The sequence below is a fragment of the Neolamprologus multifasciatus genome, chromosome 15 (assembly GCF_963576455.1).
Source record: "Neolamprologus multifasciatus chromosome 15, fNeoMul1.2, whole genome shotgun sequence".
Taxonomy (NCBI): Eukaryota; Metazoa; Chordata; class Actinopteri; order Cichliformes; family Cichlidae; genus Neolamprologus; species Neolamprologus multifasciatus.
The window spans coordinates 32,634,463-32,778,641 of record NC_140453.1 but is presented as its reverse complement, the minus strand read 5'-3'; the positions used below and the strand labels follow the sequence as shown (position 1 = coordinate 32,778,641).

The following is a 144,179-nucleotide window of genomic DNA, read 5'->3' as shown; positions in this document are numbered from 1 at the left end:
AACCACACATACACACACACAAGTTACAGAAAGACAGGAGAGATCAAAGAAAAGAACACACAGTATATAGTAGTTTGTGTATTTAGAGCAACCCCCCCTCACAGAAATGACAAGTAGCAAGTGTTGTTCTTTTTTTTTTCATGCTGAACTGATGCTGCGTGTGCACAAAATGCCTTAAATGCTGCCTCTCCCAGACCTTGTTGGCACACACATTGGTTTCTGTGTGCGTGAATGAGCTGGCTGTCATTTTCTATCTATGCGCTTTTTCAGTAATGTGTCACATGATCAGTGAGGCAGCCCTAGCCAGCCTTTATCATGCTAATGTTTTTCAATTTTCCTGCACAAAGAGCATACATAGCTCATACAAAAGATGGCTTCATACCGACCCGTAACTCTCCGTCTCTATTAAAGTGTGAGTGTGTTTGGGAGAAACACAAGAGTCCTGTTTTAGCGGCCAGAAACAGCCATTTCTTTTCTGATTCAGCTACTGATGCACTGGGTTTCACACACGGACCGTACACTCAGCGGACGTGTCCATGCACAAACAGAGCCACACGTGAGTTGATACACTCAAACTGAGAAAGCACACAAATGCAGACCCTTATACTCATCCTCACAGCTGGTTGTCCCTCTGAATGCGAGCAAGTGGATCTTATCACTGGTACATACACAAACACAAGCACGCACACAAATTCCCTTTCTTTCTTTCCTCAGCTCGCTCTCTCTCCTCTCTCAGCTGCCTGTCCTTGTTCAATCCCCAAATAATCACATCCTCTCAGCTTGCTAACAAGGAAGCCCAATCAAGAGATCAATGCCTTTTTTCTTTTTCTTTTTTTTTCTTTTTTTTGCTCTCTTTATTCTGTCTCTTTCCCTCAATCTTTTCCCTTCTGCTTCAAACAACAAACATAATTTACCCATTTATTCTAATTTGGGTTTGTTCTTTCCTCAATAAGTACACAGTCAATATATAAAAGCCAATATCTTGGCAATTAGCGCTGTGTACAGCTCACTTGCAAAAGCAATGAACCAAGTAAGCGAGGTTTGGGAATAGAGCGTTACTGGGAATAGGGAAGAATCAACTGCATGTTCTGCGTGAATGAAACAGCGATATGTTTGCATTTTATGCTGATTATTATGTTGATGGCTTTGTTTAATGTCTCGATTATTATTCACCGTGTTGCGTTACAAACTGAGGTGGCCACTCTTTGGAAATAGAGTGAAAATAATTCATTAAGCCAAATAAAGAGCTGGAGCGAGTTAGATAGTGAGATATCAAATACATCAAACACGCTTGGCTGTATTCTTTTATTTGACTCCGAGAGTTTGTTTGCTTTACATCATGCATGATTTCTTTTACTATGATTTTTATTTTTTTGTAACAATCAGCCATAAAAAGAATATACAGGCCATTTGTCCTATAAAAACACAGCTTGCTGACAGTCGACCTAGCTCCAGGCTATTGTATCTAATAACACATACACACAGACACATACACAGATGCATGCATACATGCGGCAAATTCCCTTCTCCCTTTGAATAAATCAACACATGAAGCATATAATTCTCGATGTAGGGGCAGTTTAAGGGGGCATTATGGCCCATTTTAAAATCTCATTAGCAGGGCAGCTGCACTTTGCACCCCATGCTGGTGATTGGGGCTCTCTTTTTGTTTTGTTTTTTGTACTCGGGGACCCATGCAGAATCCCTTGTCCCACGCCCACAATCTTCCCCATTCTTCATCCTCAAAATAACATCAGCAGTGACACCCTCAATAGCAAAAACCAGGGGGCAGACGACCACATACAGCGTGTGTGTATACAGTAGTGAGCGCACATACTGGGTACATTTACATCTTCCGATTATTCCCCCTTAGAGGGAACTGACATGTGATATTTCATAATCGCTGTGAAGCCCAGAAAAGCGTGCAACTTGTACTTGAATGCCTAAATTGGAATTTGTCGGCATTGTTATGTAACAATAAATAAACCCTCGACCCTTCATTTGGGATAGATGCCATTATGCCAGCATTTTGTCATAACTTACATATGTGGAAGCTATAATAACAAAGGAAGCAAGGAGAGACTAACAGAAAATCCAAGAGGTCTACTACAAATAATCTCTTAAATGTAAAACAGGTAAGGTGCAGTCCAAAATTAAATTTAAAAATTGCTGTTAGTCACATTTGTCTTATTATTTTGCCTGGCAAAATATTTTACCAGTACATGATCACAGAAAAAAAATCTACACCTGGAATAGCAGAAACATTTTAGATAAAAACGTTGATATACTGATTCATCTTGATTGAAATGGCCAGATCTTCATTCTATCTTGTAGTCATTATTGTAAGAATCATATAAAGATTGTGTTGAATTAGCAAAATTGTTAAAAATATACCCCAGGAATTTCATTCATTTTTCATTTTCTACTTTCTGGTGAATTTTAAACCACTAATTTTCACTTTTTTCCCACCACAATAGCTTCATACGTAGACACAATAGTCAGGCAATGAAAAGCAATCTGGATCATTTTCAGATAATTATTTTCTACATTCTTACTTAATATTACGCATCAATATGTTTGCATTGAGGCGACATTTGTTGTGATTTGGCGCTATATAAATAAAATTGAATTGAATTGAATTGAACACATATCTGACATATATCTGTGTTGACAGTAATAGTGAATTGAAAAGCCTGTAGCCTGGCTAACACCAGGCTACTTTTGTCTCTTTTGTTTGGGAACGTAACGTCTGTAAAGATGCCACCTAATGCGCTCTGTGATATTTTAAATCACATTCACTGATTTTCAAACCTTTCAACAGTTCATGTTCAAAAATTTCTCGCAAATTTAAAAAGCATCACATAATTGTATTTTCAGGCACATGCAAACAGCGTGACCGAAGACGGCTGAAAACTAGACGAACACACAATATTATCTTAAGACTAGTTAGCAAAATAGCAACAACACTTCAAAACTTGAAAAACATTGTTGGGATCCCAGTGTACTTGGTTTTCAGACTTTTGAGGGAAAATAATTCTCCTATTTTCTCCCTTATGGGTCTGCTGTTGTTATCAACCTGCCCGTGTGTGCACAGGCCAGATGAGAGGCTGTGCAGTTAGTGCCTGAGATCACAACATGGTGTGTGCTTGTGTAAGGTAGGCATAATTAGATTCACCACAAAAATCCAGTCTTTGTACTAGCCCATAATAGATATTTTACAGAAGAAAAAAAGACTGAATCTGATAACTGATAAATAATGTTATCAGTGTTATAAATAGTGTGTTTCTCTCCTCCCCCCTGGTCAATTCCTCTGTCTTTTCCCCTCTTTTAGAGGAAATGTAAACCTATATCCTTCATGTACCCTGTATCCTCCAGATATAAGGGAAACTTTCCCACAGATTGATTTCATTTTCTTTTGTCGCTCCAAAAGAGACAAAACCTTAACTCTTCAACTATAACTGCAACTACTAACCTTCTGTTGCATTTTGCTTTTTTCACACCATGACACTCAGTTTCCAGCTGGTCCTTAACAATGCTCAAGCTCGATACGAAAAACTGTTCATGGAAATATTAATTTCACACCTTGTCTGAGAGGATTCAGCTCGTTCCATTCACGTTGAATTTTAGTGCAATTTAGTGCTTTTTAGTGCAACAATAGATCTCAAATAGAGGAATTTGCACACCTCTGCTGCACGGTGGAGCTTTGTATAGCCACAAACAAACTGTAAGCTCACATGCGTGGTAAGGGTAAACATGTTAGGTGACGGGTACGCACCTTTGGGCATATTTCTGGCATTCTCTCGGTGCAATATGCAATGAAGGGTGAGGTAGAGGTGGCAGTGTTTGCAGGAAAGAAAGAAAAAAAAAAAACCTCCCTCGCTGTCAAAATAATTCAGTGAAGTGTAGAATTTAGCAGTGACTATTTTTAAACTGGGAAAAACCTCACAGCCTGTACTTTAAGAGAAGGTCATGCGAGGCAAAATGGAGAGGTGCCATGAATGAGGCTCTGGCAGATGTGGAGCTGTCGTTTGGTTTCTTTTTCTCTCTCTGTTTCCTTTCCTTACTTCCTTCGTTACCCGTATCACCCCACCCCGCCCCCAACTCAACACGTGTGAATATACCGCTTACTGAAACTGCCAGAAATGATGAAGTGAAACCCCAGAAAACACTCCTGTCCATTCTTTTGGAGTAAATTAAACATTTTTTGACGAAGTTAGCTGTCAAGCTAACACACAGCTTTTTGTAAAAAATTTGTTGGGGTTTGGCAAAAATGGCTGTTCAAATGGGAGGTACACTGTTTGCTCTCTGGTATTCTGAGTCAATATTGCCTCAGCGGTTACTGCTGCATGCCAACAGAAGGACTGTGGGAAAAAAATAAGTAAATAATGGTTTTAAAATCGCTCGGTGTGCTGAGACCTTGAGTTGCAAACGCTATTCTGAGAATTCATGTGTCAGCGGTGTCAAAGTCATGCATCTTCAGAAAGCTGACATTTTCTTTGTTCGAAAAATACTAATTTAGAGATTTTCACTTCCCTCCTTAGATGACACTATTAAAATCATCAGTGTTAAGAAGCTACGAGGTCTCAAATTTCTTTTCTGAAGTGCTTTCCAAGGTTGATCAAGGCTGTCTTTGTATAAACTTCAAATGTATACAAAATCTAACGTAACCCACAGGCTGATTTTGATGGTCAGGTGCACTAATAAAGGGGTAATGTCACCAGATGACATTTGAGAAACTATAGCTTTGTTTTCTTAAGCACTTGCAATGATTTTATTCCCACACGCGCCTCATCAAGCTTCCGTGTTTCCTCTCCCCAGTAATCTGCTGCATGTCCTTGCGACTGAATGTTAAAGAAAAAAAAAAGATGAAAAAAGGAGAACATCAGATATCTGTGCGGCTGTGTCCTCCCTACACCGGATCCAGCTAGATGGACTGATAGATGTGAGGCTGACAGAGAGTATACGCCCCAGACAGGATATTAGAATGGACGTTTCCTTCTTCCGTATGCCACAGGCAGGGCCCTCTCCCACTTGTCTTCTCTGCAGAAAGAAGCAGGGGAAAGATAAAGACGTGAGCAGAGCTGACAGGCTGTTGGAGACATGATCCCCTTCGCTGTTTGCATCTTGAGACGGTTTCTGATTTGATCCTTAGAGGATGATCGTGATAGGGGCTTTTTTAGGTATGTGGACAACAGATGGTAAGGGATGATGCAGATCTCTGTGTCTGAGGTGGTTGGAAGCTATTTGATGGCGAAGAAGGCTATTTGTCTTGTTTTAATTTAACCTTTATTTAACCATGTTGCTCCAGTGCGATAAGGGATCTTTTCATCCAAGGAGAGGGGGTCAAGATACATTTACGGCCAAAGAAAAACAACAAGAGACCCTAAGAAAATGCGAATTTTAAACAAAGTCACCTGAGAGGTGAGGCAAAATATGGAACACAAAGGCAAAAGGTCTGTCTTTCCTAGAAGCAGCAAACATCCATGAACATGCATGTTTGTCTTACTTACCCACCAAGAGCTGGATTTTTTATAGACAGTTGTTTAAGAGAAATCGTTGAAATCTATCTGAATTTGAAAAACACTGCATTCATTTGGATTTTTGTCTGTTTAATAAACAATTATGCAAGTTTCCAACATATGTCCAACAATATCTTGCATGTATTAGTGGGTGATTCCCAATATGAGCTTGTGTGCATGCATGCACATATGACCCCACAGACCTACATACTTAAGCTGCAGTGGTACTTCATGTGACACGTGTGCATAAGCGGATCATGCATCTTTACTATCACCGGCTCACTGCAGCTCCTTCACCTACTGAATACTAAGTTGTCCTAATGAACTACACTAACAGGCACTGTCCTTTTTCCTTTTTTTTAACATGACCTCATTAGCATGTAAAAGTGAACCCATATGTGTGTGATGTGCCCTTGCATGTGAACTGAAACAGAATTTACATAGTTAACAAGCAGCTGAGCGTGAATAAAACATGTGAACCGTAATGCAATGGGCAATATCGTGCAACATATGTCCTGACTGGATGAACCTTGATCCTCTCTGCCTCACTTCATTAGGACCTGGATCAGAACACCTCAGTGCCCCCAGAGCCAGAGCTGAACTGCTTTCTTTTTATATTGCAGGATAAAAATTATTTAAAAATCTCCATGTGAGGGGACACACCATGCTGTTACCTTTTTCAGCCCCTACTGTGCGGTGGAGTTAAATATGGAGTACTTTTGGTGCTGCGCTATACAGGATAGGGTTTGCCAAGATCTAATATACATATGGAATTTGTCAGGGTCCTGGGTCACTCTGAGCAGTTATGGACTTGTCTTGTATTGTATGTATATTTGGCGTTGCTGTCCCTCTTCCCCCTGTTTGTGTATGTGTTTCTGCGAGCGCATGAACACGGACGTCTGAGTGGGAGACACACATGGGAGTCTTGGGGAGCAATGGGGATGAATTGTGCATTTATTGTTAACTTCACTGTAAATAAACGCACTGTCTTTATTCAGAGCTCCGCGCCTGGGTCCTCCTTCCCTACATCCCCACGGTTTGCCCTGCCAAACCGTGACAGAATTACTGTTTGTCAAATCTGGACACAGACTAAGCGAGGGCTGTTCGATATAACGATATATATCGGATGATGATATAAAAACGTCTATCGTTCGTGGTGTTGCAAAATAAACTGTTTACGGCAATATTTTTTCATCGTTTTGATTGGTCACTGTAGTGGCTATATTAATTTCTTAAAGTTCTCTCTTTCTCTTATATTTAATATAACCACACTACTGATGGACAAGCCCGGTTTTTATGCGTTGTGGTTAGCAACAACGACGGTAACACCAGCGCGTGTCCGCTTGTTTATGTTCCACATAAACCTTTCACAATAAAGCTCAAGATCCTGTTGAGACTTTTCAAAATAAACTGAATCACGTGAAAGAGCAGATTATTTATGGATGAGAAGTAAAAAAGAGCCGCCAGGTGCTAAAAAATAAACCTTAGACCCAAACGTTAGAACAGGCTTTTCCCCGCAGCACGCTGTGTAATAAATACAAAGAAAACGGCGGCTGTTAAAACTTATGTCTAAAAATGTATCGTTTCATGCATCGGTTAAAACACTGGACTCCAGCTACACGACGCCCAGCTGGAAACATTTCCCGCAAGACAACCTGCCAGAGATTCACAGAATTTACAGAAAATGTTACATTTTTGTGATTTATATCGTTATCGGGATGATAGAATTCTTATATCGGGATATGAGATTTTGGTCATATCGCACAGCCCTAGACTAAGCACATAAGTATTTACAGGGTAGACTTAATTGTTAGATGAGTATGAGTTGACAGGAGAGCAAAAGCACACCAGGCAACTGTTTCCTCTCTCCATTATCTTGCTACAAAACCTATCCAAGAATCCTGTGTATGTGCGCAGGTTTATTTTAGTGCGCAGAATTTGATCAATATATAATTTCTTGATATGTATTATATACAAGTATGCAGTTATTTATATTCATTAGCCCAGGAAAGCCCAGGAGTCGTCTCCATAGGTTAAGGTAACAGAATTGGGGTAAATCTGCACAATATTCAATTTTAACAGTTGACCATCAGACAAAAAAAGAGAAAGCGAGTGAGAGAACAAGAATAATATATAGTATAGTATATATGAAAATAGCTCCACTGAAATAAAGAAAAGCACAGTACTTTACTGAGGTAATGTACTATGAAAATGTCAGGAGGGAAAAAGGAAAGGAACAATATAACAACAAGCAGCATCGCCTCTTTTTGTCAGCCAATGATCGTAATGACACTTGAGAACATTTGTTGGGGGTTGGCTGTGGTTGTGCGGGGAAAGTCTAGGTATGAAGTTACAGCAGGTCAATTTTAGGGGCAAAAAGGGTAAAAAAAAAAAAAGGGATTAGAAATAATAGTGAGAGATTATTCACAGAGCTGAAAGAAAGTACTTAAGGTCTCTTTTGTGTTGTTCTAGCTGCATCTCTCAACCTTCTTCAGACACGGTTCCATAAGCCAAGGCATTTGTGGTTAGTATGGTATGGTCCCTGTTTCATATATATACTCTGTGAATGGATGGGCCAGACTGAGTAGACAAAGCCAGTCTTCCAACGCCAGCAGGGCTGTTCAAACCCTGTCGGTCTTTCCATCCACAGAAATGCTGGAAGAGTTCCCAGAGTTACAGTAAGCCGAAGCCGAAGTGATGACTTCACACGGAAACGATCTAATTGGGGAACTGACAGCTATATTATGGTTAAATCCCCTGTGAAAGACCTTTGGCTTTAGATTGTGGATCAATGTGACAGAGTCAGAGCAAGTATTAAAAACCGGGGTGGGTTGTATGTAAGAGGATGGAGAGGTAGTGTGTCTGTGAATGGGCAATCACACGCGCAGTCCCTGACCATGCCACCAAATACTCACGGCAGGGTCCAAGGTAAACACAGCTGTGAAATATCCTGAGTGACTTCACAAATGACAAATCTGTATTGGTGCAAGAGGCAACTGCTAAGCTGTCAGTCCTTCAAACCTCTGTCTGTCTGACTGTTTATCTGACTCTTCGTCTTTGCCAGAGGGACAGTAGCAGCCAACTGCAAACAGAATGCAGTGACTGTATACAAATGAAAGACGGCAGCAAATCAAGAAGGATGACAGAAACAATGACAACATGCATGATTTGGAAGTATTGTATATTTGGCTTCATCCATCCATCTGCATTTATTCTCCATTTGGGCAAGCTGTTATTTTGATGCGCTTTGCTGCTTAGAAGAGTGTGAAATACTGTGGGACAGAATTCATCCATGTGAAGGGAATAGACAGAATTGGGCTTATATATTTGGTGATGATTGCTATCTTTTACTCCAAATATGTATTCAATTATATGTGTGGATGGGCTGCTTTGAACATATAGGGGTTGCAACTAAATATAAATACACATTTGAGAATTTAGCATATTTCTGTTGACATTTTTAGTGTTATTCTTTCATTTCCCTCCAGAAAGAATTGCACAGTTGCATCAATCAAGAGAACTGATTTCTCGTCACTTTATTTGTCACCTGTTGCAGATGGATGCTAAGGCTGCTGGGCTAAGGTCAGTATGCACTCTTTATCATCACTCTGGGTTCCGGACTAGCTTTGCGTTAGCATGCTGTCTGTGCTGATGCTTGCAAAGATCTAAAGTTGTATTTGCAGTATAATGCGATTTTTTGCTCTCGTGAACACAGCTGGCACTTTATCATTGTACTCTTATCCTTTTGAGCAATAAAAATTAAAATACTTTCCAGATTTCGACTTCAAACAAACCTTGTTATTGTAAAATTGCACCAAGGAGCTCTGGCACATGTAGCAATACACAAAGGGTGATTTGGGCTACTACGCGTACGTCCTTCAAGTGGACTCCAAGCAAGCTAGAAAGCTGAGTATCTCCGGTGTCTGCAGCTGTCCTTGTGCACATTTGCACGTGGGTATAATTTCGGCCTTAGGCTTAGGCTTAAAAAGGTTTGTAACCTTTTTAAGAGTGCAGCTTCCTTTGGAGAACAGAAATATTGCACTGCACTTTCCCCCTCACATGCCTAGAATGACAAATTTATGGAGTGCATATTACTGTATTCAAAATTAAGACAAATTATCTAAAAAGGGTGAAAATTTTAAATGGAACTGGCCAAAAGGCGTCTCTCATTTTCTCATTCTCGTCTATTTTCCCTCTCTGCTGTGAATGTGAACACAAGGCTACAGATACACCGAGGTTGTTCCCAATCTTAGAGTTGAGAGTTCAGCTAATGTTCACTTATGTCTAGCAGTTTTAAAGACTCAACATGCAGTTGGCCTTGGTTCTCAAATAGTTCACAGCAATTATTTGAAAGGAAGGGATTAAATAGAATTCTTATCGGCTACAATAAAAAATGCCATTTTTCTCAACTGTTGACATAAAACTCTAAACTATTCTCAGATATTCATAACATTTATAGAAGTAAAATCCGTAGTTAGAGTCGTCTACATTTAAAAGTGTGATTGCTTGGTTGCCCCATGCTGAGCTGTGATAGCAGAATCCTCCCCAAAAATGTGCTATGCCAATTGAAATCTTGTGACTCAGAGTATATTGCCAGGGTAGGGCTTTTAATATCCCCTGCCAATAATCTACTGTGCTAAAAAAAAAAAAAAAAAACAACAACAAGGAAATAAAAGTCAAGAAATGCAAATCCTTTCCTAACTTTTACTATATTTGTTTGTCACTTTCACTGTCCTGGAGGGGTCCACTGCAGGTGTAGGAATATTGACTTTGGCGCTGCTTTTTGTTGTTTTCGTCTTGTCAGGAGGTGTTGAATACCCTCAGAGTGAGTGCAGAGGAGGAGGCCAGGCAGTTTCTTTTTCTTTTTTCCCCACTCAGACACAACATGCCCAAAGCACATCAGTGCTGTCCATGTCAATAATGTCAGACAGAGATGGTCCTTGACTGGTCAAGAAGAGATTAAGTTTGACCACATTCTGGGGAGATTATGCTCTGAATTATGCAGATATATTCCTGTGCCTACGTTTTTAATAGTAACAGTTTGGACCGACACTGGCGGTTGGAGCAAACTCCAAAGTTAGTTATAGCTGTGACCTGTCAAAACAGCAACTAATGAACTGATTACATACAACGACTGTTACAATATTCACTATCGCCCCTGTCCACACAAGTTTTATGACTTCACAAAAGGCAAAACATCCCTCTCAGATTGTGTTTTATAATTTGATAAATTTACTGTACACCATTTAAATTTTGCTTAAGGTGGATTATCATATAAATTCAGCAATCATATAAATTCACGAGAGTCCCACCGTCAAAAAGTTGTATTTTTCAGTCATGGCCACAATTAAACATTTTGCTGTATCTTTAAATGCATTTTCATATTTGGTTATGAAGCTGTGTGTGTGTGTGTGTGTGTGTGTGTGCGTGCGTGCGCGCACTGTTGATTGAGTCACATCCAGCATTGCTGCTGTGGGTGCAAAACAGCCTCCGGTATTAGCATGTATAAACAGGCTTATAAATGGAGCACTATTTGGCTGTTCATTTTCATCCTCTTAACAGTAAACAAGGCGGAACAGGCCCTGACACCCTCAAATAAATACAGACCAACACACGCAAATTCAGCCGCAGCGAGGAGCCGAGGAGGCTTGTTTGAGTTAAGGTCAATCCTGTTTAGATTGCTTTCGTCGTATGCAGTTTCTTTCTTCTCTTCTGCCCAGGAAATCATATATTCATTTATTCCGAAATCTGGCGTTGTAATGAATTTGACTGTGTTTATTTGTGCTTTACGATTGTTCTTTCGGTGTACAAGCGAGGACGGTGGTGGTGCGGGGATTTGCAAAGGAATGAGCAAAGTGGATGCACTCACATGCAGAGGTGCACTTGGCAGCGGCTCATGTAAATATACAATGTATTGTAAATTAATGGGCAGCTTCAGTATGTGAGAAGTGATTCTGTCTTATGCCCCTGTCGGTCTTGAGATGGTTTATTAATTTATGTTTCAAGCCATCAGAATTCTGGCTGGGAACAAAACAAAAGAGGAAGCCGACAGCTGACCTTCAGCATTAACTATGAACACTGCTATTAAGTAGGCCATGCAAGGTGTTTTTTTTAAGCAAATAAATAAATTTATAAATTATTTAAAAAAAATCTTTATATTTGCTCGAAAAAAAAAGTTGATTCTGTTTGTCTGGACGTAGCGTTTTCAGTGGGAGAACATCATCCAGGCGATTTCTTCAGATCTCCTTACCTGGATGATTGAGCGTGCATCGAGACTTATATCTGCACGTTTTTTGAGGTCAGAGGAGACCTGCAGTGTCTCCCACTGCTAACGGAATAAAATGAACATACAGTAGAACGACTAGTGGCAGCTGTTTGGAGGAAACTTTGTGCTTCCTATCTCACACAAAATGTTAAAGAGATAAAGCAAAAACAAGTCGCTGGTAAAAAAGCCTGTAGCAAGCTAAAGGCCTAGATAGCAAAGCTAGAAGGCCAATAATGGATCCATCATTATGCAAATGAATAAAAACTGTTACAAAGTAGTTACCTCTACTGTTACTGGATTACAAATAGAGGCACAAATTCACTACCATTTGGATTTACACTTCAGTGTTAGACTGTACGAAGGATTATACTGTCACAACTGTACAGGCTGAATTGCAGTTAGACACCAAGCAATGCATCTGACACTTTCAGCAGGGAAAATTTACAGCATGCCTCTATTGGCTGTGGTGTCTTGTTTTTAATTACACCACACAAAAGGATAATGGCGAGTGTCAAAATGGTGGACAGGTTATAAATAAGATCCATTCATTAAACACTATCAGTCTTTTCTGAAGGAGCCATCTAGACGAGAGCACTTGAGACAATGCAGCATGTCATTGTGATAAGTCCCATCTTGGCTTTTTAGCGCTTTGCTGAAACAAAGACCGGATTAAGAGCATGGATTGGAATGGTAAATCACAGTCAAATACATTTGTTTCTCTAACACGGCACAGTCTCCAAGATCCCTGCAGCGACCTACTCTGAGTTATTTATGATGTCGAAATTAATCTCACTTAGCGCGATGGGCTCTCGAAGAGGGGCCCTCCTTCTGAGTCAGTTGCTGCGCAAGGGATGAGAGCGAGATTGAAGAGTCGAGAGAGAGCGCAGAGCCACCAAGGACTTATTCAAATCCTCCCTCATAGATTAGCAATCGCAGCTTGACAAGCCGCCCCGCAACTTATTATTTATTTAATTTTTGAAAATCGAAGCCGTTCCTTACTAACATGTCAGAGACAGGGGGTAATCCGTTTGGAATTTACGAGTGATGAGACAGGAGACAAACTCGACGACATGTCACAGAGTAACCGAGGCTGGAGGAAGTAAAATATGCAAATGAGGCCTGCATGCTTTAAATCAGCTGTCTTTTCCATTGCTGCTCTGTGGCATTGTTTCCCTATGATGGATAGAGGCTTTACGTTCAAAGCCAAATATTATGATTAATGATTACATAAGATACAAATTTGATTTTGTATTGATGCAATGTTGTTTAAGAGTACAGTTTGTTATTGTTCTCATTTTAGAAAAAAGAAGATTTCTGCTTTGATTTTCACTAATCTGCGTGTTGAGGATCCAAGAATGATTCAGCTTGGGCAGTGATGGTATAATTCCCAAGTAAATTAAAGCATTTATCAAAATGCAAACGTGACCTGAATTAAACTGGACACATTGTTTAGTGTTTTTACTCTTAAGACTTAACTCATTAAGACGATCTTTCTTCTAACACAAACAAAAAGGGACAAGGCCTGTCCGAGGGAATAAACACAGCCTTGCTATTAAAGCTTCCTCACTCGGACAGCGTTTAAATAACAAATGCAAGTGAATGCCGGGCATTTTCACATTTTCATGAATGCTTTCATTTATTTTGGAGTTATAACATCATGGTACCTTCTTATGAAAATTGCTTGCATAATAAGAGCCCAGCTGCTTCTACAGAGATCAAGAAATAGAATAAGATATGAACAGTGACAGCTAATTAACATGAAATACTCTCTGTTAAACAATATCTGTCACTGCGAATATTATACTAAGAGAGGTTTTGCTGAAATATGAGTTGGTGTAAACTCAAACTTTCAGTTTCCTGTTTCAAGAGATGTATCTGCATGGACATTTCAGAAACATTGGCTAACCATCCATTCTAGATAGTCTTCAGCAGCATTACCTCGGTGTAGCTTAAACATTTTGGCAGGGAGGTAAAAATATGCTCTTGACCGCCCCGTGTCACTGCAACATCTTTTCTCTGTTACACAACAGGCCTATGTTGACCCCAGAAGTCAAAAGGGGCTATTGTTTGACAGTTCAGTGGCAGGTGCAAGTAGGTTCTCAATGCTATACATATATACATGTACAGTGCTGTGGAAAGGTCTTGAGCCAACCTTCATTTCTTTACATTTTGCTAGGAAGATAGGAAATTGATACATGCAGATATATATCGAGACCCAATATATGGCAAAATCATTTTTGTACAGTTGAACAATCTTGAAAATCAATATTTGGTATGACATCCTTTAAATACAGGTAATAAATGAATTAACATTTTAATTATTCAATGAAGTCTGAACTCTCTTAGGCAAGCCAAGCTTTCCTGTAATTTATTGTAGTCTTCATGAATAGTTCTCTAGGCTTCTTGAAGGACATTCAGCTCATCTTTCGATGTTGACTGCAGACTCCAGATCATCCATCTCCAGATCATTCCACACTGCTTTAATATTGTTGAGGTCTATTGCTGAGGAATCTGGGTGGGCCAGTCCATGACTGATAGTGTTTGACTCTGTGCTTTTCTATCCAGATGTGCTTTTCCTGCACTGACAGTCAATCCAACGCTTTCCACTTGGCACAATGGTTTTGCATGATGGAACAAAATCTCACTGTGTTTGTCTGGGTTCATAATTCCAACAGTTTTGACAAGATCCCCAACACCACTGACTGAATGCGGCCACACACTATGACACGGCCTCCACTGTGTTTTACAGCTGGCTGTAAACACTCACTGTCATTCTTGTCTCCTCATCTCCTTCGTATATATTGATGATAATTGGAACCAAAAATTACCATAACACTTGTTAAGCCATGTTATAGCTCTTTGGGAATCACCTCATAAGTGCAAAACACTATTTTATGCCTATCAAAGTCTGTTATCTTTGGCATTTTTCATAGATTTAACTAAAGAATTTGGAACAAATTATATGGTTTTACAAGAGGCTGCTTGAATGCCAAACAAAATGCCTAAAGATTTACTTTAAAATCGTCTCTTTGCTAAGCTGTATACATAGACATAACACTGATTGACACTGATTCATCCCTTGAGGTAGGTGTCTTTTTATGCTTGAATGATTCAAAGGTCAGTGTTAAGTAGCTTAACACTGAAAACATTCCACTGAATAGAGTCAGGTATAAGGACTGGCCTGAAATTAAGTGAAAAAGCAGCCAATGTCCAAAGAAAAGCTTTAAAATACTTTCAGAAATCCTGAAGAACTATCACCCAAGACCACTTTAGAAATTACAAGAAAGTCTGGTTCCTTGGAAGAAATAGACAAAAAAAAGGCTCAAGACTGTGGACATTTAAAGTATGAGTCGTTAAATATAAAAATAAATTCAGCACAAACATTCACTTGGACACAATATGAACTGATTTAATTGTAGTATTTAAAGGTTTTCGTGATCTCACAAAAAGTAAGATTTTCACACAAATGTCAAGCATAATGAAATGATACAGTGAAGACATTTCCTAAGGTCAAAGGTCAGGTTCAGACAGATATAGATGTTTACTGAAAGTTTTCAGTTAGTTGTAGGCGTAAAACCTGGGCGGTAATACTATGACTACCCATGGAGCCAAAACAGCTAAACTGCATTTTTTAAGTGCATTTTTAATACAGTGTAAATATCAGTGGGATATAAAAGGTGATAATTTGTGAAAAAAAAAACTAAAATAAAAAATAAATTTGAATTAAACACACCTCAGTTTCTCTTGTAGAATATGTGTAGAAAAGGTCACCGTAGGCTGAATTCATTTTCAATGTCATACAAGACTCTGGAGGTTGTCAATGAACCAGCTGACTCATTATAGCTGGGACCCTTACAGACTCTGCTGGCATCATTTGGAGGCCTTAGCTCTGTGACATTTATAAATATTTGACAACAGATGAGTGGGCTCTGTTGGATGCCACTCGAAGGCCGCAGACAAATCTGCTAATAAAGCAAAGGCCATCAGCGATTTCTCAGTCAAAGACTGTGCTCAGTAAACGGTGGACGAGATTGTGATGAAAATATACATACAGACTTGGACACACACACACACACATACATGTACGCATACCAAGTAACAGTGAGCCACTCATCACAATCGGTAACAGAGAAAATGAAAAAGCAATTAGATCCTTTGTGAGCGAGTGCATTTGGCTTGGCTGTGCTGTGACACTTGGGACAAAATGTAGCAAAAGTATGACTATGATCCTCACTTGCCAGATGAGCAAGCGTGTGTGTATGCATATGTGTGTGCATCAGCCTTGTTACCAGGCAGCTGTTAACCTTCCAGGTTGAATGAAAAACAGGTGGTGGTGGGACCAAGTGCAAAAGCTTGGCTTGGAGGAAACACTTAAACTGTGCAATACATGACGAGTCACCAATAACGCAAAAAGTGTTGTCTAGAGGTGTCTTGAGCAATGGTACTGTAACAACAGAAGCGCTGCACAATTTTGAAATTGTGCATGGTACCGCTTACTTCTGCACATTATTTGTTTCTGCACGCATTTGCTCCCTCTTTTCTCCCTACTCCTTCTTATCACTATCTTAATCAGTGATTACTGTCCCTTTGTTCTTGTTCCCTTTCCCCCTTTTCCTTCCTCTCATTCTTCCATCCCCCTCTGTTTCTGTCCATCTGTATGTTGCTTTCTCTGCGTTGGCACGTGTATTGCTGTTCCCCTGGTTGGTTCTTGGCCAGCTCCCCCACTCCTCTATTCTTGCTCTTGTTCACCCACCCCCACCTTCCTCGCCATCCTCTTCTTCTTCCCATTTCTGCATGTGTGCCAAGGTCTGGGGGGCTCGACACAGTGTTCAGCCCAGTGGCCTAAAAGTGAATACTTACGTAATTGCCAACTGTCTCCAATCATTAGGGGCAGCCCTTAAAAAAGATATGCTTCGCCGACAGCTGCGTCCCCTTGCCTTTGCCAGCCTTTCAGATCGCATTTGCTTTAAAGGGCTTGTCCGCATTATATTTAACCCCAAAGCGTTTTGTGCACCGTGGACAACAGAGGAAACGCAAAAAGGATACAATTTTTGAAGTTCTCCAACATAAAGTATGAAAACAGTTTCTCTCAACATGTCAAATGGATTAAGAATAACTGTGTCGATGTGTATTATTTCCCTGAGTAATGCTATGGATTTTCTGGCTTGACTGCTTACACTGTGTGAAATAACTACACACTAATTGCAATTTAAAGTGCAGCAACACAACAATATATTGCAAGCTTTAATACCAACATTGTTCGGTCGTCAACTAAGTTGCTACACTGGGATTAGGTAGAATCTTTGAGATCTCGCTCAGTGGATAAATTAATAAGGCAGGGATCAGAACTTTGGCCTTTTTTATACGCTTTCAAAACTTGTAGGCTTTGCTGCAGCATCCTATGTAAAATAACAAAACCTTTGTTTCTGTGCTCCTGTGTGAATTCTTGATGAAATCCACAGACACATTGGGAGAAATTAAGGTTGAGATGTGTTCAGAAGAGACTCATTTGTTTATATTAACTACTGACAATTCCCTGCCAGTTCCTGCTTAGAGACGAACGTACATTTTATTTCCGTGCTTTCAGAGAGACCTCCCACAGTATGGTTAGTGACAGCTGGGTCAGGTCCCCACATATCGAGGACACAGCTGCCCTGCAGACATGTGCTCAGATGCACACGCGTGCGCACACACACAGACGAACTCCCTTGCACCAGGCAAACAGGAACAGGAAAGCAGAGCATCTGAACAGCCTCGGAGCTGAAACATACAGCCACATTCCTCTTGTCTAACAAAAAGCATACATGCAAAAAGACATTTCAGATTAAAACAAAGGAGGATTAATTTAACCCTGAATCACCTGTGTTTTACTGATTTTTTTCTTCTTTTACAATAGAATAAGTTTAAAAAGTCCATTAAACTTTTCTGCTTAAAGTATATATATATTTTTTAATATCTATTTATTTTTAAAGCTGTATGTACAAAACCTGAACTCCTGTGTCTCCAAATTTAGATCCCTACTTCTCAGCATATCTCCTTGGCTGACAAACATATTGGCTTGTTTCAAGCTGTTGTCCAAGAGAATGCTTGTACCCAAAACTAATTACCTGAAGCAAGAAGTCCTAGAATAACTCTTGCAATCAACTTTAATGTGTTGCTATTCTCAACTTGCACAGAATAAATCCAGTGGCTTTTGACCAATACAAGTTGCAGTCAAACTTATTGAAAAAGAAAAAGTAATTCACTAGCTGTTTTTAAGAGAATACACATGTTAAGTTCTTAGATCCTGGCTTTGGTAACAATAAGAGTGAAAAAAGAAATAAATGATATCATTGAAAAAAATAGAAATGTTCTTTCAGTTCTCATGTTGAGTGCCTATAAGGTGTGATCAGCTGATTTCAGTTCATGTGCTGGGAGGAGGAAAATGGTGTAGGAGCCTCTAATTTTTTAAGGAGTGAAGATATGGACATAGCTTTTATTATTAACGTGTGAAAGGACATTAGTGAAAAATGCAATGGTAAAATGCAGACAATGCGTCAAGGACAGAATCAACTGCAGCGTGCTGCTAACATAGTATCAGCTCTTTGCTAATATCTGCACAGACAGCATGCTAACTCTGAGCTAGCAAAGAACCTGGAGCCATGTTAAGCTGAGTGAATACCAACCCCAGCCCAACATCCTGAGCTTGATCTTCCACAGTTAACAAAGGCTTGTTGTTACCTGTGCTTTGAAATCTATTTAGACTGGTTTTAAACCTTGCTTTGTGTCCAATGATTCATGAGTTTTACGTGGTTCTCAGCAGGTATCGTAACAACAGCAGTGGCTGCAGTGACTCCAGACATGCTTGCAAAAGTATGGGACACGTTTGACTACTGTATAAAGATATACTACATATCTGGAGGGGAAAATTCTAGTTTTGTATGTAAACTGTATATTTAGTTTTCTATTTTAAATTCTATGTACATTACTTAAAAAAATTGCCTTTTGAAATCAGATTATTCTTTTCATTACACCTTATTTAATGAACAAGTGTGAAAAATACATCCTGAAAACATTCACATTTCAATAACTATTTATAAACAAGCTGAAAGTCCTTCAGAAAAATTACTGCAATTGCAGCAGTAAAATGGATCTGTTGGACAAAGCCATAATTCTTTGAATCAAACAATCAAGCTGTGATTAGAGTGCAGACATTCAACTTTAATTTGAGCGATTTAACAAAATTATTGCATTAAATGTTTTGGAATTACTGCCCTTTTTATAGATAGTCCTTCATTTTCATAGGCTCAAAATTAATTGGACAGTTGACTGACAAGCAGTCAGTGATGGAAACGTGAGGGCTGTTCTCTTGTTATTTCAGGATAAATGAAGCAGACATAATATCTGAACTTGATTCAAAGTGTTGAATTTGTATTTTACATCAGCTGGCCAAGTGGAAGTGTAGAGAGGCAAAACTGCAAAAATTCTGCTTTTTGCCCAACAAATTATAGACCAAATTATATACCTGTATTTTCCTATATTAGTGTAATAAATAAATTCTGCTTCTAATGAAGAAACTAATGTACAGTCTCTAAACAAGATGTCAGGATTAAATTTACTTTACTTTTACCGTACATGCATCAGGAGAGGTAGTTAATCTTTTTGTGTAACTGAAGATTCACAATAAACCAACTCATCTAAAGACAAACTGCATTTACTATACATATTTCATTATAGTAAATGAATTAAAAATATTCTGTGTTTGAATGTCTAGTAGTTAACCTGGACTACTCGAATGTCTTTTAACAGAAAATCACATTTACTTTGCCTTCTTTCTGTTTTCTCTATAAAGAAATTGAGGTGAACTATTTTCAGGAGGTACTTGCTGATAAATATCAGAAGTATGTTTCTGAGGCTGAAGAAATGAGAATGCTTTTAAGTAAGAAAAAAAAAATACATTCACAAATAAGTGTGTCAGACTGACGGCTTGTATAAACAGTCCCCAAGCAGAAGCTCAGAGGGCCATGATTCAACCATGAAGGATAATCAAATCAAATGCAAATGCAGTTTGTGTGATTTTTTTTTTCTGTTGCTGAAGCTTGATGCTCTAAGGGGCCTTGTCAGTTGTTAGGGGAGGGGTCGTAGATAATGAGGGGTCACGCTTGAGGGGCCCTTTGTAGACACAGTGAGTGGGAGACCTTTTCTTAGGGACAAAATTGTGGAATTACTTCAAGACAAAGGGAGCAAGAAGCACCCTTATTCTCTTGCAAACCCACTTCATAGACACGCACACGCACACACACACACACACACACACACACACACTCCATTTTTATTCATTCCCTTTTCTTTTATGAGTGGTTGTGTGTGTTTGCATATGGATATTGATATGCTACAGTCGGACTCTTTATGAAAATCTTGGAAAGGACTTAAAAATGGCCGCCTGAAGCAAACAGGTCTTTGGCCATCTGTTCGTGTGTTTTTCATTAAATAGATCACGTCTATGGAAATTTTGAGAAGGCTGTCATTGTTATACTTGGTGTTATTATTTCAAAGCAAAACAGTCCCAATATACGTTCAGTTCAACTAAATTCTTTGATATTATTTTTCTTCCTCAGCACAAATCTCTTCCTACACCATTTATCATGCTCGTGCTTTTTTTGCTTAAAAGCTTTAAGACACCTGAAGAGAGTTCGACAAACCGAGAGATCTTTCCATTATACACATAATCTAACATCGGCAATCAGGATAAGCGGTCACACAAAGGTGGTTATCAAATCACTAAGGTTCTCAGGGTTTCCTCTGCATGTTCACATGTAAGCGGTGGTTATTTTACAAAGGAAGATGAAACTGGGTAGGGTAAAATACGAAAGGTTAAACAGATACAGAATGAAAGCAGACAAAGGAGCAGTATGACTGTGTGTGAGGGGGAAAGTACTGTAGTGTTAAAAATATATGCTAAGTTTTTCGGTCAGTAACACTAGGAAAGAGCTACTGTAGCAATAAAGTGTAGAAGCGAGAAAAGTAAGCTGTCAGAAATGCAAACTGTGGAAGTCCACAGAATTACCAATATCACAACTCTCTCTTAAAAGAATCTTCAAAAGAACGTTTTAGTTTTTATTCCTTCAGCTGAAGCCTTGATGGTGTTTAACAGTCTGAGAGCAAGGAATTCAACTGTAGGCTGACTGTGTGTACAAGTTTGATGTAAGGTCAGCAAGTACAGTATAGGAGTATTTGTTTTCAACCAACAGAGCAAAAATCAAGGAACAAACATCTTAGAATCTGTATGTATCACATTAGTTGCTACTGAACGTCTTGGTAGCAGATATGTTGCTACTTCTACTGTTGTCAATGTTTGAGAGGATTGGTGACACTGTTTTCCAGAGAGCTGATTATTTCATCCTGTTTATCTTTAATCTGGCACATAACCTGCTCTGGAGTCGGTTATATTTGCACCATAAATTACCATAGATTTTACCTTTTGTTTAATAATTTATCACCCAAAAATTTAAAAACAGAAGAATTCTCTCTCTTTCACCACAATGTCTGTCAAACTTGCTGCTGAGCACAATTTTCATTTTACAGTCATCATTTTACCAGCAAATGAAAGGAAAATCTGTCTTCTTTTAAACATGTCCTGCTAAAATCCAATTCATTTCATTTATTTATTTTTGTCTGTAAGCATTAAGTAAGTCAAGTGACATCTAATTGCCAATAGAGACCTGTGCTGGGCTGAGCAAAACACAGATTTCACTCTCAGGTATGCACAGAATGTCATCACCATAGTAATTGATTATAGGGCCTTGACTAAAATGGACTTGCACAAATTTCAACCCATTTAAAGCTACTCATCCATTTGGAAGGCAGGAGCAAGGAACAAAAACAGGGGAACAAGAATGAACATGAAGAGGTGGCCAAGGATCCCTTCATGTGAATAGTGTAAGATGCCGCTTGTTGTCTGGGTGATAGAGAGCACCGTGTCATCAGCAACATAAGATAAGTCATCGCAGACTACATAAATAATCTGCTATTACAATATAAAATTGGAAGGTTAAGACAATCTGTAATATGACCTACACCCACACCACAATGTGTACTGCACATTTACAGAATAAGCCGGGCAAATATTCTTTGTTTTTATGCTGAAATAGATGATTTTGCACAGTGCTTACATTTACTTACAGTATAATTTGTTTTTTCTTTCCTGTATTTTAATGTATCTACTGGTCAGTAATAGTATGTAAAAATAATTATGTTGCATTTTCAGACAAACTACAGTGGAATTCCATTTAATTCAAGGGGAATTACAGCCTTAGACATGCCGTTTGGTCGTTGCAGTTGATCAGTGTATATATCACAAATACAAGCATATTCTTGATGCTGCCAGATAATTGTGGGGATGTTTTAATCTCTGTTATATCAGTATAAAGAATCAAGACCGGGAAAGTTCAGTTTCATAATATATTTAATCTTTAAAGTGTTTATTAGATTATTTGATTTGAAGTAGTGGGAAGAAATTTTAAGTCATATTGAAATTATGACAAATATTCACATATAATTTTAAAAACCACTGAAGGATTCATTTCTGCTCTGACATATTTTAGCCTTTGAAAGCCACTAAGCATGCTTGTGGGTGGGGTAGCGTGTGATGTGGCCCCGAAGGAGCAGAAGATACCAGACAATGTGGAAAAATAGCATTAAGCCTCCCACCTGCCTCCTAAACATCATGGAAGGACAGTAATTCTGTGTAGGTAGAGAAATGTTACCAGGTTTCTTACAACAGCTGAAGATAACAGCACAGCTTGAAAAGTTGAGGTAGGAGCTCATATTACTGTATAGCCACTTCATAAGCTCACACTGCCAGCACAGCCTTTACACCCAGTTAACTCTCGTTTGCAGTTTGAAAGATGCCGTCAAACAGCTAATAATTATAGAATTTGTTTTCATTTTTTTAGTTGCTTTTTTCAGGCAACCCCTTAAGCAAAAAACACATTAGCTAATTAATTTCAGTTCTAATTTGTGAAAAAAGAATCTATTTTGGAACAACCTTGACTTTTAAAAGAAGTGCCTTCATAAAACTAAAATTATTCAGAATTTTCCCAATCTTTAGAAGAACCGTAGTTAATTTCATTGACAAAAACAAAACTTTAACAATTTAGCTTATGTGATTCACATGCAAAACAGCAGAAGTAGGCTGGTGTGTAATTAAAAAAACAAGGAGTCCCAATAGCATCGTAGTTGAAGGCAACGCCCATGCCCAGAGAGGGGTCTTGGGACTCTAAACAATATTGCAGTGAGGTTTAACACACTTTAAAAGCCACAATGGACGACACTGGAAAACAATGGTGGGCTAACATGACTGCGCTTGTATGTTTGACCAGGACTGTAAGGTCTGTTGTCTTTTCAATTGTAGTCCTGCTGAAGGGGAAGTGAGGCATAATCACGACAAAAGCGATGGGTGCATAAAATTTTGGGACATGTCTATTTAATGAATCCTTAAGCAGCCAAGCATTGATGCAATCTGTGCGCTGAGTTTGACTGGGCTTTAGCAGCTGGAAAGTGGCAGCAAAGCTCAAATTGAGTTCTGGGAGATTTGCAGCTGTGTGCTGCAGCATCTACTCCTTGGTTGTTGCAGCATACAGCAGTGTTGCTTGAATTATCAGTATTTTCGTAGGCTTTCTGCCTATGACCTTATACTAGTTTTTTACACCTTTTTCTGACTTTGAGGGTATAATGGAGGACTTTTTTTTTTTTTACCTCTACTCCTACCCTAAAAGTTAGACATAATATGTTTCATATTAAAACAGCTTTCTGATTCCGCCAACTAGCACCAACATTCATGTGGCTGAAAATAATAAATTGCCCTGCCTAATGTACGCAAATGTATCTCTAATGAGTAGTGTCCTACTTGTTCAATTCATTACAGAGATTTTCGGAGGCTTTCATCTTGTGCCTGTGTGTAAGACTACAAACTATGTGTGTCACATAAGTTGTTCATGCTTTGTATGGGTGTGTGTGCGAGAGAGTAGAAGTAGTTTGTACACATCCGTATTATCTCTTTCTGCTCATCCGCCTGAGAAGCTGGCCTTAATTACAACTGTCTGCTTGAGTCACTAGCATGCTCCCCTACCCACACAAATAGACAGCAACAACAGGCAGCATCTCTGAGGAAAGGCAAGAGTGGTTTTGCCACGTAGCTTGAGGGCAACTTCTCCCTGCCAAAAAGATACAAAGGTACTGTGGGCCCACATCCAAATGGATCCCTAGACCCTTTTCCCTTGGGCCTTGTTGACTTCCAATTGCTGTGCAGGGCCTGCAGTTTGGATGGGCTAAATCCATTGTTTGTTTGTTTGTTTTTTTAGGCACTTGGTTAACTGGTTTTGTTCTTTCATTTCTTTGTCTTTCTAGCTTTTTAAAATCAGCTGTATCGAATCAACTCTGAGCTTTGAAATTGTGGCTGAGGGACTGGTTAGGAATTAGGCAGTAAGTTTTCACAGAATGTACTTCTGTCTAATGTAGACAGCAATCATCCCAGAGGCATTGAGTTATATCTTGTCTGGCTGCTTAGATAGAGTATTCATGTGTAGGCATTTTTTCCTCCTTTAACACACTCCCATCGCCTGAAATGTTTGACTCAAATGTAAAGCTTAACATGGGAACTTTTGGAAATTCAATTAAACATCTGGAAAAATCCGGCACATCCTAAATTGGGTGGAAAGTGGGCTGAGAGTTTAAATAAATTCCATACATTTTCTGTGGTCAGAGCACACCCCAGCATGCAAAGCGTTTCATTTGATGCCTCTATAAAATTAAGACAACCTTTGGACTGTCGCCAAGAAATGCTGTTTTCTCACTATTCACGATCTTCCAGTATAACATTTTAATAGCTGGCACTGATCCGCTTAGAGCCAATAAGACTATCATAAAACATCAGATTGTAGTTATCTGTGTTGATAAAGGGCTATAGATCCAAAGAGATTCCATGTAGCCTCATCAAACATAGCTTGCTATTATCCAAAATGCTGCTTTCTGCAGACTTAAAAAAACATCTCCAAAATAAGCTATATTTCACATACAGTATAGTGCTGTATAATTTGATATGTATATATTGTTACAGTTCTTTGAGTTTTAGGACTTGCATTGCCTACCTTTGGTCACCACCTGAGAAGACTAATAAGCCAGTTCATGCTTTTTTCTATTAATTGCATCAATTTATGTTATTTTGGATGGCTGCATTGAATTACGTAATGAGTTTTTATTGAATTCTTTTCAAAATGTCAAGGTGACCCTTACTGAATAAATCTGCATTGAAGATAAGAAAGAGTCACACCATACAGTTAAATCTGTCTAAAATGTAAAATAAATGCAGTGCCAGTGGTGTCAGTCACATAGCTACCAAACCATTCCTTATGAATTCTGATAAAAAAGCAAAGCTAAGTACGCATTTCTGAACAGTTTTGCCAGAGACACACAGCCAAAACGAAGCATGAAGAAAAAAAATGACACTTCAGATAAGAAAAATGATTCTGAACACAAAATAACATTAGCAATGCCACTGTTCTGCAAGCTCAGCACAGAGAACCATTGATGCTGTGTTATTAGTGTGCATGATGGAGTTTGTTCAGTAAGTCACCCGGCGTGAGGTGGTGGCTGTCTTTGCTCGCAAAGCCACCTCTCTCACTGCATTCACAGCAGGGAGTCGACTCCCAAAGCCTGTAAAAGACACACTCCATTAAGTCTCCTGAGGGACCCAGATTCTGCTCAAATACACGATTTGGGGGGGGGGGGGGGGGGGGATAAAAACCACCCAGGTCAGTAGAGATGGAATGTGCTGTCTTTGATGTACAAACATTTATTTACATGTTCAGTATCATACAACATGCAATACTTAGTTATCAACGGAGCCGAAGAGCAGACTTGGCTGAGTGTATAGTTAAATGTCAGTGAATTTACAGCTGAATGTTAACAGATGGAAACAGAATGTTTGTGTGTATTTGGGCTGAAAGATAGAGGAGTTAAAATAATTCATGCTTTTATGTGTAGCAGCATGTTTTGAATGATGTAGAGTGCCATATGAAAGCTCTGGGGAAGCAAACCTTGGGATGTTTCACATTTACATTAGAGCTTATAGCAGTATATTTAGTAACTACAATAGGAGGAATTCCAAGTGATTTTATACAGACACACAACTGGTTTCTTTATTGGCTTCTTGAAACAATTAATTTTATCCTCTAAATCGGAGTGAAGGCTCCCCCATTTCGAATAGCTAATTGCATTATTATGGTTTGTCCTTTTTGCATACTAGCAGTGAATTTTTTTAAAATGATAGAAAAAATACACTGACTTGTCATTCCACATTGGCATCAGAAAATATTTATTTCATTCCCATTTAATGCTTTAGATCTTAATATGTAAAGGTTTCTGAACCTTCCTCTTCCATTTGACACAAATCGGACCCTTTGTGTTTTAAATTGCATTTTCCTGTAGGAATAAACACAACAGTTTGTTATGAACCCATTTGTATGGGTATTGATTTGTACTGTTTCGCAGGAGGGACAAAGGCAGAAATCAGGCTCTTTCTCATCACACGGATACATCAAAATAATTGGCAGTACCCAATTATCCAGTGATTCGTGTACAGGAGATATGACGAGTCAACTGAATTTGTAATCAGGAAGCCTTGAATATGAATCACAGATGAATTGCTAGAAGGTCAAAACGTTTGGATTAAATAGGACAGTGAAAAAAAGAGAACTGTGCTCCCCCCCCCCCCCCCCCCCCCCATGCTCTTAATATTCCACATCAAGCGCACTGCTTGCCTTTTCAACACTAGTATTCAGTTTTCATTTATGTCACACCAGTTCACAATAACAGTTGTCTCGAGAAGCTTTATATCATAAGGTAAAGAGGAAATATTGTTCAAGGACAGGTGAAAAATGTTTCACTAAGTGATTGGGTTAAATCTAAGTCCAAGTTTTTTTTAGCTACCTAACGTAAACATACATAATGATTTTAGAAGCTGGGTAAGCCAAAAGTGTACCTTGTTAACCCCACTCGGTTACTTCCTGCCTTTATCTTTTCTAACCTGGGTGATGGATACTCAGAAAATTGTCACAAAGAAGAATATGTAAAGTCAAAACCCACAGATGACATAAAGGATCAAGAAAAATGTTCAGTCACTTCCCAGGGAAGGACACGGTGATAGGTCAAGCTTGAGACAAAGCACTCAGAATGTAACCTCCTGACCATAAAATGTCATTGCTGTCAATCTGTGAGCAAATGGGATTTAAACTGGCATCAGCCATGGCACAAGGTGGCTTCTGGCTACTTGTTTTATAATAGATTTTATGAACATTAATAACAACAATAAATATGTTAAACAATCTGATTAAGAATGCTTCGTTGTCTGTTTCTGAGCATGCCACATAATTACCACGTGTACAATGTCAATTGTGTGATTTAGGCCAGTGACCTCTGCACAACAGAACGGTTAACGCAAATGCATGTAACACACTGCTACTGCGTTATCACCAGTTCAAATCATTTTTCTCCGAGCACATTATAAAAAGCCATTTGAGATAAATGACAAACTCAGTGGCCATGCCAGCGAGGCAGGCGCTTCAGCGGCTTATGCTTGAGCGAGCATGTAGGGCATACGCCACGGATGCACCGCACACCCTGAGGTGAGTCGGGCAGTTTTTAAAAATGCATTCACTCTGCATTCTCGTCATAAATTTGGTGATGTTTGCTTGTATGGTAAAAACAAGTGTTAATATTTTATATGAAGTATTTGTGGAACAACATGTGAGGATATCTCATACACAAGTGTTGAGAAGTGGATGTATCTTGAAGTAAATGAAATTTGTAATGCAGTTATTGTTATTTATTTGCATGCAAAACAAATTAGCACAGTATAATTTCCTTGTTATTTATCATTTATCATCTATCTTTACCACAATGTTGGAAGGAAGCAAAAAGTGGTTAAAAATAAATAAATAAAAACCAAAAAATTAGTTTCAGAACCAACTGCTGTGTGCCAAGATAAATGTTTTCACAGCCCATCCACCCCAGCCTCTCCCCTATAGACTAACTTTGTCACCTCATTTGCTACCATTGTAATTACTATGTTCTGTAAATACAAGGCACTGCCATTTAGAAATGCAACTCTGGGCCACGTAAGCCACTTGCTCAAATGACCTTGGTGGGTTTTTTTTTTAATGGTAGGGCAGTCTTGAAATAAACATACTGATTGGGCTGTGGTTTACTCTGCATCTGGTATGTGACCTATCAAATCTTGTGACAGAAATGGGCAAGTCTTGTTAGAAATCCTCGGTGAGATTAGATGTGAAAATTTGAATATGAATAAGGATATCTGGGCTAATTATAACCCCTCATCCAGCTGCCTCGTTAGCACCAAGTAATATTCAGAGAAATCAAAAAACTCTGGGTTGAAGGGAGAAGGATGAGTAGGAGGAGGAAGAAGAAAAGAAGGAAGAGAAGAGAGGAAGAAAGGCGCAAAGAGGGAGGAGCCAAGGCATCAATGCCTATACTTTGGGATTATGCATGCTCAGATAACATCCTCCACCCCACCACCCCCACAAAGATATGCTTCCTTTCAGGGTGAATGTTTCAGGGCTGCACTAAGTGATTCACATCAACACACATGCATACACAAAAGTACCTTCACGTATACACTGCACTCCCCATCCGGATAACGCTGCTGGCCAAGTTTGCACCTAGCTGTGCCGCTACGGTCTCGAAATGCGATTAGCACTTATCTGAAGGAAGACCAAGCTACCTTCATCATCGGGTTCATCATCATCATATCCATATTCATGCTGTTCAAATCCCCTCTGGAGTAAAACTAAAGGGATTCAAGCACCTGAGAAGACGAAGTGCTTAGCGGAGGAGGAAGGATTGCAAATTTCTCTATTGAGGTCACGGCTCTGTGTGATGCATTTGAACAGCTTTGTTCTACGAAGAGATAGCCACCAAAAAGACGACTCTTTTCACACTGTGTATTATTGTACATAGGTAGTACAATGCCCACTGTCATAAGCATGTTGGCATGGCAGCATCCATTGTCACAGACGGGTTCAGTGACAGTGTCAAGAAGAGCCTTCCAGACTGCAAATAATGTTGAATGCAGTATTGTGCTTACTCTAATCTTCAGCAATACACCTGATATTTTTAAAGTAAAACTATTTACTTTACTATGTAAAGTTATTTCTCAATGTGCAGAGATATCTTTTTTCCAACCCAAACCATAAATGTTTCCTAAAACTAAGTAGTATTATTTTTGACTGCCTAACCTGACAAAGCAGCAAGTGACGATGAAAGCAAAAATCAAGTCAAAAGAAAGCAGATGCACCACATTCTTGCAGTCTTCTAATCTGAACTAGACTGATCTTTAACAAAATTACAATTAACTTCATCTTGCATTGGCACAGCTGATATGTCAAGGCACCAAGATCACAGGACATCTTGTGTGCATCTTCCAAATGCAGACACAAGGAGGCAGTTAGCAAAACCAGATGCTTAAAAGTTCATAATATGCGTGGGTGGTAAGCACTGGCTAGCAGGAGAACAGAATGTGGCTGTTAAATCAAGGTAAAAGCAGCAGGTAATAAAGAAGTAAGGGTGAATCCATGCGGTGAACCAAACACAGTAAACAGTTCTGAAACATTAGGGACCATTTTTTCCTTAAAGCAGCAGGGTGCATGAAAGGGAAAGTACAGTAATGTTTGGAATTAGAAAGTGCAGACATCTGTGAGTCCTTATTTTGTCCCTCTATTCAAAAACTATGTCAAAAAAGTAGGTGGAAATGCGCAGAAGTTTATTCAATAAGATAACCACAACTGTTGCAGGTACAACATGTAGTTGGTTGTAACTTGGTTAAAATATATGACAGAAACACAAGTTACTGTATTTTTATGATATATTAATTTTAATATGGCAATAATTTGTGTCTCTGTGTACTGTCTTCATAAGAATGTAAAACTAACAATAAAACTAAAACTAACAATTTTTGCAAGTCCCAATGCTTCAGTTTCCATCGAATTTAAAAGACACGTGAAAATCGTATAATATGTAAAGCAAAATAAAGCAAATTGCAACTACTGGGTCTAGGAAGGAAATGCCAGAAATAGCAAGAAATATGTGGACGTTTAGCCTAGTTTTTGCATGCATGCATGTGTTATCTTCCACTGTCTCTAATATGGTGTGCAAACAGTATGAGTAGCTGTCTTTTCTCTTTAATGCATTAATTTAACATGGAGCGTAATCTGCCTGTGTTGGTAAGTTTTAAGATGAATTCTTTAAGATGCAAAGTTTCATCATTTTACAGTAAGGCATGTTTGTCTGTGTAACTTTGAATTCTCATCGAACTTTTCAGTACATCAGTTCATCAGCATTAATAATGCAACATTACATTTAGTATGGGTTTTTTGGTTCATTTTGAGGCTCAGAAACCAGTGAAAACAGAGAGGCAGGCAGTGCTCAGGGTTAGGGATAGGCATAAATGACGGCAAAGCCATGGCAAAAACACAATAGAAAAACTGATGAGGGGCAAATGGGAGTGGGCTAGTATGCCACACACAACAGTTGGTTTGTGCAAAAATGAAAACAGGTGTATGGAGGGTGGGAAAGTGACGCGATAAGGAATGGGTGTTACTGTAGAGCGTGTTTGAGTATTTGCATTTGAAATTACAGGGCAGTAGATACATCACAGCGAAAGCTAGGCAAATGTGAAAATGTGAAACTGTAACCGGCTAACAGCTGGCAGTACAAGCACTGAGGCAGTAATAAACACCATAACACTTTTTAGTACAAAACAGGATTAAGTTTGCATGTTTCTTTAAAATTAAGTCTTCAGCTTGCAAATATACACTTGTGTACTTGTCTCTATCTTTGTGTCTTTACTGATCTAAAAGCAATGTTGTAAGCGTATGCTTTCTTTTCAATTATTCACTCTTCTTTCCTTGTCTTTCAGTCTATCTAAATAAATTCTTTGGTGTTTTTTACACTGTCTTCCTATGCCGCGGCTGAACCTCTTCACCCTACTGTAACGAATGTTTCCCATCATCAGCCACATAGCCCTACCTTCAAAACCACGGCCTCAACGGTTTCTCACCGCTTCCACCTCCTTGTTGACTGTGTGTGTTTGCGTGTGTGTATTTGTGCGTCTGTGTGAGTGCTGCATGCAGCTCACAGCTGCCAAAAAGGCAGTCGAAACTTTGATAGCATCGTCACACAGGAAAGAAGCAAGCGAGCTAGACACTAGCTTTTGCTGCTAAATTTGGAGGAAAGGGGAGAATTGGGGTTGAGTGCTAATCTGTCTCTGTGGATGAAACAGATGTTCAGCAAAACTGATGGGAACTCATCAACCTTTTTCACTGTGGTTTCTTTTTGGAGGTCAAGTGAGCAGCTTGTCCTTACCCAAAGTTTGTTACCACTACTAATTAGCCAAGATGGGTGTATAGTAATCAAATATCCACACACAGGCTTTGGGCAACTATCAAAGGGACGATGAAGATGCACCCTTCCTACGTCCCACTTAAACACTTTTACATTTTTGAAAGGATTATTATTTTGTTTAGGTATTATTTTTTCCTCATCCTTAATTGCTTTAAGTGCCATTTTTCAAATCCCCCCTCCAAAAACACCAACAAGTGGTAAGTGGGCATGTTGCAAATTGAAAGTACAGTTGGAATATTTCCTGGAAGAAGATATTTGCAATAATTTTATTGTCAGAGAGAAAGCTTAAATATTATTTTGAAAGGAAAAAAACTTGTAAAATGGCATTTAACAAACTGGAATTTTAAAGCTAACACATATTGTCCACAATCATGTTAGATCATTTAAATCAGATAACGGGTTTCTTCATAATGTGTTGCTGATGTTGTTATGTGGTTGTTTCATACTGAGAAAAGTCTGTGAAAAATAATGAAATGATAATTCCATGTAATTAAAGCAGCATACTGGACAGTAACTGCAGGCTAAACTGTGCAGTTAGCAGAAACATGGTACTGTTTATGGGGATGGACTATGTTGGATTCCTGCAGGGTAGAGTGTGGTATCCACGGTCATTGCAAGATTAAGTCCCGGGCATGAGGATATTGTAAGAAAGAGACACGGCAGTCGAAGAATTTAGAAATGGGATAGTTCAGTTTTGCAGCAGCATAACCGGTGGTATAATTTCTAGTCTAGCAGGCTTTTACGATCTTATTTGTGGACAAATATTTCTTAGAATTGACTGAATATTCTATGCATGCACTTTTTATGTATCTTTGACCATTGAAATAAAAGTTCATATAGATAACGCTTCAAAATAATTGCCTATATAAGTGCTCATATGTGCTGATGGACTTTGGTAGTTATCAAATTGAATTTAAGCTGACGATGCTCTTTGATGACACTTACCAAATCCCACCCTTACTTGCTTTAAACTGACTAGAGGTTTTAAAGAAGCCTTTTTAACATCAGCTTTAACATTCTGCTAGAATGTAGATGGCTACATCCACAAAGAGCAGGAAACCTCAGAGCAGCATCACAGGTCAGTTGATCGCAACGTGTACAAAGAGAAACTCGACTGGAAATTGCAACAGAAATTATAAGTGAGTCACTTCCCCCCACTGCCTCGCTACACCGGAACACAGGCTTCACCCATCTACCAAATGCACCTTTAATTCCTGCTAATGCCGCATTCATGAATGTGTTGTTCTAAATAATTCTAGTATGTTGGTTTAGTTTTCATTGATTTATTGTGTAAGGTTAATTAAATGTGTACATTTAAAAAAGTACATGGACACTGCAACTATTAATTTCAAATAAATAAGTAGACAAATTTGTTTAAAGCTTACAGTGCGCAGTCACATGGGTAAATCTACTCCAAAAAATAGCGCCTGAAAAAATAGAGCGCCGTCAAACTTTGTATGTAAGTTTCCACCTTTAACACCTCCAATGGCAGCCTTTGTGCAGCTATAGGTTAGATAAACACACCCTAACTTATTGTTACATCCCTCGAGGTTTTTTTCCCCAGCATTCACATTATTGACACTTCTTTGACTCCATAATGAGAATGTTTCATTCTAAACCAAAGCCATCCTGACTTCTCTCAAGTTTTAATAATAATAATACTTTTAATTTAGTTTTATTCCCAATAGATATGTATCTGTCCACAATCTCATCTCATCAATCAGCCAGGCTAATATGCTGGAAGTCAATTCTGTACACATCCCACATGGTCTTTCCCTGTCCCCACTTCCATACCCCCTCCTTCCCTTTCCCCCTTTTCCCTTACTCTACTCCTTTCATCACTCAACATCCACAGGGGACATGTAAAGCTTTTGGAGTAAATCAAGGCTCTCTCCTTCATAAACGCCTGTGCAATTAACTTAGCTTTTTCGCCTTCTGATTTACGGCATGCATGTTGGAAACTGGAGTCAGTCAGGCCCTCTGGGTTTCAAAAGAAAAGGCTAGTTGGCTAACTTCCCTCTCTCTCTCTCTCTGTGTCACTCTCGCTCACTTGCGCACACACTTTCAACCACAAAAATGTTATGCACGCACACAGGCTAATTCACATCTGCTCCTCTGAAAAGAAAATGATGATTGAAAAGGATGAAAAGAAAAGAGCAGTGAGTGAAATGTTCAGGCTTATGGTAAAAAAAATGAATGATTGAAAGGGCTAATTTGTCTGACATTTGTCTGTTTTTAGAAAGGTATATATTCAGTTAAATAAAACTTAGAGTTATATACAAAAAATTATTAAGCATTAACAAAGTAATAAGTTTGTCATTAACTTTAAAGTAAGTCTAGATGGTACATGCAATTTGGAGGAAAAAAAACGTAACAATCTTAGCAGTTTGGAAAGTCAGTGTTTATAGGTTTACCCAGAACTTTCCCACACAGTTCTGGCCTCTCCCTTTGACGAAACATCTGTGTGTGTCTTCATTCCTCTCAAAATCTCACTCTAGTAAAGAAATGTGGCCTTGGATGATGACTAAATACAAAGTAGGCATTACTGGAAAGAACATCAATTTATGCTGCATGAATGCTGAACGACCCAGCCTTTGTACAGAAAACACCTGCAGTGTTATTTCTTGAACTGGAACCAACTATATGGTTTTCATTATCTTTGAAGATTTGCACTAGAATACAGTACACCCCCACCCCCTCTCCAGCTCTGTAGTATTGTATGTAAGCACAGAAGGAGATGAGAAGATGTGTGGTGGAATTCCTTTTCGCCTTCATTCAACAGCTGTTATAAACTGTTTCGCATTTAATGCAATAGATACAGCAAATTCAAGGCAAACACTCCCAATATAAGGGTTTGCGTTCATAGTCAGTGTGAGGATTTGTATCTGTTATTGCATTATAAATATTGTGTTAAGGCATTTTGTGCATACACACACTGGTGTATTTTATAGAAGCAATATGCCAGCTGATGCACTGGGCAATGGGAATAAAGGGTGGGTAAAAAAGATGGTGCTACTGTTATCCTTTCCTTTTTTTGCTTTTTTTTTTTTTTTTTTTTGCTTAACATTTACAGGATTGACGTACCTGTAAACGTCATTAAAAAGCAGTAAGATAAGGAATTAAATTTACAATTTCAAAATGTTGAGAATTTGACTCCAAAGATGAAAAATTCAAGCAAGAGAAGAACAAATGTTGATGGAATCGCTGACCCAAACTGACCCATAGTTCTGTTTGTTTCTCCTGTCAGAACAATTAAGGAAGGGAGGAGAAAAAAAAGGAAAACTTTTTTGTTTTCTTTATTCTTTTCAGTAAGCTGCTCTGATCTGTTCCTTCTCATTGTAGCCTCTTCCGAAAATCAAAGGAGCCTGCACTCACTTCCTGATCCCAAGTTGAATAAATTACTATAGACTATTACTACAATACTTTTTAATTACTTTGAATGCTTAAATTGCAATACAGACAACCCAGCTGTCATTAACCCTGTGTTATGGCATCAGCACCAAAAGATTTCTAACTATAAGCAAAAGTGTAGTATTTGCAAACCTTTCTGTCAGAATCTGAACCCATTACTCATAAATCTGCTTTAAATGTTTACATTTATGACTTCATTAGTACAACTGGTAGCCACGTTGTCCAGACTAGCCATGCTGGCAAGCTGTAATATTTACAATGCAAAGCTAATGCACTCTGCACAACCTAATGCTTAGTTGTAAGTGTATTGTGAAACCAAAGCGAAGGAGGATTGAATACATACAAGATAACACACATTTAAGCTTTGGTATCTTTTAGATGTTGTGTATTTCATATTTATATTGTTCATATTTCTACTTCTAGAATTATCCAGTTTTTCCTGCAGGAAAATTTTAACCTCCTCATTGTATTTATTTCTATTTGATACCCTAAAAGTAATTGTGCACCTTCTAATTTTTTTTCCTGGTGACTAAGATAGATCTGTGAGTGTTAACTTGCTGTGTTTGCTAGTTCTGTGAAGTTCACTGACGTTTCAGCTGACAAGAAGGTGAGCAGAGAGTGACAGTCTTTTCCTTTTGTGTTCAGTATTTCTTGAAAAAAGTGGCTTTCTGCTCAAATCCTTTGAGTGCTTCTTTTAGACAAGCTTCTAATTTTAGCATGGAAACATCCATGATTTTAATAATTTATTTTCGAACTAGCCTGCAAAGATCAACTCTCATATCCTTCAAGGGCTTTGTGCTTTAGATGCAGCCACAGATCTCCAAGTTTGTCATATTATGACTCCGAGAGCATCTAAGATTCTATTTGGGACTCTGTCTATTTACTTACTGTAAATTCATTGCAAATGTATAGATCGGGGCCTCTCTCCAAACCTACCCGCATTTTTTAGCCTGCTATGTCCCCAACACACAGCCTTTCATACACACATGGATATGCCCCTGAAAACCCCGGCCCTGCCCTTGTCTGCTAGCTGCCTCGCATACACTGGCTCCATTCTTCCACGCCACAGACGGAGATGGCTGGTGTGTCGGTGTGTGCATTGGTGTGTGTGTGTGTGTGTTAGAGAGTAATGGTGCATACAGTGCATTGAGTGTTCTGAAAAACCAGTGTATATGTGTGCTTGTATGAAATCTGTGAATTAACCTCCTAGGACCTGGCGTCCACATATGTGGACATCACATTTTGGGTTATTTAGACCAAAATACTCAAGTTTGCTCTACAAGGGCCTGATATCTACTTTCAAGGACATTATATTGCTAGTGTTCTATCAAAATTTTAAACGAATATCCTCATATGTGGAAACAATATTAGGTAAAAAAGAAAAATCTGGTAATTCTTTGTTTTTACATTCATCAGGACCCAATCAGCCCAAACATCAAAGATAAATTAAAAATGCATGCAAGCATATGTGGAAAGGGGAAAAACTGCAGATGGGTATAATTCAACTGGGAGGCTAATGTGTGTAGGACTGTTTGCATGTGACAAACGGATACATCATGTCAAAATGAGTGCAAGTATTCAGGCAGCTGACCCTCTATGACCCGCTATCCCTCTAGCCTACTCCCCCTCACAAACCCATCCACCCCAAACAGATCCAAACTTCACTGTGCTGAGACCAGACTACATGGGCTCTCACGGGAGCTGGACTGTCATCTCCTGGCATCAGCTGTTGGAATGCATGTAAGTGGTCACAGTCAGTCCCACAATATATATTTTCACTCATGGCTAAGTCATGTCAAAAGAAGTTTGTACTAAAGAATCTGAAACCTTTTTTGTGTGCATTATATATATTCTGTATTATATATATATATGTATATATGTATTCTGTTCTACATATACCGGTATATGACATTTACTATCATGTAACCTTTTTAATTATCTATTATGTTTAAAACAAATTTTGCCCTTTTCATCATTGTGCACCTCTGGATCTCATCCAACATGGCCATAGAGAGTGCCGTTGACTGTCTTGTCTATGATCATCATTTGTGATAAGAGCGTGGTTTCCAGCTACAACTCAGAGACTGAAGAGCAGTTTACAGCTATAGAGTCCACAGTGTTCAACTCTGAAGACGGCACATCAGATCAGGAGCATAGCTGTAGAGTTATGGATCGTGAATTTGTCCCCAGGGCCAGACTGTCCTACTGTAGTGTCCTAAGATGTCCGATGAAGAAAAGTCCATTGTGGGGCTGCACATAGTGCATGAAGAAGTCAGGATTTTTATTTAAGCCATGTGAGCACAAATGTTACTCCTACCCTTCCCATTCACCAGTTGTCCCATTGCAACTTAAATGAAATTAAAAATGAAGGGGTTTCATTTTGACAGTAATGAAGGAGATCTGCTGCACATTGCAAGCGCACAACTGCAACTGATCAGAATGTGACTGTGAGGAAGCAGCTGACAGGAAGAGACCTTGAAAGAGAGAACTGCCAACTCTGTATCAGGGATAAGTCTGCACAGAGATGTGGAACATGATGATGGTGCCATGAGTATAAAAAAAAATGCGTTCTTGAAATAAAAAAAATTCCTTTTATTTTTTATTCCACAACGATGATGATACCCTGTCCTACAACTGCTCTTTGATAATCATGAATAGGGACAATAAGTAAACCTTAATACAGCCACAAAAAAATCTGACAAGAAGACATGATTTATAATACTAAACGGTTAGATTGAGAGTGATATTATGAAGAATAGAAGAAGTTGTGTTATTGTTTGTGGGGTTCAATTTCCTTGCCACAAAGTGATTGCTCATTATGCTCTCTAGTCAGATATGATCTGGTGGTTCACCATTTTCAGTCTGAAATGCATTCTTTGTCATTATTTTTTGTTTCTTTTTGATCACAAACATAACGTGCAAATGTGTTCAACTGAAGTAGGTTATGATCAAAACTAAAATGTAAACCATAATGGTCCACGGCATGGTGCCCAAACCCCTGAACCTGAAAGCTGCCTTTGCTTTCCACTTCTTGCACCACTTGGGCACTAAATCACAGAGACAGGAACATAACAGGAGCTTACCTTGGTGTCAACCCAAAGCACCAAGTGCTTTTCTCCCTCCCAACATTTTCACTTTGTAGCCCATGCCAGACACTGTCACCCCAAATCTCCTACAAACCTGCCTCCTTATGGCAGCAGCACTCACAAGGCGATCGTAGTAGCACGGCAAAGCCACACAGCACCATCTGCTTGGGCAGGACACGTGGTGGAGGAGAAGCATGGGCTTCCTCCTCATCTTACCCAGTCTATGTTCTTTATAGAAATCCTCCATCCTGTGTCATGTAACTCACTGCACTGACCCCCACCCCCCCTTCCCTAAAGAAAATCCTCCCGATAATTTTCGAGGAATTATCAGGAGGACTGCACTTGGATTTATGAACTCCTGATCGTGGCCATGGCAACCACAGGCAACTTTGTATTTCAGGAGGGGAATCATGGGGTGGGGTTTGAGGGGGATAAAGATTTTTTTTACTGGGTAGGGAGGGAAGCAGTAAGATTTTGCTCGCTCTCTTTTTCTGTGTCTGTGTGTGTGGTGATGGTATTGGGAGGTGTCTAGTGGAGAAAGAAGAGGCATTGTTGTATTGGTATTCATGGTGTCAGCAAACCAGAGTAATTGCTGGGTCTTAATAAAGGGGAAGAGGTAAAAGCTTGTCCAGGGGTGCAACCTTCTAAGTACTCCCAGCACATAATAGGAGGGAGTAAACACTTACACTATATTATATTATATTGCCTGTTGACTGATATATATATATATTTATATATATATATATATATATATATATATATATATATATATGTTTATATATATATATATATATATTTATATATATATATGTTTATATATATATATATATATATATATATATATATATATATATATATATATATATGAACATATCAATAAGAAGGAACACGAGAAGCTGGAGAAATACCAAGGGCTCAGAGAAGAGCTCGAGAGGATGTGGAGGGTGAAGGTAACGGTGGTCCCCGTGGTAATCGGAGCACTAGGTGCGGTGACTCCCAAGCTAGGCGAGTGGCTCCAGCAGATCCCGGGACTAACATCGGAGATCTCTGTCCAGAAGAGCGCAGTCCTGGGAACAGCTAAGATACTGCGCAGGACCCTCAAGCTCCCAGGCCTCTGGTAGAGGACCCGAGCTTGAAGGATAAACCGCCCACAGGGGCGTGCTGGGTGTTTTTTTATATATATATATATATATATATATATATATATATATATATATATATACACACACGCTATCCACTATGCAGCTGGATAGCGTAGTGGTTAGACTACACGCCTTTGGAGCAGAGGATCGCAATATGGCAGCAGTGATCAGTGAGATGCTTAGCTACAAGTTGAACAGCCACAAGGGGCAGTACCCTCCATGGAGAAGGAGGCTAGAGGCTAAGATCAAGGTAACTGGCCAACTATCGGAGTTGGCCTTCCGCGAGGAAGGTGCCTAAGAAGTACAGGAAGCTGTCCATACCTGAGGCCTTGGAAACTGCCAAGCAACGATTCACAGCCTTGGCCAGCCGCTTGAGGAGGTACACCAGAGAGATAGAAGGCAAGAGAATAAACCACCTGTTCTCCATGGAACCAGCCAAGGTGTACTCTCAGTGGTAGGGGAACAAGGCCGGGCAGTCCTGATCCTCAAGGACCCCCAGAAGGGACCGGTGCCTCAGCACCACGTGGAAGCTCCTGTCAGGCATCATAGCGGCTAAGATGAACAGGCACATGGGTCAATACATGAGCGGGGCACAAAAAGGGGATGGGCAAGAATACCAGAGGCGCAAAACACCAGCTACTGGCAGACCAAGCAGTCAGCCGAGACTGCAGGACCAGACTGACCAGCCTGTGCACTGCCTGGATTGATTACAAGAAGGCCTATGACTCAATGCCCCACACCTGGATCCTGGAATGCCTAGAACTATATAAGATCAACAGGACCCTGAGAGCCTTCATCAGGAACTCAATGGGGATGTGGCGGACAACACTGGAGGCCAACCTCAAACCCATAGCACAAGTCACCATCAAGTGCGGGATTTACCAAGGAGATGCTCTGTCCCCACTGCTGTTCTGCATAGGCCTGAACCCCCTCAGTGAGATAATTGACAAGACTGGCTACGGATACCGACTACGGAATGGAGCAGTTGTCAGCCACATGACATGTCACATGAATGACATCAAGCTGTATGCCAAGAGTGAACGAGACATCGATTCACTGATCCACACCACCAGGATATACAGCAATGACATCGGAATGTTGTTCGGGCTGGAGAAGTGTAGTCAGATGGTAACAAAGAAAGGGAAGGTAGTCAGAACGGAGGGGATCCACCTACCAGAAGGCAACATTGCAGACATAGAGGACAGTTACAAGTACCTGGGGATCCCGCAGGCGAATGGGAACCATGAAGAGGCCGCTAGGAAAGCTGCAACCACCAAGTACCTGCAGAGGATCAGACAAGTCCTGAGGAGTCAGCTGAACGGTAAGAACAAGATCCGGGCTATCAACACCTACGCCCTGCCCGTGATCAGGTACCCTGCTGGGGTAATAGGCTGGCCAAAGGAGGAGATAGAAGCCACTGACATCAAGACAAGAAAGCTCCTTACCATGCATGGAGGATTTCACCCTAAGTCCAGCACCCTGAGGCTGTACGCTAAGTGGAAGGAAGGGGACTGGGTACTGGTGAGTGTCAGCACCACAGTCCAGGATGAGACAAGGAACATCCACGAATACATCGCGAAGATGGCCCCAACTGACCGCGTGCTCAGTGAATACCTCAGGCAGCAGAAACCCAAGAAAGAGGAGGAAGGCGAGGAACCATCATGGAAGGACAGGCCCCTGCACGGTATGTACCACCGGCAGATAGAGAAGGTGGCTGATATCCAGAAATCCTACCAGTGGCTGGACAAAGCTGGACTGAAAGACAGCACGGAAGCACTAATCATGGCAGCACAGGAACACGCACTAAGCACAAGATCCATTGAGGCTGGGGTCAATCACACCAGGCAAGACCCCAGGTACAGGCTGTGCAAAGATGCTCCAGAAACAATCCAGCACATAACAGCAGGGTGCAAGATGCTAGCAGGCAAGGCATACATGGAACGCCATAACCAAGTGGCCGGCATAGTATACAGAAACATCTGTGCCGAGTATAACCTGGAAGTCCCGAGGTCAAAATGAGAGATGCCCCCAAGGGTGGTGGAGAATGACCGAGCTAAGATCCTGTGGGACTTCCAGATACAGACGGACAAAATGGTGGTGGCTAACCAACCGGACATAGTGGTGGTAGACAAACAGAAGAAGACGGCCGTAGTGATCGATGTAGCGGTTCCGAATGACAGCAACATTAGGAAGAAGGAACACGAGAAGCTCGAGAAATACCAAGGGCTCAGAAAAGAGCTCGAGAAGATGTGGAGGGTGAAGGTGACGGTGGTCCCAGTGACTCCCAAGCTAGGTGAGTGGCTCCAGCAGATCCCAGGAACAACAGTGGCGATCTCTGTCCAGAAGAGCGCAGTCCTAGGAACAGCTAAGATACTGCGCAGGACCCTCAAGCTCCCAGGCCTCTGGTAGAGGACCCAAGCTTGAAGGATTGACTGCCCACAGGGGCGAGTGGGGAGTTTATATATATGTATATATATATATATATATATATATATATATATATATATATATATATATATATATATATTGTCCAACAGTTACCTGTTACCTGTGGCCAGCATCTATTTACTGATTTTATTTTTGATTTTTTTTTATTTATATCATCTGATATGTAATCAGTTTCATCCTGTATGCCAGTGACATCTCTAAGTTGCACTTGTTGCCTAAACAGTAAGGGTCAATTCAATTTGTCTGGGAGCAAAATGAGACGTGGCAAGGGATTTTTTCCCTTTTTTTATATAAATGCATCCTTTCTTAGTATCCCTTTACCATCGTCTTAGGTGCAAGAAACTTGGCCAGTCTTTTATGTTTACCCTCTGCTAGCATCTCTGTATGATATGCTTACATGTAAATCCAAGAAACATTATGTATGTGATCTGTTTACTGTCTTCCTGACTGTGAATCTGCAGCTTGCTCCCGGATGTATATATCTGCTTTCAGCTCCTTATCAGGCGCTTGCAGTGTTCCCTGTAAAGCACAGACTCCACCACTATAGAGATGTACTCACTGTGGAGAAAAAAAAAGTGAGACAGAAAGGGGAGGAGGAGGGGTTAAAAAAAAAAAACTCCTGACACCTCAGACTCCACTTCACAGCCAGTGAAGGAAGAAAGTAAGCAAGCCACTAAGCCTTCCCTCCCCACAGCCGCCTGCAAGGTGAAGATACTGCTGTTCACATTTGGACAGATGCGAGGATCCCGCTGCACTGTGTGTGCGTGTATTTATGTGCGATTGCAAGGTTAATGCCTTCAGCTGTCACTGAGATTTTCATATAGACCAAATGTCTACGTTTGATTTTGCTCAAATTTTCAGCCTAAATCACACAGTCTAAAATAAAGAAGTCATCTATCTTGAACTTGAAGATGAACACCCATTCCTGTGCAGTTGAAGTTTAAGTAATTGTTTGCTTCTCCTTCAGGAGAGTTGAGCGCTTTCTGGGGAAAAGTGGATTGCTGCTGGGATTTACATACCCCAAATGGTCAATACAGAGAGCCCGTGAATGGTTTTGTTATGGGCAAAATTTCAAAATGCACAGCAGGATTATTTCTGAGTGTGAGCTTTAAAAGGTTTAATGATTGAACTGCCAGTGGGAGCAAAACAAACATACTGCAGGATACAGGGACCCTATTCATTGTGAACTGTACAGTGTAAGACAATAATAGCTTAATCAAACGTGACATGATATTATTGCCCTTAAATGTCAACTGCTGACAGGAGAAAGTGACGTAAGACAGTAACCGAGCGAATGAGAGCAAAGCATTCCAGTTTGCACAAGGCTGAAAAACTTAAATCAAAGAGCTTGCTCAAAAATAAAAACAGCTTCAGTCAGCATATGGACATACACAAAATGGATAACAAGGTGGAAAGTCTGAGTGACTTGTCCAAACCCTAGTCTCATGTCTTATGCACTTTCATGTTGCATTATATTTAATTATAGATCATACTGGGGCAGCCCTTAACAGAGTCTGCTTGCCTCACAGGTACAAACAGTTGAATAATTCATTAGCTGGCGTGTAGGATAGGATGTGGTGTGAGTGCAGCAAGAGAATAAGCTTACTGTTATTCACCTTTCAGCTTCATCTTGCTGCGGGACAAAATGGAGTTTCAGTAAGGTTAAATGGCAGATTTATTGAGCTTGTCACCTGCACCTTACAGGTATCCAAGAGAAAAATACCAATGTAACAGTTTACAAGAGCCGGCCAGCAGCTGACAGGTATTTTATTTTTAGCGCTGTTAGCAAACCAGTTATCTGAAAATTGATTGTAACCGTGAAAATAAAAAACAGTAGAATATTAAACCATGTCCAAGTTTATATTCTTTACACTCTAAAACAGGTTGGCTGTACAGTTGACTGCGATTATTCTCGAACAAATCCACAGCCATTGTCATTCTTTCATGTTGTGTTCTCAGTATCCTTTTAGGCATTCTTATTGCAGTTGAAGCTATTAACAAAGAAATGTGTCGTAGCTTCAAGCAGAGAGAAATTGCCATTTTTGTAATTCTGTTTAGTGTAGCAAATAATACACTCTGTAATGATCGGAAGCAATCAAAGTCATCCAAGTGATCCTGTTTTGAGTTTATAATGACCCCAAATACAGTGGGGCAAAAAAGTATTTAGTCAGCCACCGATTGTGCAAGTTCCCCCACTTAAAATGATGACAGAGGTCAGTAATTTGCACCAGAGGTACACTTCAACTGTGAGAGACAGAATGTGAAAAAAAAATCCATGAATTCACATGGTAGGATTTGTAAAGAATTTATTCGTAAATCAGGGTGGAAAATAAGTATTTGGTCAATAACAAAAATACAACTCAATACTTTGTAACATAACCTTTGTTGGCAATAACAGAGGTCAAACGTTTACTATAGGTCTTTACCAGGTTTGCACACACAGTAGCTGGTATTTTGGCCCATTCCTCCATGCAGATCTTCTCAAGAGCAGTGATGTTTTGGGGCTGTCGCCGAACAACACGGACTTTCAACTCCCGCCACAGATTTTCTATGGGGTTAAGGTTCTGGAGACTGGCTAGGCCACTCCAGGACTTTCAAATGCTTCTTACGGAGCCACTCCTTTGTTGCCCGGGCAGTGTGTTTTGGATCATTGTCATGTTGGAAGACCCAGCCTCATTTCATCTTCAAAGTTCTCACTGATGGAAGGAGGTTTTGGCTCAAAATCTCACGATACTTGGCCCCATTCATTCTGTCCTTAACACGGATCAGTCGTCCTGTCCCCTTGGCAGAAAAACAGCCCCATAGCATGATGTTTCCACCCCCATGCTTCACAGTAGGTATGGTGTTCTTGGGATGCAACTCAGTATTCTTCTTCCTCCAAACACGACGAGTTGAGTTTATACCAAAAAGTTCTACTTTGGTTTCATCTGACCACATGACATTCTCCCAATCCTCTGCTGTATCATCCATGTGCTCTCTGGCAAACTTCAGACGGGCCTGGACATGCACTGGCTTCAGCAGCGGAACACGTCTGGCACTGCGGGATTTGATTCCCTGCCGTTGTAGTGTGTTACTGATGGTGACCTTTGTTACTTTGGTCCCAGCTCTCTGCAGGTCATTCACCAGGTCCCCCCGTGTGGTTCTGGGATCTTTGCTCACCGTTCTCATGATCATTTTGACCCCACGGGATGAGATCTTGCGTGGAGCCCCAGATCGAGGGAGATTATCAGTGGTCTTGTATGTCTTCCATTTTCTGATGATTGCTCCCACAGTTGATTTTTTCACACCAAGCTGCTTGCCTATTGTAGATTCACTCTTCCCAGTCTGGTGCAGGTCTACAATTCTTTTCCTGGTGTCCTTCGAAAGCTCTTTGGTCTTGGCCATGGCGGAGTTTGGAGTCTGACTGGTTGAGGCTGTGGACAGGTGTCTTTTATACAGATGATGAGGTCAAACAGGTGCCATTCATACAGGTAACGAGTGGGGGACAGAAAAGCTTCTTACAGAAGACGTTACAGGTCTGTGAGAGCCAGGGATTTTCCTTGTTTGAGGTGACCAAATACTTATTTTCCACCCTGATTTACGAATAAATTCTTTACAAATCCTACCATGTGAATTCATGGATTTTTTTTTCACATTCTGTCTCTCACAGTTGAAGTGTACCTCTGGTGCAAATTACTGACCTCTGTCATCATTTTAAGTGGGGGAACTTGCACAATCGGTGGCTGACTAAATACTTTTTTGCCCCACTGTATGGGCTCACTACTAATGCTTCTCAGAAACTACATGAGACAACGAATGGCTATATATATTTAAAAGCTAAGATTTATAATGACATAATCTAGCCAATTTGCCTGATAGCTATAAAAAATGGTGAGCATATTAAAATTCCGGCATTTCTGAATGACTTTTACAGCCTATAGAGAATAAAGTTGCTTCTGTCATTTTTACAAACATAGTCAACTTGATTGGACTGAAGACTCTTAGTGCTGATCTTGAATTAGAATTTGCAGACTGAACCTTATTATTGCTTAACAGGATAATTAAAATTACATTGTGAGGGCCCCTTACATTTTTTAGCTACACATCCATGAACTCTACGATGGCGTGGGGTGGAATCTCTCAGACCATCACATCCCAAAGGTGCTCGATTGCAATGAGATCTGGCGTCTGTATGCCATTCGAGTACAGTGAAGTCATCGTTCCAGAAAGGGGCTTAAGACGATTTGACCTTTGTGATATGGTGAGTTATCCTGCTGGAAGCTATCACTGTCGTCATTAAAGGATGGATATAGTAAGCAAAAACACTCAGTCTGCTGAGAAAACATCCCCACCACTATCCTGAACTGTTACAAAGCTCGTTCTTGTTCTTCGTGTCAAATTCTGACCCTACCATCTAAATCCCACAGCAACAAAACACGACTCATCAGACCGCACAACAGTTTTCTCATCTGCTATTTTCCAGTTTTGATAAGCCTGTAGATGTTGTGGCCTCTGTTTCCTGTTCTTGGCTCACAGGAGTTGATCCCAGTGTGGTCTTCTGCCGAACATCAGTTCAAAAAAGCTCTTCTGCATACCTTATTTGGTTTTACAAGTGGTCATCTGACTTCCTGTTTACCTTGGAGATTTACTCCTTTCTGACAACTCCTGTATAAAATAGTATAATGCACAGTTTATATAAGAATATAACCAAGCATGGATTAAGTTTTTTTAATTAGTTTGCTGCTATTTAGTGTCTAAACTCAGGCTGAACTTGTTGCATTGTTTTTATTTTATTTTAGTTTAAACAGACGATATGATGAAATATGCATAATATAAACTTTCTCAGCTGACGGTAAAGTGAAATGTAGAAAAGAGTGCAGAAATGGTATGGACTTAATTTTACAGTACATGCCCACTTTGGGAAAATAGGCTACAGTCACATCAGAATAGAAAGGATGCTTGTACCAACATTTTTAATGCTTCCAGCTGCTGCTGCTGACTGTGTAGAAAAGAGGCTTTGGATGCACAGCGGGAGAAAGGAGTGGTGCGAATGTGTTGTGCTCCTTAGTGGTTCCCTCTAAAACTTTACAATGAAAACTTTGGATATTTGTGCCACCATCTTTGAAAAAAAAAGTGCTCACTCCTGCCAAACACGCAGGATAAACCAAAAACTATGACTTTTCCTACAAATTCAGGTCAGGCAATAGTAGTTGAAATGTTTTAGACTGCTACTGTTTTAGTGAACCATGTTCTGCGTGGTTGGGATTTTAGTTGGTTGTGCTGTTTAAGTAAAAATCAAGTGCGTGAGAAAATAGAGATGAGTTATGAGGTAGATAGCAAAACTAGGAGTAAAAGGACAAAATGAGAACGAAAAGAGAGGGAGAGAGAGGGAGGAGTGGATGCAATGAACAGGAAGCATCCGGAATGAATTCCCAGAGATGTCCATGCATGGCTGGGCTGAAGTGGCCTGGATCTGGGAGGTGGAGACTGGGTGGGGGGTTGAGAGTCCAGCTGGACAGAAAGAGAGAGACAGAAAGAAGACAGCGAGAAAGAGAGAGGGGCCCTGGGCGCTGACAGGTGTAGCCCTGCACTCCAGCTGAGGCCTCACAGCTGACCTGGATCTCTGGATAGTTCTCTCTGTCTATGTCTCTCTTTTGCTCTCTCTCTCTTCCTCCCCCTGTCAAAACACATGCTAGTCCTCAGAGGGTTACACACATGACAAGGCATTTTATGTGTCACCATGTTCGCTGTTCTTCATTTAGTATGGCGAGTCTTCCAACCAGACTGCAAAACCTAACTTTATTAAATACTAGAATCCATGTTCATCTTGCATCTTATAGTTGATAACTACTTCAGACTCTGATTCTTAACAGTACAGATTACTCTCTCACAAATCAGACACGTCAACAATCATGAACAGTAATAAGTGGTTAGACAAATATGTCACACTCATCGGGGCAGCTGGAAGGAAAGCAGCAATGGCGAACAACAGAAATCGATGGGATGACACGAAATGCCTTTGGTTGGACTTACACCAGAGACGTTGTAATTAAATGACATCAAAGAATTGCTAAAAGCAATCAACGTGCCGGCAGTTCAGTGTTCATCAGCCATATTTCACTAATGATGAAATGATTAAAAAAAAAAGAAGAGCAATGTTTAATAAATATCAAGGAGACATCTCTCTGCTTGTTTTTTCTTTTTGGCTTTGTAACGAAGTCCTATGTACTCAAATAGTTTTATAAAATAATATCAAAAATGTCCATTAAAAAAAGCCCTCAAGCAGCAGTTTTAATTTAAACTAGCTAATCATTCCTTCTGAAAATCATTGAGGTAATTGTTATATTAGCTTAGGCACAGTACATTTAACATATCATTTAGGTGGTTTAAACAAATATATGGGCCTCATCTTGATGCATAATATTGCATTAATAAATTCAAGCAGGTTTAACTTTTGATACATTTTACACTATCCTATCATCCCCTTTATGTTTTTTAAACAATTAGTGTTTCTATCGTGATCCAGACCTTTTTGTCACGCGCTGTTATTTGAAACATCAACACGATTAAAAGCAGCCCCAAATTAATTGAATTTGCCCGACTGCCTCGTTACGTGAGGCGACTCTTAACGCGATGAGTAAATGAGCATTCCGATATGACAAGTTAAAATGATAAGGTCAGTGCGGCTGAACAAAGAGGAACCATTTCTGTCATTTTACAAAAGACTAGATTACACTCATGTTAAATAAACAACGAATTAGAACAGGGGCAGACTGATTTGCAGTTAGCAGCGAAGCAATTAATGTTACATTGTAAATGTGGGCACAGAATGGGGAAAAAAAAATACAATGAGCACTATTGTAAGAGCGGCATTGCTTCATGTCATTGTCATTACAGCACTCGCTCTAATGAAATGTACTGTACTTATTACGAGCTTTGTCTTTCTCTGCCTACCAGCGGATTCTTATTTAGTTTGTCTTAAAATTTCATATCCCAAAATGAAGTAGAGCAATCTGTAAAGTGGATAATTTCATTTGTTTCTTGTGCAGGTTTTTGTGAGAATATCAACACTTAAGTGAGGAAGGGTGGCTTGCAAGCATATTGTCACTCATTTTCACACACTTAAGAAACACGTGTTTGCTTTAATGTCGAGTCAGCTCGACATTAAAATTCTTATTTCCATGCATTTTTGCAGAACGGCAATTGATTTGTTTTTTTTATACATATTGTTTAAAACAAATGCATTCCTCTGGAGGATGCATATCTTTACACACTTCTGTGAACAACTGGCATGAAACTGCAAAACTTTTAATATTTCATGGATGGGCATTTTTGTCTTAGTCGTGATATTTGACTATTTTTAAAAAAAGATGTAAGTGTGTGCATCCATGCATGCACCTAACCTACCCACAAACACACGCACATGCAACCCCTCAACCCCATCTCATCAGCAACCATTCATGTAACCACACACACACACACACACACAAACGTGCATGTACACTCATGTGGATATTATCAGCGGTGCTCAGCTGAGGCTCCAGGCCTGTCCGGTTCCCATGGCGTAGCAGTGACCAAGGGAGGAAGAGCTTATCTCTCCCCCAGGCCCCTCCCTCGGCCCCACGCCTTGGCTCTGGGAGCTGGGAGGCAGATGCCATGCAGGACCCCAGTGTGGCACGCTTCTGTGGCCAAAGCATATAGCGTTTAATGCTTAAGGGATGGGCTTTTGAACCAGACAGCCTATCTCATCTGTGTGTTTGTGTGGAAATGTGCTAGCTTGTGCAGGCCACACAGCAGATGGAGGTAAAGGCTTTGAGTATGACCATCTCCCACTGGCCCACCTGGACCCGTTTAGAGCATTTGGTATGCACACACACGCACACACTTTCACGCAGTCTGAAATCAGCTACTTTCTGTATAATAAATGGGACCACATGAAATCAAGGTGCTGTGTTATCTCTGAAATATTACTTCCTCTAAATTTCTAAGGACGTGATTATTGAGATGTCAAATTACGTGACGAGTACAGTAAAGACGATGACTGCAGACATAAATCGAGCGATGCTCTACGAGGGGAACGACGGCACATTTTCGCACTGTTTCTGGAGCCGATTTCACACAACACCCATTCTCTCACGAGCAGCTGAATGAATAAATCACCTCCTCACATTTGTGGCGTGCTCTCATTGTCACGCTGCACCATCACCGTCAATTATGCTGAACTATTTCCTCACTAAACCGGAGAGTATTTGCAGGTCTACAAAGAAGAGAACAGGTGTGTTGGAATGCGCAGCTGAAAAACTCCAAATGAGTTTTAAAGAGATGAGGTTAACAGCTTTGAAAAGCTCCTTTCGTCTCACTGAATTATGCTAAGTGTTCACAAAACATTGGTCTAAATATAGGGCCAGAACATGCCGCAGATTAGCTCGCACAGTGATGGGTCTATAAGACGGCGGCACGGAGCTGTCTTCCCTCTTTGACTGGCACAGCTTTGAACCCCACAGCGAAAATTCATTCCACAGTGGGTATATATCTGCAAATGTGTGTCTCTGTATTAGCCTGACAGTGTATCTTGAACCAAGGCTTTTATTTTTCCCCGTGTATTCAGAAGGAATCGTACATTGGGCTGAAACTGTATTCACGTATGACACAGAGTGGACTAAGGTAGAATAAATATGATGCTTCTGTAGATTATTTTAGAGCGCGAGCACCCTCCTTTTGGCCGTTTGAAGGTATTAAAGGAAAAATTCATTTTGGCTCTCTGGGCTAACTATATCGCACGAGCTCAAAGGTGCTGAAAACATTCAACGGTTTGACACGCTCAAGTCCTGTTTCAGCAAAGACACCCGTGCTTTAATATTGGGAGTCTTGCCTTTGATGTGTGATCACACATGCGCATGCCTACCACTCACACACTCACGCAGGCACAATACATTTGCTGAGATAAAGTGACTGCAGTGTATGACCCATTTTGCAGAGGCAGGGCTTTGCTTTTATAACGATGGAGAGTGTGTGTGTGTGTGAACACTTGAGTGTATGAATGCATAACCACTATCTTACAGCAGGATGACGCTGCACAACAGGCTTTTAAATCTTGAAAAGGAAGTGCTAGGCTGGTTTCTTGTGAAAATGCTCCTGTCACACGTCCGGTCATAATGCCGTTAGCCATACTTACTACTCTTCCCGCCGGGGGTTTCGGGCAAGCCAGTAGCTTCTGAAAGTACTCACAAAGATCAAGAAAAGAGGAAGCATTATTTTCAGGCAAAAAAAATAAAAAAATCTTGAGCATGGGGTGCGTTGTGCAATACACTTCATGTTCCCTAAGTGTGGCAACAAGCCTTGAAATCCCTAAGCATGCTCCTCAAGCAGTTAATAATCATTGTTTCATGGTGCTGGAGGAGCAAGCCGGAGATAATGCTCTGTATAGAGATAGCGCACTGCCTTATTTCTGCCGCCTCCTGTTAACACAAGAGACAAATGGAATGGGCGCATCGCCTTGGAGCCATCCAAATGAGGGTGTCTGCTGTGGAGTGAAGTGAAGTGAAGTGAAGGTGGAAGAGGAAGAAAAATGGGGGGGGGGGGCGCGCGGTGGCGGGTGAAGGGGGGCACAAGTGCCACAAAAATCAGGGAGCGGCTGCTCGACCCTCGCGGCGCATCACGGTTGCAGTCAAGTGAATGTGAAAACAAGAGAAAGCTTTGCGGAATATCGATTTAATGCCGCAGCCTGAGCAGGGGGAAGATGCGTGCTCCAGATTACACGCGCTCTATTTCCCACCCATACAGAATCTCCAGTTCCTTCTGTCTCCACAGAACCAGAGAGGGAGGCTGAGAGGATGCTCTTTTATGTCCCGTTGCCCTCTGTGAAGTCCAGCTGTGTAGAAAATCAATGTAGAAATGAAGAACGGGGCAGAACAACATAAATATGTAAAACATATCACACCGCCTTTGTGTCCATACATGTAGGAGAAAGTAATAGAGGACCTTTGTGCTCTTATGGCATTTTTTGCATCAATTATCTCCAGGTGTCTTAAATAATAGTTTACTTTTTGGGAAAGTGAGAGTGAAGATGGCGAATTCATTTTGGGGTTTCTGCGTTGCTGAACATCAATGTAGGGCCTCGCTGAACTCTATTTGATCCTATTCTTTTTTCGCTTTTTATTATTTGCGTCAGAACATTTGTGGCATTTCAGCCGGAACAGTATTGACTTTGTTAAGTAATGATGGATGAAATTCCTCGTGAATGTGCAGCACTTTGTTATGCAGGAAATTATCCACAAATTTATGCAACTAATTCAGATTACAGGGATACAAATTTGATTCTGTATTGCGCTGCTCTTCTTCCATCCTTATATGGATATCGCATCAAAATCTGATAAAATCATGAGAAATAAGTGATGCGATATCTGGAAACATCCAGATCCAGTGAAAACAGCTCCCTGTAGGTGACTTTGGCAGTCATGTTGCTTTCTTACCTGTCGTCACTATGAAGACAACTTCGTGTTACATTTTCGCCCTCGGTTAATGTGCTAGTTGACGACCACTCAAAAAAAAAAAAAGAAGAAGAAAGAAAGCTGACGTGTAGGCTCGCCACACATTTTCATACATTCCACTTTTATATAACGACGAAACAGAATGTGTGCGTTTCCCCTCCCTTCTATGACAAAAATCTTAAGAACAATTTGTTACTTATGCGCCCCCCCTCTCTGTCTTCCAACCCCTCCCGCTGAAAATTATGAACACTGAGCCGCACTCACATTCTTGCGCACGGCCAAGCGAGGAGGCGCCTCCGCTCTCGTCCTGGGCCAATGGCGCACGCACTCCCCTTATCATACTTATCCCTGGCTGGCCAATGGGCGCCTCGAACACAGGCTCACATGACGCCTTTCTGTGCGCTCCCTGTCCTCTCAGCGCTCAATCCCGGCGAGTGCAGGCATCACTGAAGACCTGACACCGGCGGAATCGGACGTTCGCCGTCCTCGGCGGGACTCACCAGGTGTTGTGTTATGCAAACTTCACTGCCATCCGATGACGCTGTCACATCCCGTCGACGAGAATGACCCCTGGCTTTGTCGGAGGAGCACACTTGGCCGTCTCCAAAACGCAGAGTCGCAGGGGCAAGACAATAACGCCCAGAAGTTATAGAAATGAATTGTAAGTATCGACAAAATTTTACTTCCCGTCTTCTATTCGCTTTAAAAAAAATACGATGATAACAATCCTGAAACTATTTTATTTTCTGTTTGTAGCCGACTTTGCTTTTTCTTAATTAAATTTTTGGTGTTTTTACTATTTGCGATTGCATGTGCCACTTTTGCGCCGTTTGCTTTCTGTCCCTTAATTTTGGTTTCCAAGCAGAATTAAATACATATTTTTTTAAACCACTTCATAGTCTTATTTGACTTTACCTGATGCTCGGATGGTGTTTGACTTCGCTTATATTTCTCCTCTTTTGACGTTCTTTGCGCAGTCTGTGAATTTGCTCGTTGTGAATGTGGGGCTGTCTCAGCGCAGGGCCATAGCATGAAATATAGATAAAAAGCACAGGGTAAACCCGCTGACCCCGGGCAGGCAGGCAGACAGACTGTGCAACCGGTCGGCACGGCTCAATGAGGACAATCGGGGGTGAGAGAGGGGAGGGAGAGCAGCAGAAGAAATAAATGGAGTACTTGAAGCGCACTGAAACAGCGCTGCACTTCACTTCAGCCCGCGGGCAGGATAAGGGTGGATCTTCAGTAACGTGTTTTGTCTGTTCAAATGTGATTAAACAAAGAAAAATTATTTTAAAAAGTACTTAAAAAAAAGGTAAATAATTATTGAAGAGGCTTTTTCTACTTAAATTCCAGCAAATTGAATTTCACATTCTGAGGTCACGTCACTCATTGAACCCTTTTATTGATTGGAAATTAGGGGTGCTGGGGTCAGGTGGGAGTGCAAAATTTATGTACAGGCAGGAGTCAAAGCCAAAAAAAAAAACCAACCCAAAAAGGTGCCTTCAGATTGTTTTTTGTGCTTTATGCCAAGGCAGGGGAAGGGAGGGAGAGAGTAGGGGACCGGGGCCATTTGATGTTTTCAAAAGGTTTCAGATGGCTTTAATTAGGACCTATAAAAATCTGTCTGCCCCGTTCTCTAAGGTAGCGCTGTGGAGTACGAGAAGGGAGGGGAACTGGCAGAGGAAGAGAAAAAAAAAAGAAAGAAAGAAAAGCAAACCGACACAGAAAGTCGCTTCAGCAAAGGATCGTCTAATCAAATTTTTATAACCCTCCTCTTTTCTTCTCCCTGCTTCCCTCCCTCGCCTCCCGCCCTCCCTTCCTTGATGCTGGTGGTATGTAGGCAGCCCTCTTTGTCTGGCTGCTGTGTTATCCCCCCCCCCCCCCCCCTCCATCCCCTACCCTCCACCCTCCACCCTCCACCAACCTCAAACTAACTATTGCCTACAGTTGGTCCGACCCCAGACACCTGAAGGCTAGACATAATGATCAAGAGAAGTTCCAGTCTGTCTGGAGCACAGCCAGCGGTGTTTAGGTTTTCTTCTTTTTCTCCTCCTCCTCCTTTTTTTTCTTCTTCTGCTGGCGCTTCTTTTGCTTGCTCCTCATCCACAATCAGCTCACGCTATGTTTGAGAGTTTGCGTTGGTGTGTGTGTGTGTGTGTGTGTGTGTGGCTGGAGTTATGTTGGTTTTTTGCTGCTGTCACTGTGTAGCATATATGGATATTGGATTGACTGTGGGTGACTAACGGAGCTGCAGTCTCCGCGCTGAGGAGACATCAAAGACTTTTTCTGTGTTCTATTATATATATGTGTGTGTGTCTTTAGCTATGCACCTATGTATATAAGGAGCAAGATTTCGGCTATGTTGATTGGTGAACATCCGGCAGTTTAAGTTCAAATAAGTTATATCACCTGGCTCTTTTAAAATTCATTACATCGATCGTGCTCGATCGCTGTTTTTCTGTACCACCCAGAGGAATTCTGATGCAAAGCAACATTTATTATTAATGAACAGGAACTGGGTCCTTTGATGTTAAAACAACAAACATAACATATAATTTCTGCACGATGATTCTATTTTTACCATCTCAAGGGCTTCAGACGAGGCTGCGAGACGTTGTTCGTGGTTTCAGTTCTGTTGACTCGGTCGTTTAGTCACCGAGGTTTAGGACGAGGTAGCATCTGAAGTCTAGCAACACGAAATGCACAACTCCAATTAGAAGTTGGTGGAAGATATTTCAATATCTCTATATCTTTGACACAGTCATTTATGGAAGTGTCTTCCTTTTGCACATGTCTTTGTTTTGTCGATGTGCGGTGGTTAGGGATTATATGGCGCGGCTTATAACTGGATAATGAGCTAGCTCGCTTTATGGAAAATGGCTGGTTGAAGTCTTTGTTGGGCATCGTTGGAGATTGTGGTTGAATGCGGCACTTTTGAGTTGTTTTTCCCATTTTTGATGAAGTTGTTTGTGAGAACATTATCCTTTTTAACACCTGGACTGGCTCTAACAGCAATGTAAACTCCCCAAATGTGACATTTTGAGGAGCAAGTGCATGTAAAATTTACACACAGCTTTCAGCTGAAATCCTGCTACTTGTCTGTGTGTGTGTTTTCTGAAAGCTGACTGTGTATTGTGGAATCAAGAAGATTGAGGTTGCCTCTTCTTTCGCCACCAGCCTTTTTGAAGAGGGAAGTAATAAAAAGCTCAATGGGTGCAACAGGCTGTTCTTCCCGCCCTCGTTTTGAAGCTGTCTACCTGGAGATGAATAGGAGGCCCTTTGTAATGAAGGGGGAGAAGAGAACATTTTATTGAAGGCTCTGGATGCAGGAGGATGCTCAATAGCTTGTAGATGGTGCATTTGTGTCAGGTTTCACAGTTGTACTGCCCACCAAACAATGATTTATTGACATATGAATAATTATTATTTAAGATTCTTCACGGGGGTACAATTTCCTCGACATATCAACATGATGATCACGACTGATGGAAATCTATTAAGCTCCAAGTAGGCGAAAGGAGTATTATGTAAACATTATCAAATGATTTAGTTAAATCCTGCTTGAGCACCTTACCTGACAATGACGCCGGAGAACCACAGAGCCACAGAGTTTTCGGTAACCACCTTTATGTGTGAAGGAGTGAAGTCACAGTCAAAAATGGCGGAGTCATTCAATTACCGGCGTCCCCTTTCCTGGGAAAAGTCCCGAGCCGCGAAGAGGTTAATTGTTTTCGAATCTCCATCTGAGGGGAGAAAATGGGTGAACGTGAGGGATAATTGAGCTGCTGATAGTTGAGTGGGTTATGGATTACTGTGCTTTTCTATAGCAGAAAAAGGGAGGCGACCAGCAGGGGAAGGGGGGAGAAAGAAAAGGGGAGGAAGCGGTGTGAAAGGCCCGTGTTATGCGATGCAGCCGCAGGGGTCGTCTGGGCCTTCTTGGGAAGAGGAGAACTTCAATCCTGTTTAACCCGTGAGGTGACCCTTGGCCCCTCGCATACTCCCGCCTGCACCAGGTGCAAGCCCTCACTGCTGGCAGCTCATGCACACACTGCAAGCTAATTTTTCACACACTCTGCAAGCACTGGGGGAGAAGCCATATGAAAATGTGGATCCCTTTTCACCTTTCCACCCCCCCAAGCTTCTTTTACTTCATGCCATTCTATTGTCAGGGGTTAAAGTTACAACCAAGATGGGAGGGGGGGGGGAGCTAGAGCCCATCTTTCTTTCTCCTCTTGTAAAATGTGTTATAACTAAGAAAACGGGAGCCAAGATGATTCGACGTGATGTAATAATCACAAGAGTGTTAATCAGAGGGATGTCATGTATAATTACTGTAGTGTTTGATAACGCCGCAGCAACCACCTTGGGCCATTAGCGAAAGTTTCCTGTTATTATTAATGGGCGTTAATAAAATACAAGAAAACCAGCATGGAGCAAGCCCTTTGCATGGCCCACTGGTTACAGCACTGTAAGGTTAACGAACCAATTTACATACTTCCAGCTACCATCTGGGTGAAGTGACAAGGCAGACGCTCCCTACTCTGTGCTGTTGCGTTATGACGTTCAATATGGAGGAATGTGTCAAGTCTGAGTCTATTTCTTAATTGTGAAGTGAAAATCAGGGCTGTAGAATCGGAGCTGGCTGCTTTTGTTGTACTTGTTTAATTTTATTTGAACCCATTTACACATAGCTGAGCAAATGTTGTCGATTGTACCCCTAATCTCTTCCCTTTTGGAGGGGAAAAAACAAAACGGTGTGAGTGGTGTCTTCTTGGCTTCAGGCAATGAGAGTCTTGACAGGGGCGAGCTGCAAAAATCACTAAAGATGATGCTGGAGACTGGGAGGAAAAGAGGATTAGTATCTGTCCACCGTTCTAGCATTTTCATCTGGGCGATCACATTACAAATAGAGCCTTCTCCAAGCACAGGAACAAAATGAGGTCTGTTGGTGATCAATAAAGCAGTGTGAAAGCAGAGGGATGTTATTAAAAAAAAAAAGAAATCAAAGGCTCTGGCTGGCATGGCCATCATCTCGACCAGTCTGCTGGAATCAGATAAGGGAATGGGGCCTTGCAGGATGGGATGTTTGGCCCCTGGGCAGCTTGAGATGACGAATATCCCTGCCACCGGCACCCATTGCAGACTGATTCCATCTGCAAATGGGCAAAATCAAAATGTTTTAGGATCTTTCTGGCGTCTCTCAGATATTGTAATTGTGAAAGAACAGCCGTAGGTAAAGATGAGTAAATAGGGACCCAGTATTTAACCCCAGTGCTGGATGTTCGGGAGAAACTACGCAGTTATTGCTGTAACTCCGCTATTGTCCTCCATTGGATGATGGCTTTTTACCTCATGCTTCACTTACATGATTTAAAGAATATATAATCACGGCGGTTTTGCGATGACAGTGTGTCAGAGCTGGTGCGAGTGTTCGTCTCAGATTAGCTCTTTGTGCCACGAGGAGAGAGGATAGGCAGGGTGTGGGGTGGCGGAGAGGGGCACAATACCTCCACAATCCCAGTTGAAAGAAATCATTTGCACAATTTTATGAAAGCAGTATTTGTCCGGTTGGATGGTTCTATCAAAGCCCAACAGCCACGGTGGAACGTGATTTTTTTTTAAAAAAATGACGTGGTGAGCTACAAAGCCGGCAACATGTCGGGTTCCAGTCATTTCTCAGCTGAACGCTCTCCAGGTAAATGCAGATAATGCGCTCTCGAGTTTCTCTTTCTCTTTCTTTAAGAAGTCTCATTTCTACAGATGGCTCTGAGCTGACACCGTAGCTGCCAGAGCTTCTGTTCTCAGAGCTAAGCTTGCACAAAATTTATGTAGTGAAGATGAAAAGACATCATGGCTACACACTCTACGCCTGTAAATTAATCCCTGGAAAAACTAACTTGGAAAAGCAATGAGTTTCTTGTTCTTACAGTATTATCAAAGCCCCCCCCCCCTACTCACGCCACAAATGCTCTTTATCTAAAACACTTCACAGTCTCACTTTTAAGACTTTTCAAATTGAATAAGATGGTAGTAAACTTTCATGAGAAAGGTAAGTGTGCAGCAGATGTAACTAGATGAAGCGTGTCATTTCTTTGGAATTTGTTGTTCACTTGCAGTCATAAAAGATGACTGGCTTCTGCCCTTGTTTGTCTTCAGTTTCAGAACCCCCCTCCCCATCCCCAACCCACCTCCCTGCAGCATTTCCTGGTGACTCACTTCTCTTCGAGCCATTTATGCTTAAAAACTTTGCGAGGATGAACCACGCAATTCTTGCGTTTTATTGTCCACGAGGGACCATTGGGCATAATGAAGTTCTGTTTCCCAGCTTGAGTTTGGGAGGCTCATGATTACAAATGCTCCTCTCATTGTCTCCCATCATCTCCTCCCTAATTGAAGACAATATAACGAGACAATGGGGTCTCGCTCATCACTCTGCGTCAATGGCATGCTCTATGGAACGTGCCAGTCTGTTAAAAGCGCGGTAGTGGAGGTGGGCGGCGCACATGTGGATGGATACTTGAATGCGCATGAGCTTGTTTAATTTGGACCAAGAAGAAGATGGACAATTAAACTACAGCTCCCAGTGGGGCTGTTCATTTTGGTCAGCTTCCCCACGTCATGGCTGCCTGCCCTTGTAAACGCTCCTGGATGTGTCTGGGTTCATGCTTTGGGAGGGGGGAGTTGGGTTTGTGGGCGGGAGGGTCTGTCTCTGGAGGGTTGTCTCAGACGATTAGGACAGCCAAGTGAAGAGAGTCCCTGAGAGCCTGGCCCCCTTCACCTCCCTAATATACTCTGAATAAGTTTGTCTATACCGTGCGTTTGTTGTGGGGATGGAGGCGGGTGGGGGTCGTGTCTGGCCATGGTTTAGTAGTGTTTGTCATCTGCCCCCTTGAGGCCTCTATCGGCTTCTTTGTCTGAGTGTCAGACGTGCAATGTCAAACGCACAATGTGCCTGTGGAATCAGGGCGTATTGGGTTAGGACGTGACACTGGAATTCATCTTCTTTTTTTCAGTGTTGACAAAATGCAACTTACTATTTTTCCCATTAGTTGTTTTTTTTTTCTTAATATAAAATTTTATGCTTACAAAAATCCACAATTCACCCAAATACTGATATAAAACCACTTCATAACAGCTGCCACGTCAGATTTTTTTCCCCCTCCGTTCTTTACTTACATAACGCATTTTTAATGTATTTCTGTAAATGACTTGCAAGACATAGATATAAAAGGACTACGAGGATATTCTCAGAATATTATCAGTTAGAAGCATATTGTTATGAGTAAACAGTTGGCTTTGTTATGAGTCACCGAAGATAAAAAGGGAAAAAAATTGCTATGTTAAAGTGGTGCACGGTTCGGAAAAATCCCTCAAAAAAAAAAAATGAAACCAAAATTCTTCGCTAATCTATGAATGCTGAAATCAACCAACTCTTTACGGCTTTTTTTTTTTGCCCCTACTAATTTGAACAATAAGGTGTTATGCTTTTTTTCCACCTTTTCCCCACCACTCTTAATCTTGATTTTATGTGTGGTTTCTTGAAAAGCCAACTGAGAGATGAAGGAGAGCTGATGCGAGCCTAGTTGACGCTGTTGTTTCGGTAACTTTTAGAATTTGCGGTATTCGAAAAAGATAAATTGAAAAGTCTTGATTCATAAAAAAAGCAATCTGTGTTATGCCTAAAAGCATTAGCAGCATTTCCTTTGAATCGAGGCTTAACACTCGCTTCATAGCTGTTCATACAAACAGTCCTATTGTTTGGTGGCTACACAAATAATCTGGAGACCAGTTTAGTGGTCTCAAAGGTGTCTCTATGGTTTCACACAGTGCATCTCTGTATGAAATTTGGAAGAAAGATTCATTCATCTCAGCACAATGGGTAACATAGAGGGCACCGAGTCCCAGCCAAATATCACAAGTTACATTGAAAACAAACAAAATGGCCTTGCTGTATACTGAGGAGACAAAACGTCCCAATGACTGATAACAGCTCTGCAGGATTTGGGCGCTGTGGGAGAAATGGCCTCTGTGGCTTTGCATTCAAGTCATTTGGCCATTTGGAGCACCAGGAAATGACACACATTCCTCATTCCCAGTACCAAAATAAACTCAAATCTAGCTTCCTGCTATTTGTACACAATTACTTTTTCAAATTTCATTGATAATGACTTTGTTAGAAAATGTGAAATTGATGCAAAACACTGGCCTTGTGATTAAGAGTTATTATTTCCAGACATACTTAAGAGTTATTATTTCCAGACAGCTTTCTACCAGACAGCTTTCTACCATAACATAATGTTCTGCAATATATATAGTTGTATATATGTTCAGTAGTAAACTGATATAAATGGTTGTGCAAATCTACTGTATCTTAATAGAGTGACAGAAGATGCTCAACACTGAACGAAAGCAATCATGCTGACTGTGGGAAACGTTTTGGTTTTCTAACGTAAAGCCTGCTACTCGGTCTGACTCAACACGGGACCCTGCAATGACTAATCACATGACAACTTAACGTTGCTTCAAATGTGCACGTTGTAAGAGTGTACCTTCCTGCTCTGCAGACGAGTAAATGCATCAGGAGTTTTGATGACACTCAGCAAGCTGTTCTTGATCACTTTAGCCAATGCAAGCTTTACACAAGTGGCAGTTTTAGGCATCTCTTCCGTTTGTGTGCTTTTGTACTTTTGTAAAAAGCTTAAAAATCTGCCTAACCTGATTTTGGAAGCTTGAACATTTTACACTTTATTTGACTGCGCCTTAAGGTGTATTAAACCCATTTTGCATAAAGGTTTTTTATATCTATAACATGGTGTAAATAAACACAACAGTGGCAATTAAGGTGTGTGTTTCTGAGCAGTTATGTGTTTGTGTGTAACTGTTATCTAGGGCTCAAACTGACCAATAGGGAGATTTTCTTTGGCGCTCCTCCTGTATCCCCCTGAAGATGAGGGAGAAGAGTTGTGATACCAAAAAGCTGCTATTTATTCTGTGTAATCTGACATACATGTTAGACCTCCAAAATTAGACACCCCTCCAGGCTCTTGAAGTGATGAGAAAGTAATGCAATTTATTAGAATAATGCTTACACAAAAACAAATGTAATAACTCCTTTGTTTATTTCCTTCCCTCTAACTTTTTTTTCCCGTTGGAGGTAGAAGAAGAAGGCAAATCCAGTGTTGATGATCTCTGTGTGGGCAGGAAGCCTTGAAGGTTTGCATCATGTCTGCCACGTTCTACCCGAGGGCATTCCAGCTTTCTTACACGCTGAAATTTGCACACACGCAAACACACGACGCTTGCGCGCGCAAGCTACCGTTTTCCCTCACAGCGCAGCAGGAGTCTGTCTTCATCTGTCCTATTGATTAATGAAGCAGGCGCAGCGGGTGTCGGAGAGAGGCAGGAGCCTAGATCAAGGCTGTGAGCTGCATCACTGGCATAGTCACGCCACACAAGTGCACGCGCACGGGCGCTCGTACACACACATTAGCGCGCACTTTCGCTGTCTCTGTCATGTTCTCTCTGTGTCTGTCACAGCAGACACCGTAGACACAGGCGGCAGTGACACACATGCATACTGAGAGACATGACACACTTGTCATTATAGCTCACAGATACGCCACACACAAATTCGCTCACACACACTCGCTCAATGAATTAACGTGGCTTGGCTGTGCCGGTCGCCTAAGCTGGAAAGGCGTTTTCTATAAACATAATGTTTGTAGATTAGTTGGGGTTAATGATCCACAGCGTGTGTGTGTGTGTGTGTGCGCACATGTGGGTTTTTGGCTAAGTGTAAAAGGTATTGCTCTATGTGCTGTCTCCCTCACTTCCAAATGAGACATCCCCCAGGCATCATTACAAGAGCAGTATTTATGCTATTAGGAAACTGGGTTTGCAGCTCCAGCAGTGGTACCAGAATGAAACGGCTAAAATTATGTCTCAACTAACCTCACTGGGCAGGGCCACTATTTTCTTTGCATAAATGAGAAATTGCGCATTGTGTACTCAGAGGCTATTTTTAAAAATGCCCTGTTGGAATATCATGCGCATTATTTCTTAGCCGCATAAATGCAAAAGCCAAGGAACAGAGCCATTTTTCTTCTTAGCCGCAAGCATTTGTTCATTCAGAGTAGAAATAAAGATCACAACATAGTCATCTCTTTTCTATTTTTACTTTTGTGTTTTAAAATTAGCCTCACTGTTCAAACCAGAAATAGACCTTTTGTAAAGGCTTTCTGTAATTTGGGATTGGTGGATTCACTGAGGGTGTGGTCCCTTCCAGCCAACCTTCCTTTTTCCTCACAAATGGTCTCTTCTGCAATGCTGAATGGACAGATGAATAAGAGCAAATGACTGTCAGGCCCCTACAAATTTTTTTATTTACGCTCCCCCCCCCCCCCCCCATCCTTCCCAAACCGGCGCTTATCCGCCTTCGCTCCCTCCCCTTTCTCTTCCCTGGCGTTCCTGTTGAGGCATGCCTCCATCCCGGCCAACCAGCATCATTCAGGTCAGGGTGAGGGGGCAAAAAGAGACGAGGGGAGGAGGACAAACAAAGGAGCACTGTTACTGCCATGCTAGAGAGCCGACACCAGACTGGAGGGGTGTGGTTGGAGGGGTACAGACGGAGAGAGAGAGTGTGACTGAGGAGGTTTATCATTAAGAAAAGAGATTAAAATGAATGGGAGGGGAGCAGGGGTGTCTGCTCTGTTCACAGTAATAAAGAGGACAAGCAGTGCCAGTCTTTTTTTTTTTTTCTACACACACAGTTGGCACAATCTTAGCTGTGTGTGTGTGTGTGAGTGAGTGAGAGAGAGTGTGATAGGGGAGGGATGGGGGTGCATTGTTTTCTGGCTATTGTACAATATTTGCTTAACCCTCATGTTTTATCTGTGCAGCTGCATGCTACAAATGAGATGCAGAAAAGAGTGTGTGCATGTGCACAATAGTGGCTGTCACAGCTGTTAGCAATTTCATCACACACATGCACGCAAACAGATTTTTTTTTTTTTTTTTTACAATGCTTGTATAAGTAGTACAGCTTAAAAAAATCTAAATGTAACAATTACAGGTCAAACAAGTCAAGCCGAGGAGAGGAAAGATGAAATGGACAAAGTTAGACAAACTGGTAGCGGCTAAAACGATCGTCATCATCATCATCATTGCATGGCTCTTCTCTTCCACTGGTTGCCAGTCAGTGTTTCCTGACCCCAACTTGAACCTCATTTCCATTTGCACTGATCTTTCTGCTGAGTTCTTGTTCAGTATATCTCTTCTGGGTTTTTCTTTTGTTCGGTTACTCAACACTTTGGAATTCCACATCACAAAACATATCTCGACTTCAAACGCTTGCAGTTTTTAGGTCGTGAACTGAACCGACTTCTAATCACTTATCTTGTTCTTTAAATTTGCTGTATGCCATGAGTAAGAAAATGGTTACAAATAACTCAATTACACGCAAAAGCTGGTACTCCATAAGGCCCGTCTGCTTTGTGGAGAGTTTTATTTATTTATGGGTTTTTTGAGTAGGCTCCATTCCAGTGAAACAGTTTCTTAACTGTTCGTATGCACTTTGTTTTTCTTCTTTTGCTCCGTCAGGTCGTGAAAAGAGCTGCAACGAGAAGAGGAGTGCTCACAGCGTTAGCCATCGCTGCAGAGTGAAGGAGCAGGTAGAGGAGCAAAAAAGACAAGTGAAAGAGGTAAGGGAGCTCAGTTTACTCTGGAGGGGGGTTATATATTGTCTTGTCTTTGTATCTGTTACCTTTTCATTCAGTTGCCTGAGTCAGCTGTGCACCTGGGGTGAGTTTGATGTTTGCATGTTTTTGTGAGCTGTTTGAATGTGTCTGTTGTATGTATGTATGTGCGTGCATGTGTCCCTGGTGTCAGACCCCAGCCACCATGTGAAGAACGCATCATCCTGTCTGAGTCATCAACTGCCTCCCGATCTTCATTGCCGTCTTTATCTTTTTTTCCTCTAATGATCGTTGCTCTCTGCTGATGAGAAACCCACCAGCACATCTGTGTATACTGATATTTATTTTAGAAATGAATCTCTCAGAAAAGTAGAAACTTCCTGAAAATGTTGTTTGTACCTATTAATAGTAAAAAAAAAGTATTTTCTTAAAATTCTACAACTATTTAAAAATCAATGTCTATTTGTATGAAGGAACCGTTTCGATCCGCACTGAAGAAAGGTTTCGTGGAATTACAAAGCCTCTTGCGCCGCATTTCCATTTCACGCCGTGCAGATTTGACTCTTTCTCTTCAGCGGCCATTAGACTAAACAGTCCTCTTTTCAGGGATGCCACCTTCGCCGTCTTAACTGCGTTTCAGCTGTTCCCGAAGTGAGCAGCCTCTCAGAGAGTAATCTTCTCACCCTCTCTGTGTGAGGCTGAAGGCAGCACTAAATCATTTTCCACCATGCAGTCATGGACAGAATGGCTGCCACCATGCACAGATAGGGGGATGGTTAGAGAGGAGAGGCACCGAGAGGAAAAAGAAAATGTTGTTTTTCTCAGTTCTTGCCATCCTCTCTTCTGATGAGACTCTCTCTTCTGTTCTACATCAGCCTTCCACCCAGACTTTACAATAGCAATGTGTGAATTGTCTTCCAGTATTTATGTATCTATTCATTTATTCTGGATCTAGTCCATTTTTTTCTTATTATTTTTAGAAAGGGAAGATCCATATTACTTGAGACATATATGAGGATTTTTACCCGCCACTATTGGTACTATTACATTTACTGTCCTTGATTTCATTTATCTTTTCGGTAATTGGTTGAATTGGAGGGAACTGAACCTGGAAATCTTCTGGAATTGGGGGTTAATGTGTGTGCCCTTCCAATAAAACACTGTTTCTCCACTCATCATGTTGCCTTGTCCAGCAAAGGGATCGCCATTTTAACATTACCTATCAAAAAGGTTCCTTACAAAAGGCAAAAAATTCAATTCAGAATGCTTCACTTCATTTCACGTCAGCCTGATCCACCTTCTCTGTGATCTCTCTCTTAGTTGCTCTTACCGATTTCTCCTTTTGGTTCTTTCCCTGTTGAATTGTGTCACTTGTGTAGCTCTTCCATTCAAACTCGCACTGCTGCTCTGACCTGATCTATTTTCTACAACCACCACCATTTTAAAGGACAGGATATGATGATGAGGATAATTTTGAAAGCTATTAGTTCGAATAGTTAAGGGGGGTAGAGCGATGGTTTAAATAAATGGGAAGCTTTCCTCCAAGCGGTCGTCGGAATTCCAACAGTAATCAGTTGTAATTATTGCGCTTCCTTACTTTTTACATGTCTGTTCAAATCACTCCAGCTGGACCAGAACAAAGTGGTTTAAAATGGAAGTGGTTTTGAAGCTGTTTCAAGAAGGAACATTATTCTTCTCATGGATGTGCTACACATTAACCATCTGGGATTTTGAGGGAAACGCCATTGTTTTAGGTTACTGGTCAAATGATGCAAGGAAGAAAGAGAGGAAAAAGGTGAAGGATGTTTTAAGCAAATATCCAGACATGCCACTACCCCCCCCCCCCCCCCCCTTTCTTTTTTTTCTTTCCTACCAAGTGTGTCTGCCCTCTGCTTCTGTGGAAGAGGACCTTTCAGGAGCAGCCGAGTCTGTCTAAGCTGGCTTTAAAAGCCGCAGGACAAGCACCAGCATGGTTCTCTGTCAGTGTCCATTTGTGCATAAGGAGGTGGGGCTGCCACAGTGTGTCACAAGGTTTCATATTTCAAGTATATGAACGAGAGAATGACGGCCAAATGAGTCACTCCGTCATGTCATATTGATTCAACACAGGACTCTGGGACAGAGCGAGTAATTGTCAGTTTCACACTCACGCAAAATAATCAACACATGATGGACAATAGTTTGCAGCGGTGCGGGGAGGTGAGGGGCTTGGACACACTGCGTCGGAGGTGACCATGAAAGCCTAACAGACAAGTGTCGAAAATGGGACCATTTTTGTCCACACAAAGAACTCCTCAAAACAACTTGCTCTTTTTTTAGAACCATAGACACCAATAAAATGTAATACGAGGAGAATTCTGAGGATTTGAATGAGTTTTAATGGAGAATGCTGTTTCAAAATGGATGGATGGATGAAAGATTGATTGGGGGGGTGATGATCAGGCAGAAATGGATAAAAATTAAAACAAAAGAGGGTGAGACGATGGAACAAGAAACAAGACAGGAAGACGTTGCTGGAGAAATGTCAAAGCAAGCATGGAGAGTCCAAAGTAGACAAGAAGTAAAGAACTGGGAGGGGGGGGGGGGGGTGTCCGGGGGCAATGCGGCAGTGCCTCTAATGTCTTTATATGGTCATAAAATACTCCACTTCCTGGCCTCTCTAATTGTGAAGAATGGGATGGAGGTGGAGGGGAAGTCTCAACTCTACCTGCCTACTAAATGAGTCCCCTAAATCTGCTCTTGGCCTTGGGAGCTTTCTATAGGATCGCTATGCCAGCAACATGGACGCAGAGGGGGATGATTTCTGGGAAAGTCTATGTTCTGATAGTCTTTATTGCTCTTCTCTTTAAGATTGGGATAGAGAAAGACAATGTAGAGAAATGCAAAGGAAGAAAGAGTGAGTAAAGTACTGCAGCCTGTTTTAATTATCTTTTTTTAGCTTTCTCATCCAAAAATAAGTGAATGGAGATGTGTCGAATGGAGGGTTTGAAGAAATATCCAAACAACTGAGAGTAAGAAAGTAATGTACTTACATACAGTTTTTCAGAGAGAGAGAGAAAGAAAAAACCTTTTGAAGTAAGAGTGAGAAAGAACATAGAGGTGGAGAGGCAGACGATTTTATTAACTCTGCAGGGATAGACTGTAGTGGCTATACTCCCCAAAGTAGCTGTAATGCTGAACTCTTAAAAATGTGAGAAGTCGCTCTTACCATCGCTGGAAACGAAAACATTTTCATTTCATAAACTGTTTGTCTAAGGGACCCTGCCCCAACCTCTAACCCACAAATGAGCACAGTAATGAACAGAACCTTCACTGCAGGAGAAAAGTTAGTTATTTTACAGTCTAGTGAACGGTACAAACTAAACTTATCCCCAGATAAGCTCAGTTAATAGCCATTAATATCACTGTTTGTTTTGAAGTGAGATGGCATACATTTGAAAATAGCACCAGCTTTGGAGCATGAATAAGGAAAAGATATATATATATTATATATAGCTTTTATTTTGGTAAACGATATACAGTTTCTACCAAAATAAAAGCTGTAGAACAATTGTACATTTAGATATGTAATATTTAGGGAAGCCAGATGTTGACATATGTGATGTAAATTAGGGTTGAAAGACAAAAGTTATATTCACAGATTGAAATAAAAACAGAATCTTACACAGTCACAAGCTATGTGTTTTTTTAGTGTAATTTGTATATCACTAACAGCCTGCTATCATGTGTCACTACTGTGTTACCCACTGCCATTGAAAACAATTTAAACTCTGCTATATAACAATCCTTCACCATCACCACACATTTGAATCTTGTGGCTTTCCCTTTTCCGTTAATGCAGCGTATATACTTGATATTTGAAATGAATGGTAATTTCAGGCATTGTGAATTTGTTTTTCAAAATGTAAAATTCCAGTCTTAATCTCTGTCTTTTGTGAGTGACTTATGAGTTTCTAAGCCGTGCGCCCAACTTTTTGCTTATTATCACGTGGGTATGTATCGGGGAGGGGGGTTGTATTGTGGTTAAACTTGCTACACTACAGGAGCTGTATAACGGTTGCCTTTTTTGTTACTGGGGTTTTATCAGTGGGTGAGAGAATAAAATGGAGTCAAAGGCAACCCCCTAAGCTTTTCATAATGCGTTTCGAGAGGAGACAAAGGCCCGTATTCACTGCTGGGTGTCGATAAGACCTATCATTAGGCTGCCATTGGAGGTATTACTGACACACACAAACACACTTGCAGCAGGGCGCTTACTTCTGCACCCTTTCTCTCTTCTTTTTTTCCCCTTTTTTTCTCAAAAACACACACATAAATATTCCTATGCGTGCCAGAAGTTAAAGAGGCAGCCGGGCTCACGGTGAACCGAATAAAGGCAGTCGAGTGGACCCCTGCTGCTTTCCCATCGCAGCTGAATTCACTCACATGGAGGGGACATCCACTCGGCTAGACGTTGCGCAGCTGTAATTTTGTACGTCTAGTAGCAAATGCTAAAAAATTATTTTTTAAAAAATTTATATATTTTGTAATAAATCTATCTAAGCTTTATATGCTCTAAAAATAAATATATGCCATTATAATGGAAGGCTATGTTGCATTTTTAATCATCAGTTAGAAAGGCTGGATTACATTTATAAAAATTGGAGAAAACCAAATTAAATAATAATAATGTGTTATTTTTATTTATAAAGCTTGTTTAAAAAATGACTTACAAAGGGCCAAACCACCTTTAGTCCTCTGATGCAATATTTAATTTTCAAAAAGCACGATCAAAATAACTTGCAGCTTTTTTCACTGATTATTAATGCTCTAAAGCGGCAACACATTGGTCGTGTTTCGAGGTGTATTTTTGTGACAAACTCTTACCAAATGCTTAAAAGCAGTTGAACGACCAGTGGAAACTGCCTGATGATCAAACTCCTTGTTTACAGTAGTGATGCCGTTGCTCCAGAATGAATCTGTTCTTCACTTACTAATGATAAAATGCTACACGTAAGTACATTTACTTAACTAGACAGGTGTAAAATTAGGTGCTGAGGAGGAGTTGGGCTTCCCATTACTGTTTTCCCGTATGTGTGTGTTTGTGTGTCTGAGTCTGAGAAGGAAGATGGCACTGCTGTCTGGTTCCTAAGTAGATGATGGACTGTAGCTCGTATTCCCATTCCCTCTCATTAGCTCGGGCCCCTGAGAATATATGAGGTTACTTACCTTCCCTTGCTCTCAGTTCCCGGCCAAACGCCAAGCGTCGGATCAGGGTCATTAGCCTCGCTATTTGGAACAAATGGCCTTCGATAGTATCTCAGCTATAATACAAAAGGAGCAGATTAACCCCTTGATCTTTGAAGGGTAGCATGTTGAAAACATTAGGACGAAAGCAGAGATCAAGGCGGTGATGATGTTTATTTTTACTATTATTATTTGTCTGTTTCTGGCCTCTTTATTCATGTGTTCTTTGGTTGTTTTGAGGGGATTTTTTTCTTATCTCTCTCTCTCTCTCTTTTTTGTTTTGGTTGTTGTTGTTTTTTGCAGCAGATTTTGACAGTTGGAATCTCATTGCACTTCAGCTAAACATCACAGCTGTTTGCCTGAAAACAAAAACCACAGAGAGAGAAGTGGGCAGACGATCAAAGCCCAAGGAGGATTTGTCTGGCAGATAGAGGCTGGGGCTCTGCCTGCGTGGACTCTCTCAGCACAAGGTTGCCCCCTCATATCGCCAGCTTGAAAATTAGAGCTCACGAAAGGGAGCAATGCAGTCACAACAACCTCCTCCCTATCGCAGTTGCCTTCTTAATACATTGGGCGTGTGCGTGCGTTTCCTTGTCTTTTCTCCTTCATAGCCAGGTGCCTGACACTACACAGTTTTTTAGTGCAGTATCACACCACTCGTAGTACTGTAAATAATTCACCTGACTGATTTCGAAACCCTTCGGATTTGTTATGAAAAGAGCCCTCCACGGGAAATTTGGGATTATTTCCAAATCCGTAGGTACAAAAGGAGATAATCCATGACTCGTTTGTGTTTTGAGCCGCCAAGGGGAAAAAAAATGCAGCACGCTATATGTTTATTTCTGTCTAAGGTCACCAAAACCATCTTTCCATAAGGTTCCTTATGAGGTTTGTGGCCTATTGGTTGGGGGGGGGGGGGGGGGGGGGGGGGGGGTTCTTCAGATGTCTGTTTTGAGCAGAAAGACACACCCAGAGGATGGATATAATTAAGACTAGTGCCTTTTTGTGAGTAAGGAGGGTGTTTGGATAACTGCTCTGGGTGGTCTAGCACTACATGTCTCTACCAGTTTTATTACAAACAGACACAATGCGGTAAGAACACACATGCATTCTAAGAAAGCGGACAAAGATTAGCATGTACTGTGCAACGTAAACATACGCGTGAAAACAGCCATGTCGCTGGTTTCCTGCTTCCCTGGGACGTTGTTTGAGCATGGCACAGCAAATTTACAAGAAAAAAAAGATGAATTGATCAAAGCAGCGGGCAGGCGTATGTGACATTCAGAGATGTGCACTTAAAATAACGCTGTTGCTTTACAAAGATCATCAGATAGCTAACTTTAGCTTCGCCACAACCATCACTTTGGCAGTGAATAGAAGCCAGATGAGCCGGAAGGGGATCATTTATGTACATAAGGTACGCACAAAAACCCTACTCTGGAGTAGATTGAAATATTTTATTTTCTTAGTGCAATTATGGAGCTTAATGAACCTAAGACAAAACCTAATTAAACTGTGGGATTTTTCAGTAAAGAGCCCTGGTAATTGTTTGCATTTATATAGTGCTTTTCTGGTCTTAGTGATCGCTCAAAGCACCACTTTTTACCAATAGCACATCGGGTACGATGACACTTTGATAAACACATACACAGATACACCCACATTTTTGGTATTTCAACTCGAGGGAGCCCAATAAAGGCTAAATTTGAATTTAAAATAAAGACTTGTGACTGTAATGTACAGCTCGCTGCTTTGTCAACCAAACGATAAATCACTGTGGAGTTTAAAAACTGTCATCCTAACTAACCGCTTGATGACAAACTATATTAAGGAGGAAAATCAAAATATAAAGAAGTGCTCTCAACCATTTAGGTCCTCCGTATAAAAGTTAAAACATCTAATTAACTCTTTTAGGAACAAACTCTAATTTATTCAAGGCTTTCTTGTACTTGGTGGAAAACAAAATGCAATGCCAGTCAATCCCACAACAAGGGCTTTTCTACCAGTCACTTCTGATTAATAGCGTCTTCTTGTTAACACATAAACACCGCGTCTACCATCAGACCCTCAAACGTCCGTTAATTTGCAGCTTTTTCCCCCCTTTGTGTGAATTGGCTCATTTAGTCAGCAGGGAGAATGCTGATCTTGTAGCATTGGGTTTGAAAACACATGGGTGGTCCTGCTTTCTTTCTGGGTTTTTTTTTCCTCTTCCCCAAATGTACTGAGCATAAATTTGTGACTCCATATAGGGACTTTAATGATGAGAGTACTCTCCAGGGTCTCGTGAGTCTGCTTACTGGAGCAATAAGAGGGAGATGGCAGTAAGAGAGGTGGAAAAAAATACAGTGAAAGAAATGGAGAGGTGGGAGCGAAGCAACGCACCCTTAAAAACCATATTCTCAAAGATGCGGGAACTGCAAACGGGCAGGAGGGATTTCTCCTTCATTTGTAGTGAGCAGCTTTCCTCTGCTGCACTGTTTCACTGTATTTAACATCAAAGCAAAGTATGAACAATTGAGGCAATTTTTCATTCGGCCAAGGTCGATCATTGTTCTTTCTCTGGGAATGTAGATCTGGCTGCGAAATTCAGAGGAACCACATTTCACTGGCAAGTCTATTTTAGCAAGCCACCTTTTAACTAAACCGCTGGACATTTTTGTTGTGTGTGTGTGTGTGTGTGTGTGCGTGGTTTAGATTGTACATGTAATTATAAAGAATCTTCAGGTCCATTTATTAAAGCTGTATTGTGATTTTTTTAAAGCATAGTTTTAATTAGAGCTGTGTCTAGACTGCTTTTAATAAAACCTGTGACTTACTCTATGTAATATGAAAGGCAGATAGCCAGATAAAAAGAAAAAACCCACAGATACTGCATACAGTAAAATGCCACATTTGAAATTGACCTTAAATTCTGCTCGCAAATTTATACAAGCCTGATCCATGGATCAGATTCAAGAACCAAAACTCCACTTGCAATGTTTACATAAACCAAAAGTGGAACTGGTTGACATATACATAGTAAACGCTTAAACACTGCATATTTAGACACAGAGATATATTTAGACCTCAGCTCTTGTACTTGCTAGATCTAACCGTGACCACATGAACTTTCTTGCCAGGAACCAAACGGTTCTCGAACCAAAGAATATAAAGCTAAAAAGGACTCTGAGGGACTGGTTAAATCTATGAACAGCAGGCAGCTTAAAGAAGTCATTAATACAGCTAAAGTAGCTTAAAAAAAGGCATTTATGAATATGTCTTCCATGGGAACTTTGATGTGCTTTTTGACCACAAATGAACAGGCAGCTTTGAGAATACACAGAGTGACTCATTATTTGTCCAAATGGCACTTGAATCAAAGAAAACATCAGGGGATGCAGAGAGGGAGGAAAAAAACTGAAAAACACAAAACATGACTCACTAATGAAGAAACTGAGTAGATGCAATTTTGAAAAACTACAAATAATGCAATTTATGGTAACTATGTTTTGGCTTTTTGATTTGCCAAAAGTACAGAAAGTAAGTTCTGTAAAATGTAGGACTGAAGCTGAATTATCAGGACCAACATCTAACTATACACACACACACACTATACACTTGAAACAATGTTAACACAACAAAACACATTTTTAATTTTTTTTCTTTTATTCAAAATTTCCTGATATTGTTTAAAGCGAGCAAACCAGAAGAAGAAAAAGGAAAAAAAAAAGTATAAAAACATATTAAGCTTAATATAAAAATATTAAATTATTTATAGGTTTGGCTGAATTTTACAGAGTCAAAGTCCTTTTTTCCCCCCACCTTTCCATCTGGTCAACCTAAGATTTTCTACTCAAAAATTCCTTTTGATAATTCATTCTGCCTCCGTGCACATCCCTCTCAGCCCCGGTGTGTAGAAATGTCAGACACCAAGATTTATAAGGCGTTACATTTCCTGCCGTCATAATGCTGAAATTCTTTCATGTTGTGGGCATCACATAATCACTGATATATCATCTTTAGTAAAACACATGTAGGGGCTACCCCGGCACATGATCACAAGCAGGTTTCTTTTTTTTTTTCTTTGACAGACTCCAAAGTGACTTCAAAAAGGCTCGTTCCTTATATCCGTGATATTGGGATTCTTGTACTTCAGGCAACAACGTACTCTCTTTCTTTCTTTCTTTCTTTTTAAACACTTACTTTCAACTCATTTATTTTCTTTCTTTAAGATGAATCATGTATTAATGTACACACATGCTGGCTCTGTGTCATTGTTCCTTAAGACCACCCAGAGTGTTTATATGAATCGACTCATGAGTGGGCTCTTTTTTTTGTACATAAAAAATTGTGTCGGTTCTTTTTTTTATTTTTCAGACGGGGTTAGGTGACGTGCTGATGTATTACACCTAATAGTGTTGACACATCTGTCTGCGATGTTGAATCATTTACGACATATTTCACCACCACAAAAATATTTTTGGAAATGGAGGCATATATAAACTAGTCAGTGTGAAAGCGTCGCAGTGGATAATAATGCGGGAAATAAAACCCCGAAACACTGTGTCGATTGCGAGAGCGTGTGTGTACGTGAGTGTCTTCCTTTTTGAATATGCGTGCATCTGTTTCTTTGTGATTCATTCACAGAGATTACGCATCCGTGTGTGCGTGTGTGTGAACTCCTGCGAATGTGTGTGTGTGTGTGACATTTTAATGACAAGCTTTACCAAACAACACCTGAATTTATCCTATGCTTTCTTCTCTGTTTGTTTTCTGTCCAGGTCCAGACTTGAAGGAGGCACGCAAGCACAGAGACACACACATAATGGCACCTAGAGGCTGTCTGCGGTCTACCACCACCCTACCACACACACACACACACACACACACACACACACACACACACATATGCATGCCAGTTACGCTAAAAATCTGAACACTGAAGGAGGATCATTATGGCCTCCTTCAGGAAGAAAACAATGTTTTCTAGTTTTCTTCTCCAAGGAGAGAAACATCGACAAGTTATATTCGAGAAAGCTACAAAATCCAGTCATTTAAAGAGCTTTGCAGTTTCCAGTACCAGCCCTGTTAAAAGCTGTTTTTTGGTTTGATTTAATGCAAGATGTAAAAAACACAAAACAAAAAAGCTTAAATGTCAAATTTAAATTCTAACTTTTTTTATTTCTAATTTTCCAAGTCTCTGCTCATGTCATATCTCATATCATTTGCGATTTGTCCATGTGTGCACGTGTGCTTATGCCTGCTTCGTTTTTCAATTTCTATTTTCATCAGTCAAAACCCATCCACACAAGTCAAATTTAACAGCTGCACCACATATCCCACAAGCCCCCTAACCCACCCTGTGTCCCTCCCAGGGTTCCCAGCATCCTGCTTTGCACACCCTACCAAAAACCCAGGCATGCTGAAATTACAGTGTGCGGAGGAGGATTGTGGGAAAGTGTTCCCTCCCTCTAACTCTGTATTTGCCCTTTTCTGTTTTTTTTCCCCCCTTCATTCTGCTACAGTTTCCGACGTGTTCGGTTTAGTTTGATGTTCGGTTAAGTGTCAAACCGAACGTTAAGTTGCAATTTGCATCAGCAATAAGGGTGACTAAAGTTCAACGTGAGATTAACGAGGCACAATGTGGCGCTAAATAAGATTGACCCTGTTGTATTGATTAGTCTACGGCTAGGGTGATAGTCTGTCCTGTTCTGATACCGTCAGGGAAACGGCGTGTTTGTGCATTTTATGAGCTTGCACGCACACAGCTCATTAGCATATAAAGATTAATTAATTTGGTTTGATGTTCTGTTCAGTATGTCTTCAGAATGTCACACTGAGGTATGTGTGTGTGTATTTACACTACAAACACACTCAAATGTAATAGGATTTGTGTGTTGAATTCAATTTGAGAGGTTAATAGAAGTAACCGAGAACAGTGTTGGACATAGAGTTACACACGATCTGCTGCCAGCTTGCAAATAACTGTGATTTGCCAGATAAGACCAAGTAGTGTCAGCTACAGAGGCTTGAACTTGTATTCAGCAGAAAATCATTGGATTATGCAAAGTGCAGTGCTCCTTAAATCAGTTGTGGCATTGTGCTCGCGGTTTGTAGCTTCAGGTTAACTGAAAGCACCGCCCTCGCACCGACCGTGTTCCTAACCAGCTCTAATGATACACCCCATCAGTTCAGCTTCGCCAGCACCGGGGTTAGCTTGGTTAACAGTCGGCTGAGGTGAAGCGTGAGAGCGTGTGTGTGTGTGTGTGTGTGTGTGTGTGTGCCAGCTATTAAAGCACTTCAGAATCAGAGTGGAAAGGACTCGCACTGCTAATGGACGTGTCTATTGATGTTCCCATTTAGCGGCACACTGTAAACGATAGGCCAATGATTGTGTTGAAGACGGAAGGAGGTGGAGGAGGATTGAGAGCTGTTTGGCTGGGCGATGATAATGACAAAGAAGGTTATTATTTGGCGCCCCATGGAGTCTCTCTGGGCTTTGTGTGTGACGGGGAGTAGCGAGAGAGGGTGAAGAGGTGCACTCTTTCTCTCTGTCTCTCTCTTTCTCTTTCCCTGCCTACTAGCTATTATTCCTTTCTCACTCCCCCCCCTGTCCACTCCTCTCATGACATTACTTACTGCAGCCAGTCTACATCCATCTCTTTTTTAGCATCCTCCTCTATTTCTCTTTTCTTTGTTGCTTTATTTTTTTTAAATAGATAGCACAGATAGCTGTTGTGACAGTAAATATAAAATAACAGTAAAAGAAGTCAAAGACAGAATAATGCAGCAGTGGCAACAAAATAGTTTCTCTTTGTAAATATTTTAGGATAACAGGTTGCAGTTAAAATATTGATTTTTTTTTCACACAGCTGTGTTTGTGTGTGTGTGTGCGCTGTCAGTTCTAATCACTGTGTGTGTGATGAATATGAAAACAGTCAGGCTGCCTGCAGGTTTGGCAGGAGACCACCTCCAGCTGGACTCAGACCCCCACTCAAGTGTGTCTGTGTGTGTTTTGTGAACGTGGTTGTACAAGTCAGCTTGTATCTGTCAGTGCTGTGACAACCTCAAGAGGACATAACAAACAAACCCCCAAAAAACAGTTATATAAATAAAACACTGCCTGGAACACAACAAATCAAAATCCCACTAAGAAAATTCATCACGTTTAATCGGCTTTAATAATTGAATTTGACGCTTTTCTTATTTATAATGTAAAACTATGCTATATAAGCTAGAATGTATTGAGACTGGATTTAAAAGGTAAGGTAACGCTACTTTTGATAATGTCCTGTGTTACATCATCTATCCTTACTTGCTTTTTGGATTTAAGCAACCTAATTCTTTCCATTCTAGCTCGTCAGTCCTTTGTTTTATCAGTATTTGCGTCTCGCATTCTTTTGCACTGCTAATTCTCAGGCCTTAAATACTTAGTTTGTCCCAAAAATAGGGAAATTGCTGTGTTGCAGCAGTCAAAACATGGGGAAAAACCCATCTTATAATAATAATCACAGGGTGAGACTGCTTAGAAAGGTTGGGGGAAAAACACTAAAAAAGATGCTTAATTAACCAGCAATTAGCCTCAATAGACTCAATAGATTTATTTAGTATTTAAAGTTGGAGCTTAAAGTAGAGCTTAAACATAATAATGCTGATGCTGTGGTACGAGCAGGTAAAGAGTCTCTTATCTGTTTTTTCGTCTGAGGAGCTGAAACACATGTTAGGGGAAGGCGTCAGCTGCATGCCTGGTTAGTGGACACAAATATCTCATCAGTGTAGTAAAAATCCATCTATCATTCTGCGTGTGCACACGTCTGTAATCGCAGGGCGGCAGATAAAGAGGGAGATGCCATTCCAGCTGTGAGGGGACAGCGGAAGTCAACACACACACACACACACACACTCAATCACACAGAGCCGGAGGCGCGTGAGCAGGTGAGCATTAAGTCAGGCAGCTAAACAGATCACGTCGCGGTATGATATCTGCAGACAGGCAGACAGAGGAGGCCGGTCTGTACCTGCAGGCAGAGAGCAACAACTCGCAGCACCCTCGCCAGGAATTTCCTCCCCCTCCCAAGAGAGAGAGAGAGACATGGAAGTAAAGGAAAGAAACGGGCATTAACTGGGGTTTCCAATTTTGTTTTTATCCATATCCAGTTTCTTCAAGCTATTTAACCCTAAACCTGAATCCATTTTTTTTTCTTATGATATTTTAAATCATTTACTGCACGTGGGTGAGCTCCAGAATTCTGGTACAAGTAATTTCACCCATTAAGGCCTTTAAAAATGTTACCATGAACATTTTTGTGTTAGTAGTGTACTGAAGAAAAGTGGATAATCCAAAATGTATTCCTTTTGTTAACTCACAACCGATAAGAACCACACAATCTGAATTGAAATGTTTTTTCTCACCAAGAAAAAATCTGTGTGTTCCTCTGCCAAAATAAGCATCAGTAGTAACCTTCTGCACTAGTGAGACAAAGATCGAACGAGAAGGGTGCAAATCTTACGTAGAGAAAACGAATCCTAACCCTTATGGTTGGTGACATTTCAGCCCAACTCTTATCTTTAACACCATCTGATGAAACTGTATACACAGACATTACAAAACTCGATACTGTGCTATTGGGTGCAGTCAGTTCTTTTGTTGTTTTTCGAGTAATTTAATCACCTCTTGCGGATGTCTTTCTGGAATTACAGGTATGTGTTTTTTTTTTTCTGTTTTCACAGTACTAACTGTGAAACACCGACGGTATCCATTACACCAACTTGTTCTACAAGTTTCCGTATTGCTGGCACTCCTTTAAAGCAGTTTTGTAACAGTACTTTGTTTTAAGTCTGTTCAACATATGTGGTGGTAATCTGTGGCATCCTGTATCACATTCATACTGTGGTCTCTTGCTCTGGACCGCCAAACAGCGTCACCGAACCAACTGTGGGATGCGCCGTTGCTCAAGACAACGTCAGCATTAGTCATTAACTAGAGAAGCCCTTGAGTCACTTCTCCAGCTTGTGCACAAATATTATTTTCCCCTTTAATTTCCTCTCCTTATTCTTAACGTTTGCGCGGCCCCTTTTCAAAAGCTCTTTATAGCTTATAGTTAACCTAAAAAGAGAAAAAAAAAAAACTCCTGAAATTTTCACAAGTCTCAAATCTGCCTCCACCGCATCCACTTATCTAAAAATGTTTCAGTGGTTAAATGTCAGAGCTGTCTGTGCCATTAAGGCCAGCATGTTTGAAGGAAGGACACCCATGCCAGCCCTCTCCCTCCTCCCTTTTCTGTCTCTTCTTATTCCTCTCCCCACTTAGCTTTCTCATAATGCTCCAGCACAACCCCCCCCAACCCATGGTGGTTTGAGGGCTGATGTGCAGACCTTGTCATTCAGATTAGGGCCACATTGTCAGCTCAGGGCCCTTCTCTCTCTATAGTTGCATGTCCCAGATCTTTCTTCCTACTGTCATCTTCATCCTGCGGCCAGAGAAGACCTTATAAAGCTACATTCCTTCTCATCCACTTCTGTCAATTCCAGCGCTGTCACTCAAATCACTGTTGTGGAGAGTGAAAAGAGACCAAGTTAACGTGTCCCTCGCAGCAAGGACTGTGCTTTTTGGTCCAAGATTGGCTGTCATCAGCTAACAAATTAGTTTTATTATTATTATTATTATCATTATTATTATTGCTCGGGACCTAAAAGCTTCAGAATGCCAAATTAACACATGCGATCTCAAATTTTTGATCATTGTTTTCCTGCCTAACAGTAAAGACAGAGCCATCTTGCTATTTTTAACTCTCTGTTTTCTGTGTAAAAGGAGTATGTGGCATGCGATGAGATATCCGCCACATCAGCTTAGTCACTCCTTATCCTGCCCTGGAAAAGCGTCCCAACAACGTTTTTATCATCCGACCACATCTTGACTCACTGCCACAGTTGCCGTCACATCGTATCTAATTGCTCCAGCAGCTCCGTGGCATTTGATTTCTGTGCTTCTCACAAACCCTGCAAACTTGTTTTTTGTTTTGCTTTTTGCTCTCTCTCTCTCTCAAGTTGATTCAGCACTGTGTAATAAAGCCATTGATGCAAAATGGTGGATAGTTTCTTTACTGTTTTTAGTGTAAGAAGAGGAGGAAAGAAAAAAAACACCCCAGTCTTCGGCCACAGCGCCACATCATAGCGAAATGGCAGCCGCTATCGATCAGGGTGAGTCGGCAGTTTCATACCCGGTGTCTTCCTCATCCTGCAGCTTGCATGAAGCTATTCAGGCATGCTGGGGCCTCTCTAGACACCACGCCACTGTGCTTTCAGTACATTATATGCCAATTGGTTGCAGCCTCCACCCAGGTGATACGTTTACTAAAACCCACTATGAGTCAGGAGTTTCAAGATGACTTCCCTCTTCTAACTGTTATTTACCAAGGAAATGTTTTCTTACACACTGACGAGTTCTTTGGTGTAATAATGACCATGTGGCATGGAAGTCATTGGTAAATGCAGCTCTCCAGGCTTGATGGAAAATGTTCTTCTACTAAGAAATCCAAATAAATGGGTTCAGTGAAAAATTATTCTTGCTTAAAGAAGTTCAGCATATATTTTAAAGTCTTCTTTTATACCTTTCTAGAGGTAGTGGATGTAAAAAAGGAAAACAAGCTCCAAAAGATGTGAAAGATGGCAGCATTGTGATTAACCGAACCTTTAAAAATAATGTGTTCTTATAAGTTATCACTATTTATTGTGAGCTTATATTAACTGGAAGTTTGACTTGGATAGTATTAGTCATCTGATTAGCCTAACTGGAAAAGATGGTATAATTCAGGTTTGTTACAGTCATGACCTTGTCAGTGTTACTAAGAAAGGGAGGTTTGGTGAGAGAAGAAGAAAGAAGCTTTTCCCTCACAAGGAAGATATGCTCCCGCCAAGCAGACTGTCATCCCCAGTCACCATCAGGTCTCTGCTTGCCCCAGTGAACATTCAACGCTGTCGGTGAGTTTGAGCTAAATTGAAAGAAAAAAAACCATCGACCGTTGACTGTACCCTGTGGCTAGGCTTTGTCACAGAAACGAAGGAAAGGACACTTGCAGAAATCTTTGCAGAGACATGGTCTTAGAAGGGGTGGGGCTCACGAGGAACGCATCGTCCATTCTCCAGAAACACAAAATACTTTCAGCTTGCAAACCACAGCAAAGGTCACAATCAACATTCATTGCTGTCGGTGGGTTTAACTGTGTGGGAGAGCTCACTGAACGATGAATGCAACTGTGTCCCAGATTTCATCCGACCGTCACAAGGAATAGTGTCACGTTATGCTGATGATGGTGTTTTTTAGTTCTCTGCTTGCCTCTGTCCCTTGCCTACCCTTAAGAGCAGTAAACATGGACGGTGTGAATTGACAGGCAGTTCAGATCGCATCACGATCACTTTGGGGGCTGTAGACTTGGGGGAGTGGGAGCCGGGGAGGAAGAAAAATGTTGCAAGAGGTAGCTTGTGAAAAAACTGACCTTTGAAGAAACGGTGCACATGCCTTGTGTGTGCATCGGGGGTTATATCAATGATTTAGATATTGTAAATACTGCATAAGAATAGTAACTATTAAAGGTTAATATAAAATACTGGTAATTATGGTTATTGGACATATATTCTATCCTTTTAAATGGTAATTTGTCAGTTTAAAAAAAAACATTTGTTTTTCTAATACAGTGAATATATAAACACATTATTATGCATTCCTGTATGTGTATTTTTTCTGTGTTATAAAATAAACGATTGAGAATTCAACCCTTGGTGATGTGATGAGTCTTTCACATAGATCTTTGTTAAAACCAAGTTAAAAACTATGCAAGACATTAATGCAACTGAACAAAGCTCCATAAAACTAATATATATATTATATACATATTTTAATGTAGTCAAGATGTCACGTTTCTTCTTAATAATTAAGGATTGTTATGTATTTTATAACTGAACTTGCAATATTTGTTAAATGTTATTTAAATTATGTAGCACAAGTGCCTCTATATAGTTATACAAATGTAATATTGCTGAATAAATTGAGTTACAGTATTAAAGTAGAGTGTGTGTGGGTGTGTGTATATAGCTTTATACATACACAACACCAGGACTTGAAATCCAAACAATCGAAAAGATGCAAAAATAACTTCTACAAAATTGTTACACAATAAATACACAGTTTTTACCCTTTGATTTTTTGTAGTGTGGTTTCCACTTGCCATTTATAAATTACGCAATATATGCCTGCAAAGAATTTTCCATTTGAAAATAGCATTAAATTTAAGGATTCCCTTAAGTTGTGAAAATATTCTTGTATATGCGAAGCTACTCTTTAGACTCTTTCTAAAGTTTACAAAGTGCAAGGCGAGAGAGATGCTTTTTTTCGCCTGGGGTTTGCTGAGCTACCTTACCAGGAAAGTACCTGCTTGTTTTTCAAATGAAAAACTGATGTGTGCCGATTCTGTATTATAACACTGACCAGCAAAAATCAAGAACAGTACTAGTGGAATTGGAAAACCCCTGAAAGTGGTCTTTTAGTTTCACTTCAGTTTCACCACATGTACTGTAACAGTAATTTGAAGCTTTAAAAGCAGGCCTACTTTATATTCTTTAATTTTAGACATGCCTCTATTTTTGCGATTGCTTATATTATGTAAGTTAATGTCCATCATTTTAAGATGTTATCTAAAGAGTCTAAATTCAGAAATGTTTGCAGGGGAAAGAAGCAGTTACCATTTACCATTTCTAAGAGATGTGCAGGCCTCTTTACTGGCTTCAGGACTGACGGCAGAGGCAAATAAGAGTACACTTAGTGTTCTTGTGCAGATCATGTGAGAAATATTGCCTAACCACTAACAAGAAGCTGTAGATGATACAGAATGAGTCATGATAACAGTAATTAAAGAACATTCTTTGAAAATTAGTTGTGAATATTTTACCAAGTAGAGAGATAACTCATTCTCACAAAGCAGTTTTATGCGCACTGTTAATGACTTTGTGTGTGGGTGTGTAGGAAAGATGCAACCGAAGGTCACGTTGATTTTTTTTTGAAGGGGGGGAGGCTACAAACAAAATGAAGCCGTATCAGACTTAAGCACAGTTCAACGATCTGCATGACATGTGGGCTACACCAAAAACCACCTTCAGTGAACTACAGCAGCTAAAGAGAAGTTATTACATCAAGAGAATTGCCTTGTACACGTAATAACAAAATTAATTACTTCCTTTGTCCACTAGAGGGCCACCAAAGACTGGGAATAAAGAAAGGACAAACAAGTGAAGCAGTTTGCAGATATATTTTGTTTCTTTTGTTACATTGAAATCACAGAAAGTCAAAATAGAGCATGTGATCACACATTTACATAAGTTGCAACAATGTATTTTTGTGCATGACAATTCAAAAAACTGAAAATAACAGGCTACAGAGAAGGGGCTTTATTTTTCATAACAACAACACGAGGGCTAAATAAATCTACACACAGTTTTCATGCTATTACACATTTAAAATAGTAGAGTTTTATTAATGGAAGTAGTTTTCATACCACTTGTATAAGAGTTAACGGTTAATGCTCTCATATATCCAGTGCTTTACTTGCTCATGGCAAAGTTGAACCTAGATTTTTATTTGGGGGGGTCCAACACATGTATATCTAAAATGCAATTCCAGTTGTTAGAATTAGTGCTGTTTTGTGATATAAAGTAATACCTGGAGCTTCCACATCATCCTGACACTGTAATAATGTCACTACTTTGACCAACAAGCCTTTATTTTTATTTTTTTACATGTCTTATGAGACAATTGAGATATAACTTACATTCAGAATATCCTGAGTACCACATGAAATGGCCTGAAACATTGAAACTGTTTCTGCAACTGACTCAGAAAGTCTGCTGGGCTTCACATATGCAGATCATGGAGATATACTTCCAACCAGCTAAAGCATTCGTGTACTTCCTTAAATGGGTCAGCCACAGTCAAATGGCAAAACTGGGTTTAACACTATTATTTTCCAGTAAACTATGTAATTGTATATGGAGTTGGCCCTAGTGATGAAGCTCACCCGGCTTTAGTTGGAATCACAAAAAATAAATTGCTGTTATTGCTATATATGAACAGAAATACCCTCCAAATAACAATGGAACACAATTTCATTTGCTCTAATACCAGTTTGTAAATGGTACATTTGTTTTTCAAAAACATAGCAAAAAAGTTCATAATGATATTTTTTTATGATATTGATGAAATTATATTTATTTAGTTTTAACTGAGCTTTTTTTATACTTTTAAAATAAGTCTTAGAATTACTGAGCATATGCATGACTGTGGAGAGGATGCTGCAGGGTGTAGTGTCAGTAAATGACATACGTCAAAGGGCACAAATTAATATGCACAAAGGAGAAACATCAATGCCAAAGGTCAGATTTAAAAACACGTAATTTTAAAAGTTAAATCAATTTTAAGCAAACTTTCTCTTATTAGTATGTGCTTGTTATTCATTTGACATGGAATGTAACATCTCCACTATTTCAAGATAAAATCTAAATTGTTGCTGCATTGCAACAACCACTCTGTAGTGTCTGATGCACACAAAAAAATTAATGGTTCCTTTTAAAGTTGTATATCTTTTTTTATTAATGATGAATACATCTATTTCATAACATCAGAAAGTTGCAGAAACAATCATAATAGATCAAATGTTTTGCCAATAAAGTGTAGCATTTGTCTGTTTGACTGTAGCTGACACATAACGCTAAAGCATCCTGCCTCTACTGCTGATTTGGTAAACACCTGGATAGAAATGTACCCACATCAACTTTTTTAATGCAATTTAACTGAAATACTATATTTACAAATGACAAAAGATCCTATTTTAGTTTTGACCCCAGTTTTGACCAAATTTGACCCCATGGGTTGTCCAGGGTTAAAAACAGAAATAGTAACCTGATTAGGTGTTCCTGTGTTTACTGCTCTCCTTGCTTCTTTGGAAAATTTTGCAGTCATAACCAATTTATTCTACAAGAGTCAACAAAAGTAACCAAATGGGAATAATGTTTGTAGTAAATAGCTTGATCTTGATTTCTATTATTAAAATCTTGAGTTTTTTAAAGTTTTGTGATGATATTGTGTCATCGTGTTAACCACATCTGGCCAGACCAAACAAAGTATGCTAAGAGAATAGCTCTTCAGTCTCCATGATCCGAAAAATTAAATGCAAAATGTATGTTTTCAAAGTGAAATCCTCAAGTACTCTTTAAAAAAAACTACAAGTAAAAGATCTCAGCTAGCAAGGATTGCGTTGTCTTCTGAAGTAGTGGTATTTTCCCTTCTGGTGGGTGGGTGTCTCTACTGTCTGATGTCAGCTGGTCTAAGCTGTCTTTCACCCTCAGCCAGGAAGATCTGCATGGCGCGGTACAGCAGGTGGATGCCGAGCTCCCGTTTCTTCTTTGTCTGCCAGTTGGACACGATGCCATAGAAATCCCCTCGCTTCTGATTCGTGAGCATCTTCAACCCTGCAACAGTTGAGAAAGTCAAGTTGCTTCACTGACAAATCTATCAGTGTTGTCAAACACAGTGTTGCGTTTAGCAGTTTTTGAAAACCGAGCACCTATCACAGGTTTAAACAGTAAAATGTTGGTATTAGTTAATATTGCTCATACTTAATGCTGCTATTAGATACAATTTCTCTATTTTTCCTCAATGTTTGTGTTAATATCTTAAAATAATACAGTTTCAGGGGTTTTATGTCCTCTATCCGACAATCTTTTTTTTTTTAACTGCTTATAAGCCTTTCACATAGAATGTAACATGCACCATGCTCTAAAACCCATTCTTTTCCATTGCTTGCACTGTGCAACAACAGCTTCCTGTGGCATTGAGAAAAGCGTGCCAGCCAGGGCACACTCGCACATGGATCTCCACAGATAGGCCTAAGCGGCTGGTGGATCTGAAGCCCAAACCTTTTTTGCTTTTTCTTAAACACTGCACCACTGTTCCATCACTTCAGAGTAATTTAATATATGCAGGGTTGCCAAAGAAAAAAGATACTCAGACAATTATCAATACTAAAAATTACAAATTACAATATTCCAAGAGGTCGCTAGGGCTCAACAACACCGACGTATTAAACATGGAGGTGCACACTTCAACAGTAGTAATTTAAGGCACCAATGAGGCAGTGATGAGCCGCTAACATCATTGGTCCTTCCCCTATTTGGCTGATGTTTGCAAGGGTGGTTTCAGATTCTGATACATAAAAAGAGGGGGAAGTACTCAGCAGTCGTGCAGTGGATTGTAGTGATGTTTATTTCACAGTTTTTGATAAGTTTCACCCTCATGCACTCACCAATCGCCTCCACCATACAGGCCTCTCTTGTGTAGGCTTCCACAGGAATAACATTTTGGAAACAATGCAGAGAGATGACACCCTGCCCTGTGTTCCACACCTGAAGGATGTGCTGGACTTTGGAGCACAGTTTCTGTGACAAGGAAGAAAAAAAAAAAGAATCAAACTACATATTTACTACTCGATTAAAGACAATTTCAATATGATATATTAATACCGATCAATATTTGCATCCTTACCTTTGAGGTTTTGTCACCTTTAAAGTATTCTAAAGCCTCGTACAGATGACTGTAGGGACGGGAGCGTTTTCCTTTGCCAACATAAAATATAGCATGGATAAAAGTCTGGAAACACTCCTTTGGGGTCATGGTGTGACTGCGAAAGGGAAGGTTTTTTGTCACTCTGTCGGAGAGGGAAATAAACGATTCAATTAATATTTTTAGAGTTGAGAGGTGTTTATGGTATTCTATTTTAAAACTATATTTGGCTTAGACATTTAAACTGGGGATTTCAAAGATGGTGCCAGTGTGCTCGGCAGGCCGTCTTCACCTCTCCTTTCAACCCCTCTTTGTTGACTTTTGCATTGTATTCCTCATTCTCTTGGTAATATTCTCATCAGGTGGCAATGCACTAATTACTTATGACTGACAAACACTTAAATCTTCGATTCTTTCACTCCTATGGTTCCAATCCATGCTGGACTCTGGGAGACGCCACCCTGTCACAATCGGACTCATCTACCAGCATATCCTGACTACCCCTACCCACCATGTACAAGAAACGCTATAGGAAGCAGGGCAAACGGAGTGGCATTCACGTCCGTCTTCCACATGCTAGCATGGATATTCTACGTCCTCTCTCCTCCTCCCGTGACTGCCTTCTTGCCAGATCGCTTAGTCGTCGGTGGATCTGCTCCGTCGGACAGCAAGTTTACCCAGCCCTCCCAGTGGCATGCCTGCCTATTCAGACCTGGATAACGTCTTCCAGAGGTGGCGTGCATCACAGCAACCTAAGCCGTTTGCGACGCGCTACGAGTAGGGACATGGCGCCCATGACACGGATGGCTCTACTAAATGTAAGGTCGCTGGTGTTTTAAATGACTTTTCCCTCGCCTCGGAGCTGGATGTTTTGTTCCTGACGGAGACTTGGATTAGCCTTGGTGAGTCGTTCTCCTTCTCGGAACTTCTCCCCCAGACTGTGCCTTCTTCAGCTCACCTAGGCTTACAGGCAGAGGTGATGGCTTAGCCTCAGTTTTTAAAAATAAACATAAAATTCGGCAGCTCCCCTCCCCTACCTACCCTAGCCTTGAAGTTCAATTACTGGAGTTGGCCGATTCTTCTATAACTCTGTGTTGTGGTCTACCGACCGCCGAAATACAACAAGGCTTTTATACAGGATTTTGCTGAGCTATTAGGATCGGTTCTTTTTAAATATGACTGTGTTCTTATCACTGGTGATTTTAATATTGATATCTGTTGTAAGTATGATCCATTAGCCAAAGACTTTCTTGCTCTAACTGACTCTCTTAACCTTGTTCAGTGGTTAAATGAACCAACCCACTCTAAAGGCCATACCCTTGATCTGTTTTTTTACATATGACGTTTGTATTAAGAACACTGACAATGTTGGGATCTCTGATCACTTCCCAGTTATTTCTGATGTTGATTTATGCACCCCGAGGGCCTCAGACGCCCTATGCCCATAATTAATTCTGAAAGTGTGGCTAATTTTTCTGTGGTGTTCATTAATTCTGCACCCACTATTACGGATTGTCCTATACCTCATACAGTTGATGACTTTGCTAATTCTTTGCTATCCACACGCTCCTCTATCCTTGACGTTGTAGCACCTATTAAAATGAAATGTCCTCAAACCAATTCCCAACGTTGGTTAAACGACTCAACACGTGCCCTACGACGTGTGTGGTGCAGAGCCGAGAGGAGGTGGAAAAAAGATAAGCTCGAGGTATCCTTTGATATCTTACGTACCAGCTGCCTGAAGTTTCAAAATGCTGCTAAAATGGCTAACACTGTTTTCTTTTCTGAAATTATTGAGACTAATGGCCATAATCCTCGAACGGTCAATCCCTGTCATGAAATGCCGATGGTGTCTTCTCCAGCTCTCTGCGAACAATTTTTAAATTACTTCACAGATAAAATTTTATCTCTCAAGTCTGCTTTCACCCCAGGATGTTTATCAACCTTTCATCAGTTTGAGCCGGTGTCACTCACTGCCCTTAAGCAAATAGTTGAACAACTGAAAATACAAATTCTGTACATGGTATTCTCCCGTTACGCATTATCACGGATAGTTTTGATGCAATTGGGCCCAGTATTTTAACTCTAATGAATTCTTCATGTTCTGGCAGTCTTTAAACATGCCATAGTGCAGCCTGTTCTCAAAACAAGAGCCTCGATCATAATGACCTTGTGAACTACAGGCCGATTTCCAAACTCCCGTTCCTGTCCAGAATCTTGGAGAAGATAGTTCTCTCGCAACTTCATTCATCAACATCAGTGATAAATTTCAGTCTGGCTTTAAACCATGTCATAGCCCTGAAACAGCTCTGCTGAGAGTCCTTAATGATCTTCTCCTAATTGCCGATTCAGGTCATTCAGCGGTCTTAGTCTTACTGGACTTGTCCTCAGCCTTTGATATGGTGGACCATAATATTCTACTAACGAGGTTAGAACATACAGTTGGTATTAGAGGTGACGCCCTTAACTGGTTTAAATCCTATCTTTCGAACAAGGTCCCCCTCTGTCACTGGGTACCTATTCTTCCTCTGCAGCATCCTTCTGCTGTGGCGTGCCTCAAGGCTCTGTGTAGGGCCCAATGTTATTCTCAGTCTACAGTGGGGCAAAAAAGTATTTAGTCAGCCACCGATTGTGCAAGTTCCCCCACTTAAAATGATGACAGAGGTCAGTAATTTGCACCAGAGGTACACTTCAACTGTGAGAGACAGAATGTGAAAAAAAAAAAATCCACGAATTCACATGGTAGGATTTTAAAGAATTTATTCGTAAATCAGGGTGGAAAATAAGTATTTGGTCAATAACAAAAATACAACTCAATACTTTGTAACATAACCTTTGTTGGCAATAACAGAGGTCAAACGTTTACTATAGGTCTTTACCAGGTTTGCACACACAGTAGCTGGTATTTTGGCCCATTCCTCCATGCAGATCTTCTCAAGAGCAGTGATGTTTTGGGGCTGTCGCCGAGCAACACGGACTTTCAACTCCCGCCACAGATTTTCTATGGGGTTGAGGTCTGGAGACTGGCTAGGCCACTCCAGGACTTTCAAATGCTTCTTACGGAGCCACTCCTTTGTTGCCCGGGCGGTGTGTTTTGGATCATTGTCATGTTGGAAGACCCAGCCTCGTTTCATCTTCAAAGTTCTCACTGATGGAAGGAGGTTTTGGCTCAAAATCTCACGATACTTGGCCCCATTCATTCTGTCCTTAACACGGATCAGTCGTCCTGTCCCCTTGGCAGAAAAACAGCCCCATAGCATGATGTTTCCACCCCCATGCTTCACAGTAGGTATGGTGTTCTTGGGATGCAACTCAGTATTCTTCTTCCTCCAAACACGACGAGTTGAGTTTATACCAAAAAGTTCTACTTTGGTTTCATCTGACCACATGACATTCTCCCAATCCTCTGCTGTATCATCCATGTGCTCTCTGGCAAACTTCAGACGGGCCTGGACATGCACTGGCTTCAGCAGCGGAACACGTCTGGCACTGCGGGATTTGATTCCCTGCCGTTGTAGTGTGTTACTGATGGTGACCTTTGTTACTTTGGTCCCAGCTCTCTGCAGGTCATTCACCAGGTCCCCCCGTGTGGTTCTGGGATCTTTGCTCACCGTTCTCATGATCATTTTGACCCCACGGGATGAGATCTTGCGTGGAGCCCCAGATCGAGGGAGATTATCAGTGGTCTTGTATGTCTTCCATTTTCTGATGATTGCTCCCACAGTTGATTTTTTTCACACCAAGCTGCTTGCCTATTGTAGATTCACTCTTCCCAGTCTGGTGCAGGTCTACAATTCTTTTCCTGGTGTCCTTCGAAAGCGCTTTGGTCTTGGCCATGGCGGAGTTTGGAGTCTGACTGGTTGAGGCTGTGGACAGGTGTCTTTTATACAGATGATGAGGTCAAACAGGTGCCATTCATACAGGTAACGAGTGGGGGACAGAAAAGCTTCTTACAGAAGACGTTACAGGTCTGTGAGAGCCAGGGATTTTCCTTGTTTGAGGTGACCAAATACTTATTTTCCACCCTGATTTACGAATAAATTCTTTACAAATCCTACCATGTGAATTCATGGATTTTTTTTTCACATTCTGTCTCTCACAGTTGAAGTGTACCTCTGGTGCAAATTACTGACCTCTGTCATCATTTTAAGTGGGGGAACTTGCACAATCGGTGGCTGACTAAATACTTTTTTGCCCCACTGTATATGCTACCTCTAGGCTTAACCGTTGAAAAATACAACATGTCATTTCATTGCTATGCTGATGATATACAAATTTACTTTCAGCTAAGTGACGATGTTGCTCTGTCTAGGGATGGGTATCGAAAACCGGTTCTTGTTGAGAACCGGTTCCCACTGTTTCAATTCCTTGGAATTGTTTGCCATTTTTGCAAACGATTCCCTTATCGATTCCAGTCGCCCCGAATGACGTCACCACGTTGCGGAGCGTCATTTACCTGGCAGGAAACATGGCGCGTAAGCGGCTCAAACGCTCAAAACTTTGGTTATACTTTACAAGAACGGATGACAACAGGGCAACTTGCAATACTTGCAAAGTAGATATTTCATTTAAGGGAGGAAACACTACGAATATGCAAAAGCATTTGCTCACAAAACACGCGATAACCTTAAATGAATGTCGTGTTTTTAATTCCGCTCCGGACTCGTGAATCTCAACCCAGCAGCAGCGGTAACGTTTGCACGTCCTCTCCCGTTAATGCAGCAGGTAAATAATCAACTAACAGTGCATATTATGTTAGCGCGATCTGCCTTATTACAAAACCTGCCATTACTGTGCGTTTAGGTGACCATGATGAGCGAGAGCGACAGAGTCTGGCTCAGATGCTGGCAGTTCTCGCTGCAGTCTACCGGTAGCGTCTCCTTTCAGGCCAGGATAGACGAATGTCACCGAGCAGTGACTAAGTTTGTGGTCAAAGGCTTGCACCCATTTGCCACAGCAGATGATTTTCAGTAAGTGAATGTGTTTAATTGTAGGCAGGGACATTACTGGATATTCTTGTGTAATTGCTACTGAATAATTTATGTTATACTTTGTTATTGCTACAGAAGAATATTTATTTTATTATTTTACATTTACATTTTTTTTCCTGTGGACCCTGTGAGACCCCATTGAAGAGCTGTAGGCTGTGGATCTCTTAAGATCTCACTGTTGGGTTTGTAAGGCCATGTTACTCCTAAATTTCTATCTTGTTCAAAGAGAAGATATAAAACAAAGTTCTAAGTTAATCGAACTTAATGTTCTCCTTTTTTTAAAAAAAGAATCGATAAGAGAATCGATAAAGAATCGATTCGTTAAACAGAATCGAAAATGGAATCGGAATCGTGAAAATCTTATCAATACCCATCCCTAGCTCTGTCACTGCACTGCTTCCTAGAGTGCATGAGAGAAGTCAAAGAATGGCTTTTGGGCAACTCTCTTATCTTAAATTAAAAAAAATAACGAAATTTTGGTGTTTGACAGTCATTTCCCCCGGGGCCAACTAGTTGATACCTTTGGATCCCTTGCCACTTTTCTCTCTGACACTGTTAGTAATCTAGGTGTGCTGCTGGACAGCTCTTTCAAATATGACAAACAAGTGTCCTCTGTAGTCAAATCTAGCTTCTACCAACTGCGTCTACCACATAAGGATCTTGAAAAGCTTATTCATGCCTTTGTGACCTCTAGATTAGATTACTGTAATTCCCTTTACTTTGGTCTCCATGCTGCTCCTCTCCATAGATTACAGCTTGTCCAAAATGCTGCGGCACGCCTTTTGACAGGTACCGGAAGGTTTGCCTCTATCACCCCTGTCCTTGCTGATTTGCACTGGCTCCCCATCAAATTCCGCATCAAATTTAAAATATTGCCGCTTACCTTCAAAATTATGAATAATGCAGCCCCTAGCTATCTCGCCGAACTTCTTAGACCATACACCCCTGAGAGAGCCCTCAGATCATCCGACCAATTACTCTTGGTACAGCCTAGATCTCGGACTTAAGAGCAGAGGTGACCGTGCATTTGTCCTGGTTGCACCTAAGCTGTGGAACAACCTTCCCATTGCTATTCGCGCATCTGACTCCATCCAATTATTTAAATCACGATTAAAAACTCACTTATTTAATCTTTCTTTCCCGGTTGGTTAACGCCTGTATTTTATCCTTAATTCCAATTTTATCTTTCTTAATATCTTCTTCTACTTAAAACCTATGTGTTTTTAGCAAGTTTTATTTAATACTCACTTTTATTCTTGTGTAATTAGTGCCAGTGACCTGTTAGCATATTCAGTACTTTGTTAATTCATGTTTTAACCTGCTGTTTTATTGTGAAGCACTTTGGTATACCGTTGGTTTTTAAATGTGCTATATAAATAAAGTTGTATTGTATTGTATTGTATTGTAGTAGACACAAACAAGCCCATTTCTAGCTCAATTTAGACAACTAATATGACTAGAGATTTATAGGGGTAAATCCAGAACACAAGTGCTCTCTGATGCATCTACTGAAGTGTGAATATGAACATTTTCACACAGTCAGCAACAACTTATCACCTCAGAATGCACAGAAGAAAACAAAACATAAATAAAAATGAAGGTAAAAGCACCTTGGATCAAGCAGCAGGTAGTTGAAACTGGACTTGATAATGCCCTCTCTCCACTTCCTGTTCTGATCTGGTTGGTCAAACTGCTGGCACAAAGCCTGCTCATCAGCCTGGCAATTGGGAAGATTAAAGGTCTCCAGAACCCTACACAATTCTGGACTGTAACCTGCATCTGTAAAAATAAAAAACTAAATGTCAATGTATGTGTTCATATATTTTAAGAGTAGATATTATATTGAATGAAATGTTACAACACAGCTCAACTTACCTTAAGTCACTTATAAACTTGAAATAAAGCATTACCTGCTTGTGGTTGCTCTAACGTCTTCTGTTGATATTGTGACTGGCAGTTGGACTCCTGTACCAGGCGGCACAGTCTTCGCATGTAGGTGGGCCTTGTACGACTGCTGATGGGGCCTGGACTTTCCCCTAGCTCCACCAGCCTCGATCTGAGCTCCTTGTCAGTTAACCCTCTGATTTCTGGCAACATATTGTCCACACACTTCTCATTTTCCGCCTTCTGTACCACCACCTGGGGTTTCTGATTCTCTTTTTCTTTGCTGTCCACCATGTCAGCATGCAAAGTACGCCAGTCATAAAGTATGGTCTCCTCACTGCTGGTAGTACTCATGCTGGAGCTGAGGGAGGTGTCTGCTGTAGGTGGGACATGGGTCTCAATCAGTTTGTGGCCGCGTTCGGTATCTGTGTACAGGTACTCTACTGGTTCGTCCACATCCTGAATGTGTGGACGCCCTCCAGGGGTGTAGGACAAGTTAGCCAGGTGCTGTGGCCTACGGCAGCTTGAAAGCCTGCTCATGCTGTACCTCGGTGTGCAGCCAGTACCTGGGGTGCAGGGAAAATCAGAGTCCTCCTTGGATCTCCTTGGAGAACCATAACTGGAGGTGGATGATGACGACACAGAGTCTGGCAGAGAGCTACAGTCCCTAGTTATCCAGGCATCTTCATTGTTTAGGCTTTCTACCTGCTCCTCGTGAGGGGTATCGTTTACATTTCTCTTTGTAGTTGTCTCATCTGAACTTGTCAGATCGTCAGTCAGAAATTCCCCGTCTTCAGTGAGATTACAGTTCTGTTCCCGCATAGCAAGAGCAATCTCTGCAATGTTTCTCTCATAAGCACTGACTGAATTGTCATTATTGCTCTCGAGTAGAAACGTGTCACACAAAGTCTGTGACTGAACAGCAGAGTCTGTCACACTTGTAGAGAGGAGAAGCGTATCAGCTTGGCTGTTACTAACACTTGAGCCTCTGAGAGTACTGGACTGTGTCTCTTGGCAGTCCACAGACAAGCACCCTCCTTCTGTGGGTCTGCCTGAAAAGCAGTGTGCACTGGATGGTGAGCGCGGTGAGTTGTAAAACTCTTCACTGGTTGGAGATCTGGGAGTCTGGCGGCGTATTCGAACTGGTGTAGGCAGGGTATCTTCGAACAAAGATGTGGAGAAGCTCTCAGGGGTTCTGCTTGTTCTCAGCGAGCAACGGCTCATTCTTGAGCGTGTCCTGCCTGTTACAAAAGGACTGGGTGTGAATGGATGATCACTTTTTTCTTCTACTGCTGCGGACTCAACAACATCTCCCTTACTTGGACTGTCTACATCATTACCACCACAACCCTGAACTATATCATTGTTTGGATTTTTTACTCCAGACAAGGTCAGTTTATTAAGCATACCTGATAAACGCTCAACCGTTTGAGGTTTGGAATCGGTATTAGCTTCCATATAAATCTTTGTAAGTTCACAATCAGAATTTGTAGAAATCAGAGTCTTTCTGTCTAATGCAGTCTTGGCAGAAACATCATCTGCTGCACTAAGTGAAAGACGTTCAGGGTTTACAGAGGCATCCAGAGCACTGGTGTAATGGTCACTCTCACAGCTACTATAATGGCTACTATTAGTTCCACTGCTGCTGCCGGCAGCATGGCAGTGTACTTTCTTTTCATCACTGTTCCCCTGACTGTCTTTTACGCGCTCTGTTTCCTGTTCATCATCACTTTCTTCCAAAACACAGTGAACAAGGACTGTTTTCTCCAAGTCCTCTTCTGTGCTCTCACTGCTTTCCCTGCAGAAAATGTAGACATGATCCGGTGATGTGGCGTCAATGCCCTGCTTGTCTAAAATAGTAGCCATGCGTTCTGAATCCAGGAAATCAGAATACTCAGATATGTCAAAATGTAAGCTGCGCTGGCAGCCATCAACAGCAGGATTCTGTTGGGGAGATTTGGGGCTGAAAACAGGGTAATATTCATCCACGTCATCCCTGAAGCTCACGCTCTTCCGACTTGCTCGCATGAAGGAAACTGCAGGGACGTTGGAAGGAGGGATTATGCCACCAGGTGCAGCAGTACATTCCTCGCCTTTCGATGTGGTATCATCGGTACAATTGCCATCTTCTTTAAGATTCGATACTGCAGCTGCAGGCTCCACCGCAGACATGCGAGTGCTTGAAAGTATGGAAGGATAAGATGGTCTGTGATGCGATACACTTCTGCAACTTAGTTGTCCATTAATGTTAGACAGGTTAAAAAATGATGAGCGCCTTGTGCTGCTCAGTGGGGCTTCACCAAAGTCACTCATCATGGATGTGTGGGAACTGAAGCTGTAGTCCGATTCAGGATAGCTGGACATGTCTGTCTGGTCGGAATACAGAGCTGTGGAGGAAAAAAATTAACATAGTTCAGTCTGTCAGCAAAATTCTGTAAAGACAAAACTGAAACTTTTCTTATCCACTTTTTATACCCTGGCGGGGAGTTCTGCAGGTGATAGTTCTTGTGTTTTTTCATTATTTGATAGTAAAAACAGGTAATGCTACTGCCAATGTTTTTAACTCCTTTGGTTTCACAATCGGTAGCTGAGCTTCTCAACAGCGTTCTCGGTGTGATTATACAACTGTCAAAGGCTTGAAAAAGGTTAAAGAAATCATCTTACAGTATTGGAACTGAGGTATGTCATCCTCCTCAGTGTCTGTTGGGCCAGCCTGGTATTCCTGAAGGAGATGGGCACATTTTCGATTTTCCTGTTGCTCTGCAAGCTGCTGTGGAGTGTTTCCTTCCTGGATTAATAAAGCGGAAGTAAGAGCAAACTCAAAGTAAAATGTTCACTATATTCAAAGCCAAAGATTAGAATTTTATAGTATACTTTACAGTACCCTTCAGGTATTCTCTTGAAGTTGTCACAAATATAAACAACAGATTAACCTAAAGGTTCCCAAAAACTAGTCTAAAAGCCACGATTAAGCAATTCATACATTATCTTTGATATATGGATTCCCTCCGTTCATCAAGAGCAGCTTGAGATTTTGATAACATCCCCACAGTGCAGCAACATGAAGAGGAGTGAGGCCTTCTGATGACCTAAAATCGACATTTCATCATTACAAGTCAGTGCAAAGTTTATGAAAAATCTGGCCAATATTTCAAACACAAGTACTGATATACCACGGTAAGTAAACAAATACAAACAGCACAATGTTGGTAATTCTGTCTCCGTAAACCACAACAGTAAATTTTACATGAAACAATCCAGATGGGATTGGAGTGCAGACTTCACGTTTTCATTCAAAGAGTTTAACAAAACTTTTGCAGCAATTGTTTAGGAATGACAGTCATAGCATACTGCAAAAGCAACCCAAGAATTTGTATAGAAAAATAAATAAGATGTCCTTCAACGGGCAACCCAAGAGAGCATGCTTTTCAGCTACTGAAGACACTGGCATAGACATAAACAAACCAGCAACTGAAGGTGGCTGCAGTAGAGGCCTGGCAGAGCATGTCCAAGGCTTCTACACTTCAGGCAGTCATTAAGTGCAAAGCATTTTCATGCAAATATTAAATACAATCCTTTTATAAAATGGGGGACTATGTAGTAGTGAGTTAATACAATGCTTGTGTTAAAACCCCAGAAGTGAGGCTGAAAAACTGTCTTGCTTCTTTGAGTTAAAATACACTATAGTGACTAAATGTATATGATGTTAAGTGACTGTTTTGGATCTATACCTTATATTGGGGTCAGCTCCAAATTGCAGCAAGGTTTTCAAGCATCTTATGTTCTTCTCCGTTTCTTTACCAACAGATAAGTGTACAGCAGCTACCCCTTTGGTACCCACCAGATTGGGGTTTGCGCCTTGTAAAAGAAGTTGCTGCACAGATCTGTCACGAAAGCAAGACGTGTTACACTGACAAATACTAACTAACATATCGAAAAATGAAAACACCCGTAACAAACTAGTAAGGACTGAAATATGTAGATATCGTGAGTTCATGCACACTTCATTTTTTATTGGAAAACCGACATCGTGGATAGTATTGATTTTCTTTTTGAGACATCAGAGCTGGATAAGGTATACAAATGTAAAAACGTAAATCCTAATGTTAGTCTGACGTGGGTGGCTGTAGCATGTTTACAACACAGGACATGTCAGGGGAAAGAAGAAAAGGGATGGACCTCACCTGGGATCTCCTTCATTCACCGCTTTACACAACTGACTCGTCAGTCTCCTCGTGTGTCGATCCATGGCCAGCGATACTTGTTTTTTAATTTATCTAAACTGTGAACATCTTCCGAGAAGCGTGTAATAAACTACGTGGCTCTGGCTCACGTTAGCAAGCGGAGCTAACGGCGACTTGCAAGCTGCAGAAATCCAGCTATTGTTTGCGTACATTAAACTACGTTTTCCTAAAGTTTAAGCCGGCAAAACGTTGACATGATTTTTTTTCAATGCAGCTTGGACGATTGGACGAGCGTTTCAAATTCTAAAACATTAACTCACAGTTTATCTACATTTTGTTTTTTTACTTTTCGATGAAGCTACGGTACATTGTTTTCAGACTTCCCTCCAAGCCCTGCAGCAAACGGAAATCCCTCCCACATGCGCCTCTGATTGGACAAAGTTAACCAATGAGGTGTTAGATTCATTTAAAGCAATGCACAAAGTCTTTGCCTGAAAAAATACCGATGTCTTTGTAGGTCACAGCGTTTCTATTCCACTGCTGTATTTTATTTTAGCTTCAAAACTTTTAATTAATAGACGGAGTCACATAAAACTCAAATGCTCGAACACACACTGCTAATCAACTCATTATAATGCAACTAATGCCTACATAAAATGGTACTTCAGAATCATTAAGCCACTCAAAAATACACATGCAGTCTAAAATCAAGGAAGGCGCACAAGGCAAAGCTGAATATTGATAACCCTTTACAAGATACATTTGGCAATTTGCAAGAGGTTCAAATAGGCTACTTAAGTAGGATAGTGACTGAGACTGCCTTAGTTCTATATTTGTTTATTATGTATTTACAACTAATATTTTTTTCTGTTGAATATAAATGATTTATGGGAGGTATTTATGAATTTAAAATGCGTATTTTTTGCTGATGATACTACTAGCACATGGTAGTGGGGAAAACTTCGATCAACTCCTGGATACTGCAGAGAAAGAATCTGATACTTTCAAGAACCAGTAAACTCTAATAGCGAATAGGGGTTTATATTGGAATTGATAATGTATCCAAAACTAAATTCTGAAGTGTGTTATTGGGTTGTAAACAAATAAGGAAACCTCACATAAAACACATGACAACAAAAAATTCTAAAAGAATCACATTATTACATACAGCCAAAGAACTTGGATTCTCTTCACACTGTGCACTGCTCACTCAGAGTTCGGTACAAGTTTGGAGAAATTCAAATAAAACACCACCAACTCTATGTATGCTAGTGCTATGATCAGACAGAAACATAATGGATGAATGAATGAATTAACCAGTCATGCAAAGAGTGCTTGACAGTGACTCCAATATTTGTCAATATCATCATGAAATCTCTTGTTTATTCAGTACATCTCCAATATAATTACAACCATAATTTTATTTACAGGAGCTTAACACAGCATTAAAACATTGCTCTATGCAATACTAACAGAAATGGTTTTCACTGCAAAGTTGTGTCAACACTTGGAAATTACATAAAACAACACCGCTGTCTAAAACTAGTACATCACTTTTAAATTACACACAGTAGAGCGAAAACAATAATTTATTCCTCATCCAAATTCTCAGATAGCACCGATTTTCCAGGGATAGATATCATGTCATCTCAGATAGAGTAGAAAGGAAGTAGAAGGAGGCTAATCAGAAGAAGCAGCAGGCTAGGGTGGCTTGCTACAGCATGGCTGCCTTCAGGTAATTGGCAGTCCACGTAGGGCTCTATGCATAAAGCATAAGCCATCACATGAGCAATGTAGCTCTGTTCCTGGACTCCATCAAAAAGATGTGACATGGGACCTTTGGCAAAAATCGCTACATCCTCTATGCCGTGGGTCTCTGAATCAAGAGGGACAGCAGTCTGCTGGATGTAGTTGTTGTCCGCTGAAGGGGAAACAAGAGAGAAGAGTATTAGCTGCATAGCTTTAGTTAGATCAGTGTTGACAAAAAAAAGCCAACAGTTGGCTTACTAAACTAAAACGCATTGTACTGATGCCATTAGCTGTATTAATAATAATAATGGATTGCATTTATATAGCGCTTTACAATTCCACTATTGTCTGTGAAGGTTCTCAGCCATCCAGGTCATTGTAGTCTAAGGTGCTTGGAAAGAAAAGCGTCTGGTCTTCTTTGACAATACAGCAGCAATACTGCTGTATTGTCCATTCAATGAAACTCCATTGCTGAACATTTGTGAGGTGACAGTGAAAAGCTAGATTGAGTGTTTTGTGGCAGTGCAGTTGGTTTACTGTTACACCACAAGATGGAGCTATTGCATTGATTTGGATTCCATAAAAAGATGCTCAGTATCACTTACTTGAAATTGATTCATTCACATCTGGGCGACTTCCATTGGCAATGTATCCTGGTCCATTCCCATACACAGCAGTGGTGAAGTGTTTGTTGTCAGTAGCCTTGGTATCAGCGATCCCTGTATATCACAAGGGCAAATTACCACTCAGAACATAAGATGAGGCTGACTTGTTAATGCTAAAGCTTCTTCCAAAAGTGTATTTTACCTAGAACAGGGTTTCCTCTGGGAGAATAACCTCCAAAAGCAAAAACATGAGAGTGGTCTGCAGTGACTATAGTCAGAGTGTCCAGGTCACTGACGAGGTCAGCCGTTCGCTCGATTGCTCGGTCAAACTGTACAGCTTCATGGAGTGCCTTTTTGGCCATTGTTGCATGGTGACCGTGGTCGATTCTCCCCCTTGAAGTTCAGAAGAAAGTCACTGACAAATAAGCATCTGTAGTAGTGCGTCTCTTGCAAAGTTTGAGATTGCAGTGAAAACGTAGGCGTCCCAAAGTACAGCCTTAATGCGACATAATACTACAACTGTGACCAGCACATCAAATATTAGTTTGGCCAATGGTATTGCAGCAAAAGTGAGTTCCAGTTATGAAAAATGGCATGAAATTAATAATAGGATTATCTGTGGAAACCAGTGTGTTAGTAACTGCTCCTTCATAGTGATATTAGACCACATTTCATTTGTTGGACACAGTGCCATGTGCAAAAGATGGAAATGGACAATGATGATGTCAATGTTGCATCATCGTAAACTTGTGTGGGGAAAGTGGTATTAATGCACACGCCCGAAGCAAGAGATGAATGAGAAAAAAAACCTGTCACTGGGAAGGGCTTCTAATATGAACCAGCCTTTTTTTCAAGTTTTAAAGAGAAGAAGAGCAGAACAGTTCATCAAACTAAAAATAAATACATAAGAATGAAACATCTGTAAAGAAACACAGACAATATTTTTTTCAGAATCTTCTATGTGCCAAAGAAGCAAATCTGTCATCAAAAGTAAAGGTGGACTTGGCAAATAAATAAATAAACGAACACTGGTTTCACTTCTGCCTGCAATCAAGATTAATCAGCACTCAGCCGACCCTCCACATATCTCTGCTGCAGGCTGATACTGATATTGATTTTGCCATTGTCACAATATGAGAATAACATGAAAATATGCCACAGTTTTTATTCTGTCTGTTGTTGCCAATCGGACATTCATATTAAAAGGTCAACCATGATTTGTTGTTTTGATTAATATTCCTGATTTCTTTCTTTGGTGAATATACTATACTTATCTTCCACAAAGAGGAAAAATCCTTTGGGGTTCTTGCTGAGGATCTTGATAGCTTTCTCTGTCATCTCTGTAAGGGATGGGTCCATGGAGGGGTCACGATCCAGCTCGTACCAGCAGTCTTTGGGCTCAAACAGACCTTAAAAGAAAGAATTTACAGGCTTCAGTTTTCCCCTGTTACATCTGCCATATTACATATAGTATATATAATCTTTATATGTAATAAATAAATAAATAAAATGGCACAAACTTGATAAATTGCTTAAAAATACTGACAAATGAGTTCAGCAGAATTTAGCAAAACATCACTGTTTAAAAATCTAAGGTTTTTTATTGGGTCTAGAGTACTCAAGGTCTTGTGTTTTTCTTCTCTGTATGACGCAGTTGTTGATGCACCTCAGAGTTCTTACCCATCAGGAAGTCTGTCGTTGCAGGATTGATAGCATCAAAGTCAGCCTTGTTCCAAACATATTTAGCATTCTGTAGGTGGGGAACAATGACAAACGTGGAAAATGTTTGTTTTTAAAAAAAAAAAGCTCAGTCATGAAAATCACGATACATGTTCAAACTAAAAACTGATGAGCACACTTGATGAAGGCACTGTTTACCGGTTTGTTCTTTAACCATTCATCGACCAGATTTTTTCTGTCCTTTCGGACTCCTGTCTTATTTAAATACTCTGGGTCTTCCACTGTTGTGGGAAACATATAGGTACGACCTCCACCGAGGATAACCTGCAGACAGAAATATATTCCCCTTTTGATTTTTGTACATGTAAAATACTTAAAAAAAAAACACATTTAGTGTATGAGGATTTATTCACCGAGTACTTCTGAGGTTTGGATTAGAAAGTGGTTTCTTAGGTTCTCTGTCATCCATGTTTTACATGTTTTACAAAACTGTCGAGGAATCTGCTTTTGGTAAAATTTAATGACTTATCTAAAAGACCTTATCTGGTTTATTCAGTCTAGAGGTACCTTGATTTTTTTTCTATTCGTCATTTGTTTGAGTGCACTGATCATTTGCCTGCTCGTTTTGATTAAGTCTTACATTTATCTCTGTGTTGTAAACCAGCTGGTAAGCAATGTCACGGCACTCATTCTTGACTGCCTCATCTGGGAGATCAGCATCAGAATACCAGTCCCGGCTGGCAACGTGAGCGTAGGCTGCAGCAGGAGAAGCATGTTGAACTCTGGTTGTGGTGACAATGCCAACTGATTTCCCTGAAACAAGGACCAGATTTTTCATAGCGTTAACATATTTGCTGAGTTATACTTGGAGAACTTGAACTGATTAGGCTCCTAGAAGTTAACAAATTTTGTTTGAAAATGCAGGACACATTTATTTTTTAGATTTAGATATATTTAGATATATACACTTGATGTGAGGTATGCTACAGAAAACGCGCCTGTTTAGATGTAAAGTTGAATAGTTGTCCAGTTAGTAATGCTGTACACTGAACAATAAATGTATATAGGTTATTTCTCTTGTACACGTTTGACTTTTAAGATTTTATTGCTTTGTAGCATCATTTTCATGTGCCTTAAAGTAGTCAAAGCTTTGTGGACATGGGTCTACCTGCAGCCTTGGCACGGTGAAGAACAGATATGACTTCATTCCCATGGGTAGCCTGGCAGTCGTACCTTGGAGTGGCAGCACTGACCCCCAGAGTGCCATAGTTGGCTTTCACACCACACTGGTACGCTGTTGCTGTGCCAGCACTGTCTGGCATCTGCTGATCCACGTTGTACGTCTGCAGGCATCCGAAGCAATCACACATATTGCACGTTAACCAATATTCAAGCTCACTGTCAAAGAAAATGCTGATTCTGTCACTGACATCAAGAAAATGAAAACACTGAACAATCATAAATTAAGTGTCCTAGATTTTTGCACAAAAATTACGTCACCTGTCCAGACTTAAAACACAGATAGAAAAAAAGCCTGTCTTTGTTAGGCTGGTAACACGTATCCTGCTAGTGAAAGGGCAAAACCTGAAACCTCGACCCTTACATTAAAGGCATGACTTTATTTGAAGGAATTTCACTGCAAATTAATAGCTGTTGTGAGTGATGACCTTTATCTATGAAATGTTTTTATCCTAATTAGAGTGACCACTTGCAGGATCATGTTACCTCCATCCGAATCATTGGATGATTTGATGAATATGGCAAATATGTATATTTTGTGCTACGGCCATAGACAGTATAAAACATGGAAATAGGACAAATGAAGCCAATGAAGTACCTTAACCTTGCATTCTATATGAAGGCCACCAGATGGCACTAGTTGCCATAGAGGTCTGTGGGAAAACAACTTTGACCTTTGTGAAGACCCTTCTGCTCAATTCATGGGCTCAGTCACTCATTTTGGCTCACATTGAACACAAACTTAAGTCTGCTTTTATAGTTGATCTTTTGAAACAGTGGTGTTCCACCCTTCCAGCACATACTTGCAGAATCAACGCCAAGTGACACTGAAGCTGTTGATGTAATCTTGCTCTCTGGTTGTTTTTTTTATCAGTAAGATTTAGTACCATAAAAGTATGTGCGATACAGTTAAGGATGCAAGTCTACTGAGTGTGTTGCTCATAGTGTTCTGACCTTAGAAAGGGCCAGGTGGGGGAAAGAATCCATAGCTAGACTGGACTCCTCCCCACTTACTCCCTCCAACTGGCCTTTGAGGATCCGGGCAGCAGTCACTGTTGGTATACCCATACCTGGAAGTAGGAGGAATCACACCTGAGTAGATAACATCAGCCAAGAGAGTACACTGTGCTCTTTGAACTCATTAGGTCCAGCTAATAAAACAGCTAGTGAAACTTGGTAAAGGACATTCTGGTCATCAGATATAAACCTTAAACTCTTCTAATGTGTCATGTGACCAATAGGTCATTAACTAAAAGAACTTTCCTATGTATTCTCACGAACACGTCATTTATTGAGCTGTTACATATTACTTATCAATCATAAATATTGATAAAACTTTAAATGTGCTGAAGACAGCATCAGTGATGGCAAAGGTCGAAGCTCATAAAATCATAATCAAGATATAAATTTGTCATTTGTAAAGAGAAGCTGGTAAACAGTGATGTTGGGTCAGAGATTAAATAGCAGCAAATGTATGCTTTCATGTAAGGCTATATTTCCACAATGGAATAAAGAAATTAGTTTCTCTTGTTTTACAATAGCGGAAATAATTTCTCCTGCTTTTGGTTTTGGTTAAATGGAATTAATGAAGCAAACTGAAGTAACCTGTTATTAATTTCTGTTGAACATCCCATGGTAGATGACTTCAAACTGTTTCTGATTTACCCTTTTTTGGTATTAGCCCGATTAAAGATACAAGAGCAAATATTGAAACTCCACATGCACTGTGGGCTTTGCAGAGCCTCACTTCACTTTGTTATGCCTGGCTTTCCGAGCAGATGATCATGTGTCAGTGTTCATCTCCTACCATGATTTTTGTGGTACCAAAATCTGCGGCTTTAAAAGACCTTATTATGCTTTGGTGAGTTACACCACAGTGATGGAGAGACTCAAAATGAACTAAGGTACAAGAGGAAATACTTGATAGTTTAAAGAAACTTCTTAAATGGTAGGAAAATTTCTTTCTTAGACTTACCATCTCCCAGGAAGAGGATGCCATTCTTGGCTTGGTGTGAATTACGTGGTTTATTTAGGGCTGCGTGAATAGCATTCCTTCCTTTATTGTTCCAGTAGAACGGTTCGAGCTCATCCTCTATAAGCGAGACAAAATAAACGTGAAGGTGGTTAGAGCCATTCAAATGTGTTTCTATGTTTTTTTAATGAATAAACTGCATAATAGTCAGTTTTTGCAACACCGAATGTGCATTGCATGTCTGTTACTGTCTTTCCTTTAAGCTTGAAATTGTGTTGCAAACTGAAAGTAATATTCTTAGTTTCTGAAGAAGCTCTCATGAAAAAAATGTAGCAAATTCTTACTGTTAGCACACGAAGTCCACTGCACCGAAATGGAAATCAGTAATCCAATAAAAAATAGATAATGTCTGTTGGCCATGGCTATGTGAATGCAGAGAGAGAACAAGAGTACGTTTTCCTCACTCTGAAGCACCTTTATATATTCAGCCAAGGAGCAAAGGGCACACGAAGGAACTTGCAATTGAGGGAAAAGGTTTTATCCAATCTCTCACACACATGCACACGGGAGAAGAGGCAGTAAACTACGCAATGTCAGTACAAAATAGTTAAGAGGATCTAAATTTGCTTTGTAGAATTAATCATTAATGGACCACGGTGAAATTAAAACCGTAGCTCACACGATAATGCTAAAGCAAAAGTGTTCTTTCCAGAATGTGAAACAGAAAGGAGTTTCCTAAAATTGTTGCTGTTAGCTTTATACCTAATAGTTAATGTGATCCCTTCTATCAGTATCATTACCCAGATTAAGTACTTTTGTGCATCATACATAGATAATGACTCAGCCAGCTAGCTAGATGCTTATAGATAAAGATTGATCCCACAAGGGAGATCAGTGTGCCACAGCAGCAGGATAAACAAATAAAAATTGGACCAAATTTTTTAGTTTTTTATTTTAGTTTTGGATTTAAATGTACATTTGCACAATGACTGAAACTTGCACCACTGAAGGAACTATGGGCTGTGAGGTGAGTTCCTTGATCCCACAGAAACGTGCAGATTGGAGATTTACTTATCTGGATGATAGAGCTAAGATGTGTTTAGTAGTTTGCCAGCCTGAGTACAGACAACTGCAATAAAAAGCACTATCTGATAAATGTTTACCAGCAATAGCTTTAATCACTCTTGTATATAGCTACCATAAATCAGTGTGATATGCATAAAATTTACTGATTTGTTTTTGTTTTTCACTCTTCCTCACTTTTACATTGCAGTGTTAAAAATCTGTTTACTGTACTTCTAGACCAGCGGTCCCCAAGCTTTTTTGCGCCACGGACCGGTTTATGCCCGACAATACTTTCATGGACCGGCCTTTAAGGTGTCGCGGATAAATACAACAAAATAAAACTAGTACTGGTACCGAAAAAAAGAAAATTTATTCATAACACACTGAAAAGACCAAGGAAGACCAAGGAAAACCAAGTAAACGATAAAAACGATAACAAAATAACGCTGAAAACCGATAAAAACCCTGAAAACCATACATTTCACACCTGAGCCTCAACTCTCACGGCACCAAACGACTCACGGACCGGTACCGGTCCGAGGCCCGGGGGTTGGGGACCGCTGCTTTATGGTCAAGTGGTCCAATTTTCACAAATTGTTGAAAGTTGTTTATTTTAATTTGTGGTACAATTAACTGAGCCATGAGTGTGTGTGTGTGTGTGTGTGTGTGTGTGTACAGGTGGCTTTGACCGCACATCTGTGTGACGTTTTCAGAAAGTGGTTTAAAAATGTTCATTCTTTTATATCCACTGGCTTTGGTGGTTTGGACCAGGTTTATTGCAGAAAACAGTTTTATTAAAACAGGAAGATTTTGAAAGATTCAGTGGAATACACTTTTACAATGTCAAAATTTCATTCCTTACAGGGAAATACATGTAAGTGAGCCTGATAATTGTATTATTATTTATTTTAGTTGATCATTATTTCACAGACTCTGTTGGAGGGCTAAACAGGAGTTTCAGTTTCCACATTCAAAATGTTAGCATCAGTATCTAAATGTTTTCTTAAATGTTGGGGCAACAATGTAATACACTTACTTCGGAACACAGCCAATCCAGAAAATGTAAAAACACATATGCTTTTTCTTGGCAATCTTTATTAAATGAAATGACCCATAAAGTTGGGCATTACCCAAAATATTTTCTATCAAATGGAGAACGATTTTACAAAGAAAGCCAGATGTTCTATGCCTACACATCTGTAGGAAAAGAAATAGTATGAAAATACATTTTCAACTTGCTTATAAAATACATTCGTTTACACTCCAATAGATTATGGTATCAAGTGACAGGCAATTTAACAGAGAAACATAAAAGGTTAGGAACTATTAAGGTCAAGACACATAATGAAGGGCTGATATTTTAACACAGTCTTTCTGATTTCTTCTCAGGTCTGATAACGCCGGTACTCGCCATGACGGCTCATAATTCAGGATTACATCATAGTATTTTATTTCACCTGAACAGTGATGATCATGTTACAGCTCTGTGCCCTGCATACGTGGCCAATAGATAAAAAATGAGCTCAAATCTGTTTGTTTCAGTTTATGCTGTCCAAAGCTTTAGATTACACTGAATGTATTTAACTGGAGAAAAAACATAATGGGCAAAACTCACACTTAATAATGAAAAAAGTTAGTGCATGTTAGACGTCACATATGTACATATAGGCTGTAATTGCCTTTAATAAAATACAACAAGTTTTGATGGCTCTGCAGTGGAAACACACGGACGGCTGTTTACATATGAATTATGGTTAATTTGCATATGTAGTAGCTTGAGGTTCCTGCATAGCTGTTGGTATGCACCTGAATAGAGTTAGCACATGCAAGTTAAGCCTACGTTTGCATGTAAATATGGACGTACAGAGAATCTCTTTTTCTCTTAAGAAATACAGTACTTTAATCCCTGGATTCTAAGTTGACAGCCTGTGCACATACAGTGCACATGCATACCCTGCGAGTGCTTAGTGCATATTGCTACATTTATACAAAGTAACACATGTGCCGGATTGGGTGGGGTCATCTGAACAACAAGAGAACACAGAGAAGGAAAAACAAGAGGCTGGAAGGTGTGTTCACAGAGCCAGAGGAGGAATGAGTGTGACGGTGAGTGTGAGGAGGACAGTTTGTGTAAGGCTCCAAACAGGCAGCGTAGGCCATGACATGTGCCACATAATTCTGCTCCTTTACACCGTGGAACAGGTGAGCCATTGGTCCTTTGGCATAGATGGCCACATCCTCCCCACCATGTGTCTCAGCATCCAGTGGCACAGCAGCCTGCTGCATGTACTCCTCATCATCTAAACAAAAAAAAATGTGCAGCCAGTCACCAAACAACCTTTCAGGCTAAGTAGATGTATTTATACAGCGTTTCCATTAATTCACCGTGATGACCTTATACACTCTGCCTTACTTAAAAATTCATAAACTGTCATTGGGATAAGAGACATACATTAGATTGCACTATTACCACACTTTCCTCATGTGTCCTGTGGCACAACTGTGTTTTCAAATCCTCTGTAATTTATTTAATCAAACTTAATAATATCATTTTCACAAACCAGAATGAAATCTAAATCCCTTTGATTCAGCGACTAACACCAAGCAAAGCGTGTAAAAATACCCAGAGTGGATGTATTTGGAAAATGACTGCAGTCTTTGGTTTGCTCTGGTTAAAGGGGCCTTTTAAGCATTGTGCAAAGGTTGAACCTTTATTCTCTTTTATCTCTACATCTCACAAAAACCTTTTGGCCTCATACGCTTACATTAATCATATAGATGTTGACTTGCAGGGGATAGGTGCCAGGTGGGCTGAGTGTACACTGATTCCCAGAACAAGTATATTAAAAAGAGAAGGCATTTTTTTCACTTTACACACACTTGTGCAATGACAAAAACACACAGTGTAGGACAAGGAACATTGCTGTTAACCTTCCAAAGTACAGGAGACCTGTGCAAAGAACTAAACAGAAGACAGAACCATGAATCCGTAAATAAAATGACCAGCATAATTTATCTCTGCTCTCTAGAGAAACATGCACAAGCCAACCATAACCGCATTGCTTCAAGGTGTCTGTGTACACATCAGCACAGACGAGTGCCACAGCTGAAAGATATTACTTACAGTAATCCACCAAAGTGATGTTCTCTCTAGTTCCATTTATATGGACGTAACCCGGGCCATTGGCATACAGGATGCTAGTGAAAGGCATTTGGTCGTCAGCTTTCTTTGGGGCTAATCCTGAATAATAAAAATAAAAAGAATGTAGGTAAGGAAGAGGCTAGTTCCAAGGCTAGTTCTTCACAAATGGTCCGTCTGCACCCTTTTTTTGTTTTACCCCTTTTCTCCCTCCTCGTACTTTTAATTTCACACATCAGAGCACAATTTTCATGCTAGTTTGAACCCACAATGCCTTCACGTGCTTTGAGTCATACCAAAGATGGGGTTTCCTCGAGCCGTGTTGCCACCAAAGGTGAAGACATGAGAGTGGTCAGCAGTGACCACAGTCAGCGTGTCTGATTCCCTGGTGAGCTGTGCAGCACGATGAATGGCACGGTCAAACATCACAGCTTCTGTCAGTGCCAGTTTGGCAATGCCGTCGTGGTGACCGTGATCGATTCTCCCTCGTAACAGATAACAGAAAAGAGATTTAGACATTTAATATTTATTTCACTGTCTTGCAACTTAAGGAATTAAACCTCATTAAACCGGATTCACAAGCTAAATAATGAAATGAGTGTGCTTGCTGAGATTTTATATTACAAAATTGTTTTATTGCACTCATCTTCCACAAACAGGAAATATCCTTTTGGATTTTTCTTCAGTATTTGAATAGCCTTTTCTGTCATCTCCACAATGGATGGATCACGCGTGCTATTCCGGAAAACCTCAAATCTCATGTCTTTGGGTTCAAACAGACCTAGAAGCACGAACAAACAAGAAGAAAATGTTCATGTTGGACCAAAATGAATAAAAAATATGCAGCAGCACACAGCAATGTTGCGGTTAATCCAAACTGTCAGTTAGAGCAAAAAAAACAAAACAAAAAAAATGGAAACTGAAAGTCAATTTCAAAATATGTTAGAGTTGAACAGCTAAAACCTTCTGACCCTGTCTGTAGAGTTAAAGTCAGCACTGCAATCTCAGATCATTAATATGAAAATCTATCTAAAAATTGGTACATTTGCTCATTTAAGTTATATATAAGGCAGTTAAGAGTTTTAAAGAAATTATTGCTAGCTGCTAGTCAAGCCTTCTCTGTGATGGCTTGTTTTAAAAGTAAGAACACCTTTAAATGCAGCAGATCTAATTTTCTAAATTTATCATACAAGTGGGTAATATGCATAACATTGATAACAAGATGATAACACCTCTGAGCTATTGGCGGCTGCATTGCTGTCATGCACACCATAACAGCAAGGACTACACCCTTGAGTTTTTATCACTAAAGCAGTAAGTGATGATACCAGTCAACATCACAAGTATTTACATGGCTATAAAGATTAAAGTTGGGTTAAGTGGACTCCTCTTCTTTCTAAGGCATTTATTTATATGACAAAAATTTTTTCCCTACCTTTCTACCAATGTTAATATATTTAATATACTGCAGTAAGTCTGTATCTGCTCATTAGCAGACCCAATATTAGTTACCCACCCATGAGTCGGTCAGTATTTTTGACATTTATCTCATCAAACTCCTTCCTGTGCCAAACATAGCGTGATTTCTTGTTCTGAAACACAAACCAGAGGAAACGTGAATCTGTGAGCTGTCGTGGGGCAAATGAGGAAATATTCGCACAATAATAGTCAATAATCCTACTGGTTTAGCCTTCAGCCACACATCAATGAGGTTCCTCTTGTCTTTGCGGTCCCCCTTGCGGGAGTTGGAGGTAGGGTACTCTGGGTCTGCGGTGCCTTTTGGAGTCATGTACATCCTGCCTCCACCGAGAATCACCTTTAAAAAACAACAACAAGCAGAACTGCAGAGATGTTTGGCTTTTCCAACTTTCCTCATATTTCTGACCTTAAAGTTATTGTTAATTATAATCTGACAGGATAATTGAAATAAAACGATATAGTCATGAACTCTGGAAATCACAATGGAAAATAACTGGGAACACAGAGTGCTCATTTGTATATGGCAATTAAAGATAGGCCAACAAGATCAATTCCATTATTTATTTATTTATTTATTGCAATTTTATAGAAGGTGGTGCAGCAAAACAGGGTTCTAACAGGGTTTTGCCTTTGCCAAGGTGTAACTGGCTGATCGAGCTTACAATCTTTGCTTTAAAGTATTTGTGTACTGTTCTCATCAAGTAGAGTCATATGAAATTACACACACACACACACACACCCTGACCTCCACTTCTGAGTTGCCTACAGATAAGTATTGACTGTGCCTGAACGGACGTACAGAACTCAAAAGAATGAAGTTTGGTCCTCTGTAGAGGGCTTCCCGCTGGGCGGTGCCTCACAGCCCTCTGCCTCTGGGAGTGACCCTTTCAACAAAGGAGGCAAGAGGTGGCCAGGAGGCCTGTTTAATAGGTGGGTGCAGCCTGATCTATCTAGTAAAAGTCTAGACAGACCAGACAAGCACACCCTCTTTCAATTCTAAGATTTTAAATGTCAGGGCATAATAAAATAATTATCTGGTCCCTACCAATTTATATAAAAGTATTTAAATAAACCCTATTATATAATAGCTGCACTGACAATTGATGTTATATCTTATTTGTTGATTGAAAAGAGCCAAACAATTTTTCTTTCTTACATCAATGTCAACATTGGTGACTAGCTGGGTGGCAATGTCGACGCAACCATGTTCGCGAGCACTGAAAGGCAGATCTGCATCACTGTACCAGCTGCGGCTGACAGAGTGGGCGTAGGCGGCTGCTGGGGAAGCGTGCTGGACACGGGTGGTGGTCACTATTCCTACTGATTTACCTGAAAAACAATAGAAAACTGCAAATGAAAAATGGATAGAATACATCCAGCGTGGAGGAGTTTACACTACCGGTCAAAGGTTTTAAAACACCCTAATTCTTCCAGTTATTGCTCTTTAAGTTGTTCAAGTCCAATAAATAATTTTAAATGGTACAAAAGTAAGTAGTGAATTGCCAGATGTAAAAAAAAGAAAAGAAAAGGAAAAAAAGGTGAGATTACCCAAAACCAAAAGTAATGTACTTTTCAGAATTATACAAAATGTTTTGTTTTCATGGAACACAAAATGGGTTAACAATTTAAAGCTGTTCGGCAGCAGTGGAGGTTGATGAAGCCTTAGAAGCTGGCGCTACTAATTCCTACAGGTGTTCCAACTTTTCTGGATTACTTACAACCCCATCTGTCTGCATAAAAGCAGTGTTGGAACACACTGTGGTACCATACCCTCGTGAGCATCAGTTGAACAGTATTGATATTGATATTGATATACCTTTATTAGTCCCACAAGGGGAATTGTACTACAGAAAGTAAAGTGTTGCTACAAAATGGCAAGAAATAGGCTATTAATAATGGAAGAGAGACAGACCATCATAACACTTCAAATTTATTTTCCCATACCACTTGGAGCCGCACTAAAAGGACTAAAGAGCCACATGCGGCTCCGGAGCCGCAGGTTGCCGACCCCTGAGCTAGACTATGTGTAATTCAGAAGACCTCTATGAAGAAAACATTAGTGGTCTGTGTTACCTCAGCCATATTTGGTTTACCAGGGCCTTACCCTGCAGCCAAGGGTGCATTAAATGATTTGGTATATCGACACATGATGCAAATAAACATATATGTAACAAAAATATAGCAAACTCAATCTAATGTTGTAACACGATGGAAACAACAATGCAAATTCACTTGAAACATGCACATGCCTTGACAGACAACCCTGCACAAATTGCATGTCATAAAGTGACCACAGGCACAAAGGTCAAGGCAGATCAGCGTGGGTGGTTGTCCTAACTGCATATATATTTTTTGAACGTTGAACCGTAATTGGCAAGCAACACTGAAGTAGCTTGTCAGATTATTGCTTTATTCCACATATTTTATTTTAAAGCATTGCATATCTTAAGATAAGAAAACAAACTGGTTGACCTGTCCTTTACACAGCACACTCATTACTTGACCAAGCAATCAACTGTCTTTACCTTGCGCTTTAGCGCGCCGCAGAACTGAGTAGACCTCATTACCAAAGGTGGTGTTACACTCGTAGGCCACCGCTTTAGCGCTGAGTCCTACTGTCTTTCCATTGGCCTTCACACCGCAGTGGTAGGCTGTAGCAGTGCTGGCACTGTCTGCTACCTGCTTGTCCACACTGTAGGTCTACAGAGTAGAACAAAAACAGCATTAAAAACAGGACAGCATCAAACACAGATGGACCATGTCATTATTTTTAAAAGTGAAATCTGCACATGCACATTTGGGGAGCTGAGATATTTTATGCATTCACTGCATATTGAAAGTAGCATTTTTGCTTCTCCCCTGAGAAAAATTGCTTGAATGTGCTTCATGTTCTAATGTGTTAAGTTGAAATGACTGTCACTTAAGTTGCAAAAGTTTCTGGGGATGATCTAAAAGATGGAGCCAGCTAGAATGTGTTATATGAGATATGTTCTCTTTTTGATTATAGGTTGGGATATCAGAGGCACCAAAGACACTAAACACTGATTCCTTCTTTCAACCACACAGTGATTTAGGGATTATGTTCAATCCAGGATGATGAGTTTAAATCTGTGTTCACATTTTCTACCACAGTGTCAGCATTTTCACTTCAGCTATTGATTGTATTAGGATTTCTTTTTTCACATGAGAGTTTGAGTGGCATGTGTCGTGTTAAGGGAACGAAGCATGCGAATAAAAAGACACGTTCAAGCCCCTGATCAGCCTTCCTTATAAAGGGGTATTTACCTGCAGTGCATCTGTCTTTGTCTCTATGATAGTTCTACTTCATGTCTCTCTGTACTGATTTACCAGGCGACTGTATTTCTACCATAAACACACACTCAAACACACACGCACATTTTACAAGAATGTGAGTGGGAGTGGGGAAAAACTCAAAGGCCACAGAGAAAAGGTACGTTTCTGTGAGCTGTTGCTAACCTGGAATGTGTTTTGAAGTTTGTGTGAAAATCCCCCCCTTCTTTGTCACTTTCTTCACCAGGAGGAACACCTTTTTTAGGATAATGTAACAGTAAAATGCAATAATTTTCAAACACAGTAAGAAATGTTTTACTGCAGGTTTGAAAATACAGAGCTATTCACTGGTTAATATGTATTCCAACCTTCCAAGGAATTACATAAAAGCATTTTTCCTAGCAACCAACTGACCAACTCTAGAGAAAAAAAGGTACATAAAAAGAGCATTAGATGTAATGTGAGTGGATACAGTTCAGTACAGGCCACAGGAGAACAAGAGCACACATTGGAAAAGTTACTCTACTTCTCATGAGTGGAAAAAGCAACTTAGAAGAACTATTAATAAAATACGAAATGTAAAATACATTTGAAGTGCAGCTGAGGTTATAGGATGACACTTTACTGGCTATTTTGAATTTCTTTCTACACATGAATAATTAATTGATGAATAATAACTGATGACCTGCAGGTCAGCAGTGCTGTTTTGTCACCTTAGAGAGGGCCACGTATGGAAAGGTGTCCATGGCTAGTATCGTCTCTTCTCCAGATCCACCATCCATCTGACCTCGCAGGATTCGAGCTGCTGACACTGTGGATACGCCCATTCCTGCGAGACAGTGATTGACGACCAAAGGTCACTGACGTGGTCAGTCTACATTATACACATACACTGGACATTTTATAAGGTCCACCTTGATAGTACGGGGCTCGATTCCCCCTGTTATTTCTTGAGAAATGCCTTAATTGTTCATAGTACACATTCAAAAGGTGATGGATACATTTATACATTTCACTAAGACTTTGATTCTTAGCCACCAATGTTTAAATAACAAAATGCCGAGAGGAGACTAACAAAGAGTTTTGCATGCAACACAAGAAAGCTCTAAAGCAGTGATACCTGTTCCTCATATGTGTACTTATTCGTTGTTGTGGTACTTTACTGTCCTAATGAAAAAGAGCTCAAAAGAGCCCATTTTAAGATACATTTTTTGCCATCCTGTATCTCATTTGGCATATTCTCTTAATATCTTAAAGCTTTTTCCAGGGGTAAGAATGTTTATGTTAGATTATGTTTGAAATCAGGTTGTAATCTTGAAGTCAATCTCATAGCTTTGGTTTTAGAGTAATGTACAACAATTATAATGTCATTTAAACTTCCAAACTGCCCTTTTCTACACAAAACCATTAAGGGTTACAGTGAAATTTAAGTTTTCCTTTTGTTTCATTGCACACTAACCATGAAAAGGACCCCTTAGTAAGCAGAGGTTTCAGTTCATTTTTATCTATACGTCACCAAATTACAACAACAATCACCTGGAAGTGAGAATGTTAAGTCACAAAAAGGGTATTACAGAAAGTAATGTTGCAGTTTAGAATAAATCAAATGACTCAATTAACATTTTTGGTTCCCTTTCAGTTAATTCACTCGGTACAACACATAAGTATGGGATATCATGCCCTCATGTGTCCTGGCTGAAGAAACCTTTATTCACGCCTTTAAGGCAGATGACGTGTGATGACACGCGCATGGCCCTCACCTCACCTCACCTCGCTGAGAACACCTCTGCCGAATTGAACTTAGCTTAACTGCCCCTGTTGGTGTTAGCCTCCACCGTGCAGTTGGTGTGTAGGCTGCCCGCGGAGCGCTAATTTCAAGTTTTTTCCCATGCAGCGTTTTGCTTTGCGTTTTGGAATGGACTCCAAACCGAAGCGAGCAAAGCAGAAATCTTCTGTTCGCCCCTGTCCTCAGGGATGCGGTTTCTCTTTGCACGACAGCGACCAGCACGATGCCTGCCCGGTCTGCCTGGGGATCGTCAACGCTAGGAGAGCGTTGACGGAGCCCGAAGCCTGTGTGTTTTGTCGCCAGCACCGGCGCTCGACCCTGGAAAGACGGGTGACGTTTGTGGAAAAAGTGCTGGGACGCTTGGCTGTCGCACGGCATGACCCTCTCCTTTACGAGTCTGGAGCCCCGACTTCATCCGAGTCCGAAGACGAGGATTTTCCAGTCGATGTCCCCGTAATTAGCTGGGCTGACCACATGGAATATGTTGACGGGTTAGCCGATGACGAGCCGGAACCATGCAGAAGTGCTGATGGGCTTCAGCCTGGGTTGAAGCCCGCCAGCGCTCCCTAGGAAGACAATGACATGCTGGACATCGGCCTGGACATCCATGGTTTGTCGGAGGATGAGCAAGAGAGCTCATTGTCAGCCCAATGTGCCGCCGCTGCTGCGCCGGTCGGCCACAATGACACCTCTCTTTTCTCCCTGTTTCGCCGTGCTGCTGAGAAGCTACAGGTGGACTGGCCCTCTCCTCCTGCCTTCCCATGTTCCCAGACTTTCTCTGCGAGCTAACAGCATCATGGGACAAACCTCTCTGTCTACCCCTGTTGGTGTTAGACAGGGGTAGACAGTCTAACACTGTGCCCGGCTATGGACAGTACAAGGAATTGGACGGCGCCGAGTGGGCTGGCTTAGCTAACCCACCCCCTATGGAGCTGTCTCTGGCTGCTTATCTGGCCCCGTCCCATAACCATGGTGTCGGCGGCCCCGCAACTCTGCCGTCCAAGAACTGCAGATTCTCTGCTTCGCAGCTGGAGAAGATTTATTGGGCTCAGGCCGGCACTGCTCGCGGCATGAGCTCCGTCACCATGCTCCAGACGTACCAGGCGATGTACCTGGCGGAGCTCGGATCGCTGGATCCTGATGACAGCCTGCTTGTACTGCTTCTTAATGGGGTCAGAGTCGCCACAGATTACATCCTCCGTGCGTCTCGCTGTGCAGTGCTCTCCCTGGGCAGAGGGATGGCTTCGACAGTAGTGGCGCAGAGGCACCTGTGGCTGACCCTCTCTGACGTCCCGGATAGGGACAGAGCTGTATATCTGGACGCACCAGTGTCTGCGGCTGGATTATTCGGATATTCACTTGAAGCCATTCAGGCTAGATTCGATCTGAGGAAGAAGCAGATGGAAGCTCTGCGCGACATCATCCCCAGACGTCACCCGAAGCCCAAGCCCGCCGCTAGCACTCACAGGCCCGCCGCTCCTCTGACGACTGGCAAGAGGCCGGCGCCCACTGCTGAAGTGGGTGTTCCGCCAGCGACAGCACATCCTCCGGCCCGAGCTCCACGCAAAGGCCCACCCTCGGGCCCCCGGCGGGACCCGACGCCCAGGAGGAAGAAGCCTCAGCCCTCCTAGCTGTGGTGGTCCAGCAGCAGGGAGACGCTGTTTTTACCCCTCTGTTGCCGCACAAGAGGTGCTGCTTAAGTTCTGTTCAGGTGTTCAGCCCCAGAAGGCACTGCACTTTCCTAACACTGTCTCCCAACCATAAAACCCCTGCACACAAAATGCCTCAGGTAACTCCCTGTTCAGGTGTGTTAAATGTTCAGGTGACCACATCGAGCGTTCCCGCTGTTTTTCATTGTTGTGCCCCAGAAAAGGTGCCTCCAACAAAATGTATGAATGTACTTGTTTCCATGTTACAATCAATAAAGAGTGTTGTTTATTCTCAAACAATCACAAATGCTCATCCTGCAGGCAGAATGAGCCAGGTCAGGCAGGTGATGCAGTCCCCTGCAAACTCACTGGGGGGCAACAACGCCCCACCGACGGTGCTGCAGGTCAGCCGGCTAGCTGCTCACTTCCCTCAGTGGCGCGCTTGCGCCCCCTCTCCGTGAGTGCTGCGAACCGTTGCCATGGTTGCAGTTCCGGATCAAGCCGCCTCGTTTCCAAAGAGTCGTAAACACGACTGTCAACACCGAGGCGGCTATGATACTCAGAGAGGAAATAAAGGCGCTATTGCAGAAAAGAGCAATACGAGTGGTCCCCGCTTCGGAGACAAACAAAGGTTGGTACAACGGTTATTTTGTTGTTCCGAAAAAAGGGGGAGGGCTTTGTCCCATCCTCAACCTGCGAGTCTTGAACACGTATCTACGAACGTACAGGTTCAAGATGCTAACACTCAGACAGCTCTTGAATGCAGTCGGCCCCGGAGATTGGTTTGCAACAATCGATCTAATAGATGCTTATTTTCATGTGGCTATACACCTGAAAAACAGGCAGTTCCTGAGGTTTGCATTCGAGGGCGTAGCCTACGAATACTTAGTGCTGCCGTTCGGTCTGTCGCTCGCTCCTCGCACCTTTACGAAATGTGCCGAGGCAGCGCTAGCGCCCCTCAGAGAGAGAGGCATTAGCATCTTAGCCTACCTAGATGACTGGGCTCTCGTAGCTTGCTCCAGAGAGCAGGCGGAGACACAGCTGTCGCTGGTTCTGTCACACATTCAGACACTGGGGTTCTCTGTGAACTTTCAAAAGAGCTCGCTAATCCCGAGTCAGCAGATCACTTTTCTCGGTTTGGAAATATGCTCGCTTTCCAGCCGCACATGTTTGTCGGAGCACAGAGTGGCCGCGTTTCATCGCTGGCGGTAACCGCGTCTTGCATGCTAGCTCTCCGTCCTTGGAGGGAGCCCAGGCTGCTGCATCAGGGCTCTCGGATTGGGAGGGTGTTGTTTCGCAAGGTGGTGTCCACAGATGCTTCCCTAAGAGGGTGGGGAGCGCTGTGCGAGGGTGCATCAGTGAGAGGGATCTGGTCTGCAGCCCAGCGTGAGCTGCACATCAACCACTTAGAGCTGTTAGCAGTGTTCTTAGCTCTAAAGCATTTCCGTCCAGTCCTGGAAGGCCAGCATGTCTTAGTCAGGACGGACAATTCAACAGTGGTGTCTTACATAAACAGGCAGGGAGGAACACGCTCTCTTCCCCTGTTGAAGCTGTCTCGCTCTCTGCTGTTATGGTACAGTGTTTTCTGTCTCTAAGAGCAACCCATGTCCCAGGCCACCTGAACCTGGGGCCGGACCTTCTCTCCAGGGGGGGTCTTCTGGTGAGAGAATGGAGGTTACACCCTTTAGTAGTGGCTCAGATTTGGGATCTATTTGGCAAGGCGAAAATAGATCTTTTTGCTTCCAGGGTAAATACTCACTGCTCCCTGTTCTTCTCCATAATCAACCACGATGCACCCTTGGGCTTGGACGCGCTAGCGCACCAATGGCCAGACGTACTCCTGTATGCATGGGTTTTCTCTGATAGTAAAGATGTCGTGTCCAAGAATCCAAGAATCATTCAGGATTAACACAAAAAAACTGTTTTGATAGCAGAAACAGTCTGTCTTCTAGTTCTCAGAGGTTACCGTTAGTTTTTCAAACACATTCGTTTTCATTTCTGTCTACGTGGCTTTTATGGATAAAGTGATTTTCAATAGTACAAGCAACTTTTTGTTGCTCTCCAGTATAAATGCAGAAACTTGTAGGCTTTATTTAAACTGTCACAATTTACCAAGCAATGTCAAAAACAGGGTTGACCCATGACGCATGCATATCTGAACACTCCTGAAGAAGTCCGAAGCATTGCATCTCCTTAACTAAACAATCAATTTGTTGCCTGTTCTAGCTATGGTGCCTGCAATTTTTCCTTTGCTGCTGTAAGCCCTTTACCATTGTATTTATAAACACTACTGTGGTGCATTTAAGTTTCCCTTAAAAGTCACACTCATAAAATTAAGAACAGGCTTAGGGCAAAGATTGGCAGGAGAGATGTGTAAAGAAAACTCAGCTCACCGACCACCCAGAAATGCGACTTGATGGGTATGATTTAAAGCAGATATTGTTTGTCTTTAACACAAAAAACATTCTCACATCTTTGTGGCTTTAATCAGCTTCTCTTACCAAAACTTTTAATCCCTCACCAGTCATAAAAGTAACAATTAATGGCAGAACAATTTCCAGCCAAATCTAATGCAGATGGAAATTATTCTCAAATGTCAATAGCTGTCTGTAGATGTTGCAGTGTCAGACTACAGCGCTAAAGAAGGACACTTTGTTATCTCAAGAGTGGATCTTTAAGGTGGCGCCCCCACTGCAAAGTTATCTTAGAGTATCAACTAATGAAGTAGCGTAGCTAAAAGACAACTGCTAACAAGAAAAACCTGTGTGTAAAACAATCCACTCTAAAAGACACAAATGGCTCTGTAAGAGCTGTGCGAAAGAAAAAAATTCACACTTTTGTTTGACATTTTTATCCGATTTATTTAGTTTTCTTAAGATGAAACTACATTAATCTCAGCTGAAGCAGTGCTATGCTGCTATGTCAATAATGGCAATTCCATTTGAAGTTGGAAAGTGGAATTTCCAAGTTCCCAGTCACAATCTTCGACTGGAATGCTCCCTCAAATCAGAATTTCAACTGAGAAAGTCAGGACGGCACGACTAACCCTGATTTAACGATCCAAGATGGCGGATGTGCATGGGAACATTAGTAAAACTGTAAAACTTGTGATCTGTAGGATCACTGCTGTGTATTTGTAACTCACTACAAAAACCGCATGCATACACGAATGTGCTGGGGCAGTGTGTTTCAGGGCAAAAAACAAGTACACACAGTAAACAAATCTTGTGTTTACACACAGTAAACAAATCTTGTGTTTACAAACAGTAAACAAATCTTGTGTTTACAAACAGTAAACAAATCCTGTTTTTCCTCGCTTTTCCGAAATTACTATTGGAACGCAGCTCCCAGCTCTGACATCCGTCTTCAGAGGTAAATGCAGTACAGTATAAGCCTCTTACACAGTTTTGTATCATTGTATCTGGGTTCTGGTACTTAAACTGTGTGACAACAGTGGCAAGAAAATATCCCCACACCATTATTCCATCACCAGTGTCTTGAACTGTTGATACAAAGCAGAATGGATTCATGCTTTCATGTTGTTTATGCCAAATTCTGACCTATCGTCTGAATGTTGCAGCAGAAATCGAAACTCATCAGACCAGGCAGCACATTTCCAACCTTGGGTTCTCAAAAATAGCATGTAAAGACTGTAGCCTCAGTTTCCAGCTGGCAGCTGACTGGAGTGGCACCTGGTGACACCGTGGCTGAGTGGGTCACACACCAGATACATGAATGGCTCTACCTTGCTAAGGAACAAAGCAAATATGTATTTTCCTAGACTTTCTTACTGGAACATCTCAACTCAGGAGTGGGAGTCACTCTAAGCCCACCATCGTGGGCGATCGTGGCTCAAGAGTTGGGAGTTCGCCTTGTAATCGGAAGGTTGCCGGTTCGAGCCCCGGCTCGGACTCGTTGTGTTCTTGGGCAAGACACTTCACCTACCGCCTACTGGTGTTGGCCAGAAGGGCCGATGGCGCGATATGGCAGCCTCGCTTCTGTCAGTCTGCCCCAGGGCAGCTGTGGCTACAACTGTAGCTTGCCTCCACCAGTGTGTGAATGTGAGAGTGAATGGGTGGATGACTGGACGTGTAAAGCGCTTTGGGGTCCCTAGGCGGGACTAGTAAAAGCGCTATATAAATACAGGCCATTTACCATTTACCATCAAATGTCCAGGGTAAATGGAACACAGAATAATCCTAATAAATACATTTCTGAATCATTGTTTCTGGGTTTGAATACTCTAACTGTGTGACAATGCTGCCATTATAAGGTCAATATAGAAATTATAACATTGCTAATTGTTGCACTATTAAAAAAAACAAAACAAAACAACAACAACAGCATCGCTGATGTCTGACTGCCAATACAGACCTCTACTATTGTATCCTATCCCTGAAAAGGCAAAGGTGCTAAACTGTGACACATGTGTGCCTGGTCACAGTGGACTGGAAAGAATCTTTTTTCTGCCAAACCAACTACCAGCTGTTCTCAGGATGTGGATCTCAGTGATTTTGTTCTTTTCCTTAAAATAAAATCTGAGTTACTGACACAATGGAAGATTCATAAAAATACAGTTTTAAAAGTGGCTCAGTGCTTTAAAAGATTTTCATTGCCTCCTGTACACTGATCACACATCAACATTAAAACCACTAACAGGTCATCCCCATCCCCACCTGCAGTTCGTCGGTCTTTGACCAACGTGACCAGCCCAACAATCTAACAACCATTGACATCAGAAAGAAAAAGTTCAGGAACAGCTCGTGGAGCACAGCAAAGAGCCAAAGGCTTCCAACCTCCCGTGATCCAAAACCTAACGGAGCATCTCTGGGGCAGACCAGAGCAAGCCTGGTTATCAGAAGCCTCACCTTTCAACCCACAGGAATGAAAGGATCTGCTGCCAACACCTCGCTGCAAGACAACACAGCCTCCGACCTGTCAGCGCAGGTAGTGTTAAAAAAAATGAAAATCAGCCATTTAAAGTTTAAATGTCTATCACAATGCTACACCAACATATGTCTGTACAAGTAATGTTTTCCACCTATTTGTTCTATATTTCGCCCATAAAGTTCCAAAGCACTGCGGTCAAGCTTAATTTTCCCAAATATTTGAACCATATTTGTTGGTAATTGCTGAATGATATTTGATCCTTCTGTTTAGTCTTGGCAAAAAAAACCAAAACAACCCAAAACCTCACATTGCTTGCCCACTTTGAAAACAGTTTTATAATTATTTAGAAATACTGTTGGATCATCCACTTTGCTATGTTTGTCAGTGAAGTTGAAAGTAATGTATTTTCTACTGAATCTTTAGCCACAGCTGTGCCAGCACTGAATGCTGGTTAAAATGGATTTCTCATGAGCTTACCGTCACCCAGGAACAGGATGATGTTCTTGGCCTGGTGCTCCCGAGGACGTAATCTGAGCGCAGCATCCAGTGTCGCCCTTGCTTGTGCATCCCAATATGCCGGCTCTTTCTCAATCTCATACAGGGCTGCTCCATAGAAACATGCATGGAGAAAGAATGAATGAGATGTAGGTGCAGCCTTGGATATGAGTAGATCTCAGAGATTTACAGGTAAAGAAGCAGGCATGCGTGTGGGGCTGACTGTTTAGGGTTTGTGCGTGGGGGGGTTTCCATGTGCAGAACTTCATAAGAATTCATGTGAGTGTGTGAGCACACATTTTTCTCTCTTTAAGGTTAATGCCCTGACATATGCACATGTACTTTACCTTTATTCAGACAAGAAAAACAGGTTTCTTAAAAGGTGTCAAAGTGATAAAAACAGCCTTGAAGGCACTTTGATATCTATCCATTCATGCTCACGGAGAAGCTCTAGGGGGGAAAACAAAGCTAAAAAAGAAAATTCCTTTGGCCACACACCAAAACAAGGAAAGACAAACAGTCCATCCCAAAGTTTACATAAACAAGTAGACACGGACAAAAATACACTGACACCAGCTTATGTTCATCTTCAGCCACTGGCACCCACACACCTGCATTTTCAAAAGCAGTCTGTCTTTACTCACATACCCAGTCCCAGTTTGAGGTTACCTGCTCGAGTCTGTGTGTCCATTTTCCTCCCCACAAAGTGCTACTAATATCCCAACCTCAGGCAGCAATAATAACTCTGACGTCTCCTCACCTTGGCTGTCCATAGCGGCCCGGCTGGCAGCCATCAGGATGGGGCCCAGTAGGATAACCAGGAGACTGGGGACCCTGTAATGTGGTGTCAGCATCTCTGTTCCACACGACCTGGAAACTGGAGAAATTGACACAGCCGGCTTTCAGTGCAGACGTAAAGGCAGAGGAGGCACAGGCAGAGAGTGTGGCTGCCGAGACCTCCGGCCCTGCCTTTATAAAGCCCCGCTGGGTGTGTGTAGTAAGGAAGGGCCCAAGCCAGCTCATAGGCTTAGAGCCACAAAAGAGGGAAGAGTGAGTGTGAGAGAAGGAGGAAGAGCAAGGGAGAGAGACAGAAAAAGAGGACCACACAGGAGCTGCGCAGCATCATAGAATAATTCTTGAAATTGCACAAACCCCATTTTTTATTTTTTATTTTTTTATGATTTTAAATGTTACACCTTTTTTCCCTCCCTTCTGCAGTACCTTTCCCTGACTCCCCTGTTTTGTGTGTGATTGTGATAGAGATCTCAATTATTCTTTGATGTGGTATGTGCCTTCTGGATCTTTTTAAGCTGCAGTCCCTTTAACAGAAGGGAAAAAAAAAACCCAAAAAACTATCAATTTATGCTGGCATCCATCATTTTACAAATCATAACTGTGTCTCTTTCAATTTCATCCCCCCACCAATCTCTTGGACAAACACTCAAAATAGAATGAAAGGGAACAAAGTCCAGCTTAGTCTTGAGAACATCATAATTGAGTCTTGATGTGCTCTGTTTTTTATGTCAGGAAAACGGTCACATTTCCATTTCCCTCCGCTAAATTTTTGCATTTAAAAGACCCCAATATTTTCCCTCTCTGGCTAAGTCAACTTGGCCCGTTTTTCTGCGGCAAATGAAGCAGGGTTAGCATTTTTCTTCTGTGAGGTAGTGGAGCCCGCCTGCAGAATGAAAATGTCTCCTCTCTTCTATGCAAACACAACAGTTAATGTGTGAAATGAGGTGAGCTGGGCCAACTTTGTTCCGCACGGCCAGAAGCATCAAATTCCCGGTGAACAGCTCCCGCCTTCTTCAACGCAGTGTTGTTACAATTCTTCTCGAAGATCACTGCTTTCTGCCAACCGCTCATGCGTTGCCAACATTGGTTTGCAGTTAGTCACATGTGTCTAATCAAGACTGCAATAAAATCATAAAAGCAATCTGGGTAGAGAGGCCTCACATGATGTAGCCCACACCACATGAACTGGAAATACCAGTGGCATGTGCAAGAGCAGGAAAACTTGTGTGAGCATGTCTGAGTATTCATTTGTTATGGGTTTGCCCCAGAGAGAAAGTCTAGCTTGGGAAAGTCAAATTAGTGTAAACACCTGGTAGCTTCTTAGGACTCAGCATGGATCATCCATGTATCAAGTGGTACTTTAGCCTCCTTGGGAAACAGAGAAAAGCACAACAAAAACAACTCACTTCTGCAAGAGAACAATTTCTTTGACATGCAACCTTGTGATCCATCTTATTTCAGTGTTGCATGGAGTACATCTGGACTATTCGCTACCTTTAAGGGTAGGAAGTTTGACATGTTTCATTTAACCCAAGTAAAATAGTCACAGGAACTTAACTTGGCTTCTGCTGAAGAGTGAGTGTACACGTAAGTGATATTTATAGTATAGCAGATGGTGACTTGTGCACACATTGAGATCATGTATCAGCGGAAACTGTGCAGCAGGGTGGCCTTCCTCCATTGCGTGGTCTGTTTAAACAGACCTTCTATCCTTTCTGTACAAGGAAAACAAATCTCCACAAATCTAAAAAGAATCCATCTTCTGAATAATAATTTCTGTTTGTCGCTGAAACGGTAGTATTGTTTATTTTGAATTTATATCGACTATGAAGAGTTAACATATCTTTCTAATGGTGAATATATCTTAATTTAGAATTTCATGTAACACTGTAGTTTTTTTTTAATGTATAGAAAACCTGCAGTTTCATGCATACCTCTTCACACACACAGCTCTTTAATTTCAGCATCTGGATCCTGGGTCAGATTCCCCTGAAACGTCCCTTTCCTCTGCTTTGAACACGCCGGGGTCTTTTAATGTATAGATTGCGTAAATTACAGTGATTATCTAGACTCTGCCATTCAAGGAAAGGGGGGAGGGGGGGGGGCATGTTCAGGTTCAGGTTGTTGAGGCAAGGATGTATGTGTGGGTGGTGCCAGACCACCAAACCGCAGTTTTAAAAGAAAGAGCCCAATCGTTCCCCCTGACTTTTAAAAGACAGCGTTTAAAAGACAAGATGACACAGTGATAGAGGAAAAACAGCCTGGGCCAAGGATACTGATGGTGAAAGCTGCAGATGCTTGAGAGGGCATCTTTAAAAAACAGGACATTTAATAGGAAAAGATGGAAAAGACAGACTGGCTGCAAGATCAGATCTTAAAGAGGACAAAAACAGAGACAGCACTGCTGGAACAATTAAACTAAGTCTACAATGATGCTTGTGATCTATTTTGGCCGTGTCACCAATATGATCTCCCCCACCCCCTCCCTTTTTCTTTCTTTCTTTACTCTGAGCACATACTCATAGAGTGACATCCATGAAACAGATGAAGAAGAGATCTGGATCAATTTAAGAAGGGAACATAAATGATGTAGGCCATATTTATGAGCAGGGCTGGTGACTGGGATCCTATCTCAGAAAAGTTGGAAGGCTGGCCAGAAAAATGTTTTATTGCTGGCATGCAACTGAATTGGAAATGGGGAGTGGAGGGAGCGATGAGAGGTGAAGTCCCCCGAGACCCGGGTCCAGGCTTAAGACGGCCACTCGCATCAGCTATGGCAGGAGGGTGCTACTTCAACAAGAAACACTCTGACAGCTTTGAGAAGTAGCTCCACTTAGGCTCATAAAAGAAATATGGTGCTTATCCTAATTAGACTGTAGAGTGTGTGCATGTGTGTGTTTGTTCATATGCTGAATGAGTAAATTAAAGAGGCTGCTTTAGCAAGGAGTGAACATCTGAAACATGCGAGTACGAGAGACTGAAAAAAACGTGCATGTTTGCATGTGCGTGCAACTCTGTGATGTCGGACCAAAGAAGTCATAACATAGAAAAACAGTTAATTACTTTAAACCTATTCCCAGGTGTACAGCACCACTTTAACTGCATGCACTGAAAACTGTATTGCACGATGTCATAGAAATAATGCTTTCATGGGCGCTTGGTGACCACATCAAAAATGTCCTAATGATCGTTGGTTTGCTAACCTTTGCTCTGCTTCTGGCTCCCTTAGCAACATCGCAAACACACACACACACACACACACACACACACACACACACACACACACACACACAAAACCGACTTACCTGTGCAGCAACATCTATGGAGAAGAAGTATAATTAGAAACAGTATCATTTTGTCTCAAAGCCTCAAAAGCGTCTTCAACACCCCCACTCCCCAGTTTTCTCCACTTGCTTCTTCTTGCTGATCCACTTCCTCGACCTTAGCCTCTTTCACTTTCTCTAAACACCAGGTGATTACAGTCTGCCTCTTATACCGCCTTATGTAACAGTGGCTGATTAACTTTCTTTCTCACTGCCGGCATATCCAAAGACATAATAAATAACCCGATGCAAAAATGAAAAGCTATTTCCCTTCCAGCACAACCATGTTGCAGCCTTGGCTTGAATCTTTTGTATGAGGCAGATGCGGAGCAGGATAAGGAAACACACTTGTTTGGACAAACACACATAAATGCACCAGCAGCACCAGCACTCACCTTCTTACCAGTTTACATCAGAAACATCCATCAAATCAGAGAGCCGGGCCTGTTTTCCCTCCCTGCGCTGCCCATCTTCTCTGTCTACAATGGACTGAATCAAAGTCTTTTTCTCTCTTTGTGTCCTCTGTGGACACATGACTGTCAGCAGCTCGCATAGGTTCAGGCTTTGTAGTTGGCTGTGAGGAAGAGCCTGAGTTGGTTTCAAAGGAGTCAAACTGGGACATAGGGTTTAAAGAATAGACTTGAATAAACAAGTGTGAGGAAGCTGTATGTTGCAAAGACACGAATATGTGCTAATGAGAGGTATATTTGATTGAAAACAGCCAGTATCGGGGAGCGCAGACAGCGTGGAAACCCAGAGAGAAACATTTGTATTCAGGATTGTTGAGCGGGTCTGAGGTGAGAGAAGATGAGTTCTAATCAACACGACTGTGGTGTAGGCTACCTGCCTCACATTCCTTGCCTCCCACTCAACTAAGCACTCTGCTTACCCTAGATCCACTCCACATCAAAGAGCCCTCATTACAGAAGCGATCACACTTGCAGGGAAAGAGTCAGGGTGCGAGAGCAAGAGAGCACAGAGGGAGGGAGGGGAGGGAGGACAGGAGGGCCAAGGAAGAGCAACAACGCTCAGAAGAAGCAGAAGTATCATGCACAATAAAAAAATCAATTCCAGCTGCATTTTTCTTCAGCTGGCAAGACCTTGGGAAAACACAACAAACAGTTGCTGAGAACAATGTGCAAAAAAAAACAAAACAGCTTGAAAAATCTTATTCAAGCATAAAAGAAAGCACATGAAGGCCAAGAAGATTAATTTTAATAAATCCAGAGTCCAGTCAGCGCAGTCAAATAGCATAAATTCAAAGTCAAGCTCCAGCTCCTCTTGGCTTTTGTTTTTCCTTTTGAAAGTGGGCCAGAGAGAGTTCCCCTTTCCCCCCCACGGCCACCCAGGCATGATGCTTGTACTTGTGGGAGAACATTGTGTCAGTCGGTTAGGTCAGGCGACTCCACGACTGGCGCTTGAGGTCAGACGTAGGTTTATTTTTCTAGGCAGGCCCCTGCCAAAAAACATCCTCTGCAGTATCCTCAATATTCTCCAGGTGCTCACCAGACAGGGAATGCCAGCAGCACCGGAGGCGACTGCTTCTTTCGTTCAGCTCGTAAAGAGCCTTTTATTTCTGTTTTACAAATTGACCATTTCGGTTGCAAGCTCACGCGTGGATTAGCAATACAGAAATTTGTCGCTGACATTTCTTTTCGGGGCTCACTCGACCACCCAGGGGACTTCATGCACTGATACAGTTAAAACCTTTTATAGCAACCCCTCAGAGTTTCAACCTCTGTCATTTATTTGACCTATGGAAGCAATTCAGGAAGTGTAAACTTTCACTCAGAATAAAATATTGCAGAGGCTACACAAAAATTCAAAAAATATTTTAAAAAAACCCCGTATCATTCTGTCCAATCCTTTTAGCACCACTAACATGCTAAAGTCTGCAGTTATTATACAGAAAACAGCTGCTGTTATGTATTGTAGATAGAAAGGGAATAAGCATCTTGCTAAATCAAGCCTTAGGAGGAAAAAAACTGCTCATACTTAAACATTCAGCTGCCCCCAGCCCAATTTCCAGATTCTGGTTGGGGGGAGGAGGGGGGCTCAAAGAGTCACCACAGTACTTTGTGTAAGGCCACAGTTTGAAGCTCAGTCTTTGCCTTGTTTTGGTGCCACAAAGTCGTGAATAATGAATCTGAACGCACGCAAAAGCTGGCAAACGAGTCCGAGGACAAATTGTTTCAGTGTTTTGTTTTCAACTGCACTCATAAACATGTTGCCAAAGGTTTTTTAATGACTTCATAATGGTGCGTGCGTAAAGGCCCATTATTCATCTAATTTGGAGAATTTCATAAAGAGATGGCAACGTAACCCTTCTATTTTCTGCACATTAACCTGTTGCACTTTATTATTATTATTATTTTAGCTCAAAGTGGTTTTTGTGCGTTTGGGTATTTCTTTTTTTGTGTCGTTATCATTTTTGGAAACATATTGCATGCACTGGCACTCTTAGATATGCTTAAAGAAAATACCCGCAAATTATCAAATTATATGGCATGTTTTCTTTTTAATCCCCATTTTTATTTAATCTTTATTTAAAAGTTATAAAGTGATAATAATTTGTTTCCTTAGGGGAAAAAAATATTATTTTACAGCTTTTTACTTTGACTGCATGGAGATGAGCTTGTTTATGACAGAAGACTGAGCAAAAATCGATGATGAGCTGAAACATAACAACCCCTTATATTTGGAACACAGATGCTAAAGAACGTGTAAAATGGAATAATAATAATAACTGGAATAGTTTTATCAACCTCACTGAAATGGTACGAAGGCAGTGTTGGGTAAGTTACTTTAAATTAGTAACTTAGTTACATTACTAGTTACTTCTATCAAAAGTAACTCAGTTACTTCAAGTTACTCGTTACTTTCAGAGTAACTAGTTACTAGGGAAAGTAACTTTGGTTTTACTCAGAATTCTCTTGTTAATGTGTTGCTTCCGTAACTGGATACCCAGCAAGACTGCCAGTCTTCTAGCTTGCTTACTTGCCACAAGTGCACTGTGCCACCTACCAATAGAAAGGAAAAAATAATGTGCACATTTCCACGAGAGAAATCCCACGCCTGATTCTATCCTAGCCTGCTTTTTACATCCAACACAAAAACTGCAGTCATGGTGTTTTCGATTGTACTCAGAACTCGGAAATTCTGCCTTCTGAATATGAAGATGTAGGTAACACCAGACTGCAGATGAGCTGCATACAGGGCTGGACTGGGACAAAAGAAATCGTCCCGGGCATTTTGGCTAGAGACTGGCCCACCATTATAGGAAAAATCATAAAGCCTTTGAATGAAAATAAACACTGTTGTGACAGTGATGTGCACTGTTCTGATGGTATATATATCAATCTATCAATCGTTTGTTGTAAGACTCAGATAATTATTTTTTTTAAAAGTGAGACATTTTAAATGAGAATAAGAAAAGTATTTCCTTGTGCCCCCCTTTCCCTTTTAATGCCCTACATGGAACCCTGGCAACACTTTGCTAGACCCGCCCCTGCACAGTTACCAGCTGTCATCTCCTGGTTTCATCTTCATGTTTCCCTCTCACCACATATTCAAACCGATATCATGACCAGCAGGTTTACAGCTGTGGCTCCAGCAAACATCAGCTGATACTTAATTAATATTAAATAAATTCTAACAACAGCTGATCAAGCTTAAAAGTGCTGCTGTTGTTTACCGTGACATCCGCTGGTTTCCTCTTTCTGGCGCAAAGTGGGCGATAAATAAACAAGAGAGAAAAGCCGATCAGCTGATCATTGATCAGTTTCATGATTGAAGTAGAAACAGGAGGGAGGGTGAGAGGATGAGAGAAGAAGAGGCAGCTGTGCAGCGTAAACACAGAATAACTCCAGCTTTGTGTCTTTTTCATTGTAGCTGAAGTCCGGGACAAACTGTGTTCCTTTTCAGCTCACCCACCCAGCTGTATAGAAACTCCGTCATGCTAGCTAGCACGCAGTACGAAAAAGTCAGCATAACGAAAATAAACTCCACCTAAACTTGGTTCATATCTGACCCAGATGGACTGCAGGTTATAACTTCTTACCTGAAGTTCAGTTCACCTGACACTCTCGGACCAGCGGCCGCTTCAGGTCTCTCCTCTTGCCTCCCTTTTCCTTCATCCACCTGCTGGCTTCCACCACTTGCTAATGTTATTGAATCTGTGGAAGCTCCGCGATAGCCACCACACGAAGTAACGAATAACGAGCCTGTCTAAATCCCAGTAACGAGTAACGCGTTCCTGGTTTTGGCATAATAACTACTTACCGTGCGCGTTACCATAATAATAACGTAGTTACTGTAACGCGTTACTTAATAACGCGTTAGTCCCAACACTGTACGAAGGACATGTGGAATAATCATAACTGTCTTATATAAAAATGAATCATACAATAAATTTATATCCAACAGAGGAGTCCCTCATCCTTGACTTTATGATTTCTTCCAGTAACTCAGATACGCAATTATAGTATCAGTTTTTTAGAACTGAATACATCTTTGACAATTTTCTCTTTATCACAGAGTAAAATCCTTTGACCCTCGTGCTTATGTATTGGGTCTTTTATCTGTTTAGTCATCAATTTCCATTCAAGCAGACTGTGAGAGTCACTTCGTCTTTCCCACTAATTAAATTCTTTGCATCTTCCAGTGGCTTATTTACTGTAAAGTTTCTCCACAGATCTGATCTCAGATAGCCTTTGTTTTAAATCTCTCACTTGAGGCAATAAACCAAAAGAGATAAAACCTGTTCCTTTGAAGTGTGCGTTAGCCTTGTTAAATAACTGATGCTTCTTAACGGCAAACCTTGAAAAGAATCACAGAGGTTTGCTGCAAAAGCTCAGATAAAGACTATCCTTAGAGTGAATATTCTACTGCTGTTAGGACCATTTTTCACATCATTTTTAACACGCCTCAAATATTTTTAAAGGCAGAACTCTCATGAGCCATGATTGTCCTTTTTATTTTTTTAGCATCCATACCAATAACATGAGGAGAAAAGTGAGTCAACCAAAACGAAAACTGGTCTGAGAAATAAAGACCTTTGTGTTATTTCTGTTTGACCACAAGATGGTGTCACTCCTTCCACTTTCCAAATCTATTTCTTCTTCATTTGAAACAATTATCATGGTCAGTCATTGTTTGTGTTCTCGTGAATCAGTCTTGAGCAAGTTGTGATGTATATTTTGCTTCCCTTCCTTTTATAAGAACCCTTATTTAGCCAGGAACTCCTATTACGATCAGATCTTTTTCACAGGGGAGAATTGGTCAAGCAAGGCAGCCAAAAATATTAAAAATACAACAAGCTCAGCATAAAATATAAGATTTCCTATTTAGTCTAAAAACACAAATTGTTCAATCCTTTCAGGTTCTCATTAAAAACGTCAGGCTTGCCTACACTCTCAGAATAACCATTTGGCAAGATGGTAAAAATACCTTTGGATGAATGTATTTTTCCCACAAATAAAGGAGTATGACTTTTGAATACCAGAATAGGCTCTGGCCTTCCTTATATCCATGATCAGAAGTTTACAGTCATCAGAGGCTTGAACGTCATGGTAATTTGGGGCTTTTAATAAATTATTTGAACTGTTCTTTGTCCAGGGTACATCTTTAATGACTTTAAAGAAGAAAATTTATGCGCAGAAATTCACAAATTTGAATTTATTTTAGCATCTTTCTAATCTACAGTACACATACAGCATACAGGCTAAACTACATATAGCCTCAATTAAATCTTATAATTAGTGATGCTGGAGGTTCTATGATTTTTTTACTCTGACATTTGTCTTATCTTGACCAGCTAACTTATTGTTAGTTGGTACAAGTTATTTGACTGTGTCTATTAGTCCACAATGCTGGGAGGTATGTTTGGAGGCGTAAAGGCGAGGCTTTCAAACCTAAAAACACTGTACCAGATTAACATTAAGCCTCTGGAATGGCTCAACCTCAACCCTATTGATAATTTCTGGACAACACTTGAACATTGAGTCTCTGCTAGGAAAACAATCAATTTAAATGAACTTTACCAATTCTTCCAGGAAAAGTGGTCAAATATTCAGTCAGAATTATGAAAGTAGCGTGTGGATAGTCTTTGGGGCCTTTTAGTTTGAGAATATGCTTCACTTCTGATTCAATAGTCTTCTCCATTTCTAAAACAAAAGGCAGAGTCCTGGGTAGTTATCCCCTTGTGGGGTTTGCCCCTTTAGAGATGGTCCTGAGGGCCACTGACCCACTATGTGAGCCAATGTGTGAAAAAAAAAAATGGGTGGGTTGTCACCATCACTTTGAGACTTTCACCCAAATTATGATGTGACCTATTGAGGTCATCTGAGTCGTGGTATGAATTGAAGCACCTGGGAAGCGATCCCTGGTTGTGGTAAAGACCCACACCTTTTTTTCACACAAGTACCCATATGATGATTCACATGATCAATAGAGGGTCAAGGACCCTCAGGACCACCTTCAAAGGTGACAAACCCCACTAGGGTTAAATACCTGGGACTCTACATCTTTTGTTTTAGAACAAAGAAGACTCTTGGATGAGAGGTGAAATGTCTTCACAAATCTAAAGAAGTCCAGTTGCCTTCTTTTTTCAATCTCCTAAGACTTAACAGATTAGAAAAAGTGCTTGTGTGAACAGGTGAATGAATTAGTTGTATAAAGCGCTTTGAGTGCTCAGAGTAGAAAAGCGCTATATAAGAACCAGTCCATTTACTACCATGAACTGGATGACTAAGAACCTATGCAGACAATCTTGTTGATGGCTATCGAAAATGTCTAGTCAAATGTAACTTGCTAAGAGATATTAAATCAAATAATAGTAGGGGCATATATTTTACCCCTGCGTGTATACTTTCGATCCTTTTTTTCTCCCGCCTGTCCCGTTTGGTTCTTTTGCCATCAGAATTATTGTCTAAAGGACAAGAAAGATGCCCAACGGATTTAGTTTAAATGGACCATCCCGGCCTTGCCGTATTGGTCCATTTGATTGACCTTTGTTTTTATTGTTTATTTTATTTTCACTTGCTACACACGGGACAGACATGACTGGGGGAAAGAAAAAGGAGATTGAGATGGAAGAAAAACAGTGGGGAAGAGGAACAGTGATAAAGGGCAAAAAACAAAAACAGACCAAAAAAAAAAAATACATATATCAATCACCTGGATCACCTGTTGAGAAAGAAAAAAAAAAAAAAAAAAAAAAAAGAGAGAAAACAAGCAAAAAAAGAGCCTTCTCGTTTGGCTCTCAGCGGAGGCGGTCGCACTTTTCTCCTCTCCTCCTTACCCTTATCTTCCCTGCTTAGCCTCTCTGTCTTTGTCTGTCTCATGTGCATTACTTTTTTCCCTGGAACAGTCTCTCACTGTCGTTCTCTAAAACCTAAAAGAGAATTATGGATTTGATCAACTGGTCTCTGAATGCTATTGACACCCTCTTCTCAACGAGAAGTCTGGGCTCGGGAGAGCCCGAGTGCCCCGGAGGGACTTTCCCTGCCGGTTACACGATGGACGGGTGGCAGACCTGGAGAGTCATGTGCCTGGCGGGACTGTCGATCGAGGACGCTGAAGACATTTACCTATTCGGAACCATGATAACGGGGTTCTTGCTGATCGGAGCTGGCATGGCCCTGACTTATCGGAGAAATAACAGAGCGGAACCGGCTGTTCAAACCCCCCCAAGGCTGTCCGCTGGAATCGAAGCGACGGGACGAGTCGCGACCTCTCACAACGAACGCAGCATGGTTAACACCTTGGAGACGCTTACAGCTGCTGTGAAGGCTCAAAACAACACCATTGAGCGTATGGTGGGATACATCAGAGAGGGCCCTGCTCAAAATGACAACCTTGAGCGTAAATTGGATCACATCACAGAACGGATCACTGCAGTTGTGAGGTCTCAGAATCAAAAGAATGATAACACCACGGATCAGAAGTTTGATACCATCATGGGGAGGCTCGCGGCTCTCCAACGGGAGATAGAGAGACCAGCATCAGAGTGTTAAAAAGATCAGCTTTGAAAATTCTCAATAAATCAACAAATTCGGGATCAAAATGCAGACACCACCACGGCGCCAGCTGCACAGGCCCAAGGCTGAAGCCGGACAAACACTCCCTGATAACGACTGTGTGATGACTTTTCTCCCCATCCCATGCAAGGCCACCTGGATTGGCTGGAGGACTGTTTACTTAGCCTGATAGGGCGAAGGACACTGTCTCAGCTGAACTATGGACACGCACACACACACACTTACACTGATAAGCACTCACTCATCTCCCCTTCCCTTTCCAACGCCTTCGATGCTTGTTACCTCCTGGGAACACGAGGCGGGTCTGGGCCCGCGCTGGCGAGTCGGCGCAGTGGCAGGATGTCTGCTGTGTTGCCTGGGATTATTCCTCATCCCCCTACCCAACCCTGTGGCTTGTTATGTCTTCATAATGTTGTGCTGTGAACATTCATGTGCTTTTTTTTGTGCAGAGGAGTTTTTTTTGTTTCCTGTTCTCGTGCTGTCCTACCATGGAAGCACAGCATGAGTAGGGGTCTCTTTTTTTCCTCTTGTACCTTCCCATTGTGTGTACATTTCAGTGTTTTTTCCGTAACTGCCGATCTCCGACTTGTAACCCCCATGTAATGTCTGTGTTATGTGTGTAAGGTCGGGGGGGAGGGGTGTCTCATTTCACTGCGGGGCAACCTGTATGTGACAAATAAATTCTGAATCAATATAATAAACAACATCATCGCGATAATCTATATAAATATAACAGTAAACACTAAATGTTGAATATTATTTTGCAGCACATAAGATCGACAGTGCACAGTGTGCTTTGAGGTAGCAGCCAAAAAAGGTGTAGTTTATGTCTGTGAGCACCCGCATGAGCGCGCTTGTATTCAAAAGGTTCCTTCATGTAATGATCTGATAGAGGGTGTGGGGAGCCATTGCCCTGTCCTCCAGGGCATGAAGCAGGTATGGAGGAGATCCAGGCTCCAGACATCCAGAGACCCTCAGAGCACAAGAGACCAATGGCAACCGTGCCACTCTCCCGGAAAGAGCTGAAGAGAGCCCCAGATGAGGGGTCATTCCGCAGCTGCGGAGCATAAGCCAGAGGGGGGTTGCAGGGATGTGCCCGTGAGCTCCGCCGGCAGCCAGCTGTGCCAGAGTGGACCAAGCCCCAGGCCCAGAGGCCGAGGGCACCCCACCCCACGAAGGGGCCCCAGCGAGCCCCAGGCCCCGACAAGCAGCCACCAGGAGTGAGCCGGTGCATACCTGAACGCCCATCTCCAGACACAAAGACCCACCAATTATTATTCTAGTATTCTATTCTAATACTATTATTCTAGTATTGTATTCTATTACTATTCTATTTCTTGGTTGAGTCTCTCAGTCTGTCCATTGGTTTGAGGGTGGTAACCAGAACTGAGGTTGGCTTGTGCACCTAGGGCTGAGCAGAAAGATTTCCAAACCTGGGAAGGAAATTGAAGTCCCCTGTCAGAAGTGACCTTGGCAGGAATTTTGTGGAGTTTGAAGATGTGGTCAATCATCAGTCATGCAGTTGGGTAGTTTTTCCAGGGCAATGAAGTGAGCTGCTTTAGAAAACCTGTCGATCACAGAGAGTATTACTGTTTTACCTGCTGACCTAGGCAGTCCAGTGACAAAGTCCAGGGAAATGTGGGACCAAGGATGGTCTCACATACGGCTAGAGGTTGTAGAAGACCGGAGGGTGTTTAGACACTTGGCAGTTTTGAGATAAGGTTTTTATAATTTGTGAAGATGGTGAATGGGTGTTCAGCTCCTTCCAATAGGTGACGCCACTCTTCCCGGGCTAACTTAATAGCCAGCAACTCTGTCTCCTACGTCATAGTTGCATTCAGCTGATGAGAGTCGACGCGAAAAAAAGCTCATGGGTGTAACTTGCCCTTGGGTCCTGAATGCTGTGAGAGGACGGCTCCGATGCCAACATCGGACACGTTAACCTCCAGAACGAATGGCTTGGAGTGATCTGGGTGACACAACACTGGAGCTGAGGTAAATAGTCGTTTGAGTCTACTGAATGCTGCCTCAGATTCATGTGTCCAGATGAACTGTCTTTTGGTGGATGTGAGTGTAGTGAGAGGAGTGGCTACCTGGCTGTAGTTGTGAATAAGCCTCCGGTAGAAATTGGCGAAGCCGAGGAAATGTTGTAGGTGCTTGCATGACGTGGGCATGGGCCACTCCAGACTTCACCTGCCGCAATGCAAGTATATAGCCAAGAAAGGTGACGGATTGTGCATGAAACTCACATTTCTCGGCTTTGACATAAAGTCGGTTTTCCAGGAGGCGTTGGAGGACTGCTCGGATGTGGACATGGTGTTCCTGGGGGGTTTTGGAGAAAATGAGTATGTCACCAAGATAAAAGACAAACCGGTTCAGGAAATCACGGAGCACATCGTTGACCAGGTTCTGAAAGACAGCGGGGGCATTGGTTAACCCAAACAGCATTACCAATTACTCAAAATGACCTAGGGGCATATTGAAAGCAGTTTTCCATTCGTCCCCCTTCCTAATGCGGACTAGGTGGTAGGCGTTGCGGAGATCCAGTTTGGTGAATATGGTGGCTCCAAGGAGGGGTTCAAAGGCTGAGCTGATAAGGGGTAATGGATATTTGTTTTTAATGGTGATTTCATTTAACCCTCTGTAGTCAATGCATGGACAGAGTGATTTATCTTTCTTTTTCACAAAAAAAGAAGCCGGCGCCTACTGGAGAGGAAGATGGGCAAATGATACCTGCAGCTAGTGACTCGTGGATATACTTTTCCATGGACTCTCTTTCGGGACTGGAGATGTTGAATAGCCGGCTAGAGGGAAGCGGAGCACCAGGTAGAAGGTCGATAACACAGTCATAAGGTCTGTAAGGTGGCAATGACGATGCTTTGTGTTTACTGTAATCTTCTTGGAGGTCATGTTACTCAGGTGGGATGAGGGTGAGGTCAACGGGATCTGTGTCTGAGGTGTTAGTGTCAGGGGAACCTGGCGGTAGGGCGGACATGAGGCAGTGGGCTAGACAAAAAAGGCTCCAACTAGCGATTTTACTCCCAGACCAGTCTATGTGAGGGTTGAGTTTCTTTAGCCAGGGGTAGCCTAAGATGAATGGTGAATCAGGAGAGGAGAAGGTGAACAAAGTAATGGCTTCATGTGGTTTCCAGAGGTGACAAGGGTTACGGGGCTGGCCTGATGGGTTATCTGAGAGAATATTTGATTGTTCAATGCAGTAACAGGGATGGGAGGATTGAGTGTTTTGAGTTGCAACTGAAGGCGTCTAGCGAGAGCTAAATCAATTAAATTTTGCTCTGCTCCAGAATCAACGAGAGCGTGGAGAGGGTGAGAAACCTGATCTAGACAAAGGGTGACTGGTAGAATTAACCAGGGTTTGGAACTGAAAGAGTTCCAAACTCTGTATCCCCGAAATTACTGGCGGGCGGAGCCTTTTGGCCAAACCGGGCACTGTGCTAACCTATGCTCCACTGAGCCACAGTAAAAACATCCACCCGACCCAAGCCGTTGCTCTCTTTCCTCTAGAGTGACATGAGATCGGCCGATTTGCATAGGCTGAAGCTTAGCCACCAGATATGATACCCGAGCTGAATCACTAGCAAAAGAATGGGGAGAATGCGTGAATGCGAGAGAACATTCTAGTAGAAAGGCAGTACAGCAACCCTTCTCCCCGGAGTAAGGCTTGGGTTCTGGGAATGCAGCATCGCGGAAAACTGAGCCTGAAGGAGTGGCCTGAGCTGGGGAAGACTGGGGAGGTTCTGCCACGGGTGCAGGAGATGCCGAGGACGGGTACGGAGTAGTGGAAAGAGCTGACTGAATTTCCTGCAGGGAAGCTAAGATCTTAGCCTGAGTCTCGCCTATGGCTTGGCACCGGGTGTCGGGGGCCTGCAACGCTTGCTCATGAGCCCCTAAAATGGCTCCCTGCTTGGAGACTGCTGCACATACTGGGTCTGCTGAGTCCATTTTCTGGCGAGTTCGTGCTGTCACGGGACCGAATGGTCTGTACTGAACAGGACTCAGGCGCAGAAACCCAGAGCAGAGACAGCAGATGGTGTAAGAATCATTTATTAGGCTTAAGCGCTAGAAACGTAGCAAGGACAAAAAACAACCAGACGTGGAGTTTGACGTGGCGTGGCCTGTGAAACGTGGCTAGGGCGAGGGACCGGGGCCTCAGATACAGAGTGGAGCTGAGCAAGGAACAGTCACACTGAAGAGAGAAGACAGCGGAGTTATGGAGGTAGTGGAGGTTGCTCTGAAGTGGTAAGTTGTAAGTATAGCAATTCTTACTTGCAGTAGGGGACACAGAGTGTTGAGAGGGGGGTGATGAGAATCCAGTGAGCTGAGTGGCGTGGCAAGGCTGACCTGAGATGCGGGGTCTTCAGATGGAGTGTGATGGCAGGAGGGCAGGCAGGTGAGGCACAGAGTGATTTTCAAAATGATTGCTTGGTATCCTGGAGGTGGAGCGTGAGCCAAGGTGAATCCAGCAAATGGGTTGATGACGAACTGGCAGTGAATGAAGATAAACGTGTGGCTTATATCCCTCTGGCTTGATTGCCTGCAATAGGCTCCAGGTGTGCAGGAGCTGGAGGAGGTGGCCCAGCCCAGGGGCGGATCCCAGGTAGGTTCAGGAGCCTTTTGGAAATTCCAGCCACCCACCGCAGACCATGACAGACCCAGGTAGTGTTACCCTCTTCCCTGGGGTGGAGAGAAGCAGACCGCTCCCGACTCCGCAGCAGCAGGGAGGCCCCACATTCCAGACCCAATCGGACAGCCAACTCCTCCTCCCAGCCCCCCCCCCCCCCCCCCCCCCCCGCCCCAACAGGCAACAGAGAACGGGGGTGTGTGAAGACTCCAAACCTCCCTCTGCCCGCTCATATGTAGTGTTGATGCATGTGTGTTCCAAGGTGCATTTAAAACCCAGAAGGGCATGGAGCTACCTGCCAGAGAGCAGCAGGTAAGCGCATAGCCCCTCCCGGTATACTTTCGATCATATGTGTAATAGAGAAAACACATTCATCTCCATGGTGATTGTGTGTAAACTTTTGACCACAAGTGTAATCTTGTTTCCCCAAAAAGAATTCCCGTTTTATCATTGCAAAACATTTCCCAGTTTTAGTAGGAGAACTGGAGTACTACACACCTACAGTGTATTGTGTTTTTCAGTGTAAAATTTCCTCGCCCTTCTCATCTTGTCTCAGTACTTGTTAAATTTGGTTCCTGGATAAAAGGATTTAAAAGTCTTTCCAACAGGTTAATGTACATATTCAGCTCTCAATATTGCCTATTGTATACATTTAGTGCTTATTTGTTAATGGTATACTTCAAAGTACACCAAAGAAGCTGTTTCTATGTATTCTATGTATGTATTTGCTAATTCGATCTGATATGTAATCAACATTTAAAGGACCGGGGAATTTTTAGCCACAGCCCAACTGAAAATAGTGTGAAGTTAAATGGGGCAAATTCATTTCCAGCTTTCCTGTACTCATTTTGGAAATCCTTCACTGCGTTTTGTGTTATTGGCTCTCTTTCATCTGCGGTTTTCATTTGAGTTATTGTTGGAAACTTGTGCCTATAGAAGCTAAATCCGGGTGATTAGAAATGTTAAATACTAACTAATTTGAGGTTGAAAATTACATAATAAGAAGTTGTTTTTAGAAGTCTCTAGAATCTGTTTTATTTTCTTTAGTTTATGATTAAGCTAATTTGACTTGGGTCATGCAGTTCATGGATCATAATTTCTGCTAGTTGTTACTGTAAGTAACAACAGTTTCAGTTTGGGGGCTCATTTCATAGTATTTTTTAGCATTTATAATTTTATTTTAGTTATATTATTTTCTTTAAATATCTTGCTTTTGTCTATATTTTCCATAATAAAAAAACTAATAAAAACAAAAATGAGGTGCAAAAGTTCTTTGACCGGGCTGAACTTCAGAGCCGTGAGGCATCATATGTGTAGTTGGAAAGAACATCATTTCAGTAGTAAACAAGGTAAATCACATAATTAAAACTAGCCCACGCTAAAGCATGTGGCATCATCAAAGATCAGGACTGAGATTGTTTTCGTGTATGTGCATCCGCGCATTTGTGTCACAGCCACAGACATGATGATGAGAGCATGTCTGGGGGCCATGCATCTGTCAACATTTTCCATCTGCCAGTCCGACTCTAGCTGCCTGCAATTAACCCCTTACAAAAACCACAGCTGGCTTTACTGGCAAAGCAGTCATGCATGGTACAAATATTTCAGGGTTTTTTTCTTATAGCGTCACCAGGGTCTGACAATGGCAGATTATTCATAGCTTATATAAGTGTAAACATTGAAGACAATGGAACATTATTTTTAGATTATTCACTTTTCTATATTTTTTCTCGTTTTTTTCCACAAGAAATCCTTGTGAAAATATGTTACACAGTCTGCTGCTCCAACTCCTTTCCGTCGGGCGGCGATAATGCGCCACTAGTTTGGTTTTCCTGCCGTCAGTAGGAAAAAAAATACACGAACATAAGCAGGGGGAACGTGGTAGTTTCTAGAACAAGTGTTTCCTGTCGACGGTATTTGGTGTGAGGACACTGTTGGCTGATTCGCGCTATAACAACAATACGTTTTGCTGTTTGGGGGCTTTATTGTGGACACAGTGATGGCTGTACCAGGTGGGAATTATATTTCAAATGTGCAACTTACTTATCTTCGCAGTTTCTGTTGTATTATTAATGTAGTTTTCACTGGAATGGTAAGAGCTGACAGGGTAACTAACGCATTGGTAACGCAAAGTGGGGCTTACGTTTACGTTAGCTTAACGTATTCTTAAGAACACAAACCCTTTGAAGTGAAGTCTGTGCAATGACTAACCCAGCGAGAAACTTGGCTACGTTTAGCACACGGGGCTACATTACGGTTGATGTACAGAATAGCGTAAAGCACAGTACTTGTAAATTTCGAGATACTCCATATAAATACTCATGGATTCGATTTCAGTACTTTTTGTTATGATTAACTCTTGTAAGTAGCATTAGGCTTATCTCCTTTTTGGTTGAGTAGAGAGAGTGAAATAATAATAATAATAATAGCAATATAATAATATCACACAACATATACACTCAATTAGTCACTTTATTAGATACATCTGTTACCCTTGTTGCCTTTTAAAGTAAATAATCAATCAGCTAATCACGTAGCAATAACCTGGTGCATTTAGTCAGGTCGACATGGTTAAGGTGAGCTGCTGAAATTCAAACCGAAGATCAGAGTGAGGGAAAATGTGAATTTGAGTCTGCTGTGGTTGTTAGTGTCAGATGAGCTGGTCAAAGTATTTAAACTCAGTAAACTCACACTAAACAATCTATGGGGTTTTGAATGGACTGAAAAAGAGCTCGTATCCAGTGAGTGGCAGTTCTGTGAGCAAAAATGCTTTATTAATGCCAGAGGTTAGAGGAGAATGGCCAGATGGTCTGGAGCTGATGGGAAAGCAACAGCTATTCAATCAAGGATGCAGGAGAGCATCTCTGAACGCACATGTGAACGCACATGTGAACGCACATGTGAACGCACATGTGAACGCACATGTGAACGCACATGTGAACGCACATGTGAACGCACATGTGAACGCACATGTGAACGCACATGTGAACGCACATGTGAACGCACATGTTGAACCTTGACGCAGATGAGCCCAGAGCACAAAACTGGACAATAGCTGATTTGAAAAAAATGTTGCCTGGTCTGATGTCACTTCAGCTGTCAGACGGTAGGAATAAAATTTGGCATAATCAACTTGAAACTTGATAGCTGCTTCCAGCAGGAGAATGCACTACAACACTCAAATCATCTCAACCTAGTCTCTTGAAGATGAAAATGAGTTGACTGTTTTCAGGAGGCCTCCATAGTCAGCTGATCTCAATCCAGTAGGGCACCATAGGGAGATTCACGGCACAAATGTTCAGCCGACAAGTCTGCAATAACTGTGTGATGCTATCATGTCGATCTGGACCAAAACCACTGAGGGATGTTTGCAGCACCTTGTTGAAGCTCTGCCATACAGAATTAAGACAGGTCTGAAGGCACAACGCAGTCCAGCCCTGCACTAGCAAAGTATACTTAATAAAGTAGCTGTGAGTGTATACCTATTGTATGTTTTGGGTGCTTAAAAAGCATAGTAGCGGGTCATTCTTTATCACCCTTTCACCACTTTATATAGAGCTCAACCAGTATGTTCATTTTATAAAGGCATATGTATTTAATTAGAAGTTTACATAATAATGTGAATTTAAATGCATACTTGCATGAAAATCATTAAAAAGCTCTTAACAATCTTACAGGACCTAATAAGGACAACATCAGAGCTGGGTGCAAGAAATGCGGCTATCGTAAGTAAAACTAACCAACACGTTTTATTACAAGCTTCAGAGATGTGTGGATGTCATACTGTTATACTTGTACCCCCAATATTTACTCAGTGAAAATAGACTTTATAGAGTTAGGACGGAGTCTGTTTTATGGTGCCTCTTACCCAGCCTTTGAGGCAGATTTATTTTGGAAATAAATTGTAGTTGTGTTATTTATTTATTTTTTTGACTTAGTCGCATGTCCTCTTATGAGTTTCAAGGTTGAGATTCAGAGATGTTAATAAAAAGTGTCCTCACCGCTCTTTACCGCTCTGTCTGACTTTCATCTTTCAGCGGGCCATTTAACATTTGAGTGCCGAAATTTTGTTAAAGTGGACCCTCATAAGGACATTGTTCTGGATGTGAGCAGCACTAGCAGCGAGGAGAGTGAAGATGATGAACCTCAGGTTCAACGCAGCGAGAAGCGAAGCGGCCAGCATCGAAAAGGTCAGAATTGATGCACCTGCCCTTGTTTTGTGTAAGCTTTTAAAACATGCAATTATTTACTGCAAGACAATTTGCAATAAATACAGCAGTTTTACATAATTCAGCATCCAATCAACATCAATACAAGCTGGAGCCTGATTAAAATCAAAAGTGTGGATTTTTGCAATTGGACAGCAGTTATTTTATTAGCTTTTTATTTGTATTTATTTATTTTTGATGAGGCCTCTTAGTTATGAGATTAAAGGTGCTGCTTTTGCATGGTAGGTTCCCATGACAGCGATGATGATAGAAAAAGAAGACGAAAACGGAAGAAGAGCAAAGACAGAAAGTCAAGAAAGAGGTAACCTAAATATTTTTCTGATATCCCAGTCTACTTGTTTGCACATGTTTAATGTTCATATTATATGAGTTGATGTATTAAAATAGAGCTATGAGAGTGTTGTAACACACTTGTACTCCACTGCTGTCATTCTTGTATTTATTGTGCCTGAGTATTTACTTGCACTACTTGCAGAAGTCAGACTCGGTATATATTTGCCCGCTTTTCTGAAATGAAAGTGTGTTTACCTTCATAGATAAACTGAGTTGTTTGATTTGTTTTTGTCTTTTAATACTTTTCGTATTTACTTAGATCTGATTCATCATCGAGCGACGAGGAGGAGCTTTCAAAAAAGAAAAAGAAGCGCAGCAGGTCGCGCTCTTCCTCTGATGAGGAGCGTAGAAAGAAGAAAAAGAAAATAAAAAGCCAAAAGAAGAAAAGCAAAAAGAACAAAAAAGAGCACGGGAAGCATCACAAAAAAAGACAGAAGAAAAGGAAACACGAGTCTTCTTCCTCTTCCAGCTCAAGTGACTCCTCAGAAAGTGACTGAACCAAGTAACTTTGCAGCTTTTGGATGTCCAACATATTTATTCTGCAGCCCATAAAAAGTAGTATTTAGTGGCAGTCATAAATAAGGCACCTCATCTTGTTGTATATAGGTGTTTCATTAGCGAGACGAGGAATTAAAATGTGAATTTGTGTTCTGTGGTGCCACCCAATGACACCTTATGCAAATTTAACAAACCTCACCCACGTTTTTTTGACGTGTTCAGGAAAACATGCACAAAACTAAGGATCATCCCCTGCTGTAGTTTCTCTTTGTTTTTTCAGGCTTTATGCAATGTCACAAGTGTCATTTGTGTTGCTTAAATGTATAGCTGTAGTCAGAAATCGTTACAGTAATGGAAGCTTTTAAGTCCAATCAAGAAACTTCATTAGAGTTACTTTACAATCATTTTACTGTCTTACTGTAATGTGATTGTCAGATTTGTTTTACTCATCCACCTCTTACTGAAAACCATCTGTATTTTAGAAGAGTTTCACATCACAAATATCAATTTTGCATACTTTACCCTACCTATTGATAGAGCTTCATTTCATATTCACCATTTACTTCTTCTGTTGTAATAAAATTTTATATTCGTATCAGTTTATGTGGAACTGTTTCCTGTTTTTGAAAAATGTCTTCTTTCGATATAACATGATTATGATGCTCACAAGAGACACAAGCCTGTTGCAGCTTGATTTTTTTTTTTTTTTAAATCAAAAACAAAGAGGGTACAGTACAGTCTTGTGGCAGGTAGAGGGCAGCAACATGCCTAAAATGTGAAATAAGCCAGCTGAATTGCCAAAGCAGGGACGGTGATCAGTAATCTTTAAGATGTAAACTTTGACGCTGATATTTTGTCCTTAGTTTGGCAGGCTGCTTAATATCAAAATGTGAGAATTTTTCAGGAATAATTGTGAGTAATAA

General features: G+C 41.2%; 5 protein-coding genes and 1 long non-coding RNA gene across 7 annotated transcripts in view; 2 read left to right on the top strand and 4 right to left on the bottom strand.

Moving 5' to 3' along the window:
* Nucleotides 1-35,979, bottom strand: part of camsap2a (calmodulin regulated spectrin-associated protein family, member 2a) — a 345,786-nt gene extending 309,807 nt beyond the window's left edge. Inside the window, exon 1 of the mRNA XM_085131921.1 lies at nt 35,864-35,979. The gene's annotated coding sequence lies outside the window, so the exon portion shown is untranslated. The remainder of the gene's footprint in view (nt 1-35,863) is intronic.
* A 16,236-nt stretch (nt 35,980-52,215) lies between these two features.
* On the top strand, nt 52,216-79,946 carry LOC146502476 (uncharacterized). The gene is made up of 3 exons (XR_014869337.1): nt 52,216-52,456; nt 63,394-63,494; nt 73,475-79,946. It is a non-coding gene; the product is annotated as an uncharacterized LOC146502476 (long non-coding RNA).
* Nucleotides 79,947-82,316: 2,370 nt separating this feature from the next.
* LOC146502475 (uncharacterized) lies at nt 82,317-96,783 on the bottom strand. Its single transcript, XM_085132762.1, has 9 exons — nt 96,359-96,783; nt 95,906-96,058; nt 95,158-95,263; nt 94,839-94,962; nt 92,201-94,561; nt 91,901-92,069; nt 85,282-85,444; nt 85,043-85,175; nt 82,317-84,209 (listed from the first exon to the last, which is right to left on the bottom strand). The coding sequence occupies exons 1-9, from the start codon at nt 96,421-96,423 to the stop codon at nt 84,043-84,045; spliced, it is 3,441 nt and encodes a 1,146-aa protein (XP_084988888.1). The 5' UTR covers nt 96,424-96,783; the 3' UTR covers nt 82,317-84,042.
* Nucleotides 96,784-96,987: 204 nt separating this feature from the next.
* Nucleotides 96,988-104,456, bottom strand: LOC146502474 (intestinal-type alkaline phosphatase-like). Its single transcript, XM_085132765.1, has 11 exons — nt 103,948-104,456; nt 103,607-103,723; nt 102,586-102,701; nt 101,561-101,735; nt 101,033-101,205; nt 100,591-100,716; nt 100,393-100,462; nt 99,983-100,121; nt 98,915-99,105; nt 98,713-98,826; nt 96,988-98,279 (listed from the first exon to the last, which is right to left on the bottom strand). The coding sequence occupies exons 1-11, from the start codon at nt 104,021-104,023 to the stop codon at nt 98,008-98,010; spliced, it is 1,569 nt and encodes a 522-aa protein (XP_084988891.1). The 5' UTR covers nt 104,024-104,456; the 3' UTR covers nt 96,988-98,007.
* A 173-nt stretch (nt 104,457-104,629) lies between these two features.
* Nucleotides 104,630-123,260, bottom strand: alpi.1 (alkaline phosphatase, intestinal, tandem duplicate 1). 2 transcript variants are annotated; one of them, XM_085132763.1, is made up of 11 exons: nt 122,158-123,260; nt 121,380-121,508; nt 113,291-113,406; nt 111,812-111,986; nt 110,443-110,615; nt 109,489-109,623; nt 109,324-109,399; nt 108,454-108,588; nt 108,104-108,295; nt 107,793-107,909; nt 104,630-106,968 (listed from the first exon to the last, which is right to left on the bottom strand). In XM_085132763.1, the coding sequence occupies exons 1-11, from the start codon at nt 122,249-122,251 to the stop codon at nt 106,688-106,690; spliced, it is 1,623 nt and encodes a 540-aa protein (XP_084988889.1). In that variant the 5' UTR covers nt 122,252-123,260; the 3' UTR covers nt 104,630-106,687. The 2 variants fall into 2 exon arrangements, with proteins under 2 accessions (XP_084988889.1, XP_084988890.1); XM_085132764.1 differs by having other exon boundaries at nt 104,634-106,968; nt 121,380-121,505; nt 122,158-123,201.
* Nucleotides 123,261-140,073: 16,813 nt separating this feature from the next.
* On the top strand, nt 140,074-143,859 carry srek1ip1 (SREK1-interacting protein 1). Its single transcript, XM_085133931.1, has 5 exons — nt 140,074-140,208; nt 141,874-141,921; nt 142,234-142,386; nt 142,651-142,726; nt 143,018-143,859. Exons 1-5 carry the CDS (start codon nt 140,196-140,198, stop codon nt 143,253-143,255), a joined length of 528 nt encoding a protein of 175 aa, XP_084990057.1. The 5' UTR covers nt 140,074-140,195; the 3' UTR covers nt 143,256-143,859.
* The last annotated feature ends 320 nt before the right edge of the window (nt 143,860-144,179 follow it).

Bases quoted from the DNA above. Each gene is read 5' to 3' on its own strand.
- alpi.1 (XM_085132763.1), bottom strand. From the start codon at position 122,251: ATGCTGACACCACATTACAGGGTCCCCAGTCTCCTGGTTATCCTACTG. The intron at 113,407-121,379 runs GTAAGCTCATGA...ACTGTCTCGCAG, and splicing joins CATCCTGTTCCTGGGTGACG to GAATGGGCGTATCCACAGTG. The intron at 109,400-109,488 runs GTAGGATTATTG...TTTGTGTTTCAG, and splicing joins TGTGGCTGAAGGCTAAACCA to AACAAGAAATCACGCTATGT.
- LOC146502474 (XM_085132765.1), bottom strand. From the start codon at position 104,023: ATGGCCAACAGACATTATCTATTTTTTATTGGATTACTGATTTCCATT. The intron at 103,724-103,947 runs GTAAGAATTTGC...TCTCGCTTATAG, and splicing joins GTGGACTTCGTGTGCTAACA to AGGATGAGCTCGAACCGTTC. The intron at 98,827-98,914 runs GTAAAATACACT...TGTGATATACAG, and splicing joins CAGAGGAAACCCTGTTCTAG to GGATCGCTGATACCAAGGCT.
- srek1ip1 (XM_085133931.1), top strand. The intron at 142,387-142,650 runs GTCAGAATTGAT...TTTGCATGGTAG, and splicing joins AAGCGGCCAGCATCGAAAAG to GTTCCCATGACAGCGATGAT. The intron at 142,727-143,017 runs GTAACCTAAATA...GTATTTACTTAG, and splicing joins GACAGAAAGTCAAGAAAGAG to ATCTGATTCATCATCGAGCG.
- LOC146502475 (XM_085132762.1), bottom strand. From the start codon at position 96,423: ATGGATCGACACACGAGGAGACTGACGAGTCAGTTGTGTAAAGCGGTG. The intron at 96,059-96,358 runs GTGAGGTCCATC...CTTTCGTGACAG, and splicing joins GTGAATGAAGGAGATCCCAG to ATCTGTGCAGCAACTTCTTT. The intron at 84,210-85,042 runs GTGAGTGCATGA...CAACTGTTGCAG, and splicing joins CTGTATGGTGGAGGCGATTG to GGTTGAAGATGCTCACGAAT.